This window comes from Sturnira hondurensis, unplaced genomic scaffold, assembly GCF_014824575.4.
Source record: "Sturnira hondurensis isolate 20B ecotype Veracruz unplaced genomic scaffold, ASM1482457v3 Scaffold0019428, whole genome shotgun sequence".
Classification (NCBI taxonomy): Eukaryota; Metazoa; Chordata; class Mammalia; order Chiroptera; family Phyllostomidae; genus Sturnira; species Sturnira hondurensis.
In genome coordinates, this window is record NW_028092059.1 from 7,933,133 (window position 1) to 8,055,028 (window position 121,896).

Here is a 121,896-nt window from a genome sequence, read left to right on the forward strand (position 1 = left end):
ACATACATACATACATACGTACGTACATAAAATCTTATCAATCAATCAATAAATAGCTTAAGTAACTTATCCAAACTTAGGCTAGTCAGGGATCTAGTCAACTTTATGATCCAAACTCAGGGATCTAGTCAACTTTGTGAATCTATTATTTTCGAAATAAAAATATGAGGCAAATACTATATGTAACATAAAATATCCAACTGAATAGATATAGCTAAATAGACAATCAAAATAGGTCAATATTTGAATTTTTATCCTAACCTAATAGTGTATACGACAAAGAAAAGATTTTACAGGACAGAGAGAGTTACTCCAAAAGCTGGCATTGTACAAACTTAAGTACATATATAAACTTAAGTACATTGTATAAATTTTAATAATGTAATAAGAATAGCTTACATTTTGTATACCATCCTTAAGTTATTGTCCCTATTTTATCCTCAGAATAATCCTGTGGGAAGTGACAGGAGAGACGTGATTATGCTTATTTTCCCAGGGAAGAAACTGAGATGTGGGGCGGTCACAGAGCACTCGTACTAGGCCTCCGATCTTTGTCACTCCCCAACCTTTTTAAGACCCTCTTCTATCTTGGACATAAGCTTCCTTAACACCTATGGCAGTAAAGATGCTAATATAATTGTTTTAAATAGTTGCTTTAAAGGAGAATATTCTTGGCAGAAGCCTGAAATTGATAAAATGAAAAACATCGACTGCTACCAGAGTCAGCACTACCCGGATTATTTTTGACTGTCCAGGTTTTATTTTATTTTTCAAGACACTAGACACTTACCTGATATGGAATTAAAATTAATCAGGGACCATCCACAGCTTTCCCTCTGGGTCATACTGCAAGTCATTGGGTCTGGCTGAGGTTGTTCTTATAACAGGTTGTGACACAATATAAAACCATAAAATAAAATTAAAAAATGAGCCCTGGCTGTGTAGCTCAGTTGGTTAGAGAATTGATCTGTTATGCCAGGGTTATGGGTTCCACCCCCGGTCAGGGCACAACCAGGAATCAGCTGATGAATGCATAGATAAGTGGGACAACAAACTGGCTCTGTCTTTCTCCATTTCATATCTGTAAATATATATTTTTTAATTTTAAAAAAAGTGACCTAAAAAAACAAACATAAATATATTGACCAAATTCTCAAATAAGACTAGGTGTTCACTTATGCAAAAACCCATAAAAAGAGTATAAAAAGATTATAAATTACTCCTTGTAACTGGATTAGAGTGACCTTCAAGGTCTCTTCTAATCCTGAAATTCCATAATGATTTTCAAAACTGAATTTATTAGACTCTTTAGTCTAAATATTCCAGTCCCCGAAGACACAGGGATGACACGACAGGACAAAAAAATCCCTGTGGTCTTGACTGGGCTGTTGGTAGCATGAATATATGTATTTGTCAAAGCATATGGATGTGTACTCATGAGATTTGTGCATTTTATGCTTAAATGGTAAAAAGAAGCAAAAATGTAACCAGGAGCACAATTAAATTACTTTTTATTATTGCTGCTTTATTTTTAAAAAATTCACAATTGTCTGCTTATTTTAGAGTATTGAGTAATCATTGATGAAAAATTCATTTATTCTTTAGCTTCAAGAATACACTATATAGTACAAGTGATGTATTTAAGCTATTTCTTTATTATTTCATAAAAAGTAATAAATAGATGAATACTACGATGCAAATATCATTTTAAAGTAGGAATAATTTTTTTCTAATGCTTTCTTATCTTTTTTTCCCCATTTCAGCAAAAGAATGTGGTGGTGTCTTTACAGATCCAAAGAGAATTTTTAAATCTCCAGGCTTCCCAAATGAGTATGATGATAACCAGATCTGCTACTGGCACATTAGACTCCAGTATGGTCAGCGTATTCACCTGAGTTTCCTGGACTTTGACCTTGAAGATGACCCAGCTTGCTTGGCTGACTATTTTGAAATATATGACAGTTACGACGATATCCATGGCTTTGTGGGAAGGTACGTGTTGTTTCCCCATACATGAATCTAAAGGAACATTCGATACTGTGTTTAATGTTTCTTTAATTTCCCCTAACTGTCTCTACAATATTGATTTTCCAGTGTTTCTACACTCCTACAATACCACAAAGATTTTTCACAGCATGTTAAATGACTATCAGCTGCTACTTATTTTTTAAAATAGTGATAGCCACCTTTTGATTATTGTTAAGCTGTAACAATTAGTTTTATAGTCTATTTAGAAAGACCTCAGGATTAACTAACAACAGGAAAAAGAAAGATGTGAGATGGGAAATTCATTGAGGTTTTAAGTGTTCTAATTTCTGTCAACCTCTAAAAATAATGATAAACTCAGTAATTGGTGCCTTTCTTCTGGGTACAAAGCATTGTGCTAAATATTATGGATATAAAGTAAATAAGCAAATTATAGTCTCTTCTTTCACACAATTTAGCTAAACCTACAATAAGAATCTTCTTAAAAATAGCTTTCTTTGCCATAAAAAGCAACTGCTCTTTTCCTCAATATTTCTCCCTTGGTTTTCAACATGTTTACTGGGACACAATATTTTTGTGTTTTTGCCCTCCAAATTTAATATAGTTTAAATTTTGAAAGCCTCACAAAATATTCCAATTTTAAAAGTGAGCAATTAGGTGTTTTCTATATTCAGGTCACTATTTAATAATGTCCATAGACTATCAGTTATCAATTCTCCATTATCCATGACAGTTATTTAATAAAAGAACATAGCCCTGGCTGGTGTGGCTCAGTGGATTGAGTGCAGGCCTGAGAACTAAAGGATCGCAGTTCGATTCCCAGTTGGGGCACATGCCTAGGTTGCGGGCCAGTTCCCAGCAGAAGACGCATGAGAGGCAACCATACGTTGATGTTTCTCCCCCTCTCTCCTTCCCTTCCCCTCTAAAGATAAATACATAAAATCTTTTTAAAAATAAAATAAATAAAAGAATATTGGGAACAATTAAAAATGACAGACACAAGAGTTTTTACATTGACTTTGAAATGTGTAATTAAAGACAAAGAAAACAAAGGCATTTCTTGCATAAATGAACTACTTTTTGGAGAGAAGTGTTTTTTTGCTTTGTTTTGTTTTATTCTTTGGCTGAGACTACCACTATACAAAAAATACAAATAGTTTTTAAAGTAGTTTCAAAGAGACATAAAGTGGGTTGAATGAATGAAGGACAAAATATTTTTTAAAAGAATGTACCTCCTTTTTTGCATTTAGGATGATGTTTTTATTCTAAACCTAGTTTCACAAATCAGTTACAGCCCTAGATTTAAAAAACAAGACATTTACCATTTTTAAAGGATTTCAACAGGTTATAAATTTATATTGTGGAATTTACCTTTGTAATAGACTTTCCACCCCTCTGAAATAAATTACACCTTTGGAAACTGACAGAGCCCTCAGCTTTTATGTAATGTGCAAGGGAGTCCCTTTCAAGGCATGATTTTTATTAAAATCAAACTCTCTTACATCTATAAGTTCCAATGTAATTTTTCTATGTTTAAATCTGTATACTCTAGAATTTCAAAATATAATGTCACCAACTATACACTCATCGTCTTTCTACTGTGAAGAAAACTTTATGGGATTAAAGAGAAACAAATTTTTAATTTTCCCAAAAGATTCAAATTATCTGCTGCACAAATAATTTTGTAGGTACAGAGAGTGGAAATGCCACATATCCTTTCTTAAGAATCTCATTACTTCTTTGAGAAGATTACTTCAGATAATGTTTTACCCTCTTCTCCCTTACAAATTCAAATTAAAAAAAACAATAAAATATTAGTAAAATGAGCCATTAGTTAGGGAAAATAAAGCACTTTAGTTATTGATAAGAACTACTTCCAATAGCTATATAAGATTCATTCATGTGACCTCTCTTTTTAAAAAATTTCCTTTTCAGATACTGTGGGGATGAGCTTCCAGAAGACATCATTAGTACAGGTAATGGCTCTAAATTAAGGAACAAAAAACTATGATTTCTTTTCTCAGTGTCATTGAAAGTGAAAGACCCAGTAGTCATTATTATCTACTTTTTCAAGTTGAGAGAACTGTGGACAGATGTAGCATGCTGGCTTTTGAAATTCAAAGTATTTATTTTTACTTAAAGAAAGATTTATGCCAACTTCTTACACTGAAAATGTGTAGAAACTCTTGCTATCTGCAGAAAATTGCAGTCTGAGATAGTCTTGAATCTGCAAATTCATGAATACTGCTGTGGGTTATAATTTCCATAAAATGTAACTAAAGGCCAACATTTTTCATTGATAAAGAATTGAAGTAATTTATAAAGTAGTTAAAAATACCTTCTGTTGCCCTGGCTGGGTGGCTCAGTTGGTCGGAGCATCATTCCATACGCCAATAGTTGTGGTTTGACCTCCTGCCAGGGCACTTACCTAGGTTGTGGACTCCATCCCCAGTCCGGGCAAATATGGGAGGCAACCACTGATGTTTCTCACATGGATGTGTCTCTATCTCTCTCTTTCCCTTCTCTCTCTCTCTAAAATCAATAAACATGGCCTCCAGTGAGGACTGAAAAAAAGACCTTCTGCCACTGAAACAAATTTTACAACTTATTTATTGCATTTTTAAATCTTAGTATAGCATTTCCCAGAGAGAGTCGTAAAGAGCATAGTATCATAAAAAGTTTTTAAATAGGTGCTACCTGAGAAAAGCGCTCTAAGGTCAAATAAATTTGGGTAACATTGGGTTCAGTACTGTTAAACAGGTTTCTCTATTGGAAGACAGCAGAGACCTTTTAATATGCCTATTATGCAGAGTGCATCTCAAAAGGCTACCTATGGTAGGCAATGCTTTCCAAATTGCTTTCCTCCTGCAAATTATTTTGTGTGCCTTTGTTCCATGTAATGTAACCTCAAGAAATGTCCTTGTAGTAGCATAAACTTACCTCATTAAGCAATACCACTGCTATTAACCCAAACTGCTATTTTCTGCCTAAGAACATTGATTTTCTTAGATGTCATTTTTCTTTTTCATCACCAGCATTAGTATTTGGCATTTTAGATGCTATATTTTCCCTCCAAACCATAAAATTATCACCATGCTTATGCAATTAAAAGCATCAGTCCTCAAGCTGATTTGCTACTAGCTACACTACTCATATACCCTAGCCTTGCGCACAATTCTCATTTACTCATCATTATCAGAAAAGATGGAACTACTTGTTCAATTTTTGAATGAATAGTGCTTAAAACTTATTAATTCATTATTCTGTTACAATCTCCCAAGGAAAAACGAACTTTTAAAACCTTTTGTTCATCTGTTATTCTTGTCATAAGGACATATTTTGTTAACTAAAGGTTAAAAGAAGACATCTTATGAGCTGTAGGAAGTAGATGGGGGATGAGAACCTGATTTTTAAAAAGAGAGGGAAGGAGAGTCCAAAGGAAGCCCTGAAAGGGCATCTTTGTCAGCTAAACTGAAGGAGACTAACATCTTTGTTCTTTTGCATCTTCTTCCTCCCCAGGAAATGTCATGACCTTAAAGTTTCTAAGCGATGCTTCCGTGACAGCAGGAGGTTTCCGAATCAAATACGTTGCAGTGGATCCTCCATCAAAATCCAGTCAAGGAAAAAATACAAGTACTATTGCTACTGGAAATAAAAACTTTTTAGCTGGAAGATTTAGCCATTTATAAAACAAACAAAAAAGGGACATTTAGTATTTATGTTTGAATCTTTTGGAACCCCTTGGATCTCACTTTTATAGTTTTATTATTGTTATTAGCATTTATTTATTACTTTTCTAAATGTAAATGCAATACCTAATAATTTTGAGAAAATTGGAAACTGCAACCGTGTGCAGATGATGTGTTGTAAAAAAAATACAGAAAACTTTAAAGGAATAAAATCTCTCATAATCTCACTACATGAAAATAACAGGTATTAACATTTACATATATTTTTTGGTCATTTTTCTATTTGTGGTATCTGTATATATGCATTTGTATTTGAAATTTTGGAATTCTGCTCTATATTTTTTATCTCTTTTAACCTTTGAAATATATAGTTTAAGCATTCCCCCATATAATTGGGTATTGTATAAAATCGTGATTTTGAACAGCTATAAAATATTTCATGGTATGATTATTCCTTACTTTATTTTAGCCTCTCTCTGTTATGAGATTTTTAGATTGTTTTTCATAAATATTGCTTTAATAAACATCCTTGAACATATGCATTTGTAGAGCTCTCTAATTATTTGGGGTAGGGTGCTAGAAGTAGCCTTACTGAGTCACAGATAAATTAAAATAGAATTTTCTTTTTTGATAAGCAAAATAAAATAACATTGTGGTTTGAATTTGCGGTATGATTAATGGTTGATTTATATATTATTTGTCCAGTTTCATTTCTTTTGTGAATTATTCTTCTTTTTCACTTTTTTAGTATATTGTATTCATTATGTTATTATAGTTGTCCCACTTTATCAAGGAAGTTACTCTCTTCCACAATCCAGCAATTCCCCCTTAGTTCATATCCATGGGTTATAAGTTTTTTGGCTTCTCCATTTCCTGTACTGTTCTTAACACACCCCTATTTTGTACCTACCAATTATGTTTATTATTCCTTGTACCTTTTCCCCCATTCTCCCACTTCCCCAGCCCCACTGATAATCCTCTAAATGATCTCTATACCTATGACTCTGTTCCCCTTCTGGTTGTTGGGTTTCTTTGTTTGTTTGTTTAGATTGAGTTGTTGATAGCTGTGAATTTGTTGCCTTTTTAATGTTCATAGTTTTGATCTTCTTTTTCTTAAATAAGTCCCTTTTACATTTTATATAATAATGATCTGGTGATGATGAACTCCTTTAGCTCTACTTTGTCTGGGAAGCACTTTATCTGTCCTTCTATTCTAAATGATAGCTTTGCTGGATAGAGTAATCTTGGGTATAGTGCCTTGCTTTTCATGACTTTGAACACTTCTTGCCAGTTCCTTCTTGCCTGCATAGTTTCTTTGGAGAAATTAGTTAATAGTCTTTTTTAAAAATACATTTTACTGAGTCTGCTATTACAGTTGTCCCATTATTTTCTCCCCTTTGTTCCCCTCCACCCTGTACCCCCCTCCCAAAAGCATTCTACCCTCCCTTAGTTTATGTCCATGGGTCTTGCAGATGAGTTCTTTGGCTTCTCCATTTCCCATAATATAATTAACTCCCCCATCTATTTTGTGCCTACCAATTATGCTTCTTAATTTCTGTGCCTTTCCCCCCATTCTCTCCACTCCTCCTCCCCACTGACCACCCTCCATGTAGTCTCCATTTCTGTGATTCTGTTCCTGTTCTAGTTGTTTGCTTAGTTTGTTCTTTTTTTTTTTTTAGGTTCATTTGATAGTTTGTAGTTTGCCACCATTTTATTCTTCATAGTTTTGATCTTCTTTTTCTTAGATAAGTCCTCTGACATTTCCTATAATAAGGGCTTGGTTATGATGAACTCCTTTAACTTGACCTTATCTGGGAAGCACTTTATCTGCCCTTCCATTGTAAATGAAAGCTTTGCTGGATAGAGTAATCTTGGATGCAGGTCCTTGTCTTTCATGACTTGGAATACTTCTTTCCAGCCCCTTCTTATCTGCAAGGTTTCTTTTGAGAAATCAACTAAGAGTCTTATGGGAAGTCCTGTGTAGGTAACTGTCTTTTTTCCTATTGCTGATTTTAAGATTCTCTCCTTGCCTTTATTCTTACATAATGTAATTGTGATATGCCTTGATGTGTACTTCCTTGGGTCCAACTTCTTTTGGGACTCTCTGAGCTTCCTGGACTTCCTGGAAGTCTATTTCATTTGCCAGATTGGGGAAGTTCTCCTTCATCATTTTTTCAGACAAATTTTTCATTTCTTGCTCTTTTTCTTCTCCTTCTAGCACAACTATGATTCAGATGCTGAAACATTTAAGGTTGTTCTGGAGGTCCCTAAGCCTCTCTTCATTTTTTTGCACTCTTGTTTCTTCATTCTATCCTAGCTGAAAGTTTATTTCTTCCTTCTGCTCAAAATCATTGATCTGAGTCCTGGTTTCCCTCCCTTCACTGTTGGTTTCCTGTGTATTTTCCTTTATTTCACTTTGCATAGCCTTACCTTCTTCCTCTGTTTTGCGACCATACTCAGCCATTTCTGTGAGCATCCTAATTACCAGTATCTGGAGTTGTGCATCTCATTGGTTGGCTATCTCTTCATCACTGAGTTCTATTTTTAGAGCTGTGATCTGTTCTTTAATTAGGGCCATACTTTTTGTCTGGACACACCCTACATTGCAGGAGGGACAGCCTTAGGTATTCACCAGGGTGGGCCAACCCAGGTCGATGAATTGTGGCCTTGTATGTGGAGAGGAGTCTAAGAGGGAACAATGCTGCTTGCTCAGCTCTTGCCCCACTCTCAGTCACTTCCCCCATTATCTGCAAGCAAATTGGGCCCTTCTGATGCTGATTCCCCGGGTGGGCGGGTTTGTGTATATTCAGGACCCTGTGGGTCTCTCAAACAAACTATCCTGTGAAGTTGGGAGTTTCTTTTGTAGCGGCAACCCCCACAGGTTTTAACAGCCAGAGGTTTTGACGTTTTATTTCCCCATGCTGGAACCCTGGGTTGCATGGTCTGTCTCGCTCACCAGTTATTCTTCCCAATTTATCCACACACAAATGTGGAACCACCCACTCTGCCAGCCACCTTATTGCTGCATGTCTTCTCTGCCTGGGCTACCTGTCAGAGAGGTAGCCTCTCCTACCTGTCTGAATGAATGTTTATTCTTTAACTCCTTGGTTATCGGAGTTCCATACATTTCAATTTTCTGACAGTTCAGGGTGTTACTTGTTTTGAGATTTAGTTATAATTCCTTTTTGTGGTTGTGCAAGGAGGCAAAGTGTGTCTACTTTTGTCTCCTTCTAGACAGGACTCTTTTGTGAATTATTATTCTATGTCTTTTACCCATTTTTTTAACCTGTGTCATAATTTCTCTTACTCATTTATAAGAAATTATTATATATTAGCATATAATTTCATGTCTGTCATACAAGTTGCAGTTTAATTTTGTTTCAAGTTTGATTATCCTATGAGGTCTTTAACATAATAAGAGTAATTTTATTTGCTGTCATACTTATTGCTGCGATCCTTTGTATTTACATTTATGATAAATATTCCCATTACAAATTGTTGAATGAATGCCAAAAGAGTCAAGATGCTTTGCTAGAAAACAAATGACAAAGACTAATTCAAGAATCAGAGTTTGTAAACTGGAAACACAGCTAAGCAAAACCTATATGTTTTCTGAAGGAGAAAGAAAAGCTGAGGGTTGGTTCTTATGGTAAAGAAAAAATACATTCTTGAGAAGAATCAGTCCTGCTTCTTAGTGTCAGGATCTGTCTAAGATAGTGTGAATGAAAAAGTGGCCAAATACTAAACCTAACAAGCTCGGGGGAGGTCTGCATGGCAGGCCCTACAAACTCAGAATCCAAAAGCAATCACAGAAGATGGTTTGAACATAAAAATTCTTAAATGAAAGCAAGTTATGTCCCTTGCCAGTGTGGCTCCATTAGTTGGAGCCTCATCCCATATAACGAAAGATTAAGGGTTTGATTCCTAGTCAGGACACATACATAGGATGTGGGTTCACTCTCTGGTTGGGGCATATATAGGAAGCATATCTCTCTCTCCCTTTCTCTCTCCTTAAAGTCAATAAACATATTTTTTTAACTTTAAGACAGTGATTCATGATGGGTAGTCACATCATGTGACTAGGCATGTAGCTTCCTTGAGAAAGGTCTATCTTTACCTCAAATAAGACTGTCCGTTGTCTTTTTGCATTTAAGATAACATACCCTGGGAATGTCAGAGTAATCCCATTTTTTCAGACCCCTCAGGGTAAACCCACTGCACCACAGCAGGAGACTACAGAACCGCTCATTATTATCTTGTTCTCTACATACCATCTCTATGTGCTGTAAATGCTGTTAACTATCCTAAACCCATCAATGTAAAAGAGGTCTGTATCTCTTGATTTTATTCTTTAACCTCAGGGATTTCTCCATTTTGCTTTCTCCTACCCCTTAATCTACTACCAATGGATTCCATGTAACCCTGCTTACATTTCCTCCTTTGAGTCTAATGTATAAAATAAGGTGCAGCCCTGACTAGGGTGGCGCAGTTGGTTGGGCATCGTTCCCTAAGGAGCAGGTTCAATCCTTGAGTGTATATGAGAGGCAACAGACTGCTGTTTTCCTCATATGTTGACATTCCTCTCCCTCTCTTTCTTCCTCCCTTCCTCTCTCTCTAAAAATAAAATAAATAAAATCTTAAAAATAAATAAATAAGTTTCAAACTGCCATTCTCCAGAACATTTTCTCAATTCCTTGAGATTTGCTTCCTAGCAATTGTCACTTTGGTTCAAAAACCTTATAAAAATTTTCTAAAGGTATGGCTGTTTCTGGCATTGACAATGGTAATCTTCATATGTCTAGTAGTCTGGACAATAAAACAATTTCTTCTTGAGATCATTCAGATGGTCATGTGAGGGTTTGATGTATATCCAGGCATTCGGGTACTGACACATGACTGGAAAGTTCAGAAATTTAAGTTCCCAGCATATGTGAGGCAAGAATAGAATTGTATCCTCATGCCTCAGCCTACTTTATTTTAATAATTTAGCATCTTGACCATAGTGCCTCCATTTTATAACTTCACTCTATTCCTCAAAGTTTAGATATTTATTCATTCATTTCTATTTCATTCCTGTTACTTTATGGCTTGCTTTTTTAGAAGAAAAAAGTCATAGCTGTTACTCTGCATATGAGAGATAACAGTCACTATCCAATTCAATTTAACAAAAAATTTATTCCAGCAACTGTTCTGGACACTTGAGGAACACCCAAGACCCAAATGAACAAAAAACCCTAGGCTTGGGGAGCTTATGTTCTGGTAGGGGTGAGGGATTCAATAATTAACAAGTATGATAAATTAGTAAACCACATGTTAGAAATGGAGCATTGCTTACTAAGTTACTAATGGAATAAGTATAAATTTTTTAAAGGCTGAGAACTAAACCCTGGAAGAGGAAGATCAGCAGAGAAGACTGAGAAGAAGCAAAAGGTGAATTAGGAGGGAAATCCTTTGGGGTTCTGGAAGCAAAATGGAAAATACATCAGGTTGAGAAAATGATCAACTGTGTTAAATCCTGCCAGTGGACCTACAAATGAGTATTGAGAATGACCACTGGATTTAGCAACATGAAGACTGTTGGTGACTTTGATGAGCGATTTCAGTCAGGGGAGGCAAAAGAGCAGTTGGAGTTTACTGAGGACTGCTGTAGAGGAGAGGATTGGAGTTTGGCTATCAAGGAAGTGGTCGCTGTCAGGTGAACTAGGTTGAAAGGCTTTCTTGATGGGAATAAACTTAGAGAAGGGAAAGATGCTGGGGTGATTTCCTTGAGTCTATGTGGTTCTCAAGGAGTAGATGGCACACTCAAACGTGACAGAATGAAGATACTATTACAGAGCTCTGGGTTGACTTATGAGACGCTCCCAAGAGATGGTGCCTCACTGAGTGTTCACCAGAAATGGAGGTCCCCCTGAGGAGGAAAAGCAGGGGCCATTATCTGAATCCAGAGTAGGATCTTCAGTCCTAGGAAAGGGCTATAAAGAGAAGTTGGAACAGAGCTTCTACCAATCCAAGGCTGTGGGAAGGTTTCTGGGTGAATTCCCCAACTTCTCCCTCCTGACACCTGTCTATGCCCTGATGGTCCTTCCCCTTGCCTGAGTCCAAGCAGAAGTCAAAATACAAGGAAACCTGGTTGATGCTGTCCACAGAGATCAGCTCCAGGGCCCAGAGCAAGGAGGAGAAGGTAGAATGAAGATCTAAAGGAGTAAAAGGAGGACACCTTGCACAGAGGGTGAGAGAAGGCAGGATCTAGTGCACAAGTGGAGGGACTGACTTTAGATAGGAGCACACACAGTCTCTTTACAGAAGGGGTTCTTACTGTTTTGTGTGTGTGTGCCATGAACTCTTTAATAATGAAACCCATGGACAATTCTCAGTATAATTTTTTAAGTGCATAAAATACACTGGAGTACCAAAAAAACTAATTTCATCGAAACAATGATCAAATCATTTAAAAATTGAATCTGTAGTATCCTAACACATGTGCATTTTATTAATGCTAAAAATAATAAGATCTAGTAGTGGGCCTAATAACTACCATAATTTCAAAGTAGGGATATGTGCATACAATATTGTGAGATACCTGAAAAAAACTGTTTTACTATATAAATATATGTATTTATGATGTCTACTGGTGACAAAAGCATAGGTATTGTTAATGCTGTTGTGGTCACTGTGGTTTGCTACCTACATCATAGCTGGAGGAAATGCTAGATTGAAGAGTAAATGGAAGTAAAGATGCATTTTTACATGCAAGATCATGAATGCCAGGGTTAGGTCCACAGACCCATTAGGAGGAAGACAGAGTATGAGGACAAAGAACCTGATCTGTGGAGGGATACAAGGGAATCTGCAGAGCCTTTTTCTGCAGACTTTGCATTTCTCAAGAAAGATTTGACTCATGAGCCAAGGGGGAGGATGAAGAAGTAGATGTAAAAGGTTTAACAAGACAGAAGGCAAGAAATAGTTTTCTAGGAAAGTAGGAAAACAAACAGACAAGGCAAATAGCATGCCAAGCAGCATTAAGGAGCCATTTGAAACTTGTAGGAGACTGGTCAGCAAGACTATGTTTTCTTCCAGCCATTTTCAGCTAGATGAGAACAAGGAGATTAGGGAGAAAACTGGAGTCACTGAAGTTTGGGTTCTGCCAAGTGAGTGTGAGTAAGCAGGCCCAAGGGAATAGACGTTGTACATAAGAAGGGAATGTCATGATAACCCATGGAATTTAGTTTGATAAGAAGGGGGAAAGGATATTAAGGAAATGAGGGACAGTGGAAAACGTGGTAGACTTGATGAAGTGCTGGTCCCACAGGGGCTCAAAGGTTATAGAATCAGAGCATGAGAGGCAGGAATTAGTGACTGAAGAATGAGATATTAAACACAGCCTTCTGTGGTAGGTAGACTAGTGTCCTCCAACCTTGCCCCAACATGTCTACATAGTAATCCCCCCAAATTTGTAAGTGTTACCTTATGTGACAAAAGGGATTTTATACATGTAAGTGAAGAACCCTAAAATGGGATATTACCCTGGAGTATCCTGAGGGGCCCAATGTGATCACAAGGGTCCTTAAAAGTGAATGAGGTCGGCATTAAAAAAAGAATCAAAGAGAGAGATGTGATAAAATAGGGAGGATCAGAGAGATGCAACTTTGATGACTTTAAAGATGGAGGAAAGAGGCTGTGAGCTAAGAAATGGGGGCGGCCTCTGGAAGCTGGGGAAGGCAAGGAAGGAGAATCTTCCCTAGAGTTTCTGGAGGGAACGCATCCCTGCTGACACCTTGACTCTACCCCATGAGACCCAAGTCAGACTTCCGAACTACAGATCTCTAAGATAAATTCTTACTGTTTCTTAAACCACTAACTGTATTATACTTTTTTACTGCAGTGATAAAAAATGAACACACCTCTTAATCAGTTTCATGCAGGCATGGACATTGAGGAATTAAAGTATAATTCTAGACAACAGAGCATAAACAAGAAGAAGTACTACACTGTAGATAGCTATTTTTCTAAACTTGCAGAAATTAAATTAGGCGAATAATATTTAAAGCTTGTATAACATCTCTCTGTTTATATATTCTCCAACCTACATCTAATACTTTTTTTTACTTCTTTGCTCATAAATTATTTTTCACTCTTCTTTATTCTCTTCCTCACCTCCTTAGACTGCTTGGTCTTTATCAGAATTCACATTTTGGGGGAGTCTTGATGAATGGTATTTAAATAGGAAATTTGCAGAATGAGTGTAAATTTGAAAAGTATAATGCACTCTAGGATATAAGGTATTATTATTCATAATGGTAATAAGTGTAAATCCTCTAAGATTTTCCTGAGAATATTCAGATGTGTGAAATATTTAGACCGATATTAAACGTGATCTGTTACCACTGACCTATATTCCCCTATATCTCCATCCTGTAGTGAAAGTAGCACACACAGGATCAGATACAGGTTATAATAACTTCCAGAGATTTGGCTGCATCATTTCCAAACCTTCCCAATGAGCTTTGGGATTATGATTTATTCTAAGACATATAGAAGTCTTTGGAGCCCTGGCTGGCGTAGCTCAGTGGATTGAGTGCGGGCCTGCGAACCAAAGAGTCGCCTGTTCAATTCCCAGTCAGGGCACATGCCTGGGTTGCAGGCCGGTTCCTTGCAGGCTAACTACCAGCAGGGGACGCACAAAAGGCAACCATACATTGATGTTTCTCTCCCTCTCTCCTTCCCCTCTAAAGATAAATAAATAAATAACAATTAAAAAAAAAAGAAGTCGTTGGAAAGGAAAAGTTATGATACACATGGATGATTTTTTTAGCAAATTGCTAAGTGACCTTGTAGAATATTTTCTAAAATTTCATTTTCTTTATTCACTTTAATATACTTTTGTATGTCTACTTTAGTATTCTTTGCATTCTACTAATTCCATTTTATTCGAATTTTTCAGTTTAAGACCTTCTCAGATGTAGTTATAAGATATTTTTCTCTTTGTCATGTTTACGTATGGGTTTGGAAGTTTCTGGTTTTTTAAGTTTTTCTTACTTTCAACTTAAGTGATCTTTATATTAATATCATTTCTGAAAATATAATAAATGTACTGATGTTGTTGTATGTATACATATTGAGTGTCTTATTTAATATGATACTCAAGTTTAGCCCTGGCTAGTGTGGCTCAGTGGATTGAGCACCAGCCTGCAATCAAAGGGTCGCCAGTTGGATTTCCAGTCAGGGCAAATGTCTGGGTTGTGGGTCATATCCCCAGTTGGGGGTGTGCAAAAAGCAACCACACATTGATGTTTCTCTTCCTCTCTTTTTCCCTCCCTTCCCCCTCTCTCTAAAAATAAATAAATAAATTCTTGAAAAAATATGATATTCAAGTTCAGGTTTTATGGAAGAACATTTTGAATAGGAAGTTTTTTTTAGAAATATACTTTACAATTCATCTCCCTCAAAAAAATATGTTTTCTGGGCTCTGTTATTGTGAAGGCAAGTTGTTTACATGTCTTGCAATTTTTTTAAGATTTCTAAAACAGACTTCCGCCAAGATGGAGGCGTAGGTGGAAACACTGTGCCTTCTTCCACAACCAAGTTTGAATACAACAAAGGTTTGGAGGACAAAGATGCAGCCAAAGAACAGAAAACTGAACTATACGGAAGTCCAACAACAATGAACCGTTCTACTGGACAGGTAAGAGTGGCGGAGCCAGCAGCGGAGCAGGGTTGGGCAGGAAAGATCCCCCAACCCCAGGTGCCCAGGCATCGGGGGTAGTGTGGGGCGGACCCAGTGAGGGCTCACGACGGCGGGAGTGAGAAGTGAGACGGACCGCGCAGTCCCCAGCAACGAACCCAGCAGCTGCTGACTGAGGTCGCACGTTCACTAGCAGTGGGACGAATCACAAGGCCTATTTGCATGCAGAGGGACAAATTGTTCTGCCTGCAGTGGAGGCGGGAGGAAGCAAAGGGTGCCCGCCATTGCTTTCCTTTGGCCCCACCCCCACATACAGCATCACAACCCAGCAACTGAGTGACCCCGCCCTGGTGAACACCTAGGGCTCCGCTCCTCATACATGTAACAGGCACAAACAGTCCAAAATATAGCTCAAGGAGAACTCAAAGCCCCAGAGCCAATAACTCTAATCAATCAGGAAATATCAAACCTCTCAGATGCACAATTCAAGACACTGGTAATCAGGATACTCACAGAACTGGTTGATTTTAGCCACAAATTAGAGGAACATATGAAGGCTAAACTAATTGAAATGAAGGGAAATATATAGGATGGGAAATATATATATATAGTGATGGAAAGGAAACAGGGACTCAAATCAAGGGGGTGGACCAGAAGGAAGAAAGAAATGCCCAAACAGGAAAAAGTGAAGTTACAAGAATTCAAAAAAATGAGGAGAGGATTAGGAACCACCAGGACATTTTTAAATGTTCGAATATCCAAATTATAGGGGTACCAGAAGGGGAAAAGAAAAAGCCACGAGTGGAAAATTTATTTGAACAAATAATAAAGGAGAACTTCCCCAGTCTGGCAAAGGAAATAGACTTCCAGGAAATCCAGGAATCTCAGAGAGTCCCAAAGAAGTTGGGCCCAAGAAGGAACACACCAAGGTACATCATCATTACATTAGCCAAGACTAAAATGAAGGAGAGAATCCTAGAAGCAGCAAGAGATAAGGGGACAGTCACCTACAAAGGAGTTCCCATCAGACTGTCAGCGGATTTCTCAAAAGAGACCTTCCAGGCAAGAAGGGGCTGGAAGGAAGTATTCCAAGTCATGAAATCCAAAGACCTCCATCCAAGATTGCTCTATCCAGCAAAGCTTTCATTTAGAATGGAAGGGCAGATCAAGTGCTTCTCAGATAAGGTCAAGTTCAAGGAGTTCATCATCACCAAGCCCTTATCATATGAAATGTTAAAGGGACTTATCTAAGAAAAAGAAGATAAAAAATAGGAACAGTGAAAGGACAGCAAACTCACAGTTACTAACAACCACACCTAAAACCAAAGCAAACTAAGAGGACAGCTAAATCAGGAGCGGAAGCATAGAAATGAAGAACACATCGAGGGTTAGAAACAGGGGAGTGGAAGGAGGAGAAGGGGGGAGAAGGTACAGAAAATAAGTAGCATAGATGGTAGGTAAAAAATAGATAGGGGAGCCCTGGCTGGTGTAGCTCAGTGGATTGAGCGTGAGCCTGCGAACCAGAGGATCGTGGTTCGATTCCCAGTCAGGGCACATGCCTGGGTTGCAGGCTGGTTCCTTGCAGGCCAACTACCAGCAGGGGATGCACGAAAGGCAACCATACATTGATGTTTCTCTCTCTCTCTCCTTCCCCTCTAAATATAAATAAATAAATAAAATCTTGAAATAAATAAATAAACACTTAAAAAAAATAGATAGGGGGGAGGGAAGGATAGTAGGGGAAATATAGAATCTAAAGAACTTGAGACATGTGGACATAAACTAAAGTGGGGGAAGGGTGGGGAAGGGTGGGGGAGGGGTGTGCAGGATAGAGGGGAATGAAGGGGGAAATAGAACAACTGTAATGGTATAATCAATAAAATATATTTAAAAATTAAAAAAAGATTTCTAAAACATGTATCCATAGCTGTTTAATTTCCTTCTGAACCAATGGCTAGCAAAGAAAACCCCAAGAACTCTCATCCCACCAAACCTAAATGCATAAAGGTAAATTCCTTAATAGCACAGGCTCCACTGGAGGAGCCACACTCTTAAGAGCATTTATAAAATACAAAACAGTTTTTGAGCATTTATTTGACTACCAAACATTTATAAATAGGACTCCCTTCCTAACTATTAACAGCTTCACAGTGATTCTCATGATGTCAAAGGAAAAGTTACATGATATTAGATTTAATTGCATCAAGACATTCATTTAAAATAATCTTATATGTAAAATACAGTATAAACACTTATTTTCACATTGCTCTCTAAAATTCTATCCTTGCTAGAATGAATGGGAACCACTCACAAAACAATCTTAAAAGGGTTATTTTTGTTTTTCTATTCTAAAATACCAAATATTTTAGTAATCAATATTTTTCAAGAATAAATAATTGCACCTAAAATAATAGTGCATCAATGATGATGATAATAACAGCCTCCTGTCTCACTCAGGAAAAAAAAGCCAATTATTCCTGTAACCTAGAACAGTGACCATGATCTGGCCCCTCCTCTAAACTCTCTGGTCTCATCTCTCATCTCTCTCTGACCCTCTCCTCTACCATTATCTCCACCAGCCACACAAGTCCTCCCTGTACTTTGACATATTAGCATACTTCCATCTCAGGGCCTTTATAGATGTTGTTTTGCTGCCTGGAATATTCTTTCCCAGTTAGCCACATGGCTCACTCACTGCCATCAGATTTTTACTTAAACTCCCATTTTCCGTCTCCCTAGGTCCTTTATTTTAACCATTATCTATAATCTCATATCTCCTTCCCTACTTTATCCTAAGAACTTATCAATATTTAGTGTGATAAACAGAAACCTCCTTTAAATTAGAGTTGGGAGAACCTGTAGGGGCAGCTCTCAAACCCTGCCACTCACTATCCAGTCGTCCAAACAGGAGGAAACTGACTTTTCATCTCCCACAGAAAGATGCTTTATCTCTGAAAGGTTTTCTTAGGCTCCGCCCAGGAAGAAATGCCAATCAACCACAAAGTCAGGCAATATAGAGCTTTATTAGGGTTTGTGCACCCAGGCAAGGTTCTCTGGTCTGCAAAGTGCAGGCTGAAGAAGTCACTGCCCAAGCAGGGAATGTGGCAGGGTTTTATTGTCCTTGGCTCTCTGTGGGAGCTGGGGATTGGTCTCCTTTGAACAAAGTGGCAATATAGCATTGGTGGTTTTCCTCTGGCTCAGGTTGTTATGCGGATATCCGTTTTGGCAAAGCTGGCCGTTTTGGCTCTCTGGTTTGACATCAGCCGTCTTTTCCGGGTTGTAGTTCAGCTGCCACTTTGTCCTATCCCACCCATCCTGACAATCTCCTCTCCTACCCCAGCAGGAACAAGGAGGATCTTCTCCCCACCCAGCAACCAGTCAGCCAGTGGAAGACTATTACAACTCTAGCAATGAAAAGCCACTAAACTTCAAACTTCTACTGTCCTCCTATAGGCACTTCAGTTGCTACAGCCCCTCTGAACTTCCCCTTTCCTCGGTAAATAAATGTTCCTTTCTTTTGTGCCCGGGACCTGTGCTGCGGTTCACCATTAAATCATCGCATGTCCTGAACTTCAATTCTTTGTTGCTTTCAAAGAAACTGACTCATTTTGCCAGAGAATTACCTGGCTGCCTATTTATTTAAGGTCAAAATTAGCGTACTCCATATTTTAATTCTTTACCTTGGTTTGTTTCCCCACTAGAATCTAAGTTCCACAAGAACAGTAATTTTTGCTATTATTTTCCCCACTGTTGTATCCACATGTCCTGCTACAGAGCCACCACACTGAAGATCCTCAATTAAATGAAGAAACAGATTAATATTCGCCTTTTCTTAAGAATGGAATATTGTAATAAAATATAACTAGCTTAAAAATGATAAAGCCAAGTGGGAAACCTTTTGAGGTATGAGCTATCATAAACAGTCTTACTGTTTGCCAAGAGCAACTTAATAGAAAAATGTACGCCTTACATCTGCATCAGATAGGGTCCAGTCAGGAGGGAAACCACACAGTAACTTGAACAGAGAAAGTTTATGTAAAGAATTATTAACTATTACAGGGGAGTGGAGCAACAACAGATTGACTGGCGGAAAGTAAACGTATAAAGAGACACAAAGCATGCGTATACATAGAGCAGCCATGACCCCTAGGGCGGAGAGAGAGAGAGAACCCTAGGAAGAGCCCCAGCCCAGGACTGAGATCTAGACCTTGCTGGAGAGGATAAGAGTGCCTCCTAGGTGACAGAGAAGTTGCTGGAAAGTATTCTGCCAGGGAAAGCTATTCACAGAGAGGTAGGTATCTCACAGAAGACCCTTCATTACCAAAATCATCTGAGGTGGGTGCCAAGGGAAGCTGGGTGTTGCTGTCCAGATGGCACTGCAGGAGCAGGTGCTGAAGATACCACATGTGTTGCAGGAACTTGGCTGTGCAAGCCCGCTGAAACCACAAAAAGCCTTCCTCTCCCTCTCATCTCTCCAGTGCCCTCTACTGACAAAGGTTAACATTGTCTAACAGGAAGAAAATAAAATTAAAGGGCCTATCTCCATTTTCACAGGGCAGGAACAATAAACTTGATACTGGCACAATATCTACACCCAAAAATTATTATAGTAAATATTGTACTATATTACATAATCTTGAGTATTTGCAGAAATGTTTATCTCCTACTCTAAACCTGTGTTCTTAGAGAACTTCACGGTATATAGGTCAATACTTTCTTCCATGGAAGTACCATCTGAAATATATAGGCTATTCAGAGTAGCAGAACTTCCTAAATCAAAAATGCCAACTGTGCTCAGAGTCTTCTGGATAAACTCATTAAACTTTTATGAGTGGTAACTATATTAACAAGTTAACAAGCTGTTCAGGAATGGGAAACTCAACGGTAAAAGTGTAAAAGGATGAAAAGAAGACTTTAAAACTGGAAATATTTAATGTTAACTGCAGCAATTACAAAATGTCTTCTATGTTGTCATTTTTGGTGTAAAGTGTTCCTATTTGAATTACAGTAATACAGATTGGCTTAAAATAGTGTGGTAAACTTTGAACAAAAGCCTAAGAAATGTTAATTCTAAGAAAACCTGGGTCCATTATAGTAACAAGAAGCAAGAAAATTGCCTCTTTTCTACTAACTTAAGTTTTTATTTGTTATGTTTCTTTTTAATCCAAAATGACCAGAATGTTCTTGGACAAGGCTACTAAACATTCTCTCTCAAGGGCTTTCGGTCACAGTTACACTCTAAACATTTTCCAGTAAAGTCCCACAGTTTCTTTTTTATATTTTACTCAAGATATATTAAACATAGCTGCTGCCCCAAGGCCAGTCTGAAAATACAAAGCCCTAAGATAACATAGGACTTTTAAATGTCACAAAAATCAGATGTTGGAAGAGTGCTCACTGAGGAGTCCTTGACAAAACCCAGCAGGCTGAACCTGGAAGGTTTGTTGCGTTTGAAATCAACTTTCCCTACATCACTAATACATTTATATACCTGATAAGTATGCCTCATTAACAGTTTAGTCACACATTTTAGGCAGGAGTAGAAAAAAACTGCCTCAGCATATGTGTTATTTCTTACAAAACCAGAACAGCAAGCTTATGTGGGGGCAACTTTTCCACAAGTCCCCCCGTCTGCCATGGATGAAAGTAAACACTTCCAAGACATGATCTGCTTGGGGAGGAGAGGTGGTCAGTCCCTCAAAGGGGAAGGGCCGTGAGCCCCTTCCTCCAGGGGCTTTTATTGGATTGTAATACTCAGGAATACAGGGTGGCAAGGATCAAACAGTAGATAAGATTTCAAAGAAATCTGAGGGCTTAGTCTGAGTCAGAGACTGTGAGGAAGGGAGTTTTGCAGAAACTTTAGGGTTTCCTGCTCAGAGCCTTAACATAAGAATGAAAGCACTCTTAACAGAGCAGGTTTCACAGGTTTTCAGGAATTCTTTGTGATGCCAGATTTTCCCCCCCAGGATTCTTCGCTCTGGGAAGGCAAGGAACCGCACCCTTCCCCATCAGGTATTCAGGCTTAAGGGGATTGGAGCCAGGAAGTGCTTCTCCCAGAGGACATGGGGACTTGGGCTGTGTCACATAGCCGGGGAGCAAGGGTCTATTGCTTGCTCTTTGTTGCAGCCCACCACCACCACCCCCACCCACCTCGAGTCCTTCCATGATGATCTCCCAAGTGATCATGTCTGGCTTAGGTTGTCTCTCCTCTGAGGGGACTTACCCGTCAACAACACAGACCATGCTTTGGGGGCAGGAAGAGGAAACTGAGGCAGCGTTTGCTACCAGAGACAAGCTTTGTCTCCTGTGGCTCGCATTCCAGAGGTCGCTCACTCATCCTTAGCCACGGGGGGTAATTACACTTCCTGAAACCAGGCAGAGCAGTCCACAACAAGCTTAGAAAGTAAAAACGATTCTAGAGCTCTGACGAGCTTTTTCTTTTAAAAGTTTTTTAAATTGCACTTTACATTTAATGTTATATTGTATTAGTTTCAGGGGTACGGCACAGTGGTTAGACAATCATATACTTTATAAACTGTTTCCCCTGATATTTCCAGTACCCAACTAGCACCATATGTAGTTATTAAAATATTGTTGACTATATTCCTTATGCTGTATCTTATGTTCCTATGACTGTTTTGTAATTACCAATTTGTACTTCTCAATCCCTTCACCTGTTTGACCCAGTCTTGCAATGCCCTAATGTTGTTTTTTTCCCCCAATTTAAAAGTTAGGGGTGGTCGAGTTTAATAGTGCTGTAGAAAATGATGCAGTGCTAGCCAAATATTAGAGTTCGGTGTAAAGTTTAATGCCTTGGGGGAAAAGCAACACGTGTTCTCTGCTTAAATAGAACAATCTTACTCACATTCATATACCTATTTACCTAATCAGCTAAGATTTCTTTCTTTCAATTTAATTACATTTAGGGTTAGTTCATATGATTATGTTTATAGGACTTAGAACTTACAGATGATGCATTAGAAATAGTCTTCCTTCTATCCCAGTCTCCAGTCTCTATCTGCCCATTTCTACTGCTTAGGAGCTACTATTTCCAGTGTCCTGATATCCTTCAAAAGTCTACTTAAATGCATATGTATATTATCTTTTCTCCCTTCCCCACTCCAGTTTTTTGATACCATACTATACTCAGTTCTATCTTAATTAATTTTATTGATGTCCATCTGCTGTTTTGTACATAAAATATAATTCCACCAAATTTATAAGTTAATGAGCTTTAGCAAATGTACACACTCATAGAACCATTACCCTAAGTATGATATAGATCATTTCCTCAACGTGTGACTTTCTGCCTCTGTAGTCAGTCTTTTCCTGCCGTCTGTGGAACCTGACAATCACTGAAATTTTCTTTTTAAAAAATAACTATTGTTTTATCTTCCCTAGAATTTCATATCAGTGGAATCATAGAGTTTTACTCTCTTGTGACTGGTTTCTTTTATTTAGCACAGTTCTTTTGAGATTCACATGCTGCTGCTTGTATCCTTCCTTACTATTGCTGAGCACTATTTCATTGCACACCACAGTTTGTTAATATTCATCAGCTGATACACATATGCTTTTTCCAGTTTTTGAGTACTGTGAACAAAGCTGTTATGGACATTTTTGTACAAGTTTTTGTGCTGACAGATATTTTCACTTTTCCTAGGTAAACACTTAGGACTGAATTTACAGGGTTGTATACTGAATTTATATTTAACTTTTAAAGAATTTCCCTACTATTCTTTATGAGTCTACCATTTTGTATTGCTGCCAGCAATGCATTAAAATGCTAGCTAGTCATATCCTCATCAAAACTTGGTGTGGTAAAATTTTTTTAAATTTTGCTCTTCAGTAGATGCGTGGATTAAAAAATTATGGTACATTTACACAACAGAATACTATGCAACAGAAAAATGAATACAAGTCCTACCTTTTTTGACAGCATGGATGGAACTGGAGACTATTATGCTAAGTGAAATAAGCCAGTCAATGAAAGACAAATACCATATGACCTCACTTATAACTGGAATCTAATGAACAAAATAAACTAATGAGAAAAATGGAACCAGAGACATGGAATCATGGACTGATAGCTGTAGGTGCGGAGGAGGAAGGCTGAGAATGGTGGAAGGAAGAGGAAGGGACAAGCCAAAGAACATGTAAAAATGACACGTGGGTATGAACAATGGAAAGGGGATTGACTGCTGGCTAGATGGTGGGCTTGGTGGAGGGGGGCAAAAGTGAAAAAACTGGAATAATTGTAATAGAATAAGCAGTAAAAAAATGCCACTCAAGCAAATATCTAGTGTTATTAATTTACATTTCCTTAATGACTAAAGATGTTGAGCCTTTTTTCATGTGCTCACTTGCCATTTTTATCTTTCTTTAGTGAAGTGTCTGTTCAAACCCTTGCCCATTTAAAATTTTGTCTATTATTCAATTCTAAGAGTTCTTTGTTCTGGATACAAAGCATTTGCTACATACATGTCTTGCAAGTATTTCTATCAGTCCTTTCATTCTTCTAACAGTGTTTTTTGAAGAGCAAAAGTTTTAAGCTCTTTAAATAAATTTTTATCTTTAAAGTACAGTTGACGTACAATATTACATTAGTTTCAGGTATACAACATAATAGACATTTATACAACTTACAAAGTGATTCCTCTGACAATGTAGTACCCATCTGATACATATATAGTTATTACAACATTATTAACAATATTCCCTATGCTGTATTTTACATGCCCATGACTATTTTGTAATGACCAATTTGTAGTTCTTAATCCCTTCATCTTTTCATCCATCCTCCCAACCCTCCTCCCATCTGGTACCCTTCAAAATGTTCTCTGTATTTATGAATCTGTTTCTGTTTCACTGTCTCTTTATTTTGTTTTTTTAGATTCCACATATAAGTGCTGGTCATGTGACATTTGTCTTTCTCTGACTTATTTCACTCAGCACAACACCATCTAAGTCCATCTGTCATTGCAAATGGCAAGACTCCATTTTTTTTATGGTTGAGTCACATTTTATTGTATATATGCACCACTTCTTTATCCACTCACCTGTTGATGGACGTTTAGGATGCTTCCATATCTTGGCTATAGTAAATAATGCAGAAATAACCAAATATAGATGCAGATGTCTTTTTAATTTAGTGTTTTAGGTTTCTTCAGATAAATACTCAGAAGTAAAATTGCTGGGTCCTTCTTTGTCTCTTGTTATAGTCTGTGTTTTAGTCCATTTTGTCTGGTATAAGTATTGCTACCTTGCTTTTTTTTATTTCCATTTTCATAAAATATCTTTTTCTATCCCTTTATGCTCAGTCTGTGTATGTCTTTGATTGAAAGTGAGTTTCTTATAGACAACATATATGTTTTGTCTTATTCAGCCACCCTATATCTTTTGATTGAAGCATTTAATACTCTGCACTTAAAGGAATTTTTATTTAAAAAGTTCAGAATGTTGATATTACAACTTTTGTTTTTAAGAAAGAAGACTGAATTACATTTTAAAGATTTATTTTTATTTTTAAGCAGGTATAATTTACACAAAATGCATAGACTTTATATGCTCCTTTCAATGAGTTTTTAAATTTTTTAATCTATTCTTCTTTTCCTCCTTCTCCTCCCCCTCCTCCTCCTCCACCTTCTAATCATCCCACAAGGATATGTTTATTGATTTTAGACAGAGAGGAAGGGGACAGAGAAACACTAATATGAGAGAGAAACGCCACTTGGTTGCCTGCCATACGCGCCCTGATTGAGGATCAAACCCACTTAGGTGTGTTTCCTGAGGGTGTACAGGACGATGAGCCAACCAGTTGAGTCACCTGGCCCGTGCTCAATGTGGCTTCTTCTTCTTCTATTCTAATTTACAGGACTTCTGCTCAGTTAGACTTCAGGTGGTCTCATTGATGGTTGTTCTATAATTTAGTTGCCATTTTGATGTGGTAATTGGAGAATGTGAGTACTGCATTTATCTACTCTGCCTTCTTTACTGAAAACCTATATTAAAAAGTTGCAAGTTTATGGCTATGAAGAAAGTATTCGTCTACTCCAAAATTGCTAAGATTTTCTCCTATGTTTTCCTCCAAAAAATTTATGGGTTTGCTTTTGACATTTAAGTCCATTAATGTGAATTAATTTTCTGTATGTTATAACTCTCAAACTCTCAAATTTCTTTTTCCTCTTTTTTTTGTATATAGATATCCAGTTGTTTTAGCATCCTTTTAAAAAAAATTGTCTCTTTTCCCACTGAATTGCATAAGCATCTTTGAGGAAATTCAGTTGACTATGTGGGTCTATTTCTGTACTCTGCTCTGTTCCTTTGACCTATAGGCCCACCTTTATACCAATACCACATTTTCTTGATTACTGTAGCTTTATAACAACTTTTGAAATAGAAAATCTTGCAAATTTCTGCTTATTTTTCAAAATTGTTTTAGCTATTCTCTTGTTTTTCTTGTTATGTTGTACCTGTGATTTGGCCACATTTTCCTATTTCTTCGTATGACTTGTGCCCATTTGTTGAGATTTAGGCCTTTGAAAAGCCAGTCAGCTTGTCTAGAGATTCTGGGACTGCTAGAACCTTTCCCGACGATTTGTGTTCTCAGGGCTTGTGGATCTAATTTCACAGATAAGGAGATTTCTCTCTGTGTCATCTCAAGAGCCTATTGTTTCCTTTCCCCCTAGGGTCTGTGGGCAGTACAGTGGTCTCTCTGGAGCTGTAACAAGTTATGGCGCTGGCCATCGTTCTCAGCTGCCCCCATCCAGCATCCAAAGTACACTTCCCTTCCTATCAGCAATCCGAGTCAGGCAAGGAAGACACCAACCCTTTCAGCAGCCCACTGAAAAGCCAGAACATTAGATACACTTTCCATTCCATCTTTTCTTTCCTTCCCCAAGGAGAAGCTGGGAGTTAGGGGTTTTCTTTTGGTAGCTAGCATGGTACTGTGCTTGGGAGGGTAAGGGCTAGGACAGACAAATGGGAAAAACTTTCCTACCTGATTACACAGATCTCTTCTTGCCTTTGCACTCACCTGGGGCGCTGCAACCTGTTAACTGCTTTGTGGAGTTTTCACTAAGGTAATTTGTCACATATAAGTGTTGTTTGTTAAATCAGCTTCTCCGTGGCAGAACGAGGGCCTGGAACTTCCTATTCTGCCATCTTGTCTATGTCACCATTCTTGTTTACGGTTTTTAATGTTGAAAAATATTTTAAATTTACAGGAAAGTTACAGACTACTATAATAAACTGTCACCTAGATTTACTAACAAAATATTAATATCTTGCCACATTTGCTTTATCTCTTTCATATAAATGAACTTTTCTGAGCCATCTAAAGTTGCAGACATCTCATGTTTTACTCTCAATATTTCATATGCATCCATCCTTTTAGAACAGTGATATTTTTCATATGATAATAAGACCAACACTCAACATCTGACATACAAGTGTGTTGAATTCATTGTTTACCACATAAAAGGATTTTTAAAGTGATTTTATTTATTTGTTTTTAAAGAGAGGGGAAGGGAGGGAGGAAGAAAGGGAGAGAAACATAGAGAGGAAGAGAGAGTAGACTGAGTCTCAATCACCTCCAACAGGGGACCTAGGCTGCAATCCAGACTTGTACCCTGACCGGGAATCGAACCTGCAATCTTTTGGTTTGTGGCCAGTGTTCAATTACTGGGCCACACCACAGCCAGCATTCAATCACTGGGCCACACCGTCTCCTCCGGTGCCTAGAGCCTCTCAGCAGAGGGAGAGTAGCCTCTCCTGGAAGGGTCACCCCAATGCAGCGCTGCTTCCCAGTTATTGAAAACCTTAAATGCCATATTTACCACATCTCAGATGGCGGTTTGGGGGCCATCCTCGGCCTTTTTCTGTTTCATTCTAATATCTGGGGTCGACTAGGAGATAAAGTGAGTAGCTAAGACAGTGGCCCCAGCGTTAGAAGCCAGGTCAAGGCGGGTATGGAACACCATTGCCTCAGTTAGTCTGTTGAGAAACAGTGCCAGAGCCTTGGGAGACCTTTCTCCAGGGCCTTGGGTGACCTCTCTGAGCTTATTGTAACTGACTGCTTCTGGGCAGATTGGTGCATACCTGCTATCGGGCACTCGACCATTTGATTGCGGCACCTCCAACCCACCTGTCCTACCTGGTAGTCCCAGTCTGGTTCTGCTTCTGGCACAGCTTCAGCCCCTACTGGCATGAGGGGATTGGTGGTGTGGGTTTGGTCTACATGAGCCCTAGCTGCAGTCTGGATGCGGTTGCACTCGTCTGGAGTCATGGTGGAAGTTAAAATGATGTGCAGGTCATGCCATGTGAGGTCATAAGCCTGGACTAGGTACTGGAATTCCATGATAAAATTGGTAGGGTTAGTGGAGAACGAGCCTAGGCATTTTTCAACTGAAGAGAGGTCAGCTAGTGAAAAAGGGACATGGACTCCAACGACATCTGCTCCTGCCACTTCCCAGAGGGGACAAATACGGGAGTCTGGGGGCTCTAGATTCAGGCAGGATTGGGTGTGTGAGCTGACTGGGGAAGAAAGGTCTTCAGGGGGAGGGGGAGAATCTGGTTGAGAGGGGAGGGTGGGGCTGGAGTAACGGTTGGTGAGAGCTGATAAGGAGGGGGAGAAGGAGAAGGAGGGGGAGAAACAAGATCTTCAGGGGAATCAGAAAAGGAGGGAGGTTCTAGGGCAGAAGGCTTAGGAGGCTGGACAGGTTCAGGGTTCCCTTGGGTGAGGAAATCTTGGGCTGTGGAGCATTGGGCGCACAGATCCGGGCGGGAGCTCAAGGCCCCAAAACCCTGAATGTAGGGGACCTCAGACCATTTGCCAGTCCGTCTGCAAAAATTATCTAGGTCAGTAAGGGTAATGAAATTGAAAGTGCCTTCAGGAGGCCAAGTTTCACGATTATCGAGCTGATATAATGGCCAGGCCATAGTGGATAGAAAAATTAGCTGTTTTTGCTTAAGGCCAGGGTCAATTGCTGGCAAATTTTTCAGAAGGCACCCTAGAGGTGACTTAGGATCTGGCTTGGACTCCTGCCCCCCCATTCCTGGTCCCACAAGGAGCAGCATATGGGAATCGGCGTCCCTCAACCCAATCTGCTGATCCACTCGGTAAAAATGAGGATCTAGGCCCAGGGACAGGCCCAGGGACATCTCCTCCGGTGCCTAGAGCCTCTCAGAGGAGGGAGAGCAGCTTCTCCCAGAAGGGTCACCCCAATGCAGCGCCGCAATTTGGTGGAGAGCAGTCTCTCCCAGCAGACGGGCCCGGAATCAGTGTTTGAGGACCAGAAACTTAAGGGCAACAGCACTTACCCTGGTTCTTGGTCCAGACTGGTGGGGTGGCTGCGAGGCCTCCTCAGGGAGTAGGGAGAGGAATGGTCTTCAGCAGACAACAACTCCTCCTGGGTTTTGGCCCAAATGAAAGGTTTTCTTAGACTCCACTGAGGAAGAAATGCCAATCAGCCACAAAGTTAGGCAGTATAGAGCTTTACTGGGGTTTGCGCACCCGGGCCAGGTTCTCTGTTCCACAGAGTGGACAAAGAAGCCGCGCCCAAGCAGGGAATGTGGCAGGGTTTTATTTTGGTTGGCTCTCTTCGTGGGAGCTGGGGATTGGTCCCCTTTGAACAGAGCGGCAATATATCACTGGTGGTTCTCCTCGGGCTCAGGTTGCTATGCGGATATCTGTTTTGGCAAAGCCCACCATTTCGGCTCCCTGGTTTGACATCAGCCATCTTTTCTGGGTTGTAGTTCAGCTGCCATTTTGTCCTACCCCGCCCATCCTGATGGAAATGGCAGACTCATTGCTGGTGGGCCAGAAAAAAACCCTTACGGTATTCTATTCTCAGCTGGTGTGAAGGATTACCACCTTAAGCTGTGCTTGTGGATGGTGGGAAAACACCCTTGGGAAACTTTTCCCAGAAAGGACTTTATCTTTCAGACTCTTTTTTTAAGATCCATATTTCATTGAGAGTTTTGGGAATTATACTCATGGACTATCCTGTAGATTGGTTAACCTCGGTTCTGGGTCAGCATTGAAGAGACTGATTTCCACATAGGAGAAAATATCCAGGAGGTGCCTAAGAGATATGTGTAATTTTACTGAAGTTGTAGAAATACTGTTTCTCGGTGTGGTTATAAAAAACAGTTACTGCTACATCCCAAGAATAATTTTATCCTTCTCTTCTAGCAGAAGAACATTTTTCTTCATTATTGTAAACAATAATAATGTAATTTTATATAATGTATTTTAGTACATTGTTAACTAATATATGGTATATTGTATTAATACAATTATTAATACATATGTTATAATATATCTTATTATAATACAAGTCATTATATTTTTATGATATACCATACCTTTGTATTATTTTTTAAATTGGTTGTACTACCAAAGCTTAATAGAGCTAAAAATTACAAAATTATGAAAGTGATTGTTTTTATTTTTAATTTTTCAATATTAAAAGTGTTATTTATTTATTATTTACTTCCGTTTTTATTAGACAGAGGTAGTGATTTTTTTAGTAAAGCTTGTGTCTAAGTACATGATTATTAATTGTAAGGGGAGCATGATGTACAGAGTCAAAATAAACAACTTTAAGTCAGTACAGAAAGAAATATGAATAAACAAATGTGTTTAGGCAAGTATGACATGAGAATGTAAAAGTACAGCATAGGGAACATATCAATAATATTGTAATAACTAAGTGTGGTGTCAGATGAGTACTAGGCTTATTAGGAGATCACCTTGTAAGTTATATAAATGTCTAATCACTATGCTGTACACCTGAAACTAATGTAATATTGAATGCAAACTGTAACTGGGAAAAGAAGAATAGACATACAAAAGAAGATCGTTCTGGTAGTTCTGGGCAGACACATTCTACAGTGTGTAGCTGCCAGCTTATTCCTAAGATCTTGAATCAGCAGTCGACTTTCAGGAGCCATCAACTTCTGGAGGTTCTCTGGAGAATCTCAATTTAGAATTGAGAATAGAATTTAGAATCACATCTCTCTAACAGATGTCATTTTGGTTATGTTAAGGTCCTTTATATTTTTCTAGAAGATTGTCAGTGATATACATAATGAAATTTTGAAGTAAAGATCAAAATTCTATGTAAATAAAATTTCATGAATAACTTTCAGTTAAATGTATTTCTACATTACTGGATACATAAGATGAAATTCCCTACATAGATCACTACGAAATCTAATAGTATTTTAACCATTGTGAGTGTGGTGGCTGTTCAATGGGATACGTCTTAATCTGTCCTAAATATCAATACTATTAAACTACGTATTCATAAATGAGGGAGGGAAGCAATTGTTACAGTTCATTCAGTGACGCTCAGAGTATTCAGTAGGGTGTGGTCCTAGCCTATGCCCTACCTTTACAACATTTCCTGGTTACTCTGGTTCCAGATGGGGCATGAATGGGCTAAATCCTCTGTCCTAGAAGGTGTCCCATAAAAGCTGGGTTCTGTGGACAATTTGTTCCTGCCATGGATGGGTTATTTCATGAAAGGTTTCTGCAAGCATTCATCTGGGGTTTAATGGGCTCTCTCAAGTGGCCATTCTGGACTTGCCAGATTTCATCCTCATGGCTCTTATAGCCTGATCATTCTCAATGATTATTTCAGAATTTGAGTGTCCAGATTTTATGAATCTATGATGGAATCTTTGAACCTCTACATAGATTTATTGCTAACATTTTTGTTGTTTTATATGATGTCCTGTACAAAGGCTTTAATCAGAGAAGTCTGTTTACCATGGAGATCTGTTAATGTATTTCTATAATATATGTAAAGTTTTCTATAGCAATTGTAGTATAGTATATTAATTTCTATAATAACTTTTCTGTGAATCTGTAGATTTATGAAGCAATTATTTTAGCATGATGATGTTAAGTAATTGATATATTTGTTATTTCCATTTTAAAGAAGTCTGTGTATGTATATCTTTTTTAAAAAGTGAATTATTGCCCTGGTGCATGGCTCAGTTGGTTGGGCATTATCCCATGAAGTAAAAGTTCCTTGGTTTGATCCCCGGTTCAATTCCTGGTCAGGGCACACGCCTGGGGTGGGGGACTGATCCTCAGTTGGGACGCATGAAAGAGAAACCAATCATTGTTTCTCTCTTGTACTGATGTTTCCCTCCATCTCTCCCTCCCTTCCCCTGTCTCTAAAAATAAATTAAAAAAATATTTTAAAAAGTAAATTGCTCTAAAATCTTACCAATCTTAATCTCTATATACATATTTTATATATAGACACATATACACTTATTACATATACATATATACACATACACATACTTTTTTATAATAGCAATCTAATATGCCCTAGAAAGGATCATCATTCACTCAGTTGAATAATTTTTGGCTTTTGGTAAGAAGTTGGGCTTTATAAGAGACAAGACTATCTTTTATACATCAAGCCTGATATTTTTCATAATTTTAATATAAAATCTATCTAATAATATTGAGTTAGGATTTGGTAGTATAGTGTCAGAAGTTCTTTTTTGACCATCAGCATCTTGAATTACAGAAGCACAAGTATGGGATTCTCTTTCACAGGGTTACGGAGTTACTGGATTAAGTGTGCTACACTAGTATTTCATTTAACGAGACGAGAATAAGAATTAATAAATTAAAAATATTGAGTAGTTTCTGCTAGCAATAGTGATTTAGTTCATGCACCAACATCAGATTAAAAGTTCTAGTAGGAGATCTCAGGCTATTTTGACTTCTTATTTGAGAACTGCAATTGCTCTGACACAAAAAGGCTTATTTTTTTCTTATTTAAGAGATACATTTTATAGATAATGGTTTTTTAACCCTGGCTGGTGTAGCTCAGTGGATTGAGCACAGGCCTGCAAACCAGAGAATCGCGGTTTGATTCCCAGTCAGGGCACATGCCTGGGTTGCAGGTCAGTTCCCTACAGGGGACGCACAAAAGGCAACCATACATTGATGTTTCTCTCCCTCCCCTCTAAAGATACATAAATTAAAATCTTAAAAAAAAGAAGAAGAAAATATAGATAATGTTTTTCTAGTAGTTAAAATACCTAGAGCATGGTCTAATATTTTCATGTTTGTACAAAACACAGATTTATATAATTAAGGAACAGAATCAATCTGTTATCTATGGGCTGTGCTCCAAGTTAATCTGCCTGTCTGTGGAGCCTTTCATTCATAAGAATTCGGCAACCATAGCTTTTTTTTTTTATAGTTTCTTGAATCATACATGGTATATACATTGTTATATCTAGATGAACTGTAATCTGATCATGTACAAGACCTACAGTATATTTTGTCTAAAAGTAGATCTTACTAAATTTATAGATGTTTGGGTCATGTAGAGATTGCAAGACTACCCCAGGTACAATGATTTTCTAGGAAGGCTCAAGGGACTCAGCATATAGCTGTACTCACAGTAAGGGAGTATGAACATTGTAGAACAAAATCAGCAAAGGGAAAATGCACCTGGACATAGTCTGAGAAAACCAGACACCAGATTCCAAGGATCGTCTCCCAGTGAGTCACACAAGGATATGCTTTATCTGCTAGCATTGAGTTGTGACAACATGTTTGAAATGTTGCCAACCTCAGAAGCTCAAAACTCAGTCCCCAAGGCTTCTACTGGGGGCTAATCACATAGCCACACCCTGCTGAAGCTGAGACTCCCAGGAGGAAAAGCAAGTGTTCAGCAAAAACTATATTGGTTCTATAAACAGTTTAGTGAGGTACTCCTACCAGTTAATGTTGGGAACCTCCAAAATCTAAGTTACCAGATTCCAGCCAAGGGCCAACCTTAGTTCTTTCCAAGGACAGTAGTTCAAGTCTACCATGATGACTGTATTCTACACAACATTGTTATCACAGAGAATAAAGAATATTTCTCCAATAATGATCTCAAAATATCAGTTACAGTGAGACATTGAGTTGTTGGAGAATTTTTTTAAGTTCAGCAGCTTTATCAAACCAAGGTAGATGAAGTTTATTTCTCCTCAAGCCTGTCACAATTTGCTGTATATATTCAAATTGGTCTTTTCTTTTTTGCAAACAATCTGACACTATCATTTTTGCTGTAATACAAAAGCTTTTCTTGTTTTCTTTCTAATGCAAAGCCAATTTGTCTTTCCTCTGGTTTTTTAGACAACTTAAATTTTTACTCTGATATGGAGGTGGAACTAATAGTAGACAAGCGACACCTAGACAAACAAGAAAGCAGTTTTGTTCTCCTTGGGAAATTAAAAAAAAGAAGAAGAATTGGCAATTGCTAGGTGCTCTTCTCTACATTGCAGTTGTCTCACTGGATAGATTTTTCGATAGCTGTCCCATTTTTTAGCCATGTGGTAAGTAGTTTCTTTAATGGACCTTCTGCTTGCTATATTTACAAATATCTTTTCATATAGGTTCCTACATCTTAGGGAATAAAGACACTTTGGGGTATTTCATTTACAGAGCCATTAAATATACTGATCTCTATCTTGCTTATTTTTAAAGCTATCTGGAAACATTAAGACACATATTAGATATTTTCTAAACTGCAGTTTCACATTTTAATTAATTAAATTTTAATTAAATCTCCTAAATCAGATTTGAACCCCTGGATAAAAAGAGAAGATAAAGCCCCTTTTTCTTCAGATACTGAATGTAACCCAGACTACTGTTTGAAAGCTTCCTGAAGCCTATCTTGTAATTTTATTTATGTTAACAATTTTGAATCTTTGTCTACTTTTTTAAAAAGGATTATATATAATTGCTTTCTATAGTGTATTTTTCTTTCTTATTTAAAAATATTTCACAGCTGAATTATTAAAATCTCTTTCATGCCTTGGTGACCTTAGCAATTTTTCCTCTCGGAAGGGCTCACAATTTAATTAAATTAGTTGGTACAGATCTGGAGCCCAGGGCAGTAAGTATCACTAAGAGTCCTGCTTCGATAGCAAAAATTTCTCTCTCTACAGATTAGCAAATTCTTTAATTATAGCCCTTAATTTGACTCTAGACCAGGAATTAAAATTTTTTTCAATTTCAGTGAACATTCAATATTATTTTATGTTAGTTTCAGGTGTACAGCTTAGTGATTAGACATTTATTGTTTACAAAGTAACCCTTCCATAAGTCTAGTACCCACCTGACACCACACGCAGCTACTACAATAATATTGACTATATTCCCTATGCTATTCCAATGCTATATCCTCATGATTATTCTGTAATGATAAGTGTACTTTTTAATCATTTCACCTTTTTCACTTAGCTCCCCCAAAACCTTCTTCCATCTGGAAACCATCATTTTGTTCTCTGTATCTATGAGTCTGTTTCTGTTTTGTTTATTCATTTATTTTCTTCTTTAGATTCCACATATAGTAAATTCATAGTATGTGTCTCTGTCTGATTTATTTCACTTAGCATAATACTCTCTGGGTCCACCCATGTTGTTGCAAATGATAAGATTTCATTCTTTTTTCGTGGCTGAATACTATCTCATTGTATATATGGACCATAACTTCTTTTTCCAGTCATCCATTGATGAGGACTTAAGTTGCTTCTATATTGTGGTTATTGTAAATAATGCTGCAGTGAAAATAGGGGTGACTTGTCTTTTCAAATTAGTCTTTTGGATTTCTTTAGGTTTTTATCTGGAGTCTCTTATAGACAGCATGTATATGGGTCTTATTTTCTTGTCCATTTAGCTATTGTATGTCTTTTAATTGGAGCATTCAATCCATTTATATTTCAAGTAATTATTAATGGGTACCTAGTTATTGCCATTTTATCATTTATATGTCTTCTTCTTCTTCCTCTTTAGCATATTTTTTATCATAGTATTAAAGTTGTCACACATTTTCTCCTTTGCCCCACTAAGCCTGGTACCACCCTTTCCTCCAGCAACCCCCGCCCCCCACCGCCAACTTAGTTCATGCACACAGGTCGTACATATAAGTTCCTTGGCTTCTCCATTTCCTATACTGTTCTTAACATCCCCCTATTTTATACCTAACAATTATGCTTTTTAATCACTGCACCTTTTCCCCCTTCTCTCCCTTCTGCCTTCCAGCTAATAACTCTCCAAATAATCTCCATACCTGTGACCCTGTCTCGATTTTGGTTGTTTGCTTAGTTCTTTCTTTTTTTTAGATTCATTTGTTGATAGTTGTGAATTTGTTGCCTTCTTAATGTTCATAGTCTTGATCTTCTTTTTCTTAAGTCCCTTTTACATTTCATGCAATAATGGCCTGGTGATGATAAACTCCTTTAGCTTTACCTTGTCTGGGAAGCACTGCATCTGTCTTTCCATTCTAAATGATAGCTTTGCTGGATAGAGTAATCCGGGTTGCAGGTCTTTGCTTTCCATCATTGCAAATACTTCTTGCCAGTCCTTTCTTGCCTGCAAAGTTTCTTTTGAGAAATCAGCTGGTAGTCTTATGGCAGCTTCTTTGTAGGTAACTCTCTCCTTTTCTCTTATTGCTTTTAAGATTCTTTCTTTATCTTTTACTTTTGGCATTTTAATTATGGTACGTCTTGGTGTGGTCTTCTTCAGATCCAACTTATTTGGAATTCTCTTTGTTTCCTAGACTTGTATGTCTATTTCCTTCACCAAATTAGACAAGTATTTTTTCAAGTACACTTTCAGTTTCTTCCTCGTCCTCTTCTCCTTCTAGCATCCCTATAATTAAGATGTTGGCAAATTTGGAGATGTCTCAGAGTCTTCTTATACTATCCTTGCTTTTTTGAGTTCTAGTTTCTTTTTTCTGTTGTAGCTGAGTGTTTATTTCTTCCTTCTGTTCCAAATCATTGATATGAATCCCAACTTCTTTCCTCCACTGTTGGCTCCATGTAGATTTTTCTTTATTTCATTTAGTGTAACCTTCATTTCTTCCTTTGTGTTGTTGCTGTAGTTAGTAAGTTCTTTGAGCATCCTGACAACCAGTGTTTTGAACTTAGCATGTGATAGGTTGGCTATCTCCATTTCATTTAGTTCTTTTTGGGGGGTTGTTCTGTTTTCATTTTGGCCATGTACCGGTATCTTTGTCTCCTCAATTTGGCAGGCTCTCTGTGTTTGTTTCAGTGTATTAGGTAGAGTTGCTTTGACTCTGTAAAAGGCATCTGTAAATTGTGTAGGTGCAGAGCCTTAGGTAACCACCAAGGTGACCTGGCATCTGGGGGTTTGTGCAGTACTTGTCATGTTTCTAGTCACTTCACCCACTCCCTGTATGTGACTGCTGCCTTTTCGGCTGGTGCTCTGGTGTTGAATCTTAGAATGAATAGGTTTGCATACATTTTAAGATCACATGAGTCCTTTAAACAAAGCTTTCTGAAAATCAGGTAGTTTCTTCCATCACCCCAATGCCCACTGGTTTTTACGGCCAGAAGTTATGGGGATTTATCTTCCTGTTGCTGGAACCCTGGGCTGTGCAGTCCGGCCTGGGGCTGGGATTACTCACTCCCAGGGTGTCCCTCCTGATTTTTATCCACCACACATAAATGTGGGACCACCCATGTGTATTCCACCACCACCATTACCTCTCCACACCACACCACATTTCCTTTCCTCTTCACCCCATGTCCACATCTCTGACCCTCTCACCCATCTGGATGAATTTGGCTTCTTTAAATCCTTGATTGTTGGACTTCCATACAGTTTGATTTCCTGTCAGTTCTGGGTGTTATTTGTACCGCAAACAGAGTGGCTAGATCGGTCAAGTCCCAAGAGAAGGTGATGGGGGATTGAGAAATAAAGAGACAGAGTCAAAGCAGGGTCAGGTGGAGTCCCATCTCTGGGATGCAGAGGAGGGAACTGTTTATTGGTGAAGTCAGGCTGTATATACTGAGTAAGCTTTGAAACAGAGCGTGAGAAAGACAAAACACAAGGCTAGGTACACTGTATTTTTTAAGAACATTTGCTGCTCTTTCTTGGTACAGGGACATACCAAGCAGCCAAGTCATCCTTTTCTTACAGCAATCTATCAGGCAGTCTTCTGTGACCTGGGGCAGCTGAACTGTGCTGAACCTGAGGCCTGCTTCCAGCTCCCTTGGCATGCATTATCCTGCTTGGCTCTCCACAATTTGTTTTGAGATCTAGGTATAATTCCTTTTTGTAGTTGTGCAAGGAGGTGAAGCATGTCTACCTACACCTCCATCTTGACTGGAAGCCCTTCCTCTTCTTCTTAAAGAAGTCCCTTTAGCATATCTTACAATGGTGCTTTGGTGGCAGTGAAATCCTTTAGCTTTTTCTTGTCTAGGAAACTCTGTATCTGTCCTTGGATTCTAAATAACAGTTTGCTTGGGGGGGCATAATCTGGTTGTATTTCTTTGCTTTTTATCACCTTGAATATTTCATGCCAATACCTTCTGGCCTACAAAGTTTCTGTTGACAAGTCATCCGACAGTCTTATGGGAGCTCACTTGTAGGTAACTATCTGCTTTTCTGTTGCTGCTTTTAAGATTCTCTCTTTGTCTTTAACCTTTTGCATTTTAATTATGATGTGCCTTAGTGTGGACCTCTTTGGTCATCTTGTTTGGGATTCTCTGATCTTGCTGGACTTGTGTATCTATTTCCTTTGCTGGGTTAGAAAAATGTTCAATTATTATTTCTTCAGGCAGATTCTCAATCCCTTGATCTCTCTCTTCTCCTTCTGGTACACCTCACTTCACCCACTTCATCCTTTTGTAGTTGAGCCTTGATTGCTGTTGGCACATCATTAGGTAGGGTTGGCCCTCAGGCCAACCCACTGTGAGGATTGGCCATGACCACAGCATATGAGCTGTTGTGCAGGAGATGACCCCATGTGGCAAGATTTGCCCCAATGTGGTCTGGTGCCTGACAAGGCACCTCTTTGAGTTTGTTGCTTATAGAGCTAATCGGGTGGTCATTGGTTATGGTCTGAAGCCAACCACCAAGTTTATTTGTTCTGGGGCCTCTTGGAAAGGGCTCTGGTGCAGGCCAAGTTCAGCTGCCTCTGCCTGGCCCAGAGCTACATGGTAGGAGCTACAAAGTGATCTGTGGTTGATAGTTTGTCTGTACTGGGCCTGGAGGTATGTGGGAGAGGCCATGTTGTTAACCAAGGCCAGCTGCCACCATTGTTGGGCCTGAGACCACTCAAGCTGGGTTTCTGTAAGGGTCAGCCCCTTAAAGAGCTTCAGGCTGTACATGAGTTGGGTAAGGCAGTATCCCAGAGAGTCAACAGGGTGGGGTGAGTCGTATTCACCAGATAAATGTAGATTCAGATTTGGCCTTGTGAAAGAGAACTCATCACAGGAATAATGCCCACGCCATATGCCCCCCTACCCTGCCAGCTAGGTGGGAGGAGGGCTCAATACAGGGATAACATTGGCTGTCCCTCCAGCCCTGTCCCTGATGCCACGCAACTCAGTCTCTCCCTACATCTCAGACACCTCCTGAGCTACTACTGTTCTCCTGCCAAAGACCAGAGTAAGTGTCTGTGAGTAAGTGAGGCTGTGTATGGGCCCCTCAAAAGTATGCCTTGGTTTTCAGCAGCCTTCTCCCTGACCGCCCAAATAAATCCCTGCTGATTTTCACAGCCAGATGTTGTAATGTTGATGTAGTCATGGGGGGAGGTGAGCCCATCATATACCTGCTCTGTCATTTTGACCAGAACTCTAGACCAGAATTTTTAAAAATTGAGATATAATTGATAGGGCAGAATTTGTATTCAACTTCAAATGTTCATCAACTGATAAATAGAAAAACAAAATGTGGTTTACCTATTCAATGAAATATTATTTGGCCATAGAAAGAAATGAAGTAAATTCTAAAACATGGATGAACCTAGAGAACAAAGTGCTAGGTCAGAGCCAGTCATAAAAGGTCACATGTCATATGATTATATTTGTAAAAAATGTCCATAATAGGCAAATTTACAGAAGCATAAAGTAGATTAGTGGTTTCTTGGGCTGAGGTGAGGGGAGGATTGGGTAGAGAAGGGAGTGATAGTTTAAAAGTACAGGTTATTTTTTTAGGTGACAAAAATGCCCTAAAATATATTTTAGTGATGGTTTTACAAATCTGAGACTAAATTAAGCACCATTGAGTGATACATTGTTTTAAAAAATCCTCACCTAGGGACTGATTTTAGAGAAAGAGAAACGAAAATGCGAGAAAGAAACATCAATCGGTTACCTATTGCTTCTACCATGTGCCCTGACCAGGAATTGAACCTGCAACCTTTTGGTACACAGGACAATGTAAGCATATTGTTCACCCTGGCCAGGTGGCTCATTTGGTTTGAGCATTGTCCTGTGTACCAAATAATGTACACATGGAACCACCTGGCCAGGGTGAACAATATGCTTAAAATGAGTAACTTGTACGGAATGTAAAATATAGTGCTGTTAGAAACAAAAGGAAGAATGAAAGGCATGACATTTATTTCACATAAAAGAATAAATATGAAGAACTACTCAAATTTATTACCAGGGAAATGGAGAACAACATCACAGTAAGCTACTTTTCATACCAATGTGAATGGATTCCAGTTGAAATTACCAATAGTGTTAGACAAAGTGTGGATCAATGAAATCTCCTGTAAAATCCCTTGTGGAATTGTAAATTGGGAACACCACTTGGAAAAAATAAGTTGTCATAGCCTTATAAAGTTAAATGTTCTCATATCCTATGATTCAGAAATTCCACTGCTAACTATATATCAGTGGAAAGACCTTTCTGATTAGATTGGTTGTGATGTTAACAAATGTGGTGTTTGGTAATGTACAATAAGCTGTGTCAACATTTGAAAGCTCCACATAACTCAATGACAATATTTTGCAAATGACCAATGTATATTCATACAAAATCACATATGGATAAAAACCCACTCAAAATTCGTTGATTGACCAATATATTTAATGTAGCAGAATATGAAAAGTTCATTGATATAACTTCAGATTCCACAATGCGATTAATCTTTAAGAAAATATTGCTTCTCAAGTTTTGGTGTTATAGTAAAGAAGAATATCTATAATCATCTGAAAATGCTATTAAAATATTGCTCACTTTTCTAACTACATAACTGACCCAGTACAGAAAGAAAGCCAGACTGGGTTTTCTTCCTCTTCTTCAATAAAATAGTATAGCACAGTAAACTAAAAACAGAAGCCTTTTTGAGAACTTAGCTGTCTTCTACCAACACAGACAAGAAAATAAAAGCCATGCCTCTGAGTTTTTCATAAAATCTTGTCATTAAAATATAATATTTGTTACTATGTCATGCATTCATTATTGTTTTTAAATGAAATTTTTAATAAATATTTTTAAATTTCTAAAAGCAAAACAAAACAGAAACCAAAGCAGGAAAATAAACAATTTAATGGCAAATGTTTTCAAATAGTAGACCTCCAAATCAAAAGGATAATAACCTTATTAAACCCCATCCAGGCAAGTCCCAAATGGTATTACTCCAAACAAAAAAGTCTAATTACTTAGAAGAAAGAACAAAACCTAATGATCTTAAGCAAAAATTTACTTGACTACACATTCTAGGATAAAACAATAAATGCAGTATTGAGAATACAATAAAAATAGAGCTCAGGTCGTTCTTGAGACTGAAGCCTCTCATAGCTGACCTAAGTAACAAAGTTTGGACACAAAGGACCCAATAAGTGCACCTCTTAGGCCAAAGGTTACCTGGACTGATGCCAAGCAAGTTTTCAAAATGACCTTGGTCGAATTGCCAGAATTACCAAAGGATCATGTAGCTACCAATCAATATCTGACATAAAAAGACAAAGCTGAATTTACTTCTTACTATAGGAGTGGAGGTTATGCTGGTCAGTCATAGTCTTAGAAAAGCAGTCTGTTGTGTTCCGTCCCGCGGAACAGTCAACTGGGGTCCCGAGTCTACCTGAAACGGATGAATAGGGATGGGAACAAGAGGCGCGAAGAAAGGCAGCAAGACAAAGGATTCTGATCAAGCTGCAAATTTTATTTTAGGAGGGGCTGTTATATAGGGGGCAGGGGAAAAGGGGAGGTGGTCCTGATAGGTTGTCCTGTGCATGCTCACTGCATGCTCTTGGCGACGGGGTGGGTGGGCGCGTGATCAGCATCTTGATTGGTAGTTAGTACTCGTGATCCAGGGATGCCCACAAGGGTGGGGGCTACCTGGCTCGGCTGCAGTATCCTGTTTGGGGCTGCCTCAGCCAAGCCCTCCTGGTGCTATCTTCTTGAAAAGATTGCATCCGCCGTCTTTAGGCCCCGACACTGTTGGACTCATCGGAAAGCGTGGAGCTCAGGATGGGTGGGCTTTCAGAGGAGTAAGTGGTTTGGCATCATCCTTAGAAGCTGGGTTACTCAAGTGGAAACCAGCTTCCCTTCCTTCCTTCCTTCCTTCCTTCCTTCCTTCCTTCCTTCCTTCCTTCCTTCCTTCCTTCCTTTCTTTTTATGGAAAGGGGAAGGGAGAATGAGAAAACATCAGTGCATGAGAGAAGCATGCAACCCAGGTATGTGCCTTGACCAGGAATTGAACCAGAGACATTTTGGTTTGCAGGACAATGACCAACCTACTGAACCACACCAGTTAGGACTGAAGTGACTGTTGTTGATTGGTTGGTAGTATGAGGCATCTTTTTTGGAGTAACTTCATCTGTGATCAGCTGACTTTAACAAGTGAGAGGCTGCTACTAATTGGTTGACTTGCAAAAGCAGTTTTCTTGAAGTGAGTTGTATTTATCAACTGAATGTTTTTAAAAATGGTTCTGGTTGTGACTTGGTTCTCTGTCTTTAGAACAATCAATCTTTTCCTAAATTTGGGAAAATTTCTTATTCTGATTTTCTTATATAGCCACAGTAGTTATTAAATGTAGAAAACGTAGTCTTTGTTCAAATTTCCTTATTCTTTTAAAGCAAAATGTATTCTCTACAAGATTGATTGATCCATGATCACACATTGCATTTAGTTGTCATGTGTCTTTTTTCTTTATTTTGAAACAGTTTATCTGCTTTCCTTTATTTCTTATGACATTGCCACTGGAAGAATATAAGCCAATTTTTTGTTTGATTTTTTGTCTTTTGGTTTTGTTTTGTTTTCATAAAACATCCTTCAATATGGAGTTTTCTGATTCTTTCTTCATGGATAGATTTTAGGCTCTTCTCATAGAAGTGATACTGCTTCTCCAGTGAATCACATCACAGAATCTCAGTGACACCAGTTTGCACCTGTTTTGGTGATTTTCCTATGTGTCTCCACTGTAAAGTTACTATTTATCTCTCTTCTTGATAAGCATCTTACAGGGAGATATATATTATGAGACTGTGCTCCCCATCACACTTTCGTTCAATGGTTTTTGCACCTATTGATTTCTTGAATCACTTATTACTATCACAGGGGCAAAATGGTAACTTCCTAACATTGTCATTCCTTTTCCTCCTTTTAGTCATTTATATTTTAGTACCAATACGGGCGCATGGATTCTTCCTCTACTCAATGATTCATAATCCATTGTTCCAGGTTCGTCAGTGAAAGCCCATCATGTTAAAGGGAGCTCCTGAGTCCCTTTAACATGTTCCCACCATTTTTTAAGCACTTGTTTATTTTCTGGCACTAAAAGATATTCCAGGCTTTTCTTATACTTTCTCAGCCTCAGCCCTGGAATTAGCCATTTCTGTAAGGAAATCGGTTCCTTTTAATAAAATAACATTTTCCCAGTTTGACTATCACTATATATTATTTCATAATGCACAGTATTACACAGTATAGATATCCCATAATCTGTTTAACAATACTTGTTTATCATCTTTTTATTTATTTATTTATTTATTTATTTTTAGAGGGGAAGGGAAGGAGAGAGAGAGAGAGAAATATCAATGTATGGTTGCCTCTTATGCATCCCCTGCTGGGAACTGGCCTGCAACCCAGGCATGTGCCCTGACTGGGAATCAAATCGAACTCTGGTTCGCAGGCCCGCGCTCAGTCCACTGAGCTACACCAGCCAGGGCTATCATCTTATTTTTTACAAACAACTCTACTAAAAACAAAAGTCTTGTTAAAAGAATACAAATGTAGCCACTTTAAAATGGAGCTGCCAGAGGAATTGGCCTGCACATCTCATGTCTCAAACTTCTGGAATAAATAATCCTTTGGACTGGGTCTAGGGCAAGATTGTATCCTAAAGAAATGTTTGCAAAGATAACAAGAAAGCAGTTACCACTAGTGGACAAATGACTCTCAGAATAAAAATTAAAAATATCTTTTAGAATTAGTGTCACTGTATTATGGTATCTGCACCAATAGAAATGTCTTCCTTCTATTGATGTAATTGTTCCCCTCCCCGTTCTCATAAACACCCTTTGTCTTTGTCTCATAATGCAGCACTGCATGGGCTTCTGCCTGAATTAATGTAATGAGTCCCGAATAGCTATTCCTATTGGTCTCAAATAAATGCTTGTTTGTCTCTCACTTTGAAAGGACTTTGTAGTTTTCAGTTAACGGTCTCTATACTTTACTTTGCATATGAATGAGTATATCTATAGAATAATCATAAAGAAGGGAAATTTTTGCATCGAAGACTTTTGAGAATTTTTTATTTTGATAAACACTGCAAAATGTCCTTCATAGTGGCTGTGCTGATTTGTATTTACACCAGTATCATATGAAACTAGACTATGAAGCTTGCAAATTTTGGTCAAAATTCAGTTGTATCCATAGTACATTTAGAGGATTAAAAACTTTCCAATTACATTAGTTTACTACAATAGGAAGTTTAAATTTTTTTTCTTAACCCATTGATCAAGAAAAATAGGGCACGTAACCCTGCCCTGAGTAGGGCTGGTGATGAATTCAAATTGAACTAATTTTCTAAATTTGTGATTACATTCTTTTTCCACAAAGTCCTCAAGCACAACAATGAATCACTTTCCCTTTCAGCATCTCAAGGCTGTCACTTTAAATTATGTTTCTATCTCTTGGGCTTCTAAAAGACTATTGTTTTCTCTCCACACATTTTGAGATATAGATAAAAGGTTCCTGCATACACAGGTGGGTTATTTCAAAAATAGGTATTTGTATCCCAATTATGAATACAATTAATAGTTAAGAGCTATTTTTTAATGTTAAAGAAAATTGTCCCTTGAGCACTGTAGGACCCTCAGACTTTGGAACTGAAAAGAATCACTCAGGGCACATACTAAATTTTCAGATCCTCGGGTTTGCCCTGGAACTTCTGGTTCAGTAGGTCTGACAGATATGGCCAAGTATTTGTATATAATCCCTTGTGATCCTGATGCAAAGACCCTGGAACTGAACTTTGAGAAATAAAATATTAAATTATTGTTGATTGGCTATAGTGGCATATTTGCAATGTGAGCTAGGCAATCCATGACAACAAAAAAGTGTTTATTTTTTTAAAACATTTATGGTTTTATATACTATATGCTGTTTTTCTTGAACCTGAGAAACTAGTGTTTCTCTGGCTAATATATTCTGAATATTTATATCACGTACCCACTCACTGTTTAACTAATTTCCATGTATTAAGTTATATATACTTCATAAGCCTATGAGGTAAACACAGTTATTTCCATTTTATTGAAGAGGAAACTGAGGCATAAGAGGTCGCATAATTTGCCAGAGTCACACAGCTAAGCAGTTTGTAGACAGGCCCTACTGGTGTGGCTTAGGGGGATGGGCGGTACCCTGCAAATGGAGGTCAAAGGTTGATTCCTGGTCAGGGCACATGTCTGGGTTGAGTCAGGTCTCACACGTTAAAGTTTCTCTCCCTCTCTTTCTCCCTCCCCTTCCCTCTCTCTAAAAATAAATAAATAAAATCTTAAAAAAAAAGAAGTTCGTAGACAAGATTTAAACCTTATTATTCAGGCTCCATGTTTAGCCATTATACTGCTCTGTCTCTATCTATTCTTGTGAACTTGAAGGGGTTCAATTTTCTCATCTAAAAATGAGTTGGTTTGGTTGTTATGGTAGAAACTCTCTGCATAGCTCAGTGGAAAAAGTAAAATTCTCAGATAAAACTTTTAGTCTCTTAAAGAATTAAAATATCTCTTCTTTGATACAAGTTGATACTATTGTGGAGTAGGTCTGAAGGCAAGGGTAGCAGATTTCATGTTAGTCATGGGGCGTGTGCATGTTTATTGATGTGCACTAGTGATGGGATGAAATCCTCTTTTAAAAAAGTTTTCCATCTATTAATTATTGAAAAGTTTGTCATGGGATCTTTTAGTGATATAGAATTTAAAAAAGCTAAAACAATCTCAAAGTATGGTTCTTTTTAAATAGTTATCTTGTGGGGTAATGTTACACATGTTCCTCAGAATGCTTATACTCCACAATGTCTGAGAGATAAACATTAAACCAATTTATATATTTAAAAGCATATTTTCAATTAATATAATTTATCCATTTCCTGTAATAAACACTTTTAAAATACCCACTATGTGTCAGGATTTGAGCTAGGTACTGGGTAGTAATAATTACCATTTACTGAATTTTGGTGTTGGTATATTTCTTCTCATTTTATTAATGAAGACATGGTGAAGCTAAGCATGTTTTGGGAAAATCTCAAGTTTTGCACAGTGGCAGAGCCAGTATTTGAATCCTCATCTGACTCCAAAACTGGGCTCATTACATTAACACTAGTAATTTGGGCTACAGATGAATACGTTCTATTACTAAATGATGTATTATAGGGGTCTTTTAAGTAGTGAGCTTCCAAAAGATTCTTTATGTTGAATTTTTTTACAATGTTCAAGAATAAATCTACCATGAAAACTACACCATCACAGTGCTTTATGTGGAGTAGAGCTCATTAAATGTTGATAAATAATATAGCTTCAATAGATTAGTTTCGGAGTTCTCTTTACGCTTCAAATGCTTATAAATATATGTGGGAAAAGTGCTTTCCCATCTTGAGCAATTATTGAGAAATAAAGGAGATAACATATATAAAGCATCTACCACTCAATAAAAAGTAGTTTAAAATGTTATAATCCTGAAACGACATGTTTAGGTCATAAACTGGGATTCTAGGTAGATCCTGGGTGGACAGATTCAAGAATTATTAGGTAGGAAGAATCATTAGGACCATGCAGGGCAAGTGGAAGAAAGAAGCCATCGACAGGCATAAGATTATATACTTGATATTTGCTGTGTGATATATGATGTGTGTGGTTAAAGACAAGAATGAGGAGGCTAGAAAGGAGTATTGGTTTGAAAATGTAAGGCATTTACTCCTAGGGACGGGTCTGAAGAGAAAAAGAAATATAAGATTTGGAAAGGCAAAGAAGATAGATAAATTAATACATAAACAAATTAATTCAAAATCTATTTGAGTGTCAAATACTATGGAATTACTGCAGTGTGAACAGATCCATGCTGGTGGCTCCAGAATTTCTATAAAAATGAAACTTGGGAGAAGCGATCTGGTTGGAAGAGTGTGTGGAGAAGAGTCAGGGTAGGGAAGGGGATTTGTCTTGACCCTGCAATTTCTTAGAACTTTAGATCAGATTCAGAAAATACCAATCAACAGGGAGGGGCACTGATTAAGATTGTGTCTGGAACTAATTCCCCTCCAGCTAAGTCTCAACTCGGTCACAACAGTGTTTTATAGTCAAACAATAGCAAGTTAATGAGATACTTGTTTTAAAGGATCTCTGTACAAAGAGCTACCTCGGGTGATGGTAGAAGCATTTATTCTCCGAGGGGGGACCGTAGAGGGAAGGATTTCATTAAAAGGTGTGAATTTGTTTGACTCTATTTCTCACTTGAGAAATTGAATGATGTTCCAAGCAAACAAACGAACAAAGGAACAACATAGTCCTTCCAAGACACGGAAAAGGTAGAGATTCTGACAGACCATTCAGAACCCAGCTTTGGTCAAGGCAGGGAAAACGGTTGACCACGTGTAGGCTTCCTCATTCCAAACACACCTTAAGCGCTGCAGCAGCATCCAAGGAACATTCACAGCTCGGCTTTCAAGAATTTGGGACACCGACTATGAGGCCTCCTTCCGACTCTCTTCATTTTTTTGGGTAAGAAACATGTTTATGTATCCAGTGCCTGTTTGGCAGACCCTTTGCTAGGTGCAGATAATACAGAGAAAAACAAAACATAGCCCAGAACTATGGAGCTGATAGTTGTACTGCGTGGGGGTAAGCCCTACGCCTGGAACCCGTGAGGCCAGTATGCAAGGCTGCTGGGCCTTAAGGTGTCGTGGAAAGCGCTCAGAGGAGCTATGAAATGGGGGGCAACATATTCATAATGAGAACTTACTTTCGTAAAAGGCTTAGTTTCTCCAATTTGAAGTATGGACTCAGACGCCGCCCTTGAACACCTGGGGCTCAATAGAATGCAGATCCCCGGGGGGCCACCTAAATCTACTGAATCACAATGTCCAAGGGCGGGGCTCACAAATCAGCAATTTAATCAGGAATATCTCAGGCCATTGTAATGTGCAACTAAAATTTGAGAACCTTGGCCTCTCACCTTTTCTTCTTTTTTACCCAAAGTAGGTACTATTATCACCCCTATTTTACGGAGGAGTAAATCGAGGCATAGAAAGATTGATGAACTTGCTAATGTCACACTGAACAAGGTACGGAATCTAGAGCAATCTAGACGCAGGTCTTAGTCTTAAACATCAGGGTAAACGACTTGTTGCTACTACTTCAACAAGCGTTAAACTCGGAGTTTGAAAACAGTCTGAAAATCCGTTAAATTTAGTCTGGTGAATTTGGGAGATTCAGTAACATTTGGAATTTCAAGGCCCTCTCTGATTAAGTTCAGGCCGAAATTCCTCTCCCTGCAAGGCGTGACCGGAACGGCAGGGTGGGACTACAGGCGGGTCAGGGAGCGATCGATGACTTCGGCGCGCCGCGGCCTGGTGGGTCTGTTCGGGCCTCTCCCGCCAGGCCTGCCTACTCTCGCGCGCTCCTGGCCCGCCCCTCCCGCCATCTTGGTCTAGGAAGGAGCGGGCTGCACGCGTGAGTAAACAGTCCGAGACGGGAAGCCTAGGCTTGCCGGCGTCCGCGAGGGTGTGGGACGGAGGCAGAGAGGGCGCAGTTCTGACCTTCATACGTGGGGTAAATATAGGGGTCAGAGGGCTATCCCGCGCGGAACCCTCAGTTGGGCGCCACCTCCGCCCCCTCCCGGTGAGACGCCTCTTTCGCACGGCTTCTCCCGCCCCACGCCGGTCTCCTCCCCCTGTTGAAAGCTGCCCGGGAAAGTGGTGGCGGGAGAGGGCCTGGGCCCGAGCGCCGTGGGCTTGGATGCGGGTCGTGAGGCACAGGAGGTTAGGGTCTAGGGTTAGTGCGTCCCGGGCCAGGGGTGTGGGACGTGGTCGGTGGGACTGTGAGGCCCAGGTTGAGCGCGTGGGTCAACGCTGGGCCGGCGCGGGGCTGTTTTTGTGGGTCGCTGGATTTTCTCCTTTTCTGATCCGTGCTTCAGGGTGGCCAAAATGACGGCCCCGGATGAGAGCCCCCTCGCGCCGCTCTTGGAGACTTTGGAAGATCACTCCGCCTCCTATGCAGAGCAGACTGACGCTTACCTTACTCTGACAAGGTAAGGCCCGTTGGGAGTGGGGTTGGGTGTTCTGGTGGTTCTTGGGGCGAATGTAGTTGTGGGGGGGCACGCGAAACGAGTTGGTGTACTCTGAAAGTTTGGCGGCGGTGAGGGCGCTGGGGTCGCGAGCGAACGCCGAGGGTGGAAAGGTGTGTGGTAGGCGTTGTTCTGCGGCTGCGTTGCCTAAGGGGTGCGGAATGAGGAAGCCCGCTCCGGCGTCTTGCAATCGCGTCTTGCAATCGAAGAATTGAAACAAGTTGGGTTGGAAGTGGGCAGGCTGGAGGAGTGGTTTTCAGTGTAAGTCGCTTGTGTGTGGGGACAGTGTGGTAACCCAGAATTGTGTTTTTTTAATGCNGAAACGAGTTGGTGTACTCTGAAAGTTTGGCGGCGGTGAGGGCGCTGGGGTCGCGAGCGAACGCCGAGGGTGGAAAGGTGCGTGGTAGGCGTTGTTCTGCGGCTGCGTTGCCTAAGGGGTGCGGAATGAGGAAGCCCGCTCCGGCGTCTTGCAATCGCATCTTGCAATCGAAGAATTGAAACAAGTTGGGTTGGAAGTGGGCAGGCTGGAGGAGTGGTTTTCAGTGTAAGTCGCTTGTGTGTGGGGACAGTGTGGTAACCCAGAATTGTGTTTTTTTAATGCCGAGCAATAACCTGAGTTTTATGTTAATTGCAAACACTCATAATATTTTTCCCCTTGCAAAACATTAGTTTTCTGTAGTGACTGGGGAATTGCGTGCAGAGGATAACAATTGGCACAGAACGATAAAGATTTAGTAAGTTTGTAAGTGGGAGAAGGGTTTCTCTGTCCAAACTTGTACTCTGTCGCTGCAAAAGTAATTGAGGATTTTTTTCAGTTGTATATGGCATTTTTCTTCAGTTGTATATGGCATTCTGTGCTTAAGTAGTTTGCTATAATCCTAACATAAATGTTGAAAGATTATACAGATATTTTAAGGAGTGGTTTTTTGCTCCTGCTGTCTGCATAAACTTGTGTTACTTTTTGCTTTTAAGTCGTATTACTGGAGAAGATGGAAAAGAAGTCATTGTAGAAATTGAGAACAAACTTCCTCGGCTATATGAAGTTTTAAAGGTGTGTGTCTCTGTTGCTTATTAAATTTCTTTATTTGTGGTAGGAAAGTTTTGCCAGTTTACTCATAAAAACTAATTTAAATAAAGCAGGTTATAGTACAGTTTGAGATTTACAGTGTATCAACTACTCAATTACTTTACAGTTCAGGTTACTCTTTAATCCTCACTTTGCAGAAGAGATTGGTTTAATTTGCCTAAAGTTGCCCAAGGGCATTTGAATCCAAAACCCTTTTCTCTTCATGTAAGTAGTTATCAGAGATTATTTTATCTTTTTTAACTCCTTTGATAGGAATGTACTCCTAAGTAAATGATCCTGTCGATTTATTTTTGGTTTATTTCTTTTTAAAGATTTTATTTATTTATTTATCTTTAGAGGGGAAGGAGAGAGGGAAACATCAATGTATGGTTGCCTTTTGTGCATCCCCTGCTGGTAGTTAGCCTGCAAGGAACCAGCCTGCAACCCAGGCATGTGCCCTGACTGGGAATCGAACCGCGATCGTCTGGTTCACAGGCCCGCGCTCAATCCACTGAGCTACGCCAGCCAGGGCCTATTTTTGGTTTATTTTTATATCTTTTCACATGCTTAGTTTTTGCTGCTCTTGCCTGATTAGACACAAGTAGTACGATTATCTCTATTGCTCGATTTTTGGAAGGTGGTATAATTTAACCACAAACTGAGAACCTATGTTCTTGTCCTCATTTGACTACACTGTGGCTTTGTGACTTTCCTAACACTTAACTTTCAATTTTCTTGTATTTAGAATTAAGAGGTTTGAGTTCTTATTTTTATAATCCTGTTTTATGCTTTTATTTTATTTTATTTTTGTTTTATGCTTTTATTTTTTTTAAAGATTTTATTTATCTTTAGAGAGGAAGAGAATGAGAGAGGGAGAGAAATATTATCAATGTGTGGTTGCCTCTCATGAGTCCCCTGCTGGGAACTGGCCTGCAACCCAGGCATGTGCCCTGACTGGGAATCGAACCGCAATCGTGCGGTTTGCAGGCCCTCGCTCAATCCACTGAGCTACACCAGCCAGGGCTGTTTTATGCATTTAAATGAAGTATTCTATCAAGATATTTGTTGTATATTTTAGCATGATTTCTGGCCAAACGTTGAGGCATTTGAAGTATCTCCTACCTCTTCAGCTGAGTCATTGGTGCTGTTCATATAGGCAAGAACTTTATGGGAGTGATTAGTTTGACATCAATAGTATTAGATTAGATTAATAGTATCAGTGGTATTTATTACCAGTTTTCTTCATTGTCATGTACCACATTCCAGCAGTATAATCATGCTCTGCATAATGATATTTTGGTCAACAACTTGTACCAAAAGAATATACAACATGGTCCCATAAGATTATAATGGAGCTGAAGAATTCCTGTTGCTTTCTATTACCTAGTGATGTTGTAGACCACATGATTTTACAACTGACGTGTTCCTGTGTTTTAAACAAATCTGATGCCTGTTGTATAAAAGTATAGTGCATACAATTATGTACAGTATATATTACTTGATAACAAATGACTATGTTACTGATACATGTATTTACTATACTTTTTATCGTTATTTTAAGATGTAATATTTCTGCTTAATAAAAAAAAGTTTGGTGTAAAACAGTATGCTGTGTTATCCTGGCATCAGTCTCATACATCTGTACTTAACCATGTCTCTTGATTACATCGTTTTCTTTTGTGCTTGACTTAATCTCTTTTCCTACAGTAACTTACTGTACAGACTTATAGCCTAGCAGCAATAGGCTATACCATATAGCCTAGGCATGTAGTAGGCTATATCATCTAGGTTTGTGTAAGTGTACTCTGATGGTCACACAATGACAAAGTTGCCTAACGATGCATATGGCACACTTCACAGAACATACACCTGTTAAGCAGCACGAGACAGTGTATTTTCTGTGAAAACATGTGTTTTCATATATTTGATATTTGACAGTGTATGGGTTCAGGAACTGAATTTTCAGTCAAATGGCAGTGTTTATAAATTTTATAACTAAAATGCCTGATGAATAATTAAAATTGACTTGAACAGCATAGGGGTTAGAGGCACCAACCCCCTCCCCCTTGCAGTAAAAAATCTGCATATAACTTCCGATTCCCCTAAAACTTAACTCTGTTTGGAAGTACATGGGTGATTACTGATAGGAAAGTCAACAGGTTTGTATGTGAATTACTAAGCACTAAAAGGATATTTGAATTTCTTCAGAACAGGAATCATACTAGGTGAAATGTGCTATTTAGAATTTTGCTAGTATTGTTTCCATGAACCCACAACGTTCTTGAAAATGAGACATAACTTTTAAGAAACTCTTTCAGGCATATGTATTTAATAGAAATTTATTACAGACACATGCTGGCTGATTGTTATCCAAGAGATGTAGAAGTAGTTCTCGAGGTCTTAGATGTATAAAGCTTTGTGTATATGTAGTTGTCTGAATAGATTTCTTTAATATCCCTTATGCCCCAGCCCATAATATGGCTTGGGCTTTGAATTCCAGGTGAACATGGATTCAAATTCTGACTTTAAAACAGGGTTGGTTTGTTTTTTTTTTTTTTTTAAAGATTGAGATGTTTAAATCTCCTTGCTGTAAATGCTATACATTTCAACACCCTCTCCCAACTCCACTTTAATGCTAGGATTTCAGCTTTTGTGTTTGAGTTTTTTGTTTTCTTTGTAGAAAGAAGGGCTTTGCTCCTATTTACTTCCTGTCTAGTGTTAGCATTTTCCAGTTCTTGGATTTTTCTTTGTTTTCAGGTGTGTGAAGGTGTTCTTTATTTTTTAAGAAAAATGTTATTTATTTAGTTGATCTTTTATCCAGTTTGCCTGTTTGTCATGCTGTATATATACATGGCCTGCTGACCTTCTTTCATCTACTTTCAAAAACTTGTTGATTGATTACACTGAAATGTAATTTTGCTTTTCAGTCAAACTTTGCTCTCTAGACATTGACTTACAATTGTATTCATTTGTAACAAGTGTGGTGATTTTGTTTTGTTTTTATAGATTCACATTTCTAGTCAAAACTCAGAGCTCAGTTGTGCTGCTCTACAAGCCTTGGGATTTTGCTTATATAATCCCAAAATTACCTCAGGATTATCAGGTAGTTCAATTTATTATGACTTAATATTTTGAAGTTTATGAGTATATGCTTTTGATACTGTTAAAAGTAGTTACCTCTGTTAGATATATAACTTACAGTTTAGGATTTGCTTTTGTGAAAGAAATGTTTAGACTATCATTGGAAAGTGTCTTTCTTAGATATAGCCCTTTGATAATGGTAAAATTTGCTCTAAAAGAAAATAATCCTATTAATAATTGCTATGAAAATTGAACTTCTTTGTACAACACTTACTTGCTTTGGAAATTAATAATTTTTAAAAAATCATTAGAAAAATTTTTATTTATTTTTAGAGAGGGGGGAGGAATGGAGAAAGAGAGGGAGAGAAACATTGATGTGTGAGAGAAACATCCATTGGTTGCCTCTTGGATGTCCCCAACCAGGGCCTGGCTCACAACCCAAGTATGTGCCCTGACCAAGAACCAAAACAGCAGGCTTTCGGTTCATAGATCAGTGCTCAGCCAGGGTGGAAGTTAATAATTTAGACAGTCATTTATTTTCTATACGCATGTACACAGGAATATGCTGAATTGAAATGTTTTTGCATAGTGTAAGTGGGATGATTTAGAACTAAAAGTGGTATTGAAATAGAAGACTGACCTGATGCTAAGTTATCAACTTCATCTTAATTGTTGCTCTAAAGTTAGTAGTTTGCCATGGTAAAGAAAACCTAGGAGATGATCTTTAGAAAGGGGAAATCAGGAATAGGGAGTAAAGATGTTAGAAAGATATAACCATCTTTTTTCTGAGGGAAAAGTTTCTGCCCTTTTTTATATACAGGATGGGGCAAAAGTAGGTGAACAGTTTGTAAGAAAAAAAATGAAATAATAAATAATAGTAGAAGAATAAACTTTTGCATACTCATAACTATAAATATAATTTTGGCCCATGCTGTGTAGAAATGTTTGCAGTCTAAAGTAGGAGTTGTTCATTTTGGAGCATAGATGTAGAGTTCATAACATCTTGTCAAAATTTATATTGTGTGCCCAAACCTACTAGTGATACCTCTAAAATTATTTTAATTGCACAAAATAATCTTATTTAGAGTCTACTGTTTTCTCTAAGTATACCCTCCCATCTTACCTATTTTGTGTTTTGTGAAGATTATTTTGATATCAGCATTGGTTCTCTGGTCCTTTTCTTTGGATATGCATTTGATTTATTTTGACAGTGAAGAATATATTTTTCTTTTTATATTTGACATTTTAAAGGATGGAAACTATTGCACATAATCAAAGCTGCTTGTTTTTCAGAGAAAAAAATTCAAGAACTGCTTTCAAAATTGAATGATATTGTTAAGAGTTCAGACAAAAATGTATGTACTAGGGCTCTTTGGGTGATATCCAAGCAGACATTTCCCACTGAAGTTGTTGGCAAAGTAGTGAGTATAGTTTTTATATGTCTTCTTAACTACATGCCATTTAAAAAATTCAGGCTTATTTGATTTGTATTTGTTCTGTTCTATCTTTTAGGTATCCAGTATAGTTGATTCATTAGAAGAAGTATTTAGTAGAGGAGAGATGCATTCTGCTGTTGTTGATTATGAAGCATTAAATGTCATCATAAGGTATGAATTTGGATGCATTGCAAATTGGAAGGATCATTTCAGGAAATTTAGAATTTGCTTTTAAGGAGTTAACTTTTGGGACTTGATTTTGGGTTACACATTGAAAGAAGGAAATAACTTCTAGACCAAAAGTATCAAGAAAAAAGCTAACTGGAAGAAGGGAGTAAAAGTGCTTAAAAGTTAATAGGTTTCTTTGTTTTTACTGAGATAGTCTTAAAAATATAGTCTTGGTTAGGCTGCTGCTGCTAACGTAATTCTGGGTTTAAAAATTATTTCTGTTAAAGCTTTTGCAAGTTTAAAAAATAACATACACTCCCAAGTGAGGTATGGGGGTATTTAGAATGTTTTAACAGTGCCGAGATGGAGATGGGAGAACCAGAAAATCCTCTACTTACTTCTACCCATCCCTGCTCTTTGTAATGGGCATGTTATCAGCACAGACTCTTGATAAGCTTGATCTTATCTCTGTTTTAAAGTGTTCTTCCATATTTGAGCTATTTGCTCTAAGTACTTCATTGTTCTGGTGCCCTGATGGGTGCTCACATTATATCACAGTTCTCTGGTTGTCCTATAAAAAAGTTGAATTTAATTATATAAAAATAATTAGTATTTAAAATTTTTCAAAATAAGACAAAGTATGCTCTTACTTAAAAATGCATTGGGGAGAAGGGTTTTCAGGAACTGCTATAAAGGACACATGGACAAACCAAGGGGGAGGGTAGAAGCAAGGGAAGGAGGTGGGTTTGGAGGGGGTGGGGAGAAAATGCAGACAAGCGTAATTGAACAACAATAAAATAATTTAAGAAAAAAGGAAATAGATGTTAGAAAAAAAGTAATACTGAAATCTAAAAATTAGCGTGTAAATATTAGATTTTTTGTGTGTATACATATATGTACATACTCTAATGGACTATATACTATGCATATTTCTGTGTGCCACTTATTTTCCTGGTAGTTTAGATATAAAAGATGAGGTCAAACTGAATTATTTGTTGATTTCTCCATTATAGGCTAATTGAACAAGCCCCAGTTCAAATGGTAGAAGAGTCAGTTAGGTGGGCAAAACTGGTCATACCTTTAGTTGTTCATTCAGCCCAAAAGGTGCATTTGCGGGGAGCGACTGCTTTAGAGATGGGAATGCCCTTGTTGCTTCAGAAACAACAAGAAATAGCATCTATCACAGAGCAGCTTATGAGTACTGTAAGTATTACTTTATGTAAGGATTTTTTGAGTAGTGCATTTTAAGGTTCTGCAGCAAGCTTAGGGCTCATGTTGGTATAATTGTACTATGATCTAAGAAATTCCTCTTTGAATGAAAACAAGTGCTTGAATTAGTTGTACACAAACTGATCCTGCATTACAATGAGGGCAGCTGTCTATTCAGTATTACTGTGATTTGGTCATTTTACTCCATCCTCAGTGAATGGTGATTGGAAGAGATTGCATTTTGGGAGAAGGGAGAGAGGGTATTAACTAATTCAGTGTTATTTGGGTTGTTTTAGCATAATCCTAACAGATAAAACTTTGGTATATACATATAAGTGCATTTACTGTGTATAATTCCCTAAAGCAGTTATTTGCCTCTGGCTTTAGGTTTTTTAATCCTTTTTCTTGGAACAAGTATTTATTGAGCACCTATTATATGCTGAGTATTTTAGGCACTGAATGTATTAGTGAACAAAAGGAACTTGGGGAGCTTATTTTTCTAGTGGCACAGATAATATATAGTAAACTAAGTAAAGAATACTATGGAGAATAGCAAGAATGGAGAGACTGTCATTGAAGAGGAAGGGTAAGGTGGTCAGGGAAGAGAAATAATAGGATATTTGAATAGTGATTTGAAGGTGATGCAGGAGTTAGCTCTTGGGAGGAGCCGTGAGAGCAAAAGGCCCTGCTCCGATGATTGTGCTCCATGAAGACTGGGCAGTATGATAGTGGAGACCATTAAGAGTGAAGAACAGGAGATGATTTTAGAGAAACGGCCATAGACCATTTAGAGAAATTTCATAGACCTTTGGGGGTCATTGTAAGATTCTGGGTTCTACTGAAAACCATATTTGAAGGTTTTGGGTCTAGGAATGCTGTATGTACTGACTTGAGTGTTAAAGGGATGCCCATGCCTGTGTTGAAAGTAGACTCGAAAGGGGAATGAGTAGGAGTGGAAGAAACTTTGACATACAGCAGTAGGAGGGGGCTTCCCCTCTTACATCCAGACAGTGAGGGGGCCTTCCAGTCTAAATTCTGGGGTTTTGTTTGTTCATTTTAAAAAATCATGGTAATGATTTTGGAGTCTGATAAAGTATCACTTATCTTCGCAAGTTTTTTTAAATTCTAGTAAGTGTGATATTTTTAGGAGTATATATAAAATTCTTTATGTATTTGAACTAAAATTTTCTCAGATGTCCATTTTCCATGAAGCTATTAATGCATTTTTAAAGTTATCAGAGTGAGAAGTTAAAACATTATCATTTGAACTTTAATTAATGGTATGCATGCTGAAGTTGTTAGGGGAAAGAATATTGGTAGAAAAAAATGAAGCTGGATTAATGGATGCAAGAATGACCAGATTGTGATAAGAAAGGCATAGTAAAATGTTAATGGTTATTTATATTTGGACATTGATTATAGAACTCTCAGCTTTGCCTTCTATATGAAAGTTTTCCTGATAAAACATTGGGTAAAGTTATTTAGCTGTGACAGTCAGCTGATTTGATAGTGCATGTTTTTTCCTTCCCAAGAGTCCTTTTGGTAAATATTTTTCCTTTTGTTTGCAGAAGTTACTTTCAGAACTCCAAAAGCTATTTATGAGTAAAAATGAGACTTACGTTTTAAAATTATGGCCTTTGTTTGTCAGACTTCTTGGGAAGGTAAGTCTACATTTAAAGAACAGTTCAGTTTTACATGCCAAACACTTTTCATTTCTTAACTTTATTTACATAATGTAGTCGATCCTCATTATCATACCAATATGATATCTGTTCACCAAAATTTGTTTGTAAACACAGTATCAGTACTTGGGCTGTATCATTTCCTAGCGTTATTACCCATGTGTATAACAGACCTGCAGAGTGGCAAACAAATTTGCACTGAGTCCCCAATGCATTTGTTCCCAGCTGACCTTGAATAAGGAAGATTATGCTTTGCCCTTTTGTCTAAGCTCTCTATATCATTTAAATGTCCTTTTTGTGATCCATTCAGTGTCACATTTTTCACATGTGCTTTTTCTTGATGATTGCATTTTTTGTCCTCACCTGAGGACATGCTTATTGATTTTAGAAACAGGGAGAGTGAGGGAGGGGAGAGAGAAACAACTTCCAATTGATTCCCTCTTGCATGGGTTACCACTTGGCATGTGACCTGACTAGATATTGAACCTGCAACTTAGGTATGTGCCCTGACTGGGAATCCAACCCAAGACCTTTTAGTGTATAGGACAGTACTCCAACCAACTGAGCCACTCGTCAAAGGGCAATGATTGCCCCTTTTGATGTCCCCCAGGTGTAGTGTTGAGGGCTCTCTACAGTTCCTAAGTATAGGAAGACTGCTGTGCCTAATGGAGAAAATAGGGTGTTAGATAAGCTTTGTTTAGGCATCAGTTACAGTGCTCCTGGCTAGTTCAGTGTTTGTGAAATAGTGATGTATGGTTGTGAACTACATTAACAAAGTTAAGGTCCACAGTGGATTGCACATATGATGGTGGTCCCATAAGATTGTAGTGGAATAGAGAATTCCTGTTGCCTAGTGCAATCATGTGGTTGTGGTGATGTTGGTGTCCACAAACCTGCATTACCAGTCACATAAAAGTATATCACATACAATTAAGTGTGCTACATAATACTTGATACTGATAATAAATGACGGTTACTGGTTTAAGTATTATACTAACCATTATTTTGGAATATATTCTTTCTACTTATTAAAAAAAGTTTGCTATAAAATAGTAAGCCATGTTACCCTGGCAGCAACCTCATACATCTTGGGCTTACCTCATCTCTTGATCTCATCATTTTTGCTTGTGTTTGATTTAACCTCGTGTCTTATGCAGTAGCATGTTGTGTACAGGTCTCTAGCCAAGACATTTGACTGTACTATGCAGCCTAGGTGTGTAGTAGGCTGTACCATCTAGGTTTGTGTGCGTGCACTCTATAATGTTCACACAATGACAAAATTGCCTGATGGATTTGTTGGAACAGATCCTGTTAAGCATTGCATGGCTGTGTGTTTAGTAAGTTGTCTTTTAAAAAATAAACATAAAACAAGGTTGTGTATTGATTGGTTGAAACAAAGGTGACCAGAGGTTCTCAGGAACCTAACTGCATTTTTCCTAGGAGTGATGGCTCAGTATTTCTCAGTGTTCAAGATGACTTAACTAAAACATAACTATCTTGAATAATGAGAATTGACTATATGTTCTGTCTGTAAGCCAGGTTTCCTTGACAGGAGGGTATATGTTTTTCTTTATTGTGGTAAATACAATACTTGTAACCATCCTAAGTGTACAGTTCAGTGGCATTAAATACATTCATAAGTTGTGTAATATTACACTGCTATTTAAACCTAGAATTTTCATTATCCAAACAAAGACTGTACTACATTAAGCAATTATTCCCTCTGTTCTTTTCCTTAAATCCCCTGGTAACTTGTACTTTCTGTCTGTATGGATTTGCTAATTCCAGGTACTTAAGTGCAATTCTATAATATTTGCCCTTCTGTGTATTTCACTAAGCATAATTTTTTAATGGTCCAGCCATGTAGCACATTAAAATTTCCTTCTTAAGACAGAATAATATTGATGTGTACATACCTCATTTTGTTTATCCATGCACTTGTAAATGGATATTGGCTTGTTTTTACCCTTTGGTGATTATGAATAATGCTGCTGTGAATTTCGGTGTACAGATATCTGTCAGATGCTCTGCTTTCAGCAGTTTTGGGTATGTGCATAAGAGTGGATGTTGGGTCACGATACTTCTGTGTTGAACTTTTATTTTATTTTATTTTTTTAAAATATATTTTATTGATTATACCATTACAGTTGTTCTATTCCCCCTTCATTCCCTTCCCCCCCCCCGCACACTCCCTCCCCCACCATTCTCCCCCCTTAGTTTATAACCACCTGTCTCAAGTTCTTTAGATTCTATATTTCCCCCACTATTCTCGCCCTCCCCACTATCTATTTTCTACCTACCATCTCCCCCCTTCTCCTCCTCCCACTCCCCTGTTGCTAACCCTCGATGTGTTCTTCATTTCTATGCTTCTGCTCCTGATCTAGCTGTCCTCTTAGTTTGCTTTGGTTTTAGGTGTGGTTGTTAGTAACTGTGAGTTTGCTGTCCTTTCACTGTTCCTATTTTTTATCTTCTTTTTCTTAGATAAGTCCCTTTAACATTTCATATGATAAGGTCTTGGTGATGGTGAACTCCTTGAACTTGACCTTATCTGAGAAGCACTTGATCTGCCCTTCCATTCTAAATGAAAGCTTTGCTGGATAGAGCAATCTTGGATGGAGGTCTTTGGATTTCATGACTTGGAATACTTCCTTCCAGCCCCTTCTTGCCTGGAAGGTCTCTTGAGAAATCCGCTGACAGTCTGATGGGAACTCCTTTGTAGGTGACTGTCCCCTTATCTCTTGCTGCTTCTAGGATTCTCTCCTTCATTTTAGTCTTGGCTAATGTAATGATGATGTGCCTTGGTGTGTTCCTTCTTGGGTCCAACTTCTTTGGGACTCTCTGAGCGTCCTGGATTTCCTGTAAGTCTATTTCCTTTGCCAGACTGGGGAAGTTCTCCTTTATTATTTGTTCAAATGAGTTTTTCACTTGTTGCTGTTCCTCTTCCCCTTCTGGTACCCCTATAATTTGGATGTTGGAACGTTTCAAGATGTCCTGGAGGTTCCTAAGCCTCTTCTCATTTTTTGAATTCTTGTTTCTTCATTCTTTTCTGTTTGGTCATTTCTTTCTTCCTTCTGGTCCACTCCATTGATTTGAGTCCCAGTTCCCTTTCCATCGCTATTGGTTTCCTGGACATCTCCCTTCATTTCAATTAGTTTAGCCTTCATATGTTCCTCTAATTTGTGACCATGTTCCTCTAATTTGTGACTGTAATCTACCAGTTCTGTGAGCATCCTGATAAATAGTGTCTTGAATTGGGCTTCTGAGAGGCTGGCAATCTGTTGGTTGCTTAGAGTTATTGGCTCTGGGACTTTGAGTTCTTCTTGTGCCATCTTTTGGGCTGTTCGTGCCTATTCTGTAGCAGGATCGGAGGAACCCTAAGGTGTTCACTGGCGCAGGGCAACTAAGTCGCTGGGTTGTGACGCTGTATGTGGGGCGGGGTCAAAGAGGAACTATGGCATTCCGTCTGCCCCCTGCCACCTCGGCCCTCACCGGTGCCGCAGCTGCTGCCGTCACTGGTCCCACGCGTTTCGTCCCACTGCACACGAGTGTGCCACCGCCGCCAGCCCTCGCCCCCTGGGGCCTGTGTGGTCCGTCTCACTGTGCACGAATGTGCGACCTCGGTCAGTCTGCCCCGCACCCCAACTGGTTCCGGGCTGCCCGCGCGCCTGGGTCGGGGGACCTGTCCTGCCCCACCCTGCTTGCTGCTGGCTCCGCCCCTCTTACCGTCCTGTTGAATGGTTAGATGTAGTCGGACTTCCGTATAATTCAATTTTCTGTGCTTTGGTTGTGTCTTTGTTTCTCCAAACCTTTGTTGTATTCAAACTTGGTTGTGGGAGAAGGCACAGTGTTTCCACCTATGCCTCCATCTTGGCGGAAGTCTCTCTGTGTTGAACTTTTAGAGAAACCTCCAAACTCCTCAGTGGCCATGCATTTGTACACTCCTACCAGTAATGCACAAGGGTTCGCATTTTTCCACATCCTTATCAAAACTTGTTATTTTCCTGCTTTTGAATAATAGTTTTTTTTAATTGGACCATTTTATTGTTTTTTTTAAAACACAATATGATAAATAGTTCTCTTGATGATTGTGGACGAAGACTGCTGGGTAGGTTTCAGAAACCTCATAATAATGGTGGTTTTTCTTACTGGTTTGTAGTCTTCAATAATTATAAGGAGTTTCTTGTGTGAAATAGCTGCCAAGCCAGTATAATTGCATTTCCGTATCCATCATTTTTAGGATTGTTGTTTGGGGCATATTCCCCCAAATGACTTTGCTTCCTTGTATCACAGGCCCAAATTGCCCACATTTCACCTTAGTACTTGTGGTAGTAACACCCTAAGTTATATGTAGTAGGGATGAGGAGTTTTTCTGCATGTTCCATATTGACAAGCAAAGGGTGACTTTTCACTCTATGTATTATGTGAACCTTGCTGAAGCATAAATCCATTGGCTTAAGGAATCTTATATTTAGGTGGTTTTTACATATAGCCATTTTCAACAGCAGAATTTAGTAACTAATCTCTTTTATATGGTTTCCTTTCTCTTTCCTGTTTCAATAACTTAGTATTTCTATTTCTTCATGGATGTGAACCTCAGGCAGAGGGATTTCCCCGCTTTCTCTTTTTTATTTAAAGTGCGCAAAATAAGCTTAGGACTGTCCCTCTGTAGCCAGCAGGATAGCAGGTACTGTTTTCTGTGGAGTTTTTTCATCATTGTTTTGTTTGGTGTTTCTATTTTCATGCATCTTAATAGTCTTTTATTTTCTTATCATGGTGCTATTTATAGTAGCCCTTAGCCTTCAGACTGGGTATGTCTGACCTCTTGGAACACTTATGAACCTCTCAATTTTTCTTATTTCTATTTTTCTCATGATAATCCAAGTAATATCTATAGGGTTTACGGTGGTAGCTCAGTATGTTCATTTTGTGGCATAGTGATGGCTCCCAGCTACTTGGTAAAGAAGGGTTAAGGTTTTGGATCTCAGAGATGCAAGAGCCAACTCCATCCACACAACTCAGATGACAGAAAAACCTTTGTCTGTTTTTATTTTTTTATTTATATTCTTAAGACTTTTAAAGATTTTGTTATTTATTTATCTTTAGAGGGGAGGAGAAGGAGTGAAACATCAATGTGTGGTTGCCTTTCATGTGTCCCCTGTTGGGAACTGGCCTGCAACCCAGGCATGTGCCCTGACTGGGAATCAAACTGCAATCCTTTGGTTCACAAGCCCGTGCTCAATCCACTGAGCTACACCAGCCAGGGCTATATTCTTAAATTTTTTATTTTATATAGGTTTTCCTGTGAAAGTTGTGGTTTTTTTTAGTTTTATTAGTCAATTATAGTTTATTTTACATTGAGTATCTTGTATTAGTTTCAGGTATACAGTATGTTGTTAGCAACCATATACCTTACAAAGTGGTCCAACAACTCACCCCCCCTCCCCCGCCCTTCCCCTTCTTGCTACCTGGCACCATCATACATACTTATTATAAGGTGACTGACTATTCCCTGTGATGTACTTTACATGCCCAGCCTTTGCCCATTTTTAAATTGGGTGGTTTGGTTTATATTAAGATGTAGTTCTTTATTCTGGATATTAATTCTTTATCAGATATCATTTGCAAATATTTTTTCCCAATCTATATGTTGTCAATAGTACCCTTTGATACATAAAAGTTAAATTTGATGAAATGCATATAAATTAGATAATAGATAACTTTTATCTGTGCATTCTGTTATATCCATGAAGTTGTTGCCAAATCCAGTACATTAATCTTTTCCCCTATGTTTTCCTCTAGGAGCTTTATAGTTTTAGCTTGTATGTTTTGATCTTTGATCCATTTTGAATTTTTTGTGTATATAAAGCAAGAGGCTAGCTCCAGTTTTGCATGAGGATATTTAATTTTCCCAGACCATTTGTTGAATAGATTTTTTGTTATTGAAGGGCTAGGAACACTTGTAAAACCAGGTGACAATATATGGAAGGGTTTATTTGTTTTTGTGCTACTACCATATTCCTTTTTTTTTAATTTAATTGAATTGAGAGAGAGAGACAGGTCTCTGTTTATGGTTTCACTTATTTATTCATTCATTAGTTGCTTCCTGAATGTGCCCTGACCAGAGATGAAACCTGCAGCCTTTGTGTATTGGGACAGTGTTCTAACCAGCTAAGCTATCCTAGCTCACTACCATATGTTTTAATTACTATAGTTTTGTTGTAAGTTTAGAAGTCAACTCTTCTTTTACTTTAAGAGATTTTATAGAGAGAAGGGAAGGGAAGGAGACAGGGAGAGAAACATTGATGTGTGAGATAAACATTGATCTGTTGCCCCTCACACATCCCCAACTGGGGACCTGGTGTGCAACCCAGGCATGCCCTGGTGTGCCCTGACTGGGAATCAAACCGACAACCTCTTGGTTTACAGGCTAGTGCTCAATCCATTGAGCCACACCATCCAGAGCTCCAGTTTCGTTTTCTGCTTATTTAAGTCTCTAGATTTCTTTCAGCAATGCTTTTTGTAGCTTTTAGTGCACAAGTCTTTCACCAGTTGATTAGGTTTATGATTAAGTAATTCTTTTTAAGTGCCATTGTAGATAGAATTGCTTTCTTTCCTAACTTCCTCTTCAGATTGTTGCAGATATATAAAAATACAACTGATTTTCAGATGTTGATCTACTCTGAAACATTGTTGAACTAATTTCATCAGTTCTAGGAGCTTTCTTGTGAATTCATTGTCATTGCCTAAGCCAGGCTTTTTCTGTTACTGAAAAATTCTATTACTGTTCTACTCTGTTACTTCATATTCTATTTAGATTATATGTAGTTGCCACTTAGGGCTGTTAATATTTTATCTTTTTTTAAAATCCTCACTCAAGGACATGTTTATTGATTTTAGGAAAGGGAGGGGAGAAAGACAGAGAGAGAAACTTCAGTTGGTTACCTTTTGTAGGCGCCCAAGCCAGGGCCCCAACCTGCCACCTAGGCATGTTACTCTGATTAGGATCTAATCCACCATCCTTACCAACTGAGCTATGCTGGCCAGGGCAATATTTTGTCCTTTTTTGTATTTTTTTCTCAGGATACATGTTTACTTGTTCTTCATCCATTTTTTTCCACTTAACCATTTTTCTTGCCTATTTTACAGTGTTTGAAAAGACAGTTTTTATTAGTTTCAGGGTTTAACATTTCTTAGTTTTTGATACTGATGTTACTTTTCATATAAATATTTCCTTTTTGGTATTAATGTTGGTAAAATTGGTATTTATCTTTCTAATTTTCTCATAATATTTTAGAAATGCTTTGTGTTATGTATTGCCTGTTTCATGGAGCTTTATATTTTGTGATCTTGAATTTTGAATGTACATACAGAATTTGGTACTATTTAAAATTTAAATTTCTAAGACTTTTACATAGTTGCAACTGATTGATATAGAACAGTGAATGATATTAGTGCTTCATGTATTGTTTTAGGCAGGTAAATAACTTAATGATTTTTTCTTCTTAGACCTTGCATCGAAGTGGGAGTTTTATTAATTCCCTGTTACAGCTGGAAGAACTGGGATTTCGTAGTGGAGCACCCATAATTAAAAAAATAGCTTTTATTGCTTGGAAGAGTTTAATAGATAATTTTGCATTAAACCCAGGTAAGTAATATTTAAAAATTCTGAATATTTATGTTCAAAAAGTGAACAAAGTGACAAGTACCATTGTGGCTTCTTAGTAGTACATGCCCACATTTTAGTTGACCACTTCACCTGTCTCTCATTTAATCATCACGATGGACCTGAGATAGTAAATTATTTTTACTGTTTTGGAGAGACTAAGTAATTTACCAAAGGTCACATGGTCAGTAGATAGGAAACAATTGTGATTGTTCTGGAACAAACGTATCAGTGACTGATCAACTTAATAATAGGTTAACATTAATATATATAAGTGATTTCTTTTAATTTACATTTAGCCTCCTATTATCCAGTGAAGGTAATGGATATATATGAGAAAGAATATTTAGCCCAGAAGTAGGTATTAGTACCTACTTCACTGGGTAACTTAATCTTAGGTATAATTTATACTGTATATTTACCAGATCTGCTAAGTAATGTTGACTCCATTCTGTATTTTCTTTTCTACCAAAGACCATTAATCATAAGGTGATTATTTGTATTAACCATAGTTGCTTTTATTGAAAATATTGATAAAAACTCATTGTCAGGGACAAGTTTTAATTGGAAATGTTACTTTGTGTTGTTTATGAACTATCACCATGAGATAATGTTCAGGACTAAATATATTAAGTATTATAGCATAAAATAGGGGCTTAAAGAAGATAAAATAAGTCCAGAGCTAGAAAGTCTACGACTGGTATGGACCGAGAAAGTCATTAAGGAATCAGATGCCTAACTTTCCATTCTGTCATCCTCAATATACCTTAGTTGCACTCAGTAGGAAGGAGGGGAGGCAGAGCTGAAATGAACTTCTCAGCTGAGGCAGCTATCTATAATATGCATTCTAGAAACTTTGCACACACTGCCACTTAAGTCTCACTGAATAGAATGGCTAAATAGGAGACTAGAAGCCAAAATTGGGTACCCATCAGTGTCATAAGTGAAAACAGGCCTTATAACTAAACGAATGAGTGGGTTATTGCATGGCAATTTGCAATTATACCATAGGGGTTTTATCGTGGAGCTCCTCTCATAAATAGTTAAAGGATTAGAGCATTTGTTCTCACAGCGGTATGACTTTTTTATTTTCATACGGAAAGGTTAATTAAAAGCTGAATGGCAAAAGAGTTGTAAGAAAACGTTAATGAATATCATCTCACCAAATACATGGCTTTACACATATTTCTTTTTTTTAAATATATTTTATTGATTATACCATTACAGTTGTTCTATTCCCCCCTTCTTTCCCCTCTACCCTGCACACACTCTCCCTCACCATTCCCCCCCTTTAGTATATGACCACGTGTCTCAAGTTCTTTAGATTCTATATTTCCCCTACTATTCTTGCCCTCCCCATTTTTTACCTACCATTTTTGCTACTTATTTTCTGTATATTCTCCCCTCTTCTCCTCCTCCCACTCCCCTGTTGCTAACCCTCCATGTGTTCTTCATTTCTATGGTTCTGCTCCTGATCTAGCTGTCCTCTTAGTTTGCTTTTGTTTTAGGTGTGATTGTTAATAACTGAGTTTGCTGTCCTTTCACTGTTCATATTTTTCATCTTCTTTTTCTTAGATAAGTCCCTTTAACATATCATATGATAAGGGCTTGGTGATGATGAACTCCTTGAATTTGATTTTATCTGAGAAGCACTTTATCTGTCCTTCCATTCTAAATAAAAGCTTTGTTGGATAAAGCAATCTTGGATGTAGGTCTTTGGATTTCATGACTTGGAATACTTCTTTCCAGCCCCTTCTTGTCTGTAAGATCTCTTTTGAGAAATCAGCTGACAGTCTGATGGGAACTCCTTTGTAGGTGACTGTCCCCTTATCCCTTGCTGCTTCTAGGATTCTCTCCTTCATTTTGGTCTTGGCTAATGTAATTATGATGTGCCTTGGTGTGTTCCTTCTTGGGTCCAACTTCTTTGGGACTCTCTGAGCTTCCTGGATTTCCTGGAAGTCTATTTCCTTTGCCAGACTGGGGAAGTTCTCCTTTATTATTTGTTCAAATAAGTTTTCCACTCGTGGCTGTTTCTTTCCCCCTTCTGGTACCCCTATAGTTCGGATGTTGGAACGTTTAAAGATGTCCTGGAGGTTCCTAAGCCTCTCCTCATTTTTTTGAATTCTTGTAACTTCACTTTTTTCTGTTTGGTCATTTCTTTCTTCCTTCTGGTCCACTCCATTGATTTGAGTCCCAGTTTCTCATCACTATTGGTTTCCTGGACATTTCCCTTCATTTCAGTTAGTTTAGCCTTCATATGTTCCTCTAATTTGTGACTGTAATCTACCAGTTCTGTGAGCATCCTGATCACTAGTGTTTTGAATTGTGCATCCGAGAGGTTTGCTATTTCCTGATCGATTAGAGTTATTGGCTCTGGGGCTTTGAGTTCTCCTTGAGCTATATTTTGGACTGTTCGTGCCTGTTACATGTATGAGGAGCGGAGCCCTAGGTGTTCACCAGGGTGGGGCCACTCAGTTGCTGGGTTGTGATGCTGTATGTGGAGGCGGGGTCAGAGGGAAGCAGTGGTGGTTGCTGCCGCCCCCACTGCGCGCGCACAAATGTGAGACTGTGGTCAGCCCACTGCTGCTGAGTTCGCCACTGGGGCCTGCGCAGTCTGTCCCTCTGCTCACTCTGCTGGTTTAACTGCAAGTGGATGTGTGACCGCAGCCAGCCCGCCGCCCCGCGCCCTCACTGGGTCCGCCTGACGTGGGGCTGCCTGGGTGCCTGGGGTCAGGGGATCTTTCCTGCCTGACCCCGCTCCACTGCTGGCTCTGCCCCTCTTACCAGTCCTGTGGAATGGTTGGTTGTTGTTGGACCTCCGTGTCGTTCAATTTTCTGTTCTTTGGCTGCGTCTTTGTTCTCCAAACCTTTGTTGTATTCAAACTTGGTTGTGGGAGAAGGCACAGTGTTTCCACCTATGCCTCCATCTTGGCGGAAATCTCCTTTACACTTATTTCTAACTTAAGTCTCTTTAATAAGTTACTTGAGGACAGACTGTCTTTATGTATTTCCAGTTACACTTACATATTCACATACTTTTGACAAAAATATTTTATTTAAAGAATTAGATTTAATTTTTATGCTGAAGTTTAATCTGATAATTGTTAATGCAAAGTACATCTGAATCTAAATAAATCTATTTAGCTTTCCAAAATCTAATGGCAACAACAGGTATAATGCATGGTAAAATAAATTACTAGTACAGTTTAAAAATAACCATTTTTGACAGGGTGTAAAACATGTGCTTTTATTTTTTACCTGTCAAATAGGGATAATGAAAATACTAAAGCAGCTTGGACAGTTTCTCAATGATTGGCATATTGGGCTAGGCAGTTGGTTGTGGAGGACCACTTGTTAATATTTAGCAGTATCTCCTGGGTGCAGCCCACTCTCTAGATGCCAGTAGCATTCTTCTTACCCTTGCTTGTCGAGTTGTGACAACCAAAAATAATGTAAACATCGCCAAATGCCCCTTGATTGCAAAATCACCCATTGTGTCCAGTATTTAATAAATAGTACTTACTCGCTTTTTGCTGTTGCCTTCTTAAGTGTTGTTTTCTAGGGCTACTGGAGTTTGTCAGGTGAAATTTTTAGGTGAAAAGGGCAACAGCTCACTGTTGATTTAAAAAAATATTTTTAATTTTTTTTTCTTTCTATGGTAAAAGGAGACTATTGCATACTCATTCTTAAAATTTAATCTTTAGCTCTTAATATTGTTTTACCTGGGTGCTTATTTCATTCTCTTTTAAGAAATACTATGTAGTGCGAAAAGATTGAAGTTGTTAATGCAGCCTTTGAGTTCCATCCATGTGAGAACAGAAGCTTTAGCACTAACAAAACTAGAAGTCTGGTGGTATTTGCTAATAAGACTTGGACCTCACCTTCCTGCTAATTTTGAACAGGTAACTTTACAAGTGTTGACTGTAATACTTTGTGGGTTTTTAAAAAATTAATGTGTTCTTTAATCTTTCAGTGTTATTTTTACTATGTGTTAGTAGACCATAATATATGATACCTGTTTTTCTTAACACAAATTTGAATTCCCTGCCCTTAAAGGATATTCCCTATTTTTTAGGGACATTATGAAGATTTTTTTGAAAGGAATTCCATGGTTCTTGGAATATAATTGAGAGTAGATTCAGTATTTTTGAAATAGAAATCAAGGGCTACACTCAATTGGATTCTTATTTCTTTTATCTCCTTTTTCTAGGCCACGTAGTGACAATGAATTATTTAAATCCTATTATAGCTTTTAGTATTGTTGGAAATGATTTACAGATTCCTTTAGATTTTGATATCCTTCTGGGCATTTAGACACAGACTTAATCTTATATATACCTCTTTGTAAATGAGCTTGAATTTATCTTAATATATTTTTAGCATGTGTTATTAAAAAGCTTAAAGTGAGTGCCAGTTGCACTAAAAATCAGGTACATGTTATTTGCAAAAATTATTTGTGCATAACTTGAAATTTATAACAAATTTACAGATAGTAATTCATTTGGGGCAATACAGTTTAATAAAAATGCCCACTTTTCCAAATTTCAGTTTTAAGCATGTTCATTGAAACAACCCATGTAATTCAACATATTAAGAGAATTTAGACTGCTTCTTAAAGAAATTAACTGTATTATATAGGGATTTTTAAAAATATGAAAATTATGCAGTTTAGATATCTCTTTTTATTACTGTTACTCCAATAGGTTTGTGTGCCCCTGATTCAGAGCACAATATGCATTGATACTAATGCTTCACCTCATTCATCTCGTGTAGTTACTTCTCCAGGCTCAAATCCCATGACCCCTCAACATAAAGGTAAGAGAGATAGACATACTTGTTTTCTGTCTTCTTTAAAAATTGTTTTAACTGAAAGTTTTGTTGAGTGTTCACATAAAATGAAGCACGTCATAATTTTGGCTCCCCATCACAAAGTCAATTTGTGTTTCATATTGTGATGAATTGTGTTTCATCAATGAATATTCTTCATTGTTTTACGTATGTGTTAAATGTTTTCTGCAATAATCTCATTGTTGTAGTTGGAATTATCAAACTTTTCTTAGCACATGTGAAATGCATTATAGACTATTGTGTTTGTTTCAGAACCAGAATCTTTATGGATATTTTTTAAAGGCAACAGATCTTAATAGATATAAGAAATGTGGTTGAGAATGAATACCATTGAAAGATAATTATTGCTATTATTATTTTCTATTAGCTGTTCTGATCCAAAGTTTTATATTTAAGTTTAAGGAATGTCTGAATTTTAATAATTCAGGATGTGGATTAATGCCAGTAAGAATTATATTTATTTAAATGGTGTGTAACACTAATTAATGTTCTTAACCTAGTAAGATGATTTAACTGGAATACTGTTGTGGGTTTTAACAAAAACATTCAACTTTTATTAGCAAAACACGTTATTTACATGTAACAGTACCTTTTACTTAAAGGGAATAAACAAAATATATTCATTTTAGTAGATAATTTAAGCTTGTATAACTTTTTTGTTTTAAAGGTGCTTCCCCATATGGAGCCTCTGTGACCCCCCGGATGAACTTGAGTCCGAATTTTGGTGCAATGGCCACGATCCCCTCTATTCAGCTTTTAGGACTTGAAATGTTACTTCATTTTTTTTTGGGTCCAGAAATCTTGAGTTTTGCTAAGCAAAACAAACTTGTACTGAGTTTAGGTATTTAATTGTTTTTAAAATAATTTCATTTATTGAAACAGGTCAGAACACAGTGAACTAGGGGATTTGACTGGTACTGGAATGATTTTAGAAATGAGCTTAAAGATTTCTTAGTTAATATATTTTTTTAATTCTTAAAGATTTTACTTATTTTCAGAGAGATGGGAAGGGAGAGAAAAAGAGGGAGAGAAACATTTATGTGTGGGAGAAACATTTATTGTTTGTCCTTCAAATGCCCCCAGCTGGTGACCTGACCCGCAGTCCAACCATGTGCCCTAACTAAGAATCAAACTGATGACCTTGTGGTTCTCAGGATGGTGCTCAATGCACTGAGCCACACAAGGCAGGGCTTAATATGGTTTATTTATTTTGTTTTTAAGCTTAAAATGAGTCTACAAATCATTAAAACTCAGGTAGTGTTATTTGCAAAAATTATTTTTGTATATAACTTGGAATGTAGAACTAAAATTTCTAGATACTTTGCATTTAGGGCAAATACTGTTTAATAAAAATACTTTATAATTATATATGAAATAAGTTTTTAATATAAAAACATGTCAGACCACCTAAAATTTATATTGAGAAGTTTATTTTGTAAAACTGGCTTTACATAATTGTTTCTTTTTCTCTCCTAGAGCCACTCGAACATCCGTTAATCAGCAACTCTTCTTTTTTTTCCAAATATGCAAATACACTTATCACTGCTATTCATGATAGCTTTGTTGCAGTTGGAAAAGATGCTTCTGGTAAGTCTTTAAGAGATGTTTTTAAGATTATTTGTTCAAAAAATCAATATATAGTGTCACCTGTTGGCTAGATCGTGTTATAAGAGCAATTTATAATTAATCCTAATGGTAACCTTTGTGTTAGTCAGTTTTACAGATGAGGAGATTTTATTACTCTGAGAAGTAAATAACTTTTGCAGTCTCGTAGTAAGTGGTAGAGCCATGATTCAAACAAACCCGGGCTCTTTTAACCTGAACACCTGCGTTCAAGAGCTTATCAAATAAAGAGAAGAAATATTATAAATAAAATAGTTTGCTTTTTTTTAAAAATATTTATTTATCTTTAGAGGGGAAGGGAAGGAGAGAGGAAGAGAAACATCAATGTATGGTTGCTTCTCATGCATCCCCTGCTGGGAACTGGCCCCTGCCGGGAACTGGCCTGCAACCCGGGCATGTGCCCTGACTGGGAATCGAACTGCAATCGTGTGGTTTGCAGGCCCGTGCTCAATCCACTGAGCTACACCAGCCAGGGCCAATAGTTTGCTTTTTAATAGACTTGGGAAACTTTTTTCTTTTGGTTTTCAGGTATCCTGATCTTTGTTTTTCCTTGTCTCAAAAGTTAATACAGAAAAAAAAAGATGCTAAAAAAAAGAAAATAATTAAACATAGTTAAATGACCTGGTATTAATAAGTTACAGTCCTTTAAAGAAAAAACATTTCTTGCTAAGTAAAAACGAGGTGCTAGTGTTTTATAAATTGATTATAAAATCCAGTGAGGAGAATCATGTTCTTAATTAATTATTGCTTAATTTTAGTTTGAGGAAAAAAGGGATGTCATTGTAATCTTTGTTCTGAAGTACTTTACTTTTTGTTTTGACAGATGCAGTTGTCAGTGCTATTTGGAAGGAGCTAATTAACTTAGTGAAATCAGTTATTGAATCAGGTAAGCACCGCAATACTGATCAAATGAATTTTATAGCACTCAGTGAATTATTTGACTTTCATATAAATTTATTTTAAAATAATTTTTTGAAGTAGAGCTTTCAGAATTTTAGTAAAACAGTTTGTTGACTTAATTTAAAAAACCAAACAATTTTCAATCCTTTAAATGTATATTTTTACCCCTAAAATACTTGTACGTTTAGATTGCTTGTTGATAGGTAAAATCTTTTGCTCTCCTTTTGCTTGTTGATAGGTAACAAAAGAGAGAGACCAGGTTCTGAGGTTTTGACCCTCTTATTAAAATCTTTGGAAACCATAGTGAAATCGGAAGTATTTCCTGTATCAAAAACACTGGTGAGTACAATACCTAAATGCTGGAATTTAAAAAACCACACTGAATTTTATATTGAAGATAGTTGCACAGATCATGATTTAGGAAAACATATCAGGTATTCATCAGGAGTTTGGCCCTATAGTGAAAACTGTTTCTTTGACTTTTGAGTAATTTAAAACTAATGAACCAAATGACTGTATTGGCAGCTATATAAAAAACTTCAATTGTGATAAGAAAAAGAATAATGTACCCAAAGTAAATATGGTAAAGGACATTAAACTTGAACTGAAGACACTCTCATGAACACTAATTTTATGACAGAACTGCTAAACTCCACTAGTTGTTACTTTGTATATTTAAAAAAGTACCTGCAAGTAATAATCTTGTGCAGCTTTCATGCTTTAAATGAACTCTCTTTGAAACTAACATAATGATGTTGGTATTCAACATCTCTTTTATCCTATAGAGAAGGGAAAAGCTAATTACATACATTTTTATACGAGTGAACCTCTAAAAGTAATCTGTAGATGGAGCAGATGATATCCTTACATAAATTCTGAGTTTGTTTCCTTTATGTATTGTTTCAGTATCTACAATGGCAGTAGAGCAACAGCTTTGGAGCTGACCTGGTTGAATCTCAGCCTATTTATTAGCTGAGTCAAGTTGTACAATATATCTACCCTCCTGCCTCTGTAAAGAGAGAATTCAGTGTTCTAACTAAATGGATTGGTAAATGCAGAGCACTATGGGCTAGGAACAAAATTAATGAGTTACCAAATGCTGTTTATTATTTTCATCAATATCTGCTTCAAATGAGCATATGTGAAGCATATTATACCAGCATAAGCCTTTTTTGTTATATATGTCACTTGAGTTAAATAGTTCAGGTTAACTAATATTTTGAGACAGCAGTTTGCTAGGCTCTGTCACATTTGAGAAGTGTGTCTTCAATTCAGCATTTAGCAGTCTTTAGAAATAGTAGCCTTTGGCCCTGATTGATGTGGCTCAGTTGGGCATCATCCTACAAAGTGGAAAGATCGTTGATTCAATTTCTGAACCCAGCTCATGGCTGGGTTGCAGGTTTGGTCCCTGGGTGGAATGTTTCCGAGAAGTGACCAATCAGTGTTTCTCTCTTACACTAATGTTTCTCTCCTGGACTGTCTCCCTCCCTTTCTCCCTTCCCTTCTCTATAAATAAGTAAAAAAAAATTTAAATATTTGTTTCTGGTACTACTAGTGAGTACATTATTCATTGAAGAATTTTTTTCTAATAATAAAAGATAGAAATAGCCTCAAGCTGTTAAGAGAAAAATGTTTGCATAAATTAGACACATTTCTGTAGCATGTCTGCACATAGTGATGTAAAAACAACAGATGAAGAAGGTGAGATTCATAGTATGTCAGTAATGCCATAAAAATATGATAGCCATGCCTTGGAAGATTGTTTCTTTTCCTTTTTTTTCTTTTCTAAAAGATTTTATGTATTTTGCCCTGGCTGGTGTAGCTTAGTGGATTGAGCATGGGTCTGTGAAGCAAAGGGTCGCTGGTTCGATTCCCAGTCAGGGCACATGCCTAGGTTGCAGGCCAGGTCTCCAGTAGGGAACACCTAATAGGCAACCACACATTGATGTTTCTCTCCCTCTCTTTCTCCTTCCCTTCCCCTCTAAAAATAAATTTAAAAAATATTTTTAAAAAAGATTGTATTTATTTTTAGAGACGGGAAGAGAGGGAGAGAGAAACACTGTGTGGTTGCCTTTCGAGTGCCCCTACTGGGGACCCAGCCTGCAATCCAGGCATGTGCCCTGACTGGGAATCATAGCAGTGACCCTCTGGTTCGCAGGTTGGCACTCAGTCCTCTGAGCCACACCAGCCTAGGGAAGATTATGTTTCTTAGTATAATTACATATATGGAAATATAAATGGTCTAGAAAAATAAACTCTAAACTTGTATTATTCATCCCTGGAAATAAGGACTTTGTTGTTTTTTTGGTGTTTTTTTTTCTGTTACTTGAAGTTTTTAAACTAATGTAAATATATTTACATTGATATACAAACACTACCATATTTGAAGCTTCAACTGATAATATATTTAATGAAATATAACAAATTGATAAAAACATAGTTAATACTACTGGGTTTGTATTATGTACTGATTTTTATGAATGACTTACAACAAACCTTTTGTCTTTCTTAGGTCCTCATGGAAATTACAATTAAAGGACTTCCTCAGAAAGTGTTAGGTTCACCAGCATATCAGGTTGCTAATATGGACATTCTTAATGCAAGTATCTTAAATATAATTATGTGATTAAAGTGAGCTAAAAATAAAAGTTCTATGATTTCTTTTTCTTAAAATAGTGAGACTTAGATTATAAAATTTTTGAGAAAATTGGATTTGCTGATTATGTTAAAGAAAAAGTTGATAGGCAAAGAAATTACTGTAAATAAGTATGGCACTATTAATGGAACTATTTTCTGGGATTAAAAAAGGGTTTCAGAAGGAAAATTTTCTATTTGCTTATATATAGTAATAGTGCTGGTTACTGTTACAAATTTTGGAAGTTTTTAGTGACATGGGCTAAATTGTGAAACGTACTTGATATCTGAAGGCTGTAGGTGTTACTGGTCTGGCAAGTTTTAAGTTAACATCCTTTTTCATATCTGGAATCTCACCATTTTTCAGTGTAGATGGAACAGCTATGGTAAAAATATAAAGAGCTTGGATAGTTTACTCAAATAACATTTGTCATCTTTATTTTGTCACATCCTAAGTATTATGAAAAGTTAAATTTCAACCTTAACAGTATCATGTTTTACATAATTGATTGTAGAAAACAAGTATAACAGGATTGACTGCAGTCTCCCATCTTTCTTCAGGGAACTCCTGCTTTGTTCTTAATTCAGTTAATTTTCAACAATAATCTTTTGGGATATGGTGTAGAAGATGAAAGGTAATTTAAACTGAAAATATTCTTGTTTTTAATTTAGCATTTTAGGTTTTTTTTTGTTTAATTGTTTGTTTAAAGAGAGGAAAGGAGGATAGAGAAATAACTATTTATTGTTCCACTTATTTATGCATTCATTGGTTGATTCTTGCGTGTGCCCTGACTGGGAAATTGAACCTGTACCCTTGGCATATCTGGACAATGCTCACCAACTGAGCAGAGGGGGCCAGGGCTAAAACTGTTCTTTATGTTTATCTTGGAAAGGTGCTTGTGTGATGAATCAGATGCCTTTGACTTAAGACACTCAAATATTTTTAAAAATCAAAAATAAGATTTGAAATATATCTCTTTATCAGTTATTTTTAGGAATTTGTTGAAGTATACTTAATGTACTTGGCAAAAAGTACAGGTTAACTCATGGTTCAAATTTTTTTCAGGTTTTTTCTTAATCTGGAAATACTTGTAGGTTGTGTTCTTTCTGGTCCAACTTCACCACTAGCTTTCAGTGATTCTGTTTTAAATGTTATTGATCAAAATGCAAAGCAGTTGGAGAACAAGGAACATCTCTGGAGAATGTGGAGTATTATAGTCACACCATTAACTGAATTGATTAATCAGGTATGATTTAAGTCTGCTACATATTTATGTTTCCCATAAAATAAGTAAGGAATAATAAGTAAGGAATTTTTTTCTAGTTAGAGCATATTGAAATGAATAGAAGCTTGAATTTGAATAGAAGGTATTACATAGTTTTTCCTGTGAGATTGGTTAACTTCCTGCTCTTTGAATTAGTTGATTTCTTTTCATTGCATTTCTGCTTTATTGTTCAAGAACATATAATTTAAGGGCAACTAATCAGGTCTATTTTCTCCAGTAGAGGTTATGAAGCCAGAAAACTCACGTATGATATGTACAAATGTTCGTATTTGTACTTTGGATTCTTTCAGTGTTTGTATTATGGGGAATAATAATGGCTGTCTTGACTATATTTATTAGGATTCCCATGATCAAGCCATGTTGGTGAAGCCATATAGTAGTACCTAAATCAATAATCTGTTGAGAGGTGATTAAGCATTATATTTATTTAAATATGTGGCAATACTGGGAAGGTGTGGAGTTCAGGTTCTATCATTTCTGGTGGTTTGTCAGCAGCTGTATCAGTATTTAAAAGGAAGTATTTATTCTTTGGGAAATATTTCACCATAACTTTTAAGCTAAGTAACAACTCCATAGAATTTATTATGTGATGGAAGCCCATCAGTAAACAATAACAATAGTCTTCTGAAAGAAGATAGTTTGAATTCTTAGTATCCCACTCTGAGGAATAGCCAGGCTCTTTTCTCTTCTCTGCCCTTGCCCTTGCCCTTGCCCTTGCCCTTGCCCTTGCCCTTGCCCTTGCCCTTGCCCTTGCCCTTGCCCTGAATGCTCCCTTCAGTGTATAGTAAAAGACTATGGAGCCATCTCTGGGATTCTTTTTTAGGACTTGAAACATTGTTTCCCAGGGTTGTTGTAACAAATTTCCACAATCTGGTGGCTTAAGACAATGAATTTATTCTCTTAAATCTCTAAAGGCCAGAAATTCAAAATAAAGGTGTTGGCATGGTTGTTCTGGGTCTTTGAGGGAGAATCTTTTCATGTTTCTCTCTGTTTCTGTTGGTCACTGGCAGTTATTGGTGTTTCCTGGCTTGTATAATCATTACTCCAGTCTTCAGACTTCATCTTCATGTGGCATTCTTTCTCTTCTCTATCTAAAATTCCCCTTTTCTTATAAGTATACCAATTATTAGACAGTGTTAGTGTTTACCATCCCTTGAACGTCTCAACCATGGGGGACACAATTCTATTACTTAAGGCACTGGAATTAGATGATAAATTTGTCTAACTTCGTAATTTTTCTTGTTTCAGACCAATGAAGTAAATCAAGGTGATGCCTTAGAACATAATTTTAGTGCCATCTATGGTGCATTGACTTTACCAATAAATCATATTTTTTCGGTACAGAAATTTCCAGTGGTAAGGAGGTGTCAAATTTTTACTTACAGAATTTGCACTTTTCTCAAAACATTATTTCACCCATCATAATGAACTTCTCCAGTAAATTTTCCTAAGATGAGACTTTCTTATGATAATATAAAGAAGCGGTGCCAAACTCATTTTCACTGGAGGCCACATCAGCCTCCCGGTTACCTTCAGAGGGCTGAATGTAATTTTAGGACTGTATAAATGTAACTGCTCCTTAACAGTTAAGCTAGAGCTCAGCACTGTCATGGGGTAGAAACAAGGTGCCAGGCCAGTTAAAACAAGGTGGAGGGTTGGGTTTGGCCTGCAGGCCTTGTGTTTGCCACCTGTGATAAGGGAAAGGAAAGTGGTAAAGCGTTCCATTTAACCCTTAATAATTGCCGGTATTGTGGCATAACAATTCTAGTAGAACACTGCTGTGGGGGTGGAGGACAAACTTATTACCCTATGTTAGCTTCTTTCATGTCACATTAATGGTACAGTATTTTTTACTGTTGGGTGTTTGACATGTAAATAATACATTTAATTTTGTTTTACTATTATTGTTAGGCCACCATGAAAACCTTACTTAAAGCTTGGTCGGAATTATATAGAGCATTTGCCCGCTGTGCTGCTTTAGTGGCAACTGCAGAAGAGAATTTGTGCTGTGAGGAGCTTTCTTCCAAGATAATGGCCTGTTTGGAAGATGAAGACTCTTCAGTGAGTTTATCCTGATACTGTCCTTTTTTGTATTTAAAGTATTCAAGTAGATGGAGATAACATTTGTGAGCTATCATTCACTAATGCTTTTCGTTTACAAATGACTGAGGTAATACATAGAACAAGTAACAGCTTTGGGGAAAAAATTTAGCCTTAGACTCAAAGGTCCATGTTTCAGGATGATTAACAGTGATGCACTTTTACTTCTCTGATGTGTACCTACTTGTGCCATTCTGCATTGTTAATACGAGGACCTTACTGTCCCAGACCTTACTTTCTCATATCTGTTAGAGTCAATTTGGAAATTTGTAGGCTTACATAGGTTCCTTTTCACTCTTTTCTCTTAATAAAAAGGACAGTTGCCATCAACAATTTGGTATTTATCATTCTAGAATAGACTTCTTTCTTTTTTTTTTTAAAGATTTTATTTATTTATCTTTAGAGGGGAAGAGAAGGAGAGAAACATCAATGTATGGTTGCCTCTCATGTGTCCCCTGCTGGGAATTGGCCTGCAACCCAGGCATGTGCCCTGACTGGGAATCGAACTGCAATTGTGTGGTTCGCAGGCTCGAGCTCAATCCACTGAGCTACACCAGCTAGGGCTAGATTTCTTTCTTTGTATTTAAAAATATAATCTACATGCTTATACTCACATGTATACATGAATGTAGTATTACTACTGGTTTTGTTTATTGCTGTTGAAACGTGCTTTTTCATCTGAAAAGATGGATTTCTAGCTCTTGATAGTGGTTTCCACTGGTGAGAAGAGTAGAGGTATCTACCAAGAGCTAAAAATCTATCTTTCTAGATTTTAAAATATACAATATCCTCCTTTTAAAACATGCTGTCACAATTACAACTGTCCATGAGACTTTCGCCTTTAAGGGATCTAATTTGATTAGCTTACTAATTTCCATCATAGTAGTTTATTATTTGCCTTTTGGCACTTCTCTCGAAGTCATTCATATACTTTATGTGTTACTTCACTCACACTGCATGAGGTTAGGGACATTTGTCTTGTTGACGTGTATCCCCTGGCTTTTATCGGGTGCATGGACAGTGATTTTGTTAAATGCTTTTATAGCTATTAGGGAAAAGTTGACCCTCAGTTTTCACTTTTTAAATATTGTCTTGCTTAGGTTTAATCTTTGTTTCCTTTTGGAAGAAACTTATAATTTATAAAGTTTATAAAATACTCTGACAAGATTTTATTTGGCATTTGATTGGTTACATTGAATTCAAAGATTAATTTGTAAAATAATTTATATCTTTCTTTATAATGTTGAGTCTTTTCATCCAGAAATATTTGTATCCATGTATTTCATTCTTCTAAAATTAACTTATCTAAGTTCCTTTATTTTGGGTAGTTTTAAAGCTATTTTTCAGCTATTTTTAAATGGCACCCACACGTCAATATCCCCTACCCCCCAATACGGAAGTATAGTCATGCACTACATAACATTTCATTCAACAATGGACCACATACATGATGGTGGTATACCATATAGTCCGGGTGTGTAATAGGCTGTATCATATAATTTGTGTAAGTCCATTCTGATGTTTTACAGTGATGAAATCACCTAACGATGCCTTGCTCAGAATGTATCCCTATCATTAAGCTATGTGTGACTCTATACAAAAGCTGTTCCTGTCGTGCATTTTCTTATATTGAACTAATCTTGTGTTCTTGGGATACCCTTTTTGGTCACATTGAAATTCTTTTAAAACATTGCAGATTAGTATTTTAGGACTTTTGTGAATACCTTTATTCTTGTGGAGTTCCCCATTATCAAATTGTTTTATTATGGAGGTAAAGCTCTTGAATGATATAGAAAGTTGGAACTTGTCTGCATTTACCAGTTGAAATAGTGTAAGAAGAATGCCATATCTATTGTTATATTGTTCTTTTTGTTCTTAAGCTTTATTCCTGTTGTCTTAGTTAGGCTTGATAATCAAAGGCTTACCTATATTTAAGTCTTAAAAAAACTAGTAGGTAGTTTTATTTTAATGATTATCACTACATTTAAAAATCACTGACAAGTTCTATCACATCAAAGTTTAATTATAAATATACTGATATATATTTTTAATATACTGATATTTTAATAAGGAGTATTGTAAATGCATTAAAATTTGAAGGGATGAATTTCTAATTTTTAAATTTTGTCATTGCACACTGAATGGTTTTGTTTCCATTTTCTGGGTAGTTTTTCTAGCTTAAGTCTGAAAGCTTTTTTCATCTTTTCCAATATAGGCATCTATGACTGTTACTACTATTAGTAATCATAGAATATAAATTTTGATGTCTTTCTCAACAGTTATTTACAAGGGTGCTTTTTTCATTCAAAAGAATAGTGTGTGGGTGTATGTGGCTATTTTATCGTTAATACTGCAGATGCTTTCAATCTATTTTTAAATTAAAATTTTTTTTAAATTACCTTTTAGGCTCCTTACACCTTCCTCCCCCCCAGCAGTCACCACACTGTTGTCCATGAGTCCTTTTTCCTTATGGTCAATCCCTTTGCACCTAACTGTCCTCCTTCCCCCACCACTAGCTGTCATCCTGTTCTCCATCTGAATCTGTCCCTCCTTTCCTTGTTAGTTCAGTTTGGTCATTGGATTCTACATATGAGTGATATCATATGGTATTTATCTTTCTCTGACTGGCTTATGTTACTTAGCATAATGTTTTCCAGGTCCATCCTTACTGTTGGAAAGGGTAAATTTTTCTTTTTTTTTGGCCAAATAGTAGTATTCCATTATGTAAATGACCAATGGTTGTGTTTTCTACACATCTATTGATAGATACTGGGTTGCTTCTATATCTTGGTGACTGTAAATAACACTGCAGTGAAATAGGGGTGCTTATTATGCTCTTTTGGAATAGCATTAGGGGTTCCTTTGGATATATTCCCAGAAGTGGGATTGCAGAGTCAAAAGGCAGATCCATTTTTAATTTTTTGAGGTATCTCCACACTGGTTTCCACAATGGCTGCACTAGTCTGCATTGCCACCCACAGTGCAAGAGGGTTCTCCTTCCTCCACAACCTCACCAGCACTTGTTTGTTGATTCATTGGTGCTGGCCATTCTGACAGACTTAAGGTGGTATCATTGTGGTTTTAATTTGCGTCTCTCTGATGGCTAGTGACGTTGAGCACCTTTTTGTATGTCTCTTGTCCACCTGTGTGTCCTTTTTAGAGAAGTGTCTATTCAAGACCTTTGCCAGTTTTTAAATTGGGTTGCTTGTGTTTTTGGTGTTCAGTTTTGTTAAGTACTTTATAAATTTTGGGTAATAACTCCTTATCTGATGTGTCAGCAAATATGTTTTCCCATTCTGTGGGCTGTCTTTTTATTTTGTTGATGATTTCATCTGCTGTGCAAAAATTTTAGTTTGATGTAGTCCCATTTGTTTATTTTCCCTTGCCTGGGGAGATATATCTGATAAAAATTTTTGGCACATCTGATAAAAATTGTCTCAGCTTTTATTGCCTATGTTTTCTTCTAGGATTTTTATGGTTTCTGGTCTAACACTTAAGTCTTTGGTCCATATTTAATTTATTCATGCGTGTGGGGTAAGAAAGTAGTCAAGTTTCATTTTTCTGCACTTATTTGTATGGTTTTCACAACATCATTTATTGACTGAACTATCTTTACCCCTTTGTATGTGCTTGCTTCCTCTGCCAAATACTAATTATAAAAGTGTGGGTTTATTCTGGGCTCTCTATTCTCTTCCACTAATCTATGAGTCTGTTTTTATGCCAGTACCGTTCTGTTTTGATTACTGTGGCCTTATAGTACATTTGGTTATTAGGTAGCTTGATTTCTCCCACTTTGTTGGTCCTTCTCAGGATTGCTGTTGCTATGCATGGCCTTTTGTAGTTCTGTATAAACTTTTGAAATATTTGTTTAAGTTGTGAAATGTCATTGGAATCTTGATAGGAATTGCATAGTATAGACATTTTAATGATGTTAATTTCTTCCTATCCATGAACCTAGTTGTGCATCCACTTATTTGTATCTTCTTCAGTTTCTTTCTTCAGTGTCTTGTAATTTTCTGTGTATAGGTCTTTTACATCCTTGGTTAGGTTTATTCCTAGATATTTTACTCTTTTTGAAGCAACTGTGTGTGGCATTGTTTTCTTGGTTTCCCTTTCTGTTCATTATTGACATATAAAAGTGCACCTGATTTCTGGATATTTTGTATTCTGCTATTTTGCTGAATTCATTTATCAGTTCTAGTAACTGTCTTGGTGGAATCTTCGGGGTTCTCTATGTACAGAGTCATGTCATCTGTGAATGGAGAGACAGTTTTATCTACTTCCTTTATAGTTGAGATGCCTTTTATTTCTTCTTGTCTGGTTCTGTGGCTAGGACTTCAAGTACTACGTTGAATAAGGGGTGAAAGCAAATAGCACTATCTTGTTCCCAATCCTAATGGGAGTATTTGTAGTTTCTTCCCATTGAGTATGATGCTGGTAGTGGGTTTGTCATATATGGCCTTTATTATGTTTAGGGATGTTCTCTCTAATCCTGCTGTGCTGAAAGTTTTTATCATAAATGGGTGCTGGATTTTATCAAATGCTTTTTCTGCATCTGTTGTTGTGATCATTTGGTTTTTATGCGTTTTATTTATGTGGTGAATCACACTTACTGATTTGTGAAGGTTGTACCAACCTTGCATTCCTGGAATAAATCCCACTTGATCATGGTTTATGATCTTTTTGATACACTGGTGTTTTTGGTTTGCTGATACTTTGTTGAGGATTTTAGCTCTATGTTCATCAAGGATATTGGCCTATAAATTTTCTTTCTTTGTTTTGTTTAGTTTTGGAATTAGGATAATGCTGGCCTCATAAAGTGAGCTTGAGAGCCTTCCTTCCTCTGGAATTTTATGAAACTGTTTGAGAAGCAGGGGTGTTAGTTCCTCTCTTAATGTTTGTTAAATTTCCCCTGTGAAGCCATCTGGCCCCAGGCTTTTGTTTGTTGGGAATTTATGATTTCTGCTTCTGTTTGTCTTAGTGTATGAAATCTGTTTATTCAGATTCTCTGATTTCGTTTCGTCCAGGCTGTCTAGTTTGTTGGCATGTAATTGTTCATAATATTTTCTTACAGTCCTTTTTCTTTCTTTGGTGTTGGTTGTTATTCTTCCTCTTTCATTTCTGATTTTATTTATTTGGATTCTTTCTCTTTTTTTTCTTGAGGAGTCTAGTTTAAAGGTTTGTCAATCTTTATCTTTTCAAAGAACCAGCTCTTGGATTCATTTAATTTTTATTTTATTTTATCATTTATTTATTTATTTATGATATTACCTTTTTAGGCTTTTATTTGTTTCTGATCTTTTATTTCCTTCACTGCTGCTCACTTTGGGCTTTGTTTGTTGTTTTTCAAGTTCCTTCCAAGTGTGAAATTAGATGGTTTATTTGAGCTTTTTCTTGTTTTTTTTTTGAGGTAGGACTGTAATGCTATGAATTTCCCTCTTAGGATTGCTTTCCCAGTGTCCCACAGATTTGGATCCTGTTGTTTTTTTTATTTGTTACAAGGTATCTTCCCTGGTTTCTTTCTTGATCTTGTTGTTGGTCCATTCTTTAATAACATGTTATTTAGCTTCCATGTCCTTGCATGTTTTTCAGTGTTCTTGTGATTGATTTCTAATCTCCTAACATTGTTTGTAGTCAGAAGATGCTTGATATGATTTCAATCTTTGTAAATTTATTGAAATTTGTTCTGTGTCCTAACGTGTTGTCTGTCCTAGAAAATGTTCCACGTGCACTTAAAAACTGTGTGTGTTCTGTTGCTTTGGGGTGAAATCCTCTAAAGATATCTATTAGATAGCATTTGGTGTAGTGTGTTTTCTAGGGCCACTGTCTTTGTTGACTTTCACCCTGGGAGATATATCCATTGAAGTCAGTGGGGTATTAAAAGTCCTCAGCTATGACTGTAGTTTTGTTGATCTCCCCTTTTATGTCCATCAAAATTTGCTTTATATATCTAGGTGTTCCTATGTTGGGTATGTAAATGTTTATTAGACTTTAATCATCTTGTTGGATTGTGTCCTTTATCACTATATAGTATCCTTCTTTGACTCTTAAATCATTTTAATGTCTATTTTATTGTCTATAAGTACTATACCCCAGCTTTTTATTCTTTTCCACTTGCATGAAATATCTTTTTCTATCCTTTTACTTTTAGTCTATATCTTTTGATCTTGTGTCTTGGAGGCAGCATAAACATGGGTCTTGTTTCCTTAGCTATTCAGCTACCCTGTCTTTTGGTTAGAGCATTTAAGCCATTTACCTTTAAAGTGATTACTGATAGATATGAATGTAGTGCCATTTTATTGTTACACTGTTTTCCTCTGATTTTTTTCTTTCTCATTTTGTTCTTAAAGCAAGCCATTAACACAGGAGTGTCCATCCCAAGTCTTGTGGGCTGCATGTGGACGCGGATGGGTATGAATGTGGCCCAACACTAAATTGTAAATTAGCTTAAATCATTACTTAGCTTTATACTAAGTTTTATTAGTTATGTACATTTTCTATATTAGTGATTACAAACTTGGGACCTGCTTGAGGACATTGAAAGATTGTCATAAAGGCAGCTGCATAGCTAGAGTTATTATGTCGAGACTTTTTTGCTTATCTGTGGTGGCAGATATCACAGAAATTATACACAGACCTTTTTTATGCTCATCAGTTTTTGCTAGTGTTTGTGTATTTAATGTGTGGCTCAAGACAGCTCCTCTTCTTTCAGTGTGACCCAGAGAGGCCGAAAGGTTGGCCACCTCTGCTTTAACATTTGTTGCAGTACTTGTTTGGTGTTAACCTAACACCAAACTACTTTAGCTTTTTCTTGACTAGGAACCTCCTTATTTCTCCTTTGATTTTAAAACATACCTTGCTAGGTAAAGAAGCATTGGTTGTAGTTCCTTGGTTTTCATCACCTTGAATATTTCACACTACTCCCTTTTGGCCTGAAATGTCTCTCTTGAGTAACCAGATGGCATTCTACTCAGTGCTTCCTTGTAGTAACTCTCTGCTTTTCTCCTACGGCTTGTAAGATTCTGTGTGTGTCTTTAAGCCTTGTCATTTTAATTATGATGTATGTCAGGGGAGGCCTTTTTGGGTCCAACTTGTTTAGAACTCGTCGCTCAGCTTCCTGGGCTTGTGTGTCTTTCCTTCACCATATTAGAAAACTTTCTGGTCGTTATTTCTTCAAATAGCTTCTGTATCCCTTGGGTATTTTCTCCTCTCCCTAGTATATTCATATGCTTCATGATATCCCACATGTTTCTTAAGCTCTCCTCCTTTTTTTCTTCTTGTTTCATTTGGCTTCTCTGCCTGGATGTTTTTTTCTACTTTGTCTTCTAAATCACTGATGCGATCCTCTGCTTCATCTAAACTACTGTTTATCCCTTCTAGTGTATTATTTATTTCAGATACTGTATTATTTATTTCTGACTGGCCTTTTTTTATAGTTTCTGTGGTTTTGTGTGTTTTTTTTTCATGCTTTTGCATATCCTTATAATCATTACTCTAAATCTGATAAATTGCTTGCCTTCACATCATCTAACTCTTCTTCCATAGGATTCTGTTGTTTTTTCATTTGGGGTCTGTTTCTTTTTCTTCCCATTTTAGCTACAGCTTTGTGTGTTCTGCCTTAGCTGTTGAACTAATCACCAATTAAACCAATCAGTCACTAAACTAATCAAGCTGTACTCAGTAGCCCAGCTTAAGCTCCACAGGGTAAGACAGAGTAATTCCTACAGGCAGAGCTATTGCTTTTCCCTGTGGTTGAATCACTCGGAGGGGAGTGCTCTGCCTGCAAGAGATGGCTCCTCCAGGATAGGAACCCTGGTGACTGTTCCTTCAGTTCTCTCCCCAGAGCCACCATCCTCAGAGTCTCCTCATGTTTGTCTAATCCACCCTGCCCTTCCTGTGTCTAAGGGTAGTGGCTGTAAACAAAATTTTGTGTATTGGCCCTTCAAGAGGCTCTCTGAATCTCCAGCCATCTCTCCTTGGCAGGCAGAAACCCCACTGCTTTTCATAGCTCAATGTTAGCTAGGTTTATTTCTGTCTCTGGTGTTGTAGCCTGGGGAGTCTAGCTTTGAGGTTAGACGCCACACTTCTCAGGGGAATCTCCCAGATGTGAAAGCATCCCCTTTCATCTTCATGTGGTGCCCATGGGAGCCTAGCCCAATCTTTCATGTCTCTACCAGTCATCTTGTGGTGAGGTGGTTTCTTCCAACTGTCTATGGTTATAAAGCTTCTCTCTAGCTAGTGTTCACTTGGTTATTCTGGATGGTTGCTATACAGTTTGGTTGTAATTACAAATTCATCCTGGGAAGAGGTTAGTGTAGCTTCCACTTACTCATCTGCCATCTTGGGTCTCTTGACCCTTTCTATCTTAAGAGCTGTGTTGTCCTCTCAGGAACGTTGACTTGCTTAACTGGTGCTCGTCTGTCCTTTTTTTTTTGAGTACCATTTTAGATGGTTTTTAGACCTTTTGGGGTTTGTCTTGTATCCCTTTTCTTTTTCTACATGTGTTTCTGTTTTGCTTTTGGTGCTGCTTTCTGGGAGCTTGATATGTCTGTGTTCCTTCCTTTGCAGTTAAAATGTTGAGATACTTGATGAAGTTTTTGTTTTCACATTTACTGTTTTTAAGTAGGTAGGATTCCCTCTGACTTTGGGGAATATTAGTTTCCACTTTTTCTTATTAGCTCTTTTCTTCATGGTTGGTTCTATTGGTGTTTTGCATTTCTTACGATACTGTTTGTCATGATTTTGCATATTTGTCAGTAGGAATATTAATATTGAATAATAGTGGTTGCAGTGTTTTCTAATCCAAGAGAGAGCCTCTGTTTTCTGGCTTTGATAGCAAATTATAGCTACAGGCATCTTTTACCTTGTCATTGTACACAAGAAGGAAGCACCTTTTTTATACGAGCATGTAAGTTGTCATCTGGACTGACATTCCACATGGTTTTACAGGGTAGTTGGGCACTGCCTTCTTCTTCCTGTCCCTTAGTAACCATTGTGGGGAGGGGGGCTGTCTTTTTTAAAAAATATATTTTATTGATTATACCATTACAGTTGTTCTATTTCCCCCTTCATTCCCCTCCACCCTGCACACCCCTCCCCCACCATCCCCTCCCTTTAGTTTATGACCACATGTCTCAAATTCTTTAGATTCTATATTTCCCCTACTATTCTTGCCCTCCCCCCATCTATTTTCTACCTACCGTCTATGCTACTTATTTTCTGTACCTTCTCCCCCCTTCTCCTCCTCCCACTCCCCTCTTGCTAACCCTCCATGTGTTCTTCATTTCTATGGTTCTGCTCCTGATCTAGCTGCCCTCTTGGTTTGCTTTTGTTTTAGATGTGGTTGATAATAACTGTGAGTTTGCTGTCCTTTCACTGTTCATATTTTTCATCTTCTTTTTCTTAGATAATTCCCTTTAACATTTCATATGATAAGGGCTTAGTGATGATGAACTTCTTGAACTTGACCTTATCTGAGAAGCACTTTATCTGCCTTTCCATTCTAAATGAAAGTTTTGCTGGATAGAGCAATCTTGGATGGAGGTCTTTGGATTTCATGACTTGGAATACTTCTTTCCAGCCCCTTCTTGCCTGGAAGGTCTCTTTTGAGAAATCCGCTGACAGTCTGATGGGTACTCCTTTGTAGGTGACTGTCCCCTTATCCCTTGCTGCTTCTAGGATTCTCTCCTTCATTTTAGTCTTGGCTAATGTAATTATGATGTGCCTTGGTGTGTTCCTTCTCGGGTCCGACTTGTTTGGGACTCTCTGAGCTTCCTGGATTTCCCGGAAGTCCATTTCCTTTGCCAGACTGGGGAAGTTCTCCTTTATTATTTGTTCAAATATGTTTTCCACTCGTGGCTGTTTCTTTCCCCCTTCTGGTACCCCTATAGTTCGGATGTTGGAACGTTTAAAGATGTCCTGGAGGTTCCTAAGCCCCTCTTCATTTTTTTGAATTCTCGTTTCTTCATTTCTTTCTGGTTGGATGTTTCATTCTTCCTTCTGGTTCATTCCATTGATTTGAGTCCCCGTTTCCTTTCCATCACTATTGGTTTCCTATGCATTTCCCTTCATTTCAGTTAGTTTAGCCTTCATATGTTCCTCTAATTTGTGACTAAAATCAACCAGTTCTGTGAGCATCCTGATCACCAGTGTTTTGAACTGTGCATCTGAGAGGTTGGCTATTTCTTTGTTGCTTAGAATTATCAACTCTGGGGCTTTGACTTCTTTTTGAGCCATGTTTTGGACTGTTTGCACCTGTTACATATGAGGAGCGGAGCCCTAGGTGTTCACCAGGGCGGGGCAACTCAGTTGCTGGGTTGTGATGCTCTATGTGGGGGCAGGGTCAAAGGGAAGCAATGGCAGTCCCCCTCTGCTGCTCCTGTGTGGTCCATCTCACTACGCGCAAATGTGTGACCATGGTCAGCCTTGCCGCCTTGTGCCCTCACTGGCTGCCTGAAATTGGGGGATCCTTCCTGCCCGACCCTGCTCCGCTGCTGGCTCCGCCCCTCTTACCGGTCCTGGTAGAATGGTTCCTTGTTGTCGGACATCCGTATCACTCAATTTTCTGTTCTTTGCCTGGGTCTTTGTTTACTATACCTTTGTTGTATTCACACTTGATTGTGGGAGAAGGCACAGTGTTTCCACCGACGCCTCCATCTTGGTGGAAGTTCCCAGGGAGTGGGGGTGGCTGTCTTTGAAAGCAGACATGTGAATTATTCCAGTGGAGTGGACTAGGGTAAGGTAATAGAGAATTAAAGAAAGAATAAACTGTTCTATAGATTTTTAATTTCTGTAGTTTCTTAATTAACGGTGTTGTTTTGTTTTTTGTGGGTTTTTTTGTTTGTTTGTTTTCTTAAATCTTCACCTGAGGATATATTTATTGATTTTACAAATAGAGAAAGGGAGAGAAAGAAACATCGATATGAGAGAGAATCATTGATCAGTTGGTTGTCTCCTGTCCCATGTCCTGATGGCGGATCAAACCCTCAACATATCCCCGGCTGGTGTGGCTCAGTGGGTTGAGCACCAGCCTGGAAACCAAAGGGTCCCCTGTTCAATTCCCAGTCAGGGTATATGGCTGGGTTGCAGGCCAGGTCCCAAGTGAGGGGCACTCAGTAGTTGGCCACTTATTGATGTTTCTCTCTTTCTTCCTTCCCCTCTCTAAAAATAAATAGGGGCACTCAATAGTTGGCTACATATTGATATCTCTTTCTTTCTCCCTTCCCCTCTCTAAAAATAAATGAATATAAAGATCTTTTTTAAAAAACTAGTAACTTAGATATATACCCTGACTGGGGGTTGACCTCCCAAGTTTTCAGTTATTCAGCATGATGCTCCAGCCAACTGAGTCACCTGTCCAGGGCAACCATTTGTGTTTTTATTAACCATCAGATTTTTTTTCACAGAACCCTCAATATGTCCTTCATTATTTAGGTTCTCCTAAGAAAGCTATTTTTGAGATGTTCTTTGACTTGTAGTGCTGGGATTTCCTTCTGTTTTTAGCCTTCCTCAGAAACCTGCCCCTACATCCCCACTTGACCTGTCTTTAAATAAATTTTCACAAAATTCTCTGATCTTTTTATGGGTTTATTTATTTTATTTTTTATTTTTAAAGATTTTATTTATTTATTTATCTTTAGAGGGGAAGGAGAGAGGGACAGAAACATCAATGTATGGTTGCCTTTTGTGCGTTCCCTGCTGGTAGTTAGCCTGCAAGGAACCGGCCTGCAACCCAGGAATGTGCCCTGACTGGGAATCGAACCGCGACCGTCTGGTTCGCAGGCCCGCGCTCAATCCACTGAGCTACGTTTATGGGTTTATTTTTAATTCATTTGAATTAATGGAGGAGGAAAGGGTGTGTGGAAGGGGTATGCAGAAGCTTAAAAACCTTTTGAATTTTTTTTTGTTTTTTCCTGGGTTCAGTGAAGACAGTTTTTGAAAGGAATTTGATAAAGCGTCTAATAATGAACCTAGCTCTTCCGTTCTCAATTTGTTGGTTTGCATGACTCAGTTTTATGGGCATCTTAAAGCTAAATTATTTTCTCTAGATGTTGAGAAACAAAAGTATAGTACTTGGCATACAACAATTAACTCGGAAATATTCGTAGTGATAATCTTAAGGTAGGCTGTGTGGTAGAAGCCATGTTTTGTATGTTACTAAATCTTATATGTGGAAGGAAAAGTTTTTAAATATATTTTTGGTGATGCTTACTATTTTTGAAAACTGTGCCAATAACTGAAAGATTCTAATGCAATACTTTCAAATATTCTTCCTTAGAATTTATTATTTTTGGATAGAACCATTCATATTATTACGGTAATGGTTGATTGCATCGACTTCTCACCGTATGATATTAAAATTCAGTCCAGAGTTAAATGTAAGTATTTTCTTTACCTTTATCTGTTCACCAAATATTTTGTAAACATGGCTGCCTGAACTGTTACAGCAAATCCTCATAGTTTTTTCTCGCCTCATTTATTTGCTTTTGACATTTATAACCATGTCAGTTACTATGCTAGGAGCTGAAAGGTGCACTCATTATCTTCTTTCACATACACACAAAATGTATTTATTCTTTTTTCATTTAGAAATGTAAATACTATACTGTTTAGATATTACCTAATAATACAAGTGATTTTACTTCATTGCATAAAAGGGATATTCTGGGCAGAAAACTTTAATGTTTGTTAAAAATGTTTTTATGTGGTAGCTTGATTTGAAGTAATTATTGAGTTACTACTAAATTGAGTAGAAAAGCATGCAGTGGTTAATTAGTATGATTTGTGGAAAACTTTTGATTCTAAAAATTTAGTTTTTTAGTTAAAATTGGACAATTGACATAGTAAGTGGTGTGCTTTTTAAAACTACATACTGTGGTTAATTGTAACTTATGTTGTAATAAATACTGACTGAGCTGCTTTTTAATGTAATTGATTCTCTGAAATTAAATGTTTCCACCACTCCGTATGTGTATACTATATAGAAAATAACCTTCCAGTAGTATGTAAAGGTACTGCTTTTCTTGAATAAAGATTAGGAACATACTTTTTTAAAATAAGATCACTACTGATGAATTAATGTGAATATTTCTAGAACATAGAATGTTTTTAGAGTTTTGTGGGGTTGTTTGGATGTTTCAGTTTTTACTAAGTGGTAATACAGAGAAACAGGTTAAGTGTCTAAAGTTTATTAAAAGTCAGACCATCTCAACATGAGTGCCACAGAAGTAGGTTATAGATACTTAAATTTTTTGCCTCAGCACTACTCTTGGGCTGATTACTTCAGTATGTTACAAAAATACAGTTATTTCTAAATACCATAACTATAAAAAGGTTTATAAGACATATATGACATTATTTTGTAAGCCATTTAAGCTTAATAAGGCCATGATGGTAATCCCCATGTGGACACAGTTTTAACCTATTTTGTTAATTCTGAAAAGTTAGAATCAAATCCACAATTACAAATTTGTCTTTCACTTAGAAGAGGTATTCTTGCTATTTAAATACGGGAACTGGAGGTAATCTCTAAATAATCTGTCTGCAGAGGAGAGGTGGGGAAATTAGAAGTAGTTGAAACAGAATATTCATGGATATGTATCAGGATCACTTGGCGGTTTTGATAACTTATGAATTTGTTTTATAGAAAAATTACAAGAATTATACTGGCACCTTACATTCTGTAGACTCCCTAGTTAACAGTTGATTGCACATTTCTTACTATTATCCCCATATATACATTTTAGTCATTTTTCCCCCCCCCCCCCCGACTATTTCAAAGTAGTTCTAGGCAAGTCCTCAATGTGGAACAGTTAGTGAGTCTTGTCTTTGATGACTTTCAAAAGTGAAGAGCATAGGCTATTTACTTTTTGAATATCCCTCAGTCTGGGCTTGTCAATATTTCCTTAAGACTAGATTCAGTTTTCATTCATTTCTTCACAGGGATACTACTGAAGTGTAATGCTGCAGGTTTTTTCCAGTGCAGTATGGCGGGCACACAATGCCAATTTGTCCCATTATTGTTAATGTTAATACTTGCTATTTGGTTAAGATGACATCTGCCAGGTTCTTCACTGTAAAATAAATTAGTAAATAAATGTTTGTGGCAGATACTTTAAGATATGTAAATATCCTGTTCCTCAGCAAACTTAAAGCCATCAGTTTATCATTCATTGATACTCTGCTTGAAACGCTATGTTATTTCCCAAAGTGAGAGTTTATATTTACAAGGGACATGGTTTGTTTTCGCTGAGAATGACATTTAGAAACTCCAAGGTCTGTTCATTGCTACTAAAATTCACTGCTTCTGGGCCCTCTCAGTGGACAGAAGTGGAAGAAATAGGTGTGTTTGTGAACTACATAGTTATTACCCGTTTCTCTTGATAAACTTTCAGTTACCATCTAGTATCGAGTGATTTATTTGAGCCTTACCCTTTTTTGCATTTACCTACCTTCTTTGATAGTGAGAATCTTGGCCCCCATCTCCCTCAATATATTTACCGTTTCATGAGTTTCTTGTATGTAACCAGTCTCCTGACTCATGGGCTTTCTTCCCAGGCTCAGTATCTGTCCAAGAATTTTGGGGTAGCCTTTCTAATTTATATTTATGTCTGGGAGGCAGTTTTTAGGGAGGAATATTGCTTGACTTCCTTTTAATAGCAGCACTTGTTTTTCATGATATTTTAATTAATAAGCACTGAATTAGTTTTCTCCTGAAACTCTGACATATCTTACCTTAAAAAAATGGATTCTTTGAGGGAAAACAAAGGTAATTTTGAAATGGGTATAATTTTCTTCACAAGGCAAATGTGGATTTATCCCCTGTAGTTAGGTATGTTAAGAAAGATGTAGTCTCAGAAGGGTATGAAAGAAAGTTGGATGGTGGGTTTTTTTTAATTTTTTATTTTTAAAGATTTTATTTATTTATTTATTTTTAGAGGGGAAGGAGAGAGGGAGAGAAACATCAATGTATGGTTGCCTTTTTGTGCATCCCCTGCTGGTAGTTAGCCTGCAAGGAACCGGTTTGCAACCCAGGCATGTTCCCTGACTGGGAATCGAACGGCGATCGTCTGGTTCGCAGGCCCGCACTCAATCCACTGAGCTACGCCAGCCAGGGCCGGATGGTGCTTTTAAGATAACATTTTTTCTTTAAATCTAGGCCTTTTGTTTGTTTGTTTGTTTTGTTTTATTCTTTTGAGAATTTGGATCTCTAACTTGTTCAATGTTAATTGCTGGATTCAGGGTATATTTATAGGTAAGCCAGGAAGCAATAGTTTCTAAGGAAAGTTTTTCTCAGTTTTTTTAAAAAGATTTTATTTATTTATCTTAGAGGGGGAAGGGAAGGAGAGAGAGAGAGACAAATATCAATGTATGGCTGCCTCTCGTGCATCCCCTGCCAGGAACTGGGCACTGGCCTGCAACCCAGGCATGTGCCCTGACTGGGAATCGAACCGCGATCGTGTGGTTCGCAGGCCTGCGCACAATCCACTGAGCTACACCAGCCAGGGCTCAGTTTTTAAGATAAGTCTTCAAATTTAACTTTGGGACCTATCATATAATTTAATGCTTTCTTAAAAATTAGTTGAGGAAATTCTGAGACTATAAATTAAAATTTGAAATGGATTTTGTAATTTCTTAGGAAAAAAAGATTCATTTTCTTCAGAAATCTTATTATAGTTTTAATAAGATTTATTAAATCTTATTAAAACTATAATAAAACTATAATCTGCCCAGTTTCCTTTTATCTCTAATTTTGTTTTAAAAGTAGTGTTGTAGTGATACTTATCCATTAATGGTATGTATATAATTTAAAGATTTGTGGGTATTACTACAGAAGTGACTATATTAGGTGTATCTGTCATTTAAATGTTCAGTGTAAAGAGGGACAGTGACACTTTCCAAAGTGCTTCAGTTTTAATAAATTCAATTTTATCTTAGCACTGAAGAGACCTTCAGATTGGTCCAAAAAGAAGAAGGAGCCTCTGGGGAAATTGGCTTCTTTAATTAAACTTATTGTGAGAGTCATCTATTCTTTTCACACTCTGAGCCTCAAGGAAGTACATTCTGATATTCTCCTCGCTGTTGGCAACTCAATCACCAGCATTCTTTCCACTATACTCGGACATATTTCTTTGCCTTCCATGATTCGAAAAATGTTTGCAACTTTAACAAGACCTCTGGCATTATTTTACAAAAACTCAAAGTAAGTATTTTGGCATTGTTCATGGCTTTGAAGTATATATATATCATTTAGATCTAAGTAGCAAACTTGTTGTTTCCCTATGAACTTTGTTACAGGAAGTAAATATTTGTGGTTTTGTGGAGAGGATAATATGTTAAACCATTCTTTTGTTAAAAAGATAGTAGAAATCATATATAGATATAAGGTAGGAATTAGTAGCACTCTTATTTTACATGCTAATCCAACCCCCTTTTCAATTTAGTACATAGCTTTTTAGATTTTTTAATACAAACAAGCATACCTATTAAATGTATGATGGATCCGAAGGCATATTTGACATACTGTTTGCAGTTAAGTATAGGTGTGTACTCAGTATATTTTTATACATCTTGCCTGCACCATATACCTAAGAATTTCATTCTTTTTAATGTCTCCTGCATAGGGTTTTATGAAACTTACCCATGTATCTGTTGGTGGACATACATGTTTTTTTCTAGCCTTTGCATGCTTAACTAACAATATTGCAGTTAAACATATTTGTACATAAAACATTTGCCAATATTTCTGCAGAACTAGGTTGTACAAGTAAAATTGGTTCAAAGAGGTATCACATTTAAGTTTCTGGATTACCTCCCGAATTTTGTATTAATTTACATTTAATTAAAACAAGTAATGCCTTTAAACTCAGAGAAAGTTTTAAGAAATTACAAAGTATAAAATAGAACCTCAAATCTATTAGCTTTTGGGGAATCTTACAGTTCTTAAGCTTCATCAGAAACAATTTACACTTTTTTTTAAGGTACAGAAAACAAGTAACTGGTATTAGTATTAATACTTTGAGGTTTATTCCAGATGTTTTTCTGTGCGTTTTTTAGAGATAGGTCGGTATCATACTTAATGTTTGGCAGTTCGACGTTTCTCTAAAGTGTTGGGGCACCTTTTTATATCACTATACAGGCATGTCTCATTTTTATGGCTGCATTTTGATACTTTTAGGTTTAACCTTAAATAATATAAATGGTATTGTATGTTTTCTTCACAGGCTTGGTGAAGTTCCTAAAGTGTATAGTTGTATGAACAATAAGGTAAAAATCAACAATTATCCACAGACTTGCTTTCATGGTTAGAAAAGTGTTAGGGTTTAAATAATTGTCTTCCTTAAATATAATCCTGCTTATTTTAAAAGGGATTGTTATTACCCTTCAACTGTAACGCACATTTAATAACATGACATAGAAATAATCAAAGGATAGTTTGTTTTGTATATGCTACTTCATAGAGTTTGAAAATGCAGAACCTGGACCTGCCAGAATTAATTCAGGCTCTCTGGACTTCTTTCCCAGTTCTAAAGTCCATATGCTTTATCCCAGTGGCCTTCAAATTTGCACCTGCTCCAGAATTACATGGGAGTCTTGTTAAAACACAAATTCTAGGCTTTAGCCTCGGAGTTTCTTGGTGCCTGAGAATTTGTGTTACAAATTCCCAGGTGATACTGATGCTACTGGTGCAAGGCCCATAGTTTGAGAAGCACTGAGCGATATAGCCTCTCAACCACTTTTTCTTAGTATGGTTCACAACAAAGTCTTTACTTTTTCAAAGGATAGTTTTTTTAAAGAAGGATTTAATAATGTTGCTTTACATTCGTATATAACTCATCTATTCCTATCTCATCTCTTTATATGTAGGTAATTGGTTTCAGTGTTTTATAGTTGTAACTATGCATTATTAATCTATTGATATGAAAACCTAACTTCTGTTAATGGAAAACAAGTTTGAAATAAGGTTATGATATTAATCAAAGTAAACCTAAATGATAATTTATCAGGGTATAATGAGTACGTATATTTAAGGCGATGGATGGGAGTTTTTTAAAACCCATTTGAATTTTAAAAATTGAAATAGTCACATGTTCTCTGAGTTTTTAAGTTTAGTATGCTTTACAGACAGGGGTTTTGTTTTTCTGCTTTAAAAGTAACATTTCCAAGTGTTGCCCTAATAAACTTTTTCTTTTTCCTAGTTAGAAAAGCTCCTAGGAGAAATGATTACTTGTCTACACTTCAGCTACACTGGGACTTATGACAGTGAACTTCTTGAACAGCTCTCCCCATTATTATGCATAATGTTTTTGCACAAGAATAAACAGATTCGAAAACAGAGTGCTCAGTTCTGGAATGCCACATTTGCGAAAGTGACAATGTTGACTTACCCTGAAGAGTTAAAGTATGCTAACCACAGAAATCTTTTATTTAGTTACTGTATTGTGATTGTAATTTTGGGGTTTAAACATAACTTTTTTATGAGGAATTACTGCAGGAGATTCCTTAGTCAAAATACTGTTATGTGGAGTACATGGTAATTATTAAACATTATTTGGCTGTTTGGTTTTTAGAGTCATAACCTGTTGGTTCTAGGAACACAGAAACCTTGAAACTACCTTAATAGAAGACACACAAAGGGCAAGAAATTGATGACTATTAAATCTGTGCACATGGGTACCTAATGTAATAGTCTACATTTGTTTGAAATTTTCCACAACAAAAATCTGGAAAATTTGAGAAGTTTTTTTTAAGAGAAAATTTGGAAACCAGAGTATTTTAGCAAAAAAATTAAATACTGCCAGTAATTTCTCCCAGTTTTGTATATGTAGAGTAAGGAATAGTCTTTAAGCTGGATGTAATTTGCCACTTTAAAGTTATAATTAAAGTGTTCTTGTTAACATAATCAATACTCAGCTGTACTGCTTGACTCAAGGTGTATATATTTATGTGTTTTTTTTTAAAGACCAGTTCTAAGAGAAGCCAAACAAAAAATTTTGCTTCTGTTGCCTGGTTTGGAAAACATTGACATTTTGGAGGAATCCAGTGGACCATATTCAGATGCAGTAAGTTTGGATGGTTTGTTTGTTTACTTATTTATTTTATTTTTGAATGATTGGTTAGTTTATTGGGGTTCAAGTAACTCTTTAAATTACATTTTATTGTTTGTGCTACTACATTTGTTCTAGTTTTTCCTCCTTTGTACCCCGTTACCAAGTCCCCATACTCCCCCGACTGTTGTCTATGTCCCTGAGTCATACCTGTGTGCTCTTTGGCTACTCCATTCCCTGTTCTGTACTTCACATCCCATGACTACTCTGTAACTGCCAATTTGTGCTTACTAATCACTTCACCTTTTCCACCCATCCACTGGTCCCCCTCCCATCTGGCAACCATCAAAACTCTCTCTCTATTTATAATTCTGTTTTTGTTTTACTTGTTTATTTTGTTTCGATAGATATGTATTGCCATTTTATTGTTCACATTTTTGATCTTCTTAAATAAAACCCTTTAGTATTTCATATAATACGGGTTTGGTGGTAATGAACTGTTTTAGCTTTTTCTTGTCTGGGAAGCTCTTTATCTGTCCTAAATGATAGCTTTGCTGGTAGAGTAATCTAGGTTGTAGGTGCTTGCTTTTCATCACTTTGAATATTTCTTGCCAGTCCTTTTTGAAGTTTCTTTTGAGAAACCAGCTGACGGTCATATGGGAGCTTTCTTGTAGGTAACAAACTGCTTTTCTCTTGTTGTGTTTAGGATTCTCTTTGTATTTAACCTTTGGCATTTTAGTTATGATGTGACTTGGTGTGGACCTCTTTGGGTTCATCTTGTTTGGGACTCTGTACTTCCTGGACTTACATATCTATTTTCTTCACCAAGTTAGAGAAGTTTCCTTTCATTTTTTTCAAATACGTTTCCAATTTCTTGCTCTTTTTCTTCTTCTAGCACCCCAGTGATGTGAATGTGGTATGTTGTTTGAAGTTGTCCTAAAGTATCCTTACATTATCCTCATTAAAAAAAATTTTTTTTTCTTACCACTGCAATTGTTCTGGCTGATTTTTGCTTCCTTATGTTCCAAATTACTGATTTGATTCTCAGCTTTAGCTACTCTGTTGTTGATTCCTTGAAAACTCTTGTATTTTTCTTAAGATTATATTTATTTCTAAAGAAGGGGAGGGAGGGAGGAAGGAAGAAAGAGAGGGAGAGAAACATCGATGAGCAATAGAAACAGCTGTTGGTTGCCTCTTGTATGTCTCCAAACATGGACCTGGCCCACAACCCAGACATGTGCCCTGACTGGGAACCTTCTGGTTCACAGGCTGGTACCCAATCCACTGAGGCACACCAACCAGGGCATGATTCCCTGTAAATTGCTCTTTATGTCAATTAATATATTGTTTCTGACTGGATCTCTTTCATACTGTTTAGGTCCTCACTAAGTTCCTTGAGCATCTTTGTAACCAGTGTTTTAAACTTGATGTCTTGTAGGTTGCTCATCTCCATTTTATTTAGTTCTTCTTTTGGAATTTTGTTCTGTTCCTTCATTTGGACCATGTTTTTTTGTCTTAATTTTGCAGCCTCCCTGTGTTGTTTCCATGTATTAGGTAGACCTGCTATGTCTCCAGACTTGATAGAGTGGCCTGTTGTAGTAGGTGTCCAGTAGGGTCCAGTGGCACAGCCTCCCATTGTTACCTAAGCTGGATAGTCAAGGTGCCCCCACTGTGTAGGCTGTATACACCCTAGTTGAGCCTTGATTGCTCCTGGCATGTCCAAGGTCAGCCATTTCTTGTGTTCTGTCTAGGATCACACAGTATAAGCTAGAAATCAGTCTGCATATAGCAGCTACTTGTGCTGGGCTTGGAGTTGTCTAGAAGAGGCCAAGCTGTGTATCAAGCTCAGCTGCTAGTAGTGCTGGGCCTGCAGTAACTCAGCCAGGGGAGGTAGGGGGCTTGTTGAAGCCACATGCTGCTTGTTTGAGGGAATTTAGGAAATTTTGAAGCATGGGCCAAGACAGGCCATTTGTATGGGAAAAGTTTGGGTGGGCCTGAAAGTTGGTTGGGGCAGAAACCTCAGGTAATCATCAGGGTGGGGCAAACAGTGTGAGCCAGGTTGATAGAGTCTCAGATAAGGTTTCCCCTGCTGGTTCTGAGTTTCTGTTGGGAGAGGGCTCAGAAAAGGAACAATGGCCTCTGCCAGCACTTTTGTCTGGGAGACAGCTGCCCTCCAGGTTTTGCCATGGTGCTGGACAATTCATTTCCTTCCTATATATTTCTGATGCCTTTGAAACTGCTACCCTGACACAGGAGCTCAGAAGGAGTGGGTTTAAGTAAGTCTGTGCTTGGGCCCTTTAAGAGGAACTGTCTGGGATTCTAGCAGTTTCTGCCTTATACAGCCTCAATTCCTGCTGGTTTTTATAGCCAGAAGTTGTGGATACTTACCTTCCTGGCACTGGAAACCTGGGCTAAGGACCCTGATGTGGGGCTGGGACCCCTCATTCATGAGATAACCATCTTGATTTTTCTCTGCCCCACGTGGGTACAGGACCAGCACATTCTGTGTCTCTGTCCTTCTTGCCCATCAATGTGGTTTTCTTCTTTAATTTTGTAGTTTATAGGGCTTTCTTTCACCTCAGTCTCTCACAGTTCTGAATGATGCTTGTTCTATAGTTGTAATTTTGATGTGGTTGTATGAGAAGGCGAGTCATGTTTATCTACACTGCCATCTTGACTGGTAGTCCTTCAGTATGCATCATGATTTCCCTCTGTGAGCATGTGTCACAGCCTGCCATTAAAATCCTCAGTGCAGTTTTTAAAAGGACAAAAACCTGGATAGAATATCTGGTTGAAGTGGTAAGCAAGTACAACCAGAATATAGATGCTTTATAATATAGGATTTTTTCCATGAACTCCGTTGGCTGGCTTGAAAGACTGCAGTTAATTCAGGGCAGTAAATTTCACCATAGGTTCCTGTGTAAACAATCTCTGGTGGTTGCTCATTAATGATCTCTTGAACTACTCCATCTCATGGATACTGTTTTGCAAAGGCTGTAATTATTAAAATACATGCTTAAATACTGCTTTAGATAAACTAGGAGTAATAGTTAGCTTATCCACATCTAAGCAAGAGCTACCCTTTATTTTCTCATTTCTTTCCATTGAATCATTTCTTCTGTCAGAAAAATACCTTTTTGCTATTATCTGTTTGGACCAGAGTTACTTTGGCTAATGACACTTGATTACTATAGGAAGATTAAGGAGTGAAGGCATGGATACAGTGTACCATGTGAGGTAGAACATCCATAGACAATTTTTTTCTTCAATAAGTGTAGTCTAGTTTTTTGTTTAGAACCTGTAAAAGAAAAGAGTGGTATAGCTAGCTGAGTACTCTATTTAGTTTTGGTTTTTGGCTAAAATCAAAAGTAATTACTAAGATCTGAGACTTGCTTAACTGTAACCGGGCCTGAGAAGCCCATATAGTCTGTTGGAAAGAACATCATGGTTAATACTATCATGTATGCTTTATTGTTGAATGTTTAAACTTTTATAGCTTTAATTTTCTTTAGAACTATTTCCAGTAGGAGGAGTATTTGAGTCTAGTAATTTGATTTATTTTTATAGTATTTATATGGTATATCTTATTTTCAGGATTCATAAAAATTATGTGCTGAAACACAGCTGTAGTATATAGTGGAGATACCAAACCTCTGTGCTGTTACTGAAGTAGTGCCTTCTTTTGACGTGATTTTACTAGGGTTGAATAATTTCAAAAGAAATTTGAAATGAGTATCACAAAGGAGTTTTTAAAACATTAAAATGAGAAATAAAATAGAACAGTTATACTTAACAAAATGTGGGCTTTTTGTTGTTGTTTGTTTGCTTTTGGTCATCACACAGACAGAAAATTCACAATTAAGTATGAAGATAAGTGGCATGGAAAGAAAGTCAAGTGGAAAAAGAGATGCTTTTCTGACACAGCCAAAGGGTACAAAAGAAAAGATGAAATCACCAGTCAACGTATGTTTTTCCAGAGTTTATTTCATAGAACTTTAAAAGTCTGTGATAGCTTGAAAACATACAACTTCTAATGGGAAGAAAGTGCTATTAAAGACTAAGCAAAGATGAGATTGCAGGAGAATATGAATTTGGTCCAGAAAGACTATGTTAGGAGTGAAAGATAATCTAGAATCTTTGGGAAATGATTTCTTTGTTCAGTTAGGTCTGCATAGTACTTAGCATCCACTGTGTATCAGCCTCTTTGAGATGGAATTGAACTAGATAGGAGTAGCTATAACATAGTTAGTATAAGAGGAAAAATATTTTTAGAACTTCTCTTATTGACTAGGAGTAAAATGCCTAGGAAAGAAATCTGTTTTAACCTTGAATCTAAAACTAAATATCTCGATAGTTGCCATTTAACCAATTTTTGGGCACTAATTCTCTTTTCCATGACCTCTTAATAAAGGATATTCTAGAATTTTGAGGTCATGGTCGTGGCAAAGTGAAAGTTATTTTTAAAGAAAATTCCAATGTAGTCTTGTGGCAATGGTGAAGTAGAATGAAAACAATAATCGTGCTGAAATTTTGTAAAAATAACATTATACTACCAATGTTACTAGTATGTAGGGCATATTATTTTGGCAAGTGAAACTTGACTAGTTCGTGGTTCACCTTGAGAGCCACAGATACACTCTTTTCCTGCCAGACATCTTGATTTCTGTGTGTTGGCCTGAAAAACATTTGCCCATGCTCTATTGGTAAGCACACATTGGCTGCTTTTTAAAGTGGTGTGATAATTTTTATTTTCTGAGTGTTAGAGACAGTGAAAGGGAGGGATAGTGCACTAATTGTTATTAATCAGGAATTACAGTATGGATTTAAACTTGAAACTTCCTTCTCACTATCAAAAATCTTACAAAGTTTTGGAAGAGATATTTATTGGAAAAATAATTTGGCAACTCAAATGTACATTTACTTTTTTAATATTTGCAGTTGAAACTAGAATCTTCATCCCCCAAAACGAAGAGTGAAATGCCTTTGGAAGAAGAGAAGTCTATTGAATTTGTGTTTATACCTCCAGAAGGGAAAGAAGCAAAAGAAAGAATACTAACTGAACATCAGAAGGAAGTACTCAAAACAAAGAGGTTTGTAGTGCTGTTATCTTGAATTGGGTATTTTGTAATCGAACTTGGATTTCATGTCACAGACTATAACTTATTCTTTAGAACTAAGATACTGTGTTTACTATACTCTATTTTAATGCTGAGAAGATAGACTATACATAACTATACTTCATTATGTATAAAGTCTTCTTAGTAATGTGCCTGATGTTTCTAAACTGAATTCCTTTATTGAGGTAATGTGGGAGCGGAAGGTTATGTAGATTTTTTCATGGAAAATAAGCATCTAAGTCTTAATTTCATATTGTTCTTGAAAGAGAACTAGGTATAGAATTGTGGTTTTAATTTTTAATTGTAAGAATGGCAAGTTTTGAACTTACAAAATCTTTTTCAGGTGTGATATTCCTGCCATGTATAATAATTTGGATGTTTCACAAGATGCATTATTTTCTCAGTATAGTCAGGAAGAGTCTCTGTAAGTATGGAAGCCACTGAAGTGACTGTTTTTTAAAATTTTTTTAAACTATTCTAATTCATATTTATTTCAGGGAAATTCCTGGTTTACCTGAAAAATCAAAGGAAGATTCCAAGATAATAATACTTAAGGTATATTTGGCATTTCATATTTCAGGGTTCTTCAAATAACTTCTTCCATCATGGCATCTCATACTCATCTTAAGAATTGCTGTTTAAAACCTTAATTCCCACTAGCAGATGTTAGCAGAGTTATAGTCATTGGTTGGGTGAGCATGGGGGTGGTTTTTAAATGTATTCGGCTTTATTGAATGTTTACAGTTACAAGCAAATTAATGGGCATCTACCACCACCTTCGGAATATTTACAAAATTTTGGAAGTGCATGATTGCATTTTAAATTACTAGGTTTCACACTAAAATTTTTCCAGTAAGGCAGACTTGTTTGCAGGTTAATCTTCATATATATGTACATTTCTGTGCAGGAGGAACAAATGAAGAGTGACATTGCCATTACTCAAGCTGTTACTGAAAACTGTGGTATGGAGGAACATCTTGAAAAGACTTCCCTTTCAAATAATGAGTGTGGTTCTGTTGAAGAAATCAGTCTAGGAATACTGAGCAATAATGATGATGCCAGGAAAAAGGCTTTAATTTCATCAAAGAAAATGTCAACTGAATGTGCATCTAGTGCAGAAAACACTTCTGGTGCCAGTAGTAGCTCAGTTTCTAAGGCTACCATTTCTGGAACACTGCCACAGCCTATAAGTCGAAGGCAAAACTTCATTACTTTGGAGAAGTTTGATGGTTCAGAAAACAGGCCTTTTAGTCTGTCCCCCTTGAATAATATGTCATCAGCTGTTACAGTGAAAAATAACCAAGAAGGCATGACTAAAACAGACATTCCACTAAAAGCAAAGAAAAGAGAAGTGGCTCTTTCAAGATCTGATTCTGAAAAAATAGTGCATGGGAATAAGCGAACAGGCCTAAGGTCCAGTAAAGCTGAACAAACAGGGAATAAAAGATCTAGGCTGTTAATGAGATCTGATCAGGAGAAAAATACTCAGGAACCAATTGAAGACATGGTAACTTTAGAAAATAACACAACTGGTTTGCTTAATCAAACAGAAAGTGTGTTAGATAATCAGGCTTATCTCTCTGAACCTGCAGTGGAATGTGAAGATGCAATGCTTAAACCAACAATAGAAAATGCTTTATCAGAAAACAGTACTGTAGAGGAGAAACCCTTAGGAAGTAATTTGGAATCCAAAGAAAATACACCCCCAGCCATACCACCATCAGATCAAATGGTAAATGAAGATAGTCATGTTCAGATAACTCCAAATCAGAAAACCCTTAGACGATCTTTAAGGCGACGTTCAGATATATCAGAGGCTACCACTGATAGCCAAGATAAAGAAAATAATCACCAAAAAAAGGAAAAACGTAAGGAAGAAGAAAAGACTCCCCAGAAGAGTCCATTACATGTAAAAGATGATGTGTTACCTAAGCCAAAAGTGACTCCTGAACAAAGTGTACAGGAAAATTTAACTGAGAAAGATAATTTACATCAGAAGACTTGTGGGGAAACTAGCACTAATGTTGAAATTGACAAAAATAGAAGAAAACCAGACCTTGAAAATGTTAAGTCTGAGGGAGATACTACCCAGGACATTACAGATAAGTCCTATGAGAAACCAGTGAGGGGACGAACACGGTATCAAACAAGAAGAGCATCCCAGGGTTTACTTTCCAGCATCGAAAACTCTGAATCTGATAGTTCTGAGGCAAAGGAAGAAGGTTCTAGGAAGAAGAGATCTGGAAAATGGAAAAACAAAAACAGTGACAATGTTGACATTGAAGATAAAGAAGAGAAAGTAGAAAAACAGGGATGTGTAAAAATTGAAAATCAGACACATGATTATAAAGCAAATTCTGAGGTGGACATAAAATCTCAGATTTCTGAAAAAGATGAAAATAATACTGTAGCTCTTCAAGATTCTGTTCTACCTTCACATTTATTGCAAGTTTGTGATCTATCAAATACTTATGAAGGAAAAAATGAAATGAAAAAATGTGAAGAACTTTCCTTTTCAAATTCTTCTGTATCAGAATTAAATCTAAGGACTAGAAATGCCAGTAAGAGATTACATAAGCAAGATTCCACAGAAAATAACAGTGTGGAAGAATGCTCAAAAATAGGGGCATCGGACATTTCTTTGGCTTCTGAAAAAAGTTTTCAAGCACCTGAGTGCCGACACAAGAGAAGTAGGAGGGTTAGAAGATCTAAAGGTTGTGATTGCTGTGGAGAAAAATCACAGCCTCAAGAAAAGTCGCTTCTTGGGTTAACTAATACAGAAAATTACAATGTAAAGGTCAGTGAAACCAAAAACATAGATATGCAAACACCTCTGACTGTGTCAGACACTTCTAAAGCTGATATGTACTCTGAGGTTAAACTTTTAGATGAGCATCATAGTGTGAATTTTCATTTGGGTCTCAAAGAGGAGAATGATACTGTTAATGATTCATTAATTGTACCTGAAACTGAGTTGAAAGAAAATAATCAGCACTCTCTTCCTTCTGAAATAATAAGTTATAAAGAAGAAGCTTGTGATACGGATTCTAAGAAATCAGTAGCTATTGAAAGCCAAGAGCCATCCAGTAAAAAATGTAAAACTGTTGATCCATGTTTAGGTGACTCCAAAGATAATTCACTAGAAAGTTCTACTTCAGAGACCAAAGAAGGAAAGTCAGAGGCTACCCTGAAAAAGGACATAAGTACGGAGAATATTGTTAATGTTGAAACAGATGCATTTAAAGTAGAAGCAGAATTCAATCCAGAAGAAGCACAAGCTGTGGAATTGGATGAATGTGACAATAAATTGGAAGTTAACTTCTCTGAACAAAATGCCAACGCTGGTGTTTTTAAGGAAGAGGCAACAGAGGAGAAGAGGAAAAGAAGTGATGAATCTGAAGTAGATGTAGCTGAAGTATTGAATGCTGAAGAAACAGTAAGTGAGGAATTTAATTCAGCCATTGGTCATCCTGATAATACCACGCCTGTAAAAGTAAGAGCTCACATAGACGTTTCTGAACAAACAGCAGCTGGGGGACTAGATGGTGGAAATGGTGAACCTGATACAGGCTCATCTGAAATGGAAAATTGTGAAGAAAGAGCAATTGGTGAGGTGAATGCTGAAACTGACCATATTAGTGAAATGGAGACTGGGGACTTGACTACAGAAGCATCAAAGCCTGTAGAAGCGGAAACAAACAGAATGAATATAGAAATTAACAATTTTGTTCCTGACACCCTTGAGACAATCACTGAAGAAGGAAAGGTTAATTCAAATAACACTGAAACAAACATTGTACTTAATAAACCAGAAGAAACAAAATTAGATGACACTCAAATGAAAGTGGAAAATGATGGTGAAATTTTACTGGACGTTCACCATAGTTCAGAGAAAGTGAAGGAAACATCACAATCGCTGCCATCTGAAAGAGTGATCTCTGGACTGATAACAGAAGACAATAATACATCTCCTCAAAAATTAAGCGAATTTGATCCTTTCCTTTTGTCAGCAACTGACAGTCCTAGCAGTATGCAGACACGTTGTTTCTGGTCTCCTTCAGCTTCTCCCTCCAGCAGCATTTTAAAGAGAGGACTAAAAAGACCCCAAGAAGATGAGATCTCATCGCCTGTTCACAAGGTAAGGGTTATTAATGACCTATGTTTAATTAGAATATTTTGGCTCTGTGGTGATACCTGGTGAATTGACAGAATATTAGACTGTTGTGACTACTTGCTTTGAATATATACCATGATGGCTAAGGAAAAGGGCAGGTAGAAAGACTAGTGTTCAGAAAAGGAGACTGAAGTCCTTAGGTACTCGGGTATTCCTGGACACTAAAAACCTTTATAAACTATGAACGTTGTTTACCATTTTCAAAATTGGTGAGAATTTCTCATGATTTCTTTGTGGTTTTTATAATATATAGAAAAGTAGATTTAGAATCGGATAAAGCAGCTTTTAGTTAGCTCTTGTGTGTACTAGAAGATTATGCTGTTTCAACATTCAGGTGTTTATATAAACTCTTCTTTCCAGACCTTGTCTAAATAAAAAAAAATTTTAGGCTGTGCCTTCATCAAGCTCTGGATGTAATTTCATTTATAATTATTTTTTTCTTCACTAAACCATGAATACCAGCCCTGGTGTGGCTGCTTTATATTCTTAGTTGTAGGGTTTCCATTCAGCCAGATTTCAGGAGGTTCTGTCACGTAGTTGGGTTTTTGATGTGGTCATGGGAGGATGCTAGTACTGCAGTTATGAACACCACCATCTTAAATTGATTGTACTATTTACAGTAGAGGAAATTGTTCATCCTGACAATTTTGCCTTAGCAAGCATATTGTGAAGATTTCCTGGATATACCAAAAAATTTTATACTAAGAATTCAGAGATGAGTCTGTGGAAAGACATCGCTTCTTTTGAGTTTTTTGTTTTTTTCTTTTGGTTTGGTTTGGCAGCTTTTACTATTTTTTTAAAGTATCGTATGTTTTAATTACTTAGGCCATAGGAGTAGTTCTTGAAAAGTTTATGAAGATACAGTGCACTGACAGTTAATGTCTTTTTTTTAAAAAATATATTTTATTGATTATACCATTACAGATGTTCTATTCCCCCCTTCATTCCCCTCCACCCGCACACTCCCTCCCCCACCATTCTCTCCCCCTTAGTTTATAACCACGTGTCTCAAGTTCTTTAGATTCTATATTTCCCCCAATATTCTCACCCTCCCCCCTATCTATTTTCTACCTACCATCTATGCTATTTTCTGTGCCTTCTCCCCCCTTCTCCCCCTCCCACCCTTGTTTCTAACCCTCCATGTGTTCTTCATTTCTATGGTTCCACTCCTGATCTAGCTGTCCTCTTGGTTTGCTTTTGTTTTAGGTGTGGTTGTTAATAGCTGTGTGTTTGCTGTCCTTTCACTGTTAATATTTTTCATCTTCTTTTTCTTATATAAGTCCCTTTAGCATTTCATATAATAAGGGCTTGGTAATGATGAACTCCTTGAACTTGACCTTATCTGAGAAGCACTTTATCTGTCCTTCCATTCTAAATGAAAGTTTTGCTGGATAAAGCAATCTTGGCTGTAGGTCTTTGGATTTCATGACTTGGAATACTTCTTTCCAGCCCCTTCTTGCCTGTAAGGTCTCTTTTGAGAAATCCGCTGACAGTCTGATGGGTACTCCTTTGTAGGTGACTGTCCCCTTATCCCTTGATGCTTCTAGGATTCTCTCCTTCATTTTGGTCTTGGCTAATGTAATTATGATGTGCCTTGGTGTGTTCCTTCTTGGGTCCAACTTCTTTGGCACTCTCTGAGCTTCCTGGATTTCCTGGAAGTCTATTTCCTTTGCCAGACTGGGGAAGTTCTCCTTTATTATTTGTTCAAATACGTTTTCCACTCGTGGCTGTTTCTTTCCCCCTTCTGGTACCCCTATAATTCGGATGTTGGAACGTTTAAAGATGTCCTGGAGGTTCCTAAGCCTCTCCTCATTTTTTTGAATTCTCATTTCTTCATTCCTTTCTGGTGGGATGTTTTGTTCTTCCTTCTGGTCCATTCCATTGATTTGAGTCCCAGTTTCCTTTCCATCACTATTGGTTTCCTGTGCATCTCCCTTCATTTCAATTAGTTTAGCCTTCATATGTTCCTCTAATTTGTGACTTTGTTCCTCTAATTTGTGACTATAATCTACCAGTTCTGTGAGCATCCTGATAAATAGTGTCCTGAATTGTGCTTCTGAGAGGCTGGCAATTTCTCGGTTGCTTAGAGTTATTGGCTCTGGGACTTTGAGTTCTTCTTGTGCCATCTTTCGGGTTGTTCGTGCCTGTTCCATAGCAGGATCAGAGCCCTAAAGTGTTCACTAGAACAGGGCAACTAAGTCGCTGGGTTGTGACGTTGTATGTGGGGGCGGAGTCAAAGAGGGACAATGGCTCTTACTGGTATTGCAGGGCAACTAAGTCGCTGGCTTGTGACGCTGTATGGGGGGCGGGGTCAAAGAGGGACTATGGCATCCTGTCCGCCGCCTGCCGCCACGGCCCTCACCGGTGCCGCAGTTGCTGCCGTCACCTGGCCCACACATTTCGTCCCACTGCTCTCGAGTGTGCCACCGCCGTCAGCCCTCGCCCCCTGGGGCCTGCGCGGTCCGTCTCACTGTGCGCGAATATGCGCCCGCGGTCTGCCCCGCACCCCAACTGGTTTCCGTCTGCCTGCGCGCCTGGGTCGGGGCCCTGGTCCTGCCCGACCCTGCTCGCTGCTGGCTCCGCCCCTCTTACCGTCCCGTTGAAAGGTTAGATGTAGTCGGACTTCTGTATAATTCAATTTTCTGTCCTTTGGTTGTGTCTTTGTTTCTCCAAACTTTTGTTTTATTCAAACTTGGTTGTGGGAGAAGGCACAGTGTTTCCACCTATGCCTCCATCTTGGCGGAAGTCTCCGACAGTTAATGTCTTCATTATACTTTATTTTATTCCCTATGCCTTCCCCAAGCTTGGCCCACTGGTTCTTTTTATCAGTTCTATGAAGTACCCAGCATTCTTTCTTTATTCATATTAAAATAAAAATGTTTATTTTTCATCCACCCCCCTTTGGCAATCATTAGTTTATTCTCTGTAAGTATGGGTCTGTTTCTCTTTTGTTTTGTTTTGGGTTTTTTTGCTTTTTTTTTTTTTTTTTTTTTTTTAGGTTTCACAGATAAGTAAAATCAAGTGGTGTTTGTCTTTCTCTGTCTGACTTAGCATAAATACCCTCAGGGTCCACCCATGTTGTTGCAGGTAGCAAGATTTCGTTATTTTTTGGGCTGAGTAGTAGTCCATTTTATGTATGTGTCACATCTTTACCCATTCATCTATTGATGGGCACCTAGGTATTGGCTGTAAATAATGCTTCAGTAAACATGATGCATATATCTTTTCAATAAATGTTTTGTTTTCTTCAGGAAATACCCCGAGATGGAATTGATGGGTTATATGACAGCTCTGTTTTGATTTTTTAAGGAATCTCCGTACTGTTACCATAGTGCCTGCACCAATTTACAATCCCACCAACAACCTTATAAGGGTTCCCTCTTCTCCACATCCCTCTCCTCTCCTCCCGACCCCAGAACCTGTTATTTGTTGGATTTCTTTGTGGTAGTCATTCTGACAGGTGTGAGGTGGTACCACATTGTGGTTTTGATTTGCATTTCTCTGGTAACTAGTGATGTTGAGTGTCTTACAAGTCTGTTGGCCATCTGTATGCCTTCTGGAGAAATCTCTGTTAAGGTCCTCTGCCCATTTTTTAATCGGATTATTTTTCTGGTATTAAAATTGTATGAGTTCCTTTATATAGTATGTATATAGACGTCCTTATCAGATATATTATTTGCAAATATCTTCCCCATTCCATAGGCTGTCTTTTTGTTTTGTTGGTAGATGTCTTTGCTATGCAGAAACTTTTTAGTTTAATGTAGTCCTGTTTAATTAGTTTTGCCTTTGTTGTTGCATTTACTGGAGGCAATATAACCAAAAATATATTGTTGCTTAGACTGATGTCAGAGAGTTTACTGCCTGTAGTTTGTTCTAGAAATTTTTAGTTTCAGGTCTTACATTTACATCTTTAATTCATCTTAAGTTTATTTTTGTATGTGGTGAAAAGAAAGTAGTCCAGTAGTGTGTGTGTGTGTTCTCCCAATACAATTGATCGAAGAGTCTGTCTTTACCCCATCATATATCCTTACCTCCTTTGTCGTAGATTAATTGACTGTATAAGTGAGGATTTATTTCCAGGTCCTTGGTGTGTTTTAGATTGTTAATACAAATTAGTTGTGTTTTATTTGATAGTATCGCATATTTCATTTTAGGCAATAGTATAGCATACTGTGGTTTTCTATAGGAAAACCACATGTAAGTGGTTAAATCCTAAACCTGTGATTTAGGATTGACTTACATGTATCTTAAACACGTATCTTCATGTGTCACATACACAGAATCTGCGAGTTAGTACAATTGGATTATACATTTATAGTTTTAAATGTCATGTGACATTTATAGTTTTAAATGTCACATGCACTTTTGTTAAGTTTCTGCTCCTGTCCCTGTTTCACTCTTCGCAGTTCTAGAACATAGGTTGTTGGAATGACATGTGTTGAGAATTACAGCTTTGTGCAGTTGGTTTCTAGTGAAATAAATTAAGGTTCTAAACCCACATTTTATTTTGGGGTAACCTTATAATAGAATTTATGGTGTTCTCTTTAAAAGCTTTAATTTTGTTGAATAAAAACATGACCTGTGTTTTTTAGGTTCGCCGAGTCTCGTTTGCAGATCCAATATATCAAGCAGGATTGGCAGATGACATTGATAGGCGATGTTCTATTATTAGGGCGCATTGTTCAAATAGTTCTCCCACAGCAAAAAGTGCTAAAACTTCACCTACTTCACAGTCTAAGGTAAGCTGTATCTGTATGCATAGAATGGTGTTGCATAATTTGTCTTAAAATTAACTAAGAAAATTTGTTTGGATATATTGTTCTTTTGTCTGCTACTTGATAAGCAGACGAGGTGGTAAGAGGCATTGATGACCCAGCAAGTAATTGATTATGTACTTTATTACATTTTAGATTTTCTGAAAATATTAAATTATTGCAGTCTAAGTTGTGAAAATAAAGTTGCAAAATTGTAGTTGTCTAGGGTTCTGAGTTTGTTTTCTCTCCTTCTATCTAGCATAATACTACTTCAAGCAAAGGATTTCTGTTCCCAGGATCACGTAGCCCTAAATTTAAGAGCTCAAAGAAGTGTTTAGTAAGAAATGCTTTAGTTTTAATGCAATTTTTTTCATGTTTAAGTAAGGTGATCTCTTTTTAATGGATTTGAAATTTATTCTAAGATTACAGAAATGGCTAAAGAATCCATACCATGCCCGACAGAAAGTATTTACCCAGCTTTAGTGAACTGTGTGGCACCAGTTGACATCATTTTACCTCAGATTACGTCAAACATGTGGTAAGTGGTTATTTGGGCTCTAGCTTATTCTTAAGGATGCGCCATATTTAAGAAAGCTATTTAAATTATCGGGGTTCTCATATTTAGGATTGACTTACATGTATCTTTACAAAACATTTTAGAAATAAAATTTCAGGTGAGAAGATAGGCCAGATAGATTTGTATACATTATCTTATTTAATCATATAAACCCTGTAAGAGTAGTAGTATTTTCACTTTATAAGATGAAGGTTACGAAGGTTAATTTACCGAAGTGAAGCAGTCAGAATGTTAGTGAAGCATTAGGCACACACTAGGTTTAGTTTGATTTTGGAGCTATTGCTTAAACCAGGCATATATGTCAGATTAAAATATTTAGTTTTAAGTTAAATGTACATGTGCTTGTCCTCACAGGACGTTAGGTAGGCCTGTATAAATTGATTTATGATTGAACTTACACTAGGAAACTCAACTAGATAGGCCCTCACAAACAGAATTAAGTATAAAACTGCAATGACCTCCTACCTTTTTTTCATTGTCTGTTCAGGGCAAGAGGACTGGGACAACTCATTAGAGCCAAGAATATAAGAACAATTGGTGATTTGAGTACTCTTACAGCATCTGAAATAAAAACTCTTCCTATCCGTTCTCCAAAAGTGTCCAACGTAAAAAAGGCTCTCAGAGTATATCATGAGCAACAGGTAAAAACTTTCACATCCCCCCAAAAAAACCCTTTTACATCAGCTATAAGCCATGTATGAATATGATTTATATGAACAACCCTGTGCCACCCTAATGCTGTTGCTGTCAACAGTACACTGCATATACAGTGATGTCCCGTAAGATTATAATGGAACTGAAAAGTTCTTGTCACCTACTGACATTGTGGTGCAAATGCATTACATGTTTGTGATGATGTTGGTGGGAACAAACCCACTGCACCACCAGCCATACAAAAATGTAGCACATGCTGTTATGTACAGTGCATAGTACTTGATCATGAATGACCATGTTACTGGTTTATGTATTTACTTCACTAAACTTTGTTGTTATTTCAGACTACTCTTTCTACTTATACAAAGAAATAGTTTGCTGTGAAAAAGTCTTCCATGTTACTTGACTACATCTCTTGGTCGCATCATTTTGCTTATGCTTGATTTAATTTTATTGTTTTCTACGGGAACATGCTCTATAGTCTTGTAGCCTAGGAGCAATAGAGCAACACAGTGTACTTATGCAATAGGCTATTCTGTCTGGGTTAGTATGAGTGTACTCTATGATATCACACCAACAAAATTGTCAAGGACATTCCTCAGAATGTATCCCCATTGTTAACTAGTATGTGACTGTAAATGATCTAGCAGTACAGTTTTATAAATTTGTTCTTAAACTATACATGCTTAAAAAAAAGCCCATTTCATGGCACCTTTTATTCCCTGTCCTTGTAGTCAAGAGTGACTTAAAAGGTCACTTTATAATTCCACAGAGAAATCTTGGTCATTTATTTTGAACTGGTCTCATGCAGTGCACCTGTCAACTCTTTGATTTCTCCTCTGTCACCTTCTCTCATTCATTTATACAAAATCAGCAATTGGTTTCATGGCTGCTGTTCTTAAAACCCTGGTGTTAAAATATAAACATTTACAAAAAAAATTGTAGATTTGTAATTAATTGTATTTTGATTTTGATACTCAGCACAGTTGCGACTTTTTTTCTTTAAACTTTTTCTTTCTGTGACCTTTTTGCACCTACACATTTTGGGTCATGCATGTTTTCAGAGTTTCTGATGAAAGCCAAGATTCTTCTCCTTAAAAAAGTATATATGGGCCCTGGCTGATATAGCTCAGTGGATTGAGTGTGGGCCTGCGAACCAGAGGATCACAGTTCGATTCCCAGTCAGGGCACATGCCTGGGTTGCAGGCCGGTTCCCTGCAGGCCAACTCCCAGCAGGGGGTGCACGAAAGGCAACCACACATTGATATTTCTCCCTCCCTTCCCCGCTCTAAAAATAAATTTAAAAAAATACATATATAAAGTTTTGTATGTCATTTTAGAAGGGTTCACAGACTCCTGAAACCAGAGGTCTTTTATGTATCTATTAACATGCAAAATTGTTACGAGGTCTATTAAAGGTGAAAACCAGCATTGTATATTAGAATTTTGAGACTGGAGTTTGCTAACTACTGACAACTTGAAAGTCCCATACTTAAAATTACTTTGTGACTTTAAAAAAAACCTCTGTTAGCTTTTAAAACCCCCAAAACTATATTACTAATTTTCAGTGTCATAGATCAAGAATTTAGTTTCTGAAGTATATTCTGTGATCCTTGGGCTCTGTGACTTGTCTCTAAAAATTAAATAATTTTTTAAAAGCTGCTTTATTGAGACATCCACATACTGTAAAATTCACTGCCCCCCCCCCCAACACACAATTAAGTGCTCTTTTTAAAAGAATGTTTACAAAGTTATACAACTACCACTGTGGTCTAATTTTAGAACATTTTTATCACTCCAGAAAGAAACCTCTACGGCTATTAGCACCCTTATTTCCAACCCCTAGGCGGTCATTCATCCTTTACCTCTATAGGTTTGCCTGTTGTGGGCGTTTGTAAGATGGGGTCATACAAACTGTGGCGTGTGGTGACTGCCTTTCACTAAGCATAATGTTTTAAAGAATCACATGTAGTTTTTTGTGTGTTTTAAGTAGAACATAGTTCCTCAGCAGTATTTGCTAATGAGCTAATAATAACTTGATGGGCTGTCATGTTCTATTCCGGTGTTAGTACTTTTGTTAGTCCTATTAAAAATAACCGACTTTGTTGGTTTTGGTTTTGTTTTTGTTTTTACTGGTCTGAATGTATAATCAAGGTGAAGACTCGTGGATTAGAAGAGATTCCAGTTTTTGATATTTCTGAGAAAAATGTAAATGGAACCGAAAATAAACCTCTCTCTGCTGATGAAGAAAGACTTGCTTCAGGTATATGTTAGTGAAGTGAGGCGATTTTGTTTACAAGATCAGTTGACTTTCATGAATTATACAAGTTTTTTCTTTTTTGTGCTAGTTGCCAAGTACTTAAACAATTCATTTTACTTCAAGTAAAGTCTAATTGCTATTTTCTAATTGCCAACTCCACTTTATTAAGGTCTAAAAAGTGTATGAACTAAGTGTTATGTTATGGTCATACTTTTAATAAAAATGAAATAGTCTGGCAATTTCTTGAATGGCACAGAATAAGCTATGATAGATTTTGCTCTCTGATTTCTTGAAGAACGGGTACATACCTTAGCCTGAAGTTTCAGTTTGAATCTTAGGCGCATAAACTTCTTACTAACTTGAAAAGAGATATATACAATTTAAGTTTTATCTGAAATAGATCTAATTGTGCTTTTTTTTTTTCTCTTTTAGATTTAATCGATCCTATTGCTTTAGAGACACCATTATCTAAAAATCTTGTGGCACAGGTTAGTGCACTTGCTCTTCAGCTGGATTCAGAGGATCTCCATAATTACTCAGGAAGCCAGTTATTTGAAATGCACGAGAAACTTGGTAGCATGGCAAACTCTATAATAAAAAATCTGCAGTCACGTTGGAGGTCACCAGCCCATGATAATGTTGTTTAGTATTTCAAGAGAAAATTGAAGGTTTTTTTTAATATCACTGAGTTTCTTGATTCATAAAATTTTTTAAAATGTAGCATAATTTCACACTGAACATTTGCAAAATTGGTAACATTTTAGAACCTGAAGGGAGATGGCTCATGTTCATTATGTAAGGTCACTTTTTTTTCTGTATTATGTATTTTCTTGGCTGCTATGCATACTTTTTCATACATTTAAATATCTTATTGAAATGTGAAGGCAAAACCAGAGACAAGAAAACATTTATTTCATTTAAACTCATGCATATTATGATGACACATTTTATGTAAACCTTATTTGAAGTAAAATGAAATTATTTGTTTTTTTCCCCCTGAACTGATAAAAGGTGTTTATACTTGATTTTGTTTTATTTATATTTGCTGTGCCTGAGGTTTAAGGGGTTTGTTCTTGGTAAAACACCTTATGTCCTATGTAAAAGAATTAGAATGTTTTCACAGATGTTGACTTTGGACAACTTTAAAGAAAAATACCAAAAGTTTCAGCTGTTGGGTTAAAGTATTAGAGCAGAATTTATTTACTAAGATATTCATTTATTTGCATTAGCAAATATTTGTGCAGCATCATTTGCCTGTGAAAATGTACTCATGAGACATAGTATTCATTTAAAAGTGCATGACTACTTGTACATTCTGTATAAATTACAGTGTTTTTAATTTATAAATTTCAACTTTCATTAATTGTGTGACTTTTTCTGTAACTTCTTGTGAATACCTTTGTTTTGTTTAATAGAGACATATTTTGTATATATTAAGTACTGATATATCAGTATGGGCTATGAAAGTGCTTCATGGACTTGCTGCAGGTGTTTGTAGGATTCTGTATTTCCAAATAGAACAGTAAATAGTTTTCTACTTAGTAAATACTCTTAGTTAAAACATGAGTTTATTTTCAAATGTAACCAGAATGACTCAAATGATACAAATAGGAGAGTGTTCCATGACAAGTTTGCTACTTGTATATATACTTTTTATCTTTTTGGGTGGAAGAGGGTATCAGCCACTAGAAAGCATGCCTCATTGCATTTCTTTTTAATGGAGAGTTAGAATATTTTCATTACAACTGGACTATAAGAAATGTCGAATTTACCTGCTCTTTTCATCCGCACCTAAAGCAAACTTGGAAGAAATTTAAAACTCCTTTGAAATATGTATGTTTTGCCTACTTTTAAAAAATAAGCTGTATATAATTAAGACATTCATAAATTTTACTGACTAGATTAGTGCCTGACTTCCCATATATGTTTTGACTTTTTAAATAATGACAATATGTCTAATTTATTCTCTGAGTAGAATGAATGAGCAATCTCATTTTCATACTGTGTTTAGAGCTAGCCCCTACTTGAAAATGCACACAGTATTCAAGTTATAGAAAGTTTAATTAATCCTTGTGTCTAATTTAGCTCCTATATTCAGAAGGGGACCACCATCCATCCACAATGAAGGTTAGGGTCTTTTGTCATTGTAAATCCATTATCATTACAAATATTTTGGAATCTAACTTTGATACTCATATACCAAGGATGGTTTAAAAGCAATTCTGGGACCATTGAACTGAGAGGATTGTAACTTGAAGAAGTAACTAATGAAAAATGAGAATATTTTTAACAGAATTATAATTACAGCTTATATTGTCTGTTATTGCACAAATAATGTATGACAGTTAAGAGGCATATAAGTTTTTAGTGGACAAGTGTATGAGTGTGTTCAGAGGAGTCAGTTATTCATGACTACATATTTTAATATTTGTGTGAACCTAACTTACTTGGTGGTAGAATGAAGGTCTTGGGAAATGAACAGTATAGCAGAAAACTGGACCAAAATGATTAACATTTATTAGATCATTGAATTTGATAGAGATATTAATTGAAAAACGTTGTCATTCAACAAGGACATATTTTAAAATATTTGAGGGCAAAAACTATTAGCTAAGCCTTTATCATTGATATAAATGTATCTTTGAGAAACTTTATTTTCAATATTCTTGCCTTAAAATTTTCTGCAAATTTTTCCCTGGATGATTTATGGATAGCAAAATGCACTAATGTTCCTTGATTAGCTCCATTGTGTTGTTTCACTGTTAAAGTGAAATCACCTTTTTCAAATATTTTCTAATGGTTAATAAAACAAATGACAAATATTCATAATACTCAGATGTGATCTCTTATTATGCATTTATTAAAAGAATCTAATTGCATGCAGAAGCATAGTATAATTTTTTATGTTCCAATATGGATTTCATGGTGGATTTAAATTTTCTGTATTTTAATGAGCCCATTAAAAATTCCCTGCTATTTGAACAAGTTTGAAAGCCATTGTTGAACAGTGTGTGGCTTTTGTTATTCGATACAGTAAGGGACTAGTCAGGTTAAGTAATAATGCCTTGGATAATGCTGCAAAAGACAAGATTTAAATCTGAACACTAAGAGAGCATAGGAATTCATGACGTTGCCATGGATTTTTTTGGCGGGGGTGGGGGTACAGCTTGAAGGTAGTCGGGAATTCTGTATATTAAAGAATCACGACTGCTAAGAAAGTTAGTTTATGTGTTGCCTAAAATAAAAATGGCAGGGCAAAAAACAAAATTAGAGGAAAATAGGTGTACAAAGTATACAAGTAGAAATTTTTTTTAAGGTAAAGGAAAGAGTAAAAGTATAAGTGCTGTTTAAAAAGCTGGGTTAGTGGAAATTTAACAGAAGAGGAGTTAAGAGGAATGGGTCATGTTTTCCTTCAATGCCATGTCTTCCAATTTGGACTTGATAATCTAGTAAGTAAGGCCTAGGTTCCATTTCATATTCTTCATTATCGACTTTTTAGGGAGATCAGTTGTAAACGTTACTAGGTTAAGACTTGAGTACGAGGGAGGAGCTGTTGGCTCATTTATACAACACATGTCCTTTTTATTCTGAAGCCTTTAGAAAGATCTTGTGTTTTTTATACAAACAGAAGTTTTTACTTTTAACACAGTGCTTCTCAAACTTGCATTAATGTGTGAAAATGGCGATTCTGATTCAGTGGAACCTGATGATTGATTTCAAAAACCTCTAACATGACCCATACAAAACACTGATGTCTACAGATTATACTTGTAGGTAGACTGAGGAAGCTTTAAGCTGTGAGTTTGGTTTTGGTAGCCCAAGCACGTTTAAGTCCTTGGAATTATTGCCACAAAAAATAAAAGCTAGTCCTTTTTAAAAAAACAACTTTTTCAAATTTATGAATTGGAGATGGAGACTGGTCTTTGAATACTTCAGTTTAAAGTTCAGATTGTAAAGGGAAAGATAGAATTTTGCCTCATTTGGAGCCTTTTTAATATGGAAGATTTATATTTTTAAGTAGGCAGGTAGTGAAGTATTTGATGTTATAAGGAATCTGGTTAGGCAGTTTGGACAATGAGTCTTACGGGTATGTGTGGATTGTGTTGTGATGTTTTTTAATACAAAGCTGCGTTTTAAAATATTCAAGATGACATTTTGACTCTAAATGAGTCTTGCCTTCTAAGTTATGGGACTTCATTATTTTATTCATAAACATTGATAACAGACCACCCCTGAGATTAATTTGGCAGTAAAGCTAGCAATGCCAAAATAAGTTGTGTGGCAGACTGCCTTGTCACTGTACTGAAGACCTCTGGTGACCTTGCTGTTCCGTTACACGGTTGAAATTCCTGTTGTAAAGGGCAGTTAGACAGTTGAACAATGGCATTCTCTAAAAGTGAGTTTTTCTTGGCATTTTGTTAAAACGTTGTATTTCCCTCACATTTAAATACTGATTTTTGTAAGAGCTCCCCTCATCCAAAGCACTTAAAATATTATCAAAATGTAGTCGGCAGTTAAGTAATATATTAATCAAAATTTATTGACTGCTTGATCTGTAAAACAAATCTGGCCTTGGTGGTTTCGGGTGACCCGATTAATATGTCTGTTACATGCCAGGCTTTGTGTGTTGCTTTTTGAAAGTAGCCATTAAAATCTGAGTTCATGTGGATTTGAAGGGGTGCAGATACTCAGAGGAGCAGCAGTCTCACAGAATTGTGTTTATTCAGTTCTTAGAATAGAACGTTAGGTTTTCCAATGTGATCTTCACCATTTTCTCCCTTGAATACCAAGCCTTTCACCGAAAACAGTTCAAACATGAAGTGCCAAGCTATAAATCCTTACTCCCCTGAAATACACTGATAGAATACAAGATAGTCTTTACCTGAGAGTACAAAAAATTGAAGACAGTATTTAAAGTGATGTCACAGTGAAGAAAAACCTACCTAGCTTTTGTCCTTACCGCAGAGTAAACGTTATCTTTAGGCTACGGCGTACTGACTTTCACTGGTGGGTTAAAGTAGGCTTATTTGACAAGTTTATATGCTGGTAGAGGTTGATGTACTGGTAAATGATAAAATTTTCAACGAAAGGCAGCGCTTTTAAATGGATAAAATGCACATAACTAGAAAGTTCACCTTCAAAATAGTGTCATGAAATATAGTGTAACAGTTACTGTGATGCTTAATTGAAAAATAAAGAATATTTTTGTAGAATGGGAACTTTGAAGTAGGAAAATGGAATTAAGAACAGAATCACTTTGAAATATAAAAGCAAAGGTAGCAGTCTTATCTAGTACATTTTTATAGAGCAGAAGATGATAAATTACAGCATGATAACTTTTTTAGGAAATAAATACTATGAGCTAAGACTGGTTTCTACATTTTCTAAATGGCTGAAAAAATATTTGTGGCACATGATAATATGAGGTTAAAGTTTCGGTGTCTGTAAATCAGGTTTTACTGGGGTACAGCTGTGGGTTTTTGCACTGATTTTCTTTTTTGGCTTTCCCACCACACTGAGTTCACTAGTCTGACAGACTGGTCTGTGTTCCCGAGCCTTTACTGTCTGGCCATTGTACACAGCTGGCCAATTCCTGTTGCAGAGGGTAGTTTTGTTCCCATGTGGCATGTTGTCAGTTTGGTTGTGTGCATCTACCTGGCAGAAAGGGGATCTTCCTTCATTTCTGTTGCTGTTATTCAAATTTTACTTTAAAACGGATTGGATTCCCCTGATTTCGTTTATGTCTCACTATTGCTCAAATACACAATATCTGAGAGATACTAGTACTTTTTAGGAGCACTTTTTCTTTTCCTTAAACTCTTAAAATGTAATCAATGTGTTTGCCATGGCTATTAATGGACCTTGATGTGCCAGAGGACGGCATCTGGCACTAACTAGTTAAGTCACAGTTTGCTTTCTGTGTTGGTGAGTAATTGGATTAGTTTTAATCTAAACACTACCTCCTGTGGATAGACTTGACTAATACGCACTTAGAGGAAGACAAGAGAAGCCAAATCATGTATAAAAAATTACATGTATTAGCCCCGTAATATTTTTCTTCTCATGACTTGATAAACTTCCTAAGAGAGCTTAGTTTTGCATTCAGAAAGTATTTATATTTGGTAAGTCAAATAATTTAAGTTGAAACTTCACAGAAGTACTTGTTCATTCCTCAGTTAACTGAGCTAGTATTTTGGAAATAAGAGTGCAGTAAGTTTTATGTGTAATGCTTCATACAGTGTTTGCAGCAGATGGCCCTTTTCTAATAGAGCATTTCAGGTTCATTATGAATGGGTTGAGGGAGGGAAAAAATCTTAAAATTCACAATAAAACTTTTCATGAACTACTGAGAATTGACTGTTATCACTTGCCAATTGAAACTGGATGTTGAAGTATTTTAAAGAAATGCACTTTAATCTGAAATAAAACTAAAAACTAAACCATTGTGTTATGTGTTTGCTTGATTCGGGGTTTAAAATTTTTTTTTATTTTACTGAGACCTGAAATTAGTAAGAATATCATAATCCAAATACCAATTTAAAGTGAACATTATATCCCACCACAAATTCAGACCATTCTTGCCTCCATTTTAGCCTGTTTACAGGTGGGACCGTTCTGTTTTATGGGTTCCACACATTTAAATTCATGTTTTTAAATGGGGTAGGGGGGATAGACTTGGTGTTGTT

At 37.2% G+C, this 121,896-nt stretch overlaps 2 protein-coding genes and 1 pseudogene across 8 annotated transcripts in view; 2 read left to right on the forward strand and 1 right to left on the reverse strand.

The window, feature by feature from the left end:
- Positions 1–5,811, forward strand: part of TNFAIP6 (TNF alpha induced protein 6) — a 12,241-nt gene extending 6,430 nt beyond the window's left edge. Inside the window, exons 4-6 of the mRNA XM_037027829.1 lie at positions 1,764–1,992; positions 3,922–3,962; positions 5,506–5,811. Coding sequence (XP_036883724.1) covers positions 1,764–1,992; positions 3,922–3,962; positions 5,506–5,675 — 440 coding nt within the window. The 3' untranslated portion in view covers positions 5,676–5,811. The remainder of the gene's footprint in view (positions 1–1,763; positions 1,993–3,921; positions 3,963–5,505) is intronic.
- Positions 5,812–48,279: 42,468 nt separating this feature from the next.
- On the forward strand, positions 48,280–120,552 carry RIF1 (replication timing regulatory factor 1). Of its 7 annotated transcripts, none has more exons than XM_037027849.1 (36): positions 48,280–48,319; positions 48,783–48,896; positions 49,905–49,983; positions 53,005–53,101; positions 54,373–54,500; positions 54,592–54,686; positions 55,697–55,886; positions 57,461–57,553; positions 65,081–65,219; positions 68,988–69,139; positions 69,941–70,052; positions 70,753–70,926; positions 71,562–71,672; positions 72,532–72,594; positions 72,847–72,947; positions 75,121–75,207; positions 75,804–75,877; positions 76,309–76,489; positions 77,777–77,884; positions 78,440–78,589; positions 90,906–91,005; positions 94,565–94,829; positions 95,851–95,893; positions 96,826–97,028; positions 97,590–97,689; positions 101,518–101,637; positions 102,613–102,764; positions 103,135–103,215; positions 103,289–103,346; positions 103,699–106,929; positions 111,558–111,704; positions 111,979–112,056; positions 112,142–112,257; positions 112,784–112,937; positions 115,105–115,213; positions 115,643–120,552. In XM_037027849.1, the coding sequence occupies exons 2-36, from the start codon at positions 48,793–48,795 to the stop codon at positions 115,855–115,857; spliced, it is 7,410 nt and encodes a 2,469-aa protein (XP_036883744.1). In that variant the 5' UTR covers positions 48,280–48,319; positions 48,783–48,792; the 3' UTR covers positions 115,858–120,552. The 7 variants fall into 7 exon arrangements, with proteins under 7 accessions (XP_036883744.1, XP_036883745.1, XP_036883746.1 ...); XM_037027850.1 differs by lacking the exon at positions 48,280–48,319 and adding an exon at positions 48,327–48,418; XM_037027851.1 differs by lacking the exon at positions 48,280–48,319 and adding an exon at positions 48,344–48,487.
- Positions 61,734–62,507, reverse strand: LOC118974398 (ribosome biogenesis protein NSA2 homolog; annotated as a pseudogene).
- Positions 120,553–121,896: the final 1,344 nt, after the last annotated feature.

Coding starts and splice junctions, on each gene's coding strand:
- RIF1 (XM_037027848.1), top strand. CDS start 48,605: ATGCGGGTCGTGAGGCACAGGAG. Junction 55,887..57,460: donor CAGAGCAGCTTATGAGTACT/GTAAGTATTACT, acceptor TTTTGTTTGCAG/AAGTTACTTTCAGAACTCCA. Junction 97,029..97,589: donor ACTTACCCTGAAGAGTTAAA/GTATGCTAACCA, acceptor TTTTTTTTAAAG/ACCAGTTCTAAGAGAAGCCA.